Source organism: Zalophus californianus, chromosome 17, assembly GCF_009762305.2.
Source record: "Zalophus californianus isolate mZalCal1 chromosome 17, mZalCal1.pri.v2, whole genome shotgun sequence".
Taxonomy (NCBI): Eukaryota; Metazoa; Chordata; class Mammalia; order Carnivora; family Otariidae; genus Zalophus; species Zalophus californianus.
Genome location: NC_045611.1, coordinates 52,040,573 through 52,158,382, shown reverse-complemented (window position 1 = coordinate 52,158,382; position 117,810 = coordinate 52,040,573). Strand labels below are relative to the sequence as shown.

Below are 117,810 nucleotides of genomic sequence, written 5' to 3'. Positions count from 1 at the left end.
TTCATCCGGCTGGGGTCGTGTGACCAAGTTCTGGCCAACAGGATGTGAGGCGCAGTGATGGCGTTTAAGCCTGGCTGGCAAGACGGCCACCATCTTCCTGCACACGCGGAAAAAGCCCTCAAGCATGGCAGAAGGACAAGACAGAAGCAGCTTGTCTGCCCTGGACAGCTTATGCAAGACTGTTCAGAGAGAGAAAAAGGTTTTTTGTTTTTGTTTTTTTAAGATTTTATTTGAGAGAGAGGGAGAGTGAGAGGGAGAAGCAGACTCCCCGCTGACCAGGGAGCCCGATGCGGGGCTCGATCCCAGGACCCAGGGATCATGACCTGAGCCGAAGGCAGATGCTTAACCGACCGAGCCACCTAGGCTCCCAAGAAAAAGGTATTTTTATTTTGTTTAAGGTACTACTCTGTTTTGGGGTTTCCTACCTAATATACAAGGGGAAACAAAATCTTGACGGTGAACTGCCGGGTGGACAGGGGGACTGGTCCTATCTCCACCTGGTTCCTAACTCCCAAAGGTAGAGAGAATGGGGGCCTGTATTCATTTGTAGGGCTTCAGTAACAAGGTATAGCAAGCTGGGTGGATTTGAACAACCCAAGTTTACTGACTCACAGTTCTTGAGGCTGGAAGTCAGAAATCAAGGTGTTGGCTGTACCAGGCTCCCTCTGAAACCTGTAGGGAGGGATCCTTCCTTGCCTCTTCCAGCTTCTGGCAGCCCCAGATGCCCCGTGGCTTGTAGAGGCATCCGTCCAATCGTCCCTGGTCACATGGCATCCTCCCTGTGTGTCTTCACATCACCTTCCTGCTGCGCATGTCTGTCTCTGCGTCCCAACCTCCTGTTTTGTAAGGACACCAGTCATAATGGATCAGGCCCCACCCTAACGGCCTCATTTTAACCCGATTACCGCTGTAAAGGCCCTCTTTCTAAATAAGATCACAGTCTGAGGTGCCTGGGGTTAGGACTTCAAGATCTCTTTTTGGGGGAGGAGGCATGTTTCAACCTATAACAGGGCCACACAGAAGGTAGGTAAGATTTCTGGGCCAGTCTCTCTAAAGACCGGTGCAGGTAATGGAGCAGTGAGCACATAAAAAACCAGAACACAGGGTGACAGCACCAGCCCAAGGCGAGCTGGTGATGCTAATTAATAGGTAGCTGGGGTAGAGTTTCAGGTGCTGCTCTAAGTGCTTCTCATGCAAGAACCCATTTATCCCTCAGCGCAACCTGCTGCAGGAAGCAGGATTATTACCCCATTTGATAGAGGACAAATATGAGGCACAGAATGGTTAAGCAACTTGGCCAACGTCACAAGGCATGAGTGGCAGAGCTGGGATCTGAACCTAGATGGTCCGCCTTGAAAGCTATGGTTGGAGGTTCTTCCAGGTTTCCCCTGCCCTAGGTGTCAGGGCAGGCCATCTCTTTTCCAAGACCTTTCCGGGTGGGGGAGTGGTGACAGACATTCGCACAGCCTCCACCACAAACTACGCACTGTTCTCTCCATCCCCACAGCACTGAACCCACCTCATGCATGTCCTTGCCCAGCCTCCTCCTGGACACCTCCAGTGTCCTGCCTCCAGTGCATCTCCCACGTGGCCCTAGAGGAGTCTCTCCATCCTCCAGTGCCGTCCCTCCCCCTTTCCTGCTCACATTCCTCCCATGGCTCCCCAGCTCCCCCAGGAGAAAACCGAGCTCCTTAACCTGGCCTTCGAAGCCCTTCACAGAATGGCCTCTGGAACTAAGCAGTTGCCTTCCTCATTTGAGTTCCCTCTCTGCAGCTAGCTCAATCACCAGCAAGTACCGAGGACCAATCACAGCGGATAGCACCGGGATCTCCCTCCAGAACCTCCTGGAGGACCCCCTGGTCCTTCACACGCGTGACATGTGCGCTGATCTCGGGAGTCTTCCTGTAAACCCATTCCTCCTCCGGGGGTCCTCATCCGTGGTCAGTCCTCATGGCTCACCCCGTACCGGACCAGATCCCCAGGGAGATTCTCCTCCCTCCTCCTCCTCCTCCCCGTTTCCTCCCCCACCGCTCATCCCCAAACCCCATCCCTCAACCCCATCTCTCTTGCGTTTTTGTTTTTTTTTTCTGCCTTGTGTCCGCCGCTGTGTCCCCACAGCTCCTGCCCCAACTCAGCTCTCCTCTCCCTCTGGATCTCACCCCAGACCCCTCTCAGGCCTCCTCGCCTCCAGTCTCCCCCCTCTAGTCCATCCCCCACACGGCCCCAGAAGGCTTTCTTCACTCAGGGCTGATCTTGCCCCGTCTCCTAATCAGGGCCGTCCCATGGCTCCCCAGCACCCTGGGACAGCGTCAGCCACCCTTGATGTGCCCCTACACACTCCCCAGCATCATTCTCGATGTCTGTGCCTGGGGTCCTTACATTCCAACGGCGGCCTCTCCTGTAAGTCAGTCCTTAACTCTTCCGCCAAGGAGCACTAGCACCTGTTGTGCCTCCATATCGGATATGCCCTCAGAGCCTCAGAATCCAACTCCTGCTTCAAGGCACAGTTCAAACCTGTTCCCGACGCACACACTCACCCGGACCCTCCCTCCTCGGGCACGCAGAGGTCACCCTCAAGCACTGCCCAAATCTCCCCACACAAGCAATGGTCTCTCCCAACCAATTCCATCCCCCTCACCCGGACACACAGTGAACCCGCCCACCCCTACCTCCCGCGTCCCCACCCGGTGACCTCGCCCATCCATCCAGAGGCCCCGCCTTCTTTTCCTCAGCAGAGGTCTTCCAAGCCCCGCCCCACCTTTCAAACTAGTGTCTCCTGAAGGCCTCCCCTCTTCCAACTGTTCGGATCCCTTTATCCCGCGCCCCCTCCCCCGCAAGCATTTACCCCCGGATCAATGGTCCCGCGCGGCGAAACGTCCCTGCCCTACCCAGGCCCACTCCTCCCACCCCTGTGCTGGGAACTTGGTATGTCCCGGGGTGACAGACGGGAACGGGGGTCGGGCGAGACCATTACCCGAGGAGGGGGTGACGCAGCAAGGGAGTCCCCGTTCAACTACGGACGGTCGCGACCGCTGGCTCCCCTGGTGCCTTTCAGATTCGACCGGTGTCTCCCCAGACTTCGCCACCTCCCTATCGCTGCCCCTACCCCACTTGGTGCTGCGATCGTCACCCTTCCGGCCACGTACACTGCGGTTCACGGGAGCCTCCGTCCACCGGGGGAACTCCGGGCAGAAGCGCTTCCGGTCGCCCCAATGTGCATGCGTGGCGCATTTCCGGTCGCCTGGCTGATACCTGTTATGATGTTGGTCGGGCTGACAAATAAATGGGAGCCCCTCCCCGTGGAGCGTCACCAAACGTTAACGCACATCTTCAGTCTCTCAAAGAAAACAGGAAGGCTGATCTATAATAACAACCGATTACCGATGTGCTTGGCACGTACTAGACAGAATAAGCACATTATTTTCAATTCTCCAGCCAGCTTTGGTGAGTTAGTATTATCCCCATTTTCCACATGAAGACACTAAGGTTCAGAGAGGGGAAGCCTCAGCAAGTGCTGTGATAGAGCAGAATGGGAGCTAGCCCCGCATGACTCCATCCCTACTCGCTGCCTAAATGAGAGCCATTGGAAATGCAGGGACGTATATGGGGCGCCTGGGTGGCTCAGTCGGTTAAGCGCCCAACTCTTGATTTCAGCGCAGGGTATGATCTCAGGGTTGTGAGATCAAGTCCTGTGTAGGGCTCCATGCTGGGTGTGGAGCCTGCCTAAGATTCTCTCTCTCCCTCTCCCCCTGCAGACCCCCCGCCACGCGCTCTCTCAATCTTTTTTTTTTTTTAAGATTTTATTTATTTATTTGAGAGAGAGGGAGAGAGAGGGAGAATGAGAGACAGAGAGCAGGAGAGGGAAGAGGGTCAGAGGGAGAAGCAGACCCCCTGCTGAGCAGGGAGCCGGATGCGGGACTCCATCCCAGGACTCCAGGATCATGACCTGAGCCGAAGGCAGTCGCTTAACCAACTGAGCCACCCAGGCGCCCCTCTCTCAATCTGTCTTGAAAGAGGGAGGGAGGGAGGGAGGGAGGAAGGAAAACTTAAGTGCAGGGGTGGAGGTTTGAGTTGGGGAGGACTCCCTGTTGTGTGTCCTTTGGCAAGTCACTGAATCTCTCCGACTTAATTTCCATAGCTAGAAAACGGGCGCCATGCCCAGCCTCCCGGGGTGTTCGGGGTGATCATAGAGGGCATCTCTTAGCTCTGCCACCCTCAGCACGGGCTTCAGTCTCACGCTCTATCAGGATGCTCCCAAGCAGGTCTAGGCCTGACCATCTCCTTCTGGGGCTTCTTAGGACTGAGAGAATGTTTAGAAGCCCCCCACCCTGAGCGGACCCATTGGCCAGGATTGGGTCACACGCCCGTTCTTAAACCATTCACTGGTACAGTGGCTGAGATTGGCCCAGACCACTCATTTGCCACGCTGGCATACCGGTCCAGACGAGGGAGGAAGAGGGCTGTTGGGGGGAGATGGATTCATTTTTGGCCCCTCCATTCCATCTGGCCCCAGGAGGTCTTATGGATAGAATGGAAGGAGAAACGCTGGAGCACCCCAGGTTCTCTGCAAGTCTAGGCCTCCCCCCTCTCCCTGGAAAGCCAGGAACTCAGTGCAGAAACCAAAATAATACTGGTTTATTCCAATCTTGAAGCACAATAGTCCAGACTGTTCCCCTCTCCCACTGAAGAGCCTCCAGCCCATCCCACTGGACCCCCCTCTCATTCAGTCTCTTCTGGGAATGACCCACCAGAAGGTCAAGGGGATCCAAGCCTCTGGGGCTTTAGAGGCTCTCAAATCCCTCCTGTCTTGTTCCTTCTCTCCCCAGCTCCCATGCCTTTCCTTTCCGTGTGTGCTTTTGTTTCCTCTGTTCCCCACCCTGGCCTCCGTCTCCCCTGCCTCTCCTCTTGTCCTCGCTCCTCTGCTTATCTCCCTGCTAGTTCCTCTCCTCCCCCCCCCACCCCCCACTTGTCCTCCTACAGTCCCCCTTGCTTTACTCCTTCACCCCTGCACTCTCTGGAGTGACCATCTGTTCCTGCCTGGGCTCTCCCCATGTCCTGGTGTCTTCCCCTCCCCCAGCTTTGTCCCCTCCTTCCTTCTGCCCCGGTCGGACCCTGTCTGCCCCCGTCTCATCACACATTTCCTATCCTGAGGGAAGCCCTCAGAAGCCATCCTGGCCACCCCCATCTTCCACACTGTGCCTCCAGGACCTCGGAGACCATTGTCAGCGCCCCTCCCCCCCCACACACACACCCAGAGAGGTAAACGGCCAAGGTGACGTCCCTGGATGACACAGGAGGTAGCCAGAGGGATTGGGGTGGCCTCCTTGGCCTCAGCCCTATTATCTTTGGGATCGAATAATGCCCTCCTGCCCTCGCAGCGGAGGGTGGCAGGCAGGGACCTGAAGGGTCAGGGCTCTGGGGCTCTCCCCCAGCAATCCCTGAGCAGGTCCATGTGGAATAAGGCTGCCCCGGTGAGGAGGCGTGCTGCAAAGAGGTGTCGGCAGGGCAGACGCCGGGCGGCATGGATGGAGCAGCTGCAGCGGGTCAGAGCCCTGTCCAGGAAGAAGTCCGAGGTGCCATCCTTAAGGGCAAACCCAGCTCCCGTCCAGTGGAAACCCCGGGTACCGTGCTGCCTGGCAAAGGCCAGCTCTTCGGCCACCAAGTCTGCCAGCTCTGGCCCGCAGGCTGCTCGGAACTTGGCCAGGGGCTCCCAGTCCACCTCTTCCTCTGCCGAGGGGCAGCAGGGCCTCTTCGGTTCCCTTGGTCCTTCTTCTTCACCTCCTTCCTGCAGGCTCTCCCCGGTGGCCAGGCAGACTCTCCTTGTCCCTGCCCATTCTAGATCACCCTCAAACACCGTCGCCGCCACCGGGGTGCCGCACATGACCCCATTCCCCAGCCCTAGACACCTCCCTCCTGTGCCCCCACACTCCACCCCTTGTCCTCCTCTGCTCTTGGGGCCCACAGATGGGGCTCCCTCTCCATTCTCCGGGCCTGTCATCCTTGTGTCCCCGAGCTGGACCAGAACTACATCCTCCAGGTCCCTTCTTCTTTTGACCCCCAAACTCACTCCTCTCTCTTCTCCAATCTCTGGCCCTCTCTGCCTCTCATCTCCCCACCGGGGCCCCCTTTGGTCTCCATTCTCAGGGACCAACTCCCTGGGCTTCTCCAAATGGCGCCCCCTCCAGCTCCTGACTTCCAACCCCCTTCCCTTCTCGGCTTCCAACTGAGGCCCCCTCCACTCTCTGGTTTTCAGTCCACGTGCCCTCTCATCATGCAGCTGGGCCCCCCTCCAGGTGCTCCCTTCAAGACTCCTGGCCCGCTCGGAATCCAACGGGGTCCCCCTCCGGCCTGTGGTCTCCAGCATCCTAATCCTTCGATCCTCCAGCTGGGCCGTCCTCCAGGTGTACCCTTCCAATCCCCTCGGCTCGTGGTCCTCCAACCGGGCGCCTCTCCGGACATAACCTTCCGGTCCCTTATCCTTCTCACCCTCCAACAGGGCCCCCCTCCAGTCTCTGATCTCTGGTCCTCTCCACTGCTCGTTCTCCAACTGGGACCCTCTCCAAACGCTCTCTTCTAGCCCTCTCTCTTTCTGGTTCTCCAACTGGACCTCTCTCCAGTCTTGGATCTGCAACCCCCTCCCCATCTCACTTTCCAACTGAGCCCCTCCCCGGTCTCTGGCCTCCAAACCTCGGGGCCACTCCTTCTCCAACTGGGCGCCTCTCCAAATACTTCCTTCTTTCGGGGCCCCTCTCCAGTCCCCGCTCTCCAGGACCTTCATCCTCTCCTCCACGTGGGCTCCCCTCCCCGGCTCGCCCTCTGGCCACGGCCCCCCACCGTCCGGGCCGTCGGGCGCCGCCTCCCCGGCCGCGTCGGCCCACTGCATGGCCACCAGGTCGCGGAGGCACTGCGCCACGCTGCGCGAGGGGCTCAGGCGGCGCAGCAGGCGCCGGCGGTGGCCGCGCACCAGGGCGCACGCGTCCAGGTCCCGGGCCGCCTCGAAGGCTCGGAAGCGCACCCACATGTCGCGGCGCGGGGCCCAGTTGCGCTCGAAGTAGTCGACGAAGGCGGCCGGGCCGTGCGCGCGCAGCTCGGCCAGCGCCTCGGCGTAGGCGGCGGGCGACGACGCGCCGGCCAGGCGGCACAGGCGCGGCCACAGGCCCGGGTCCTCGCGGCCGGCGCCGCCCAGCTCCTGCGCCTTGCTGAAGAGCGTCTCGAGGCCCTGCGCGCGGCAGATCTGCACGCGCGCGCCCGGCAGCAGCTGGCGCACGGCGGGCAGCTGCGCCGCCACCTCGGGCCCCGCCGTCAGGCAGCGCACGCGGCCCTTGACGTCGGGCGCGCTCTGCAGCAGCGAGGCCAGCGCGAAGCGCAGCAGGCTCGGCGTGCCCGGGCGCGCCACGCAGCAGGCGGCCTGGCGCGCGCGGCCCGCGCCGTCCACGCACAGCACGGCCAGCAGGTCCAGCGCGCCCTGCAGCCCCGGCAGCCGGTCCACCAGGAGCATGCGCGGGAAGCGCCGCAGCAGCGCCCGCGTGCGCGACGTCAGGAAGAACACCGTCTCCACCACCGCCTGGTCCTCCACGAACACCAGCTTCACCTGCGGGCGGGGGAGGGGGAGGCAGGGAAAGAGGTCAGGGGACGCCGGGGGTCGCCCGGCGGCTCCCGGATCTCGGCCCCCCCGCCCCCCGCCCCGCTACGGTGGGTGGGTGGGTGGGGGCAGTGGGAATCCATTCATCCCTGCGTGCAGCCATTCTTCCGGCCGGCAGGGGGCAGTGCCGTGGAATGGTTAAAAACGCGACCTCTGGAGGCCGATGGCCCGCGTGTGAGATCCCCGGCACCACCGTCTAATAGCTGTGTGATTTGTGCACACGGGACAGCCTCTCCGAGCCTCACTGCACCTACTGGGAACTGGGTATTCACTCCTTCATGCGCTGAGAGGCGGTCTGGAACAAAAGTCTCATAAGTGTAGGCCTTGAAGCGGCAGCATCGCCTGCTGGGATCTTGACAGAAATGCATATTCTTAGGCCTTCCCAGACCTGCCGAGTCAGAAACTCTGAGGGCCCTACAGTCGGTGCTCTGACAAGCCCTCCAGGGGATTCCCACGCGCGCTCCAGTTGGAGAGCCACTGGTCTAGCACTAAGGCCGTAGACTTCGAAGCCAGATCGTCTAGGTTTGAGTCCCGTCCCCACCACTCTCGAACCTTGTGACTTAACCTCTCTGAGCCTCAGTTTCCTCCTTAACCTCCTTGTTCCCCCAATTTCCTCTTCTGGGAACTGAAAATTCATTCCTTCGTGCTCGGAAGGTCAGGTCCAGCTTAGGGTCTAGAGCCAGACTGCCTGGGCTGAGACCCTAGCCGTGTGGCTTCCCGCGACTTCCCTGACCTCCACCCCATCTGTAAAATGAAGAGAGAGTATCTCTGTGACTGGAAGGACGAAATGCATTAAAGCATTTTAATGCCCCCTTTTTGATCTCTCCTGGCTTCTGTCACCCTGGAAACTCCTGGCTGCCTGGCACACATATATTAACGTTCAACCAATAGTAAGTGCTCTCAAAGTGTTCATCATTACTACCATTATCACCCCCGCTCAAAGATCGCGTCCTCATAAAGGTCTGCCCTGACCATCGCTTCCAAGCAAATACCCCAGCTCTCTCTGGCCACTGTTGGCCATGGCACTTAACCACCCTGGAGCATGTCACCTCTTTATTTGCTGATTTGCTTATCATCTGTTTGCCCTTCCTAAGATGGAAGCGCCACAAGGTTAGGGATGTTGTGTTTTGCATTCCCAATGTTTGGAATGGCGCCCACAGTCTCGGCTCGATACATCCCGAATGAATGCATGCATCAGTGTGCGGCCATATCCACTTGCCATGTCTCCGGAGTCCAGGGAAGAGTCTAATTTTGAATCTTCACTTTGTCTCTTACTAGCTGTGGGGACCCTGGCCTGAGTCTCACTTTCCTTGGCTGCAAAACTGAGGTAATGTCTATCGACCACGGTCATGGAGAGGCTAAAATGAGATCATTTGTGTCCAAAGCTTGGTGCGTATCTAATCCCGCTATTCTTTCTGTCTTACTTGCCTCGCAGCAGCACTGAGGACAGGGAGCCTGCCCCCCTTTTGATCTCTCTTGGCTTCTGTCACCCTGGAAACTCCTGGCTGTCTTCCTTCCTCCCAGGCATCTCCCATGTGGTTTCTTTGCTTCTCCTCTTCCACCCCTGCTCCGCTTCTAAATGTTGCTGAGCCGCAGAGCCCGTCCTGGCTTCTCTTCTCCTCTTTCCTGTCTCTAGGCTCTGCCAAGGTGATCTCATCTGGTCACACGGCCTTCCTCATCTCTCAGCTGATAACTCCCAGTTCTGTATCTCAAGGCTCTAGATCCATCTACTGAACTGCCTCGGCAGGAACATGGCCCGTTGGACGTCTCCGGTGTCCCTGGAGATGGGCAGCCCAGAGCCGCACTTGATTCCCACTGCCCCCCAACTGGCCCCATCTCCATTTCATTTTCAAAACTTCTGATCAGATCACCCCCTCCCCTGCATTGAAAACCTTTCCTCTCCTGGGGCTTCGCATCCCACCTCAAGGACCACCCAGATTTCCCACCACGCTGTGGGCTGGGCGATGAGGCCCTTGGACCTCATATTCTGCCCCTCTCATCCTCCTTGATGTCAGCCACTCTGGCATCATCATGCATGAAAACCACTGAATGGAGCAGGCAGGTGACGATCGGACTCCTTCTGCCCGTCCCTGTCAGGGCTGGCCCCCACCTGCACAACCAGGATCTGAACCATGTAAGCATGGATCTCGCCACAAACCATCCTGCCATCGTCCAACCTCATCCTACCAGATGGTTAAAAAGCACTGCATCGGAGCACCTGGGTGGCTCAGTCGGCTAAGTGCCCGACTCTTGGTTTTGGCTCAGGTCATGATCTCGAGGTTGTGAGATTGAGCCCCGTGTAGGTCTGCCCGCTTAGTGGGGAGTCTGATGGAGATTCTCCCTCTCCCTTTGCCCTTTCCCCTGCTTGCACTCTCTCATGCTCTTTCTCTCTCAAATGAATCAGTAAGTCTTAAGGGGAAAAAAAAAAGCACTGCATCATTCTCAGCTTTCAAGGGGAAAGAAACAAAAAATCCTCTAATTAAGAAAAAAGAAAGGACTAGTAGAGTCCCCCCAAAACAAGGAAATTGCTTTCCCGCCCCAGAAATTCTATATTCAGCATCTTAACTCGTATTAGAACTCACCATATTTTATGAAAAAGCCTAGAAAACCTACCGCGGGATTAGTTACTACCCCACTGCGATTTTTTTCCCAACCATCATGAATTTTTACACCTACGATTACTTGACAATTTATCTCTGCAAATGTCTCAATCTAGAACTGCTCTGTCCAAACTGGTCGCCTTAGCCCCATGTAGCTATTTACGTTTAAATTTTTAAAAAAGATTTTATTTATTTATTTGTCGGAGAGAGAGAGAGAGAGAGAGCGCGCGCACGCACAAGCAGGGGGAGGGGCAGAGGGAGAGGCAGGCTCCCCGCTGAGCAGGGAGCCCGATGCGGGGCTCGATCCCAGGACCCTGGGATCACAACCTGAGCCGAAGGCAGACGGTTAACCAACTGAGCCACCCAGGCGTCCCATCTTTACATTTAAATTAATATTTGACAACCTAGAAAAATTCAGTTCATCGGTCCCACTAGTCCTATTTCACACGGGGCTAGCGACTCCTCTCCTGAATGCCGCAGATACAGGACATTGGCACCATCACAGAAAGTTCCTTCAGACAGCACTAGTGGAGAAATTACCACCAAGATAAAAGTTGTCCTAAGTATAACCAAAAGAGTGACACGTTTCAATAGTCTTTGAGTTCGTGTCTGTTTCTCCTGGGGAGTCAGGAGTAGGAAAAGGAAATACAGCAAAATGTATGTGGCTTGAGACTTTTCCAGAGCAGGCAAGCCCTTGATGAGTTAGAAGACGACTTCCATTCTTTAAGGGATAATTTCGATTTCTGACCTGGGGTTTTCTTTCTCTAAAGAGGGCACGGAAGCTTTTCTTGCCCAGCCATTGGTTCATTAAACAGCGTTGACTGAGAGCCTCTTGTGGGCTGTGCATGACCTTGAAGAGAGAAGAGGGACAGAGGCAGGCCTGAGTCCTGCCCTGTTGGACTGGCTGAGGCTCCAGGAACAGTCCAGTCGCACAACCAGAGGTACGTACCTTCAGCTGAGAGGCGTACCCCCGCAGGCAGTAAGCGGCAGGGCTGGAATTTGAACCCAAGGCCGCTTGGGCCTAGAGCCCGCGCTCCTGACCGCCATACCCCCTTGGCCTTCACGAAAGTGATCCCACAGGCCTGATTCAAGGGCAGGTGGCTGGCAGATATGAGGGCTCGCCTGAGGGCAGGTATCACCTCAGACACACAGATCGGTGACACTGGGGTGCGTCAACCACAGATGGTGGATTCCACAGATGGTGGATTCCACAAACGTGAACATCAGAAACCACGCCACGAAACGCTCTCCACCCACACCCCTGTTTTCATGTAATTGGAACGGTACTATTCTCCAGACTGACCCGAAGAAAAACTTGAGGGAATAAAAATAATACCTAAATAGCTACCCATACAGGGCTTCCTACTTAACTGTTTTTACACAGACACGCACACACACACACTTAATCCTCACACAACAACCCTATGGAGTAGTACCTATTTATTCTTATCCCCATTCTACGGACAAACAAACTAAGGCTTGGGGAAGTAACTTGTCGCACCTTGTTGGATGTCCCACGGCCAGTAAACGGCACAGCTGGAATGTAGAGAAAGCTCTTAGCACCTCACAAGATAAATAAAACCAGTTTCTAGCTGTTACTCTAGGACCCAGAAAATAGCTGATTAACCTTCTAAGTCACCCGCACCTGTGCGGCATAAATTCCCAGCAGTGGGAGAGGGGCCCAAGTGCTCATTTTGATAGACATTGCCCAGTTGCCCTCCACTGTTTACCTCCACCAGTTTACCTTCCACTATTCATAAAAGTGGCACACTCAGATCAACGGTCCTCCTTCTCAGAAGGCGAAGCACACCCATGACAGAAGGTACAACATCTCTGTGCAAACTCCGTCTCTGCCCAGAAAGCTTGCCGATTACCCTAGAAAGCTTGCCAATTGCCCTAGAGCCTGCCACAAACGAGGCGATGGAGATATGACTAACACCGCAGCACATCATCGCAGCCTCGGGGCAGATTATAAAAGGTCTTAACACCTCTCTTGTTGAAACAGCTACTCAGTCTTGCCCACAAACTGTGGCAGTGGCTTTTGGGTACGCTAGTCTTATTGGACCCCCTCCCAGGACCAAGTGGGTCACCGCCACTCAGGGGGTCCCAGGCATTCGGTTTTTCAAAGTAACCCCTCCAAAACAGAAACAAACAAAAACAAAACAACTACAAAAAAAAACAACAACCAAAACAAAACAAAACAAAAACCCAAACCAAACCAAAAAACAAAGTCATCCCTCCTACACAAGACCGCTGGGAAGCAGAGAGCATAATATCTGGTTGTTGCTTAGCCTCGTCTTGGGACCAGATAAAGAATTACTATCTTAACATAGTAATAATACAGAACTCATTCAATATATCTCATGACTGAAAAGAGCCACCCGAAACTGCCACGTAAAGGTGACAGGTTGGCCAGACTCTAACTTTATCTTCCCTGAACCTCAAGTAGAGGTTTCCATAGAAAAGGACTTTTTTTTTTTTTTTAAGACAGGAGCAATAGGAAAGGAGACAACAGGAACCAAATTTGGGAAGCCGGCAAGCATTTGGACAAGATGGCCACTCTCCACCCCCCACCCCCCGCAAAACAAAAGCCAAACCCTGAGCCCCATGATTCCTGAGCCAGCAACTGCAAAATGCTGAGGACTGATAGTAGCATTTTCAAAAAGGAATTGGCAGCGCTAGGCAGTGCAGGGAGGTTAAAATAGACAAGTCGATGGCTGTTTAAGAAGCAGGTAGACCTCTAAGGTCAAGTTTCCTCTCACTCCCAGGTGGCTGGAGGTTTATTCTGTGAAAAGGGTGGAACAGAAAGGCCCAGTGGCCGGGGAGCCTGGGTAGCTCAGTCGGTTAAGCGTCTGCCTTTGGCTCAGGTCATGATCCCAGAGTCCTGGGATCGAGTCCCGCATTGGGCTCCCTGCTCAGCCGAGAGCCTGGTTCTCCCTCTGCCCCTCCCCAGTGCTCATGGGCATGCTCTCTCTCTCTCAAATAAATAAATAAAATCTTAAAAAAAAAAAAGGGAAGGGCTGCTGGCCTTGGGGACAACGGGTCCATCTGATGAGGGACAGGGTGTCCATGCATCTTGCTGCCCCAAAGCCAGCTCCCCGGCGCTCTTCCCCCATGTGGCTCCCAGAAGCTGGCAGTCTGGCCCTTACCCCCGCAGGCAAGAAGTTAAAGATGACCAGCCCCAGAGAAAGAAACGAAAGATGCTGACATGTGGCCAGCCCCAACATCTAAAGCAAGATGCAAAAAAAGAGTATGTCTAATATGCTACCTTGCTGGAGGAGGGGAGCAAGTGGAAATAAAATGAAAATGAAAGACAAATTTCCCTGTATACCTATGGGGTGGGGCTGTTCAGTGTGAAGCCAGTGGCTGTTTAAATTGCAATTAATTAAATTAAAAATCCGGTTCCTCCATCATATTGACCACATTGTGAGTGCTCGATAGCCACATGAGTCCAGGGGACACAGATCATTTCTATCATCATAGAAAGTTCCCCTGGGTAGCCCCGAGCCATAGAACGGAAAGATGTATGAAGAACGGATACTCTGGTGGCCTCTGAGGAGGGGACCTCGGAGACAGGAGGTGACAAGGGGACTTTTCAATATTTAAATGTTAAAAAAAAAAGGAATAATCCTTTCACTGGTCTCTCTCTTGGTGTTCAGGAATTCCTCCCTCGCTTCCTTTAAGAGGATTGAGGTGGACCAAAAGATGGACCCAGGAGCCAACCTTGGTTTAGCCGGGATTCTACGGCAGCCTCCAAACTGGAAGTTAAAAGGACAATCCCTTGACCTTGAAGGCTTTTGCTTATCGATGAGCGGCTTCTCACGGGGGCAGCCCTACATAGGTGTCTGCAGGGAAGACAGCCAAGGCTTCTTTATTTGACGGTGGACAGTGGAGAACTGAATAGCTCAGCGAAGACCAGTGGCGTGCGGAGTACACGTGTGTACCCCCGCTTTACAGAGCGGTAAACTGACTTGGGTGGGACCCTCAGCTCTCCGGAGGCTAGCCCCGATGGAAGGGGCCCAAGCCTCATTTCTAAACTGGGGAAGAGCCGAGCGGTGAAGAGCATGGCCCTGGATCCAGACTGTGTAAGTCTGAAGTCCAGCTCCATCATTAAGTAGCTGTGTGACCCTGGGTCAATTCCTCGACCTCTCTGTGCTTCAGTTTCCTTGTCTATAAAATGGAAAGGAGAATGGTGGCCTCCTTCCTCAGCATGCTCTGGTGCGATTTAAATGAATTATAACACGCAAAGCACTTAGGGTAGTGCTTGGCACATAGTCAGTGCTTGATAACATGAACTAAAATTATCATCGATATGATGTGTGGATAGAGGGCTGGGTTTGCATTGGTGGCTTGAATCACGGCTGGTTCCTGAGCATGAGATGGAGGTAGGGGGAGTGCTCTGGACCTGATTCTGGAGAGTGGGTTCACACTGCACCACTACCCTGGGTTGGGATTCTTCCATACATAAGGGAAGCAGCACAGCCAGGGGGGAGAACCTAGTTTCCCCCCTCCCTCCTCTTCCTCCCGGCACATCCACCCCGGCTCTGAAGTTGGATGAGAGCAGCAGAAAGATTCCTCTTGGAGGAACAGCGGGACTGCTCCAGCCTCTGAACCTTTGCATTGGCCATTCCTTCGGCCTGGAACTCCTGTCCCTCTGAAGATAGAATGGGGGTCCCCTGCCTCTATTCTGCCTCCTCTGCTTCACCAGCATTTCCTTGGCGAGACCTTCCCTGACCGCTCAAATTAAAAGAGCACCCTTACAGGGGCACCTGGGTGGCTCAGTCGATTGAGCATCTGCCTCCGGTCAGGTGATGATCCCAGGGTCCTGGGATCGAGTCCCGCATCGGGCCCCCCGCTCAGCAGGGAACCTGCATCTCCCTCTCCCTCTGCCTCTCCCCCCGCCGGCTTGTGCTCTCTCACTCTCTCTCAAATAAATAACATCTTTTAAGAAAAGAAATTAAAATAGCATCCTTACAACTAACTGTCCCTCTCCATGTCCTCACCCTATTCTCCTTGACACTACTCCTCACTCCATCTCCTTGACAAAGGTGACCCTCTCTTCTGAGTCTTGATCTGGGTGGTGGGGAAGGGCAGTTTTCACTTTGTGGACATTCCTCCAACTATGCACTTCTCATCTGAGCATTTTCTATGTGTGTGGTTCGGTTTTTCTAAACGGCACTTTCTCTCACCTCTTCTTCCTCGCCCCAACCCTCCTGACATTTTGTCACAGTTGGCTGTCTGTCTCCTGTTGGTTTCCCCCACTACAACCACAAGGTGATTCCAGCGGCTTCCTCTGCAAGGTAGCCAATAGCCAGGAGTGGCTCTTTAAATTTCAATGAGTTAAGGTGAAATGAAATTTAAAATTCGGTTCCTCGGTCCTCCTGGCCACATTGCAAGTGCTCGTGTGGCCAGGGGCTACCCTACCGGGCGGTGCAGCACCCCCCAAGCATTTCCGACGGGGCAGAAAGCTCTTGTGGTCCCTGCGGGCAGGGACCACGGGTGTCTGGCAGGCTGCGGCCTCCCCAAGGCCGCAGTGGGCACTTAGTGAATGACCGAATGGGGGGGAGGGGGAATGGGTGAAAGGAGCGAACGGATGAGTGGGCGGATGAATGAATGAATGAATGACCCGTGAGGCTCGGGCGTGGCTCTCCCCCGCCCCCGCCTGCCTCCCCCGAGACCCCACCTTGGCCTCGGGGTCGGTGCGGAAGAGCCCCTCGAGCACGTGCAGGGCGTCCAGGACGCCGTGGTCGCGGCCCTTGCAGTAGGAGAGCAGGCGGCGCACGTCGGCCGGCGCCACGAACTGCTTGGAGATCTTGTTGGTGGTGCGCACCGGGAGGCAGGCGTTGGCCAGCAGGTGGCCCGGGCGGAAGTAGTAGGCGAACTCGAGCGGGCAGGCGGGGTGCGAGTGGGTCAGCTGGCACTCCGTCACCACGAGGCGGTCCCGCAGCGGGCTCAGCTTGACGATGATGAAGGCCGGGCAGCCGGGCTGGGGGGGCCTGCGGGAGAACGACCACCGCCGCCGTCACATCACCCTCTGCCCTTGTACTCCTTCTCTCTCTCTCTCTCTCTCTCCTTTTTAATTATTATTTTCTAAAATTAAGGACTGTTGCAAGCACCGAGAAGAGAGAGGGCCTTCCGAATCTGCCAGCTGCGTGACCTTGGGCAAGTCCCTTCAAGCCTCTGTGCCTCAGTTTCCTCCTAGGTTGAAAGGGAGATCATCAGCACCCAGACCTTTCTCCTGGGGTTGTTGTGAGGATTGAAAGAGTTGATGTATGGACAGCACTTAACTGTGTCTGCAACGTGACCAGCCCCCGTGTTGGCTGCGCCTCTGTGCCTACCACCCCGTCTCTATCAAAAGCGAAGGGATATTTTATTTACCTCAAACAACTGTAAGAAATAAAACTTCAGAGACTCCTGTATCCACTTCACATTTAGCAAGACCAGCATGGCAAGTTGAGGGCCTCTGGGGACGCTGTCCCCCAAAAGTCCTCCTCGGTCCCCCAAAGTAGCCACTTCCCAAATTGGGTATCTAGCCTTTCCTGTGTGTTTTTAGGTTCCCATAAACAGTGGAAGGTAGGTTCCCAGGTTTTAAAAGTTCGTATACACAGAAAGGTGCTCAAACTCATCAGTCATCTAGCGAATACCAATGAAAAGCCCCAGGAAATGCCACTACCCACCGCCAGAATGACCAAATAAAAGCACAGACCAGGATGTGGAGAAAGCGCAACACTTAACTTCTCGTCGATCAGAGTTTACTCGTCACTTGTCACTGCGTGACAGTATGTGCTAACGTGGATCACGTGTCACCCCGTGACCCAGTATTTCCACTCAAGACAAATGCCTGAAGATGGGCACCCAAAGATTGTACTAGAATGTTCACAGCAGCCCTGTTCGTATCAGTCAGGTATTTGAAACAACCCGACATCCACCAGGAGGGCAGGAAACTAAGTAAGGCTATATCCTCAAATACGACCCTAACCAACAGTAAGAATGGACAAGCCATTCCTATCGCCAGCAACGTGGTCGGATCTCGCAGAGCTGCTGTGTGAGAGATGCCCCACACGAAAGATGACAAGCCATCACGGGTTGGGTTTATCGAAAGTTCCATAAGAGGCAAAGGTAGCCTCTGCTGTTGGGAGACCGGGGAGTGGTTACCCTTGAGTGGTCAACACTATGGGGAGGTTGGCACTGGGCACGTGTATTCCCTTGTTCTGGGTATTGGTTACATGGACATTTTGTTTGGAGGAAATTCGTTGAGTTGCATACATTATGATGCATGTGCTTTTCTTCATGTGTGTTACGCTTTTAAAAAGTTTACTTAGGAAACTTTTTCTTTCTAGCGTATGGTAGGCAGAACAGCCCCTCAAGGATGTTCACGTCCTAGTTGCTGGAGCTGTGCAAACATTACCGTGCACTGCAAAAGGGACTTTGCAGATATGATTAAATTAAGGGTCTTGAGATGGGGAGATGATCCTGGTTTATCCAGGTGGGCTCAGTGTACCTCCAAGCGTCCTTTATAAGGGGAAGACAGAAGCAAGAAGCCAGAGAGGCAAGTCAAAGTCAGAGAGAGAGAGAGAGAGAGAAAGAAAGATGCTTCTCTGCTGGAGGGGCAGCAAGCCTAGGAGAGGCTGCAAGCCAGGAATGCCGGCGCCTCTAGAAGATTCTCCCCTAGAGCCTCCAGAAGGAACCAGCCTTGCAGACACCTCGATTTTAGCCCCGTGAGACCGGTGCTGGACTGATGACCCTCAGAGCTCTAAGATCACCCATTTGCATTGTTTTAAGCCGCCACATTTGTGATACTTTGTTACAATAGCAATGGGAAACTAACCCCACTCTCTCTCTCTACTCTTGCAACTTGCTTTCTCACTCATCAGCTTTTCAGCATTGGTTCATTCCTTTTGCTGCCTGATATGCCACTCGCAACTCTGCCAACTGTATGGCGGTTTTTTTTCTTTTTTAAAGATTCTATTTAAGTCATCTCGATAGCCAAGGTGGAGCTCGAACTCACGACACCGAGATCAAAAGTCGCATGCTCAACCGACTGAGCCAGCCAGGTGCCCCCTCTGCCAACTGCATGTTGTCTCCTCTTTTCCCTTTTTACAAACAACGCTTTGATGACACCCAACTCTTTTATCTGTCTGTGTGTGAGCAAGAGCCTGTCTAGGACAGAGGCCCTGAAGCTGCAGGGCATGGCCCACCCATCAGCTGAAATCGATCAGGGAGCTACAAGCAGCATTGTAAAAAATGAAAGAGAACAGGGGGGAAATCAGGGTGCATTTCCCTGATAATAATACTTATTATTGACATCTGCTTTCTGAAAGGAGGTTCCGTGTTTCTCCATGAGGAATGATATTGGCATTTTGTGTAGGAGGTTTATGTTTATAGAGCAGGGATTGGCACACTTTTTCTGTAAAGTGACAGACACTAAACAGACTCTGTTGCTATATTGTGAAAACAGCCATAGGTGGTATGTCAATGCATGGGCCTGGCTGTGTTCCAATAAAACTTTATTTACAAAACACAGCTGCAGGGGCGCCTGGGTGGCTCAGTCCTTCAGCGTCTGCCTTCGGCTCAGGTCATGATCTCAGGGTCCTGGGATCAAGCCCCGCATCAGGCTCCCTGCTCTGCGGGGAGCCTGCTTCTGCCTCTCCCACTCCCCCCTGCTTGTGTTCCCTCTCTCACTGTGTCTCTCTCTGTCAAATAAATAAAACAAAATCTTAAAACAAACAAAAAAACAAAACACAGCTGCCAGGTGGATTTGGACCAAGGTCCTCACAGCTTGTCAGCCCTTGTAACATAGATTGTCCAGGGCTTGGCAAGTAATTAAGAAGCGTGACTCACAGGCAGTAGATGAGTAGCATGCCCCAAAACGCTCCTAAATTGTTTCCAAATGGCCCCAGAGAAGGGTGAGCCTCCCCAGAACCCACCCCGACACTCTCCAGTACAAATACTTAAGAACTGTCTTTGTTAAACCAGAAGGGGATCCTTGACACGTCCCTTTTCTGCTCCATGCAGGAGGTAAAGGAAAACCAGGAGCCTGCTAGACTTTTTAAATCTACATAAAAAGCTTGAGACTTTTTGCCTCATTTAAAGCACAAAAATAATGCGAAATTAGAAAAAAGTCTAAGTCTCCAAATTGTTATAAATAAAATACAAATATGGAGCCACCCCAGTGGTGTAAGGTGGAACCAAAAGACATTTCCGACATGCAGCCATTTTTGATCTACCAAAACCGTGGCCCGTTCACAGGGCTCTACCTGACGAGTTTCCCCTGGCTAACTCGCGGGCTCTTGTGAAACCCTCTGGTCTGGCCTCTTTTGGCTGACTCTTTTGGTTCAGCCCTTAGAACAAGCCCCCACTCAGGGGAGGCCACACCTCCGGGAAGTTGTGCATCTTGCCAGAGAATAGCACGTCCCCTCTGGGGTCCCCGTACCTCACATAACTATCTACTGTGGCCTCAGCACGCTATTTTTGCAATTTCTCTACACCCAGCTGGGGAGAAGAATGCCACCCACCTCTACATGTGAACTCCATGTAGGCAGGAATCTGTCTGTTTTGCCTCCTGCTATGGTCCCAGCACTGAGAACAGCCCCTGCCCCCTGGGAGGCGCTCAGTAAATAGATGATGAGGAATGACAGAATCTCGCTGTAGGAACCCCAGGCACCCGGGCACTGCGCTCATTACATCAAGCCACTCAGCACCCAGCCTGCCTATCACGCCTTATAAACTCCTCAGACCATCCGCGTTTCCCCCTTCCCACTGCCAGCAACCCTACTCAGTTCTTTCCTTCTTCATGAAACATCCTTCTCCCTTCTTTTCCCCTAGGTAGCTCTTATTCCTCCTTCACAACTCAGAACCAGCGTCACCTCCTCCAGGAAGCCTTCTCTGACCATCCCCAGGCAGATTTCATCACACATTGGGCTGAGGATCTGATGGATGCCCATCTGTAATGTGCTCTTCACTGAATGGGGTGCTCTTCCACTGAAACCCCCACGATCTAAAACACATTCACCCTTGCACGTAGCAGGTGCTTGAAACAAAGCTCTCGGATGGACAAACAGCATGGCACCTAGGACCACATTTGACTCTCATACTAATAATCTATGATTGCAATAAAGACGAGGGGTAGGGGAGGGAAGAGAGGGGGCGCCAAAAACATGGGCTTTGTGGTCAAACTGTGTGGGTCCTGATTCTGGTTTCCTCCTCTCGGCAGCTGGGCTATCTTGGGAAATTCCTTTAACCTCTCTGTGCTCGTTTTCTCAGGTAGCAATTGGGGCTAATAAGAATACCACCTCGTAGGTTCATCGAGAGTACAGAAGAGGATTATGTTATGCAAAGTAGTTAGACAAGGGACTGGTGCACAGTAAGCACTTAATAAAAACGAGCCTGCTATTTCCCCCATTTTTCTTCTTCTAAAAAGTACCATTGCTTTGAGCTGTTTTGCTCTCCACGGACCCATTTCTTCTTGATCTTTCAGGTTCTCAAGCTCTTTGTGTTTTCAAAGGCTGGTGTGTGTATTCTAGAGAGGGAAGCGCTGAGAGAGGCTGGGGGTTGTGCGGAGCAGAGGGCTGGGGCTGGAGGGGAAAGAGGCGGGATGGTGATTTGGGGGAGGTTGCAGGGCAACGTCTGGGGGAGGGGGCTGGAGTGGCCAGGGAGAAAGCTCTGCGGTGTGTTCTCAGGCCCCTTGGCCCCAGCCTCCTGGCTGGCCTCCCGTCTCTCTCCTCCAGTCTGTCCCCCACAAGGCCCCAGGAGGGATTATCCTACCTCCAGAGCTGCCCCTGCTCTCAGCCCCTCCTGTCTCCCTCTGATAATTGCAGGGCACTGGGGACAGTGCCTGCACATAGCAAATGCCATGTGTTTAAGACAGATACATACGTATATAAATGTATAAACAAAGAGAATCCTTCAAGTTTCCATTTACTGGTCACCTCTTCTAGGAAGCCTTCCAGAAGCACCCTGTAAGCTCTCACGTGGAGCTTAGCTGACCAGTCCTCTTTACCCTCCTCCCTCCCACTCTCTAACTTCTTCTCTCTCACAATTGTGAGCCCTGATTTCCAATTTTTTTTTTTTTTCTTTTTCTCCTCCATTAGGTTCTCAGCTGCTCAAGAGCAGCAGGCTCCAAATGCCTAGCAAAGAGTAGGTGCACACAGTAGGTGCTCAATAAGTGTTTGTTACCTCGAATTGGGTTCTGTTAACAAAGAGAGATTCCAGATTGGGCCTAAGCCGCTCACAAGCTCAAATGTTCTAGATTTCTCTGTGATGATGTGTGCATTCGATCCTGTTCTGCTTCCTGACCTCTGAGTCTCTGTTTCTAGATAAACAGGGAGTAAACTACCAAGAACAGTAATCTCTCAATAAACGTTTCAATGACTACGGTGAGCATCGGTGTTCGAAGGGCGATTTGCATGTATCAGCTCATTTAATCCTCACAAAACCTGGGATTGATCATGACCATCACTTCCTCCATTTTCCAAGTCAGGAAACTGAGACCCAGAAAGGTGATGTCACTTGCTCAGTGTCCCTGGCTAATCCCAGCAGGCCTGGGGTTTGAGGCGAGCCTGCTGGCTCCTGAGTTTGTGCTCTTGACTTGCAGAACAGCTGTCATTTACCCAGCCGCCCCACGCTGCAGGCACCGGGGAAGCACCTCCCCGTGCTTGGTCTCACAGTAACCTTCCAACAGCTCTGCGAGAACCCCATTTCAGAGAGGAGAAACCCGACTCAGAGATGTGATGTCTGTTGCCCAAAGACACCCACCCCGGAAGTGGTGGGGCTGGTCTCAAGCGGCCTGAAGGCAGAGCCTGATTTTAAGCGCCCCGTTCTTGCCCATGGCTCTCCAACCAAGGGTCTGAAACTCATGCACACCCACAGGGACCAGGGCAGGTGAAACACGGAAGTGGCAGGGCTAAGTGTGAGGTAACAGGGAGCAGTGGGGTCTGGGGCAAACCTGAGCGCCAATGCCCTACCTAACTGCAGTGGCCGTCTGCCACACAAGAACGTGGGCTCAGCCTCTTCCCATGTTTCACGAAAAGCCAGAAACCAAACATTTTATGGAGAGTGCTCTGGTTTCAGACTGGGGGTGGGGGGTGGGGCGTGATTAAAACTTCCTTGGCCAGCTGGGTGTATCTCCTAGCCCTCTCAGGGATTTTTCATTTGCCCCTTGTAGTGTTACACTTATAGGGAGCTTATTTGTGAGCTTGTTCATATAATGTCAGCCTTCCTGTTCAGTCTGAACATGCCAGGAGGGCAGGGGACTTGTCTACCCTGCTCAACACCTTCTCACCCCAATGAAGTATCTTTAGCCCCCAAGTGGGACCTGGCTCTGTATTTACTGAATCAACAGATGGGTCTTTCTCTCTTTGTCCTGTAGTTTACTCTGGCAGCTCTGTCTCTGACCTCTTTGTAGGTGTCCCAAACCTGGCTCTCACCCATTTTTCTGGTTCTGGCTGGAGTCTCTGGCTCCATGTCTCCATGTTTCTGGAATATTCTGTCTTTTTTTTTTTTTTTTTGGCTTTCTTCAATGTGTCCATCTCACTCTCTGCCTCTAAGTCCCTATTAAAGTCTAATTGGAGCCCGCCCTGTCACTCACTGTGCGTGCCTTTGTCCTTGCAGCTCACTGGCTGTCTGCCTTTCTCCAGGACTGTCTTGGCTTCTCTGCAAGGTGTACTTAGTTAGCTGTTTTGGTAGGCATCTCTCTCTCCCCAGCTCTTGGTGGGGGGCTCTCTGCCTACTCCTCCCCCTCCCCCCCAACACCCCCCAGCAGGGCACGGCTCAGCTCACGCACCCCACGGTGGGCCGGCTGGGCGCGCGCACGTCCTTGCACACGAGCCGCACGTAGCTGTACTTGAGCACGTCGATGAGCGTGTAGAGCGGGGGTGCGCTGGCCCAGCGGCAGCGCGCCAGGTGCATGGAGCTCTTGACGAAGAAGAGCGCCAGCCGCTGCTGGCACCACGCGTCGAAGAAGCGGCTGAACTCGGCCCATGAGAAGAAGGCACGCTCCCGCAGCTCCTGCTCCTCCTGCCCCGCCGTGCTGGGTGGGGACTCCATCCTGGGGCGCCTGAGTGGAAGGGAGGGCACGTGGATATCAGACCCATCCCCACCAGGGGTATCCCACTTCCTCCATTTTCCGCCTGCCTCTTTGGTCCTGGTGCCTCTTTCTAGGTGGGGCCCAGGGTGGGATGCACCCCTGTTAATATCTAGATATGAATCTACACTCTATCTTTGGCTTTCCCCCATTTCTGCATTATTCCCGGGACAGCTGGAGCCTGTCATCCTGATCCCTAATTTCAGCTCTGGCCCCCTCTGTAGATGTGCCCGTAGGTACAGCTGGGGTCCCTCTCCCAAAATATAACCCTTAAGTTCAGTGGTGGACACCTCCAATGTATTCCCAACTTCCAGCTAAGACCTCCTCCCCCCTCCGGATATATCTCCTATACCTGGCCATAACCTCTATAGCGCCCCCATTCATATGAAACCCCCCCCTTCTACGTGTCTACACTTGGCTGTAACTCACATCCATCTTTGCCCTCTTCTAAAGATGTTCCATGTCTAGATGTGCTCCCGCATCCAGTCATGGACCCCTCATCCCCAGACATATTCTTCACGCACCGGGGGCTCCCTCCTCCCTGGGATGTGTCTCCGATATGCAGCTGTTTCCCCGGATGTGACCCCATGGGTCGCCACATCCAGCTGTAGCCCCTGCCTCCGAGAGGCTCCCATATCCAGATGTCCTTCTCACATCCAGTATGTACTTTTCGCCCACAGGTGTGTGCCTCATTCACTTGTGGCCAATTCTCAGAAGTGTCACCAATACTTGTCTGTGCCCACCTCCTGCCCAGACGCGCCCCCCAGTCCAGCTGTAGCTCCCTCCTCCCATTTGCAGCTATTGTACTCCCCAGATGTGCATTCTGGTCCTAGACATGGCCCCTCGTCCTCAGATGGGCTTCATCACCCCAGATGCTCCCCCACGTCCAGCTGCGCCTCCCCCCCACCCCGCCCCCATGCAGCCCCTCCCAACCCGCTTCCGCCTCCCCAAGCCCTCCCAGCCCCTCCTGCCGCGGGCCCTCCCACCTCCGCTGTCCCACCCAGCTGTGCCTCTCCCCTCCCCCAGATGTGCACCCTTCCCGCCCCTCCCCACTCACCTACCCGCCCCGGAGCGGCGTCCACCTCCCACAATGCTCCGCGCCGAGGCCAGGCCCGGCCCTTGCTCCCGGGATGCCCCGCGCGGCCTCCCGCCTCTCTTCCCGCTGTACCTCGCGCAGCGGCTTCCACCGAATCTCCCTCTTTCCCCGCCAGTCACTTCTCAGACCCGCAGCTACACCCACCCACCCAGAGCGAGGGAAGGCGCGGACCGTTTCCCATCGTGCTCTGCGGGAGGGCTCACCCTACTTCACCCCTTTCCTAGTAGCCTCCCGTCCGGGAGACTACAACTCCCAGCGTCCTCCGGAAGGCAGCGGCGGCGCGGACGACGCCCGGGCCCCGCCCCTCGGCACGGCCCCGCCCCCGCCCGCCAAAGTCTGCGCGCGAATTCCGTGGCGCCAATTGAGGGCTGCGGTCGGGCGCCGAGCGGTTCCGGGTGTGACGCGCAGGACAGTGGCGCGCGGGGCCGGCAAGAGGCAGGTGGGGCCGCCGACGCGGGGCTGGGAAACTGGGGGGTGGCGGGCGTGTCGTACGCTCCGGGCCCACGGCTCCGCCGGGTCGGTCGGCTGCAGAGGAGCGGGCGTCGGGGACGCTCAGGCGGCCAGGAGCGCGGCGGGGAAGGGAGAGCGCCGGCAGCGGGTCCCTACAGGGCACGGGGGGGACGTCCGCCGGAGGGAGAGGGCCAGCTAGAGGGTAGTCGGGGGCCAGAGTCAGTAGGACCCGACAGGGTTTGAGGAGAGGCCCGGGAGGCGGGGCTGCCACGAGGGGGGTGGTCACAGAAGCTCGAGGGGCGGGCCCCTGGGGCCGGTGGGGTAGACTCGGTGGGCTGGGCCATCGGAAATTGCGTGGTGGGGGAGACAGGCCCACCTGGAAGGGGGTGGGGACGGGGCAAAGTTTGTTAGCGGGCGGGGCCCGACGCTAGGAGGCGGGGCCGGGGAAAGGTTCAAGGAGAGGGAGAAGTGGGGTCGGCTTTAGACGGTGTCTAAAGCCAGACGATCCCGCTGGATGGAGGTGGGGCAGAGAGGTCTGTGGTCTGGTCCAGGTCTAGGCCAAGGCCTTAGGAAAGGTCGGGACCCTTCTGTATAAGGAGACGTCTGGCTTTGTGGATGCCGGATGAGGGGGGCGGAGCGGAGGTAGGGTTGGACCACCGGGCTGGGAGGCCAAGGCCTGGGAAGGGAAGGGGCCTTGGAGAGAGTAAAACTCAAAGGTCTCGGCTTATTGTTGCCCTAAGGGGTGGATGGAGGGCCAGAGGAGCTTGGGGAGCGGAGAGAAAAGGATATTGATGTCCTTAGGAGAGGGGGAGGCTTGAAGGATAAGGCAAGGGGGGCGGGGTGCACTTGGCTGGGAGAAGAGATGAGCATTTGGGAAGGGGGGCTGGCATCTGAAAGCTGAGGGGAATCATTGAGGAGAGACAGCAGGACGTGGGATGAAGGACACATCACTTCTTGGCCTCCAACCCCATTTCATCCTGTTTGAATTACTCTGACCTTTTAGCCTCAGGGAGGCATGAGGGAAAGGCCAGGGGGGTCTAAGTAAGACCTTAATTTCGTCTTATCTTAGGATCCCTGGGAGCTTGCTAAGCCTGCAGGTCCCCCTTCGATACCCAGAGCTTCTGATTAGTAGGTCTGGGAGCAGGCTGGAATGTTTTACACGTAATCCCAGGTGAGATTCTTAGAACTGACACTGTGTTTCTGGGATCCACCATTGGCTGGCTGTGTGGCCTTGAACCACTTACTTTCCTTCTCCTGTCCCAGCTTCCTCATTGTCTTTTGGGTGATGCTGAGCTGTTCTGAGCTTCAGAGGATGAGAGTAGCATATTTAGGGGAATGGTATAAAATACTTTCCACGGATGGAGGGTGGTCAGGGGAACAGGCAGGTCAGGAAACGTGAGCCTTTATTAATGAGAAGAAAAAGACTTGAGCCTTTTGGCTGGTCATCCTCAAACTGCTTAAAGACCCTTTGAGGGGCGCCTGGGTGGCTCAGTCAGTTAAGCGTCTGCCTTCGGCTCAGGTCACGATCCCGGGGTCCTGGGATCGAGCCCCGCGTCGGGCTCCCTGCTCCGCGGGAAGCCTGCTTCTCCCTCTCGCACTCCCCCTGCTTGTGTTCCCTCTCTCGCTGTGTCTCTCTCTGTCAAATAAATAAATAAAATCTTAAAAAAAAAATAAAGACCCTTTGATATCGTGCTCCTTCTCACATGGCCTGTGGGTTTTGAAAGATCCTGCTTATGAAGCCTAAATTCTTTAGTAATGATGTTTTTGTTACCCTGATTTTTTAAAAAATATTTATTTATTTATCTGAGACAGGGGAGGGGTAGAGGGAGAGGGAGAGTCCCAAGCAGGCTCCATGCCCAGTGTGGAGCAGACGTGGGGCTCGATCTCACGACCCTGAGATCATGCTCTGAGCCGAAAACAAAGAGTTGGGAGCTCAACCAACTTCGCCACCTAGGCGCCCCTGTTACCCTGATTTTTAAATAAAGGCATACATATGGACCAATGCATTCAGTGCCAGGCACCGTTTTAGGTCCTGTGGCCATGTCGCTGAACAAAATGGACAAAATCCTTATCTTTGTGCACCTCAACGTTTTAGCCCTGTACTGCTTAATAGAGTAGCAGCTAGCCCCATGTAGAGATTTAGATTTAAGCTCATGAGAAACAGATGAAAATCTCAGCTCCTCAGTGGCACTAGCTGCATTTCAAATACTTGAAGCCACATATGGATAGAGTGACCTCTTTGGACTCTGCAGGTATAGAACGTTTCTATCATGCAGAAAATTGTGTTAGAAGCAGTACTCGAGAGAGTGAGACAAAACCTAATTCAGAAGATCCAGTTGCGTTAACTGCTGGGGAGGAGGAGAGTGAGGGGTTAGTGTAGCAGGCTGGGGCTGGCGGTAGCCGGACCTGCACTCGGAGCAGTGGGATGCTGAGAGGTGGTTGACAGTGGGTGGTCTTTGGGAGGCAGTGCCAGTGGGATTCGTGGGTCCATGAGTTTGGGGTATGAGAAAAGAGGTGAATCTGGTGAATCAACAATCCAAGGGTTGTTTTTGTTTTTGTTTCTTTAAAGATTTTATTTATTTGAGAAGAGAGCACAAGCAGGGGCTAGTGGCAGAGGGAGAGGGAGAAGCAGACACCCCGCTGAGCAGGGAGCCCCATGCAGGGCAGGGCTCGATCCCAGGACTCTGGGATCATGACCTGAGCCGAAGGCAGATGCCTAACTGACTGAGCCACCCAGGCATCCCATTTTGTTTTGTTTTGTTTTGTTTTTAATTAAAAAATTACATATAGCGAACTTACTCTTTTTGGTGTATACTTCTTTTGATTTTGAAATGTGTAGAATTATGTATAAAGACCACCACCATCAAGATACTACAGTTTCATCACTCCAAAAAGTGATTGTGTTCCTCGTCTCTAGGTACCGCCCCCCCTCCCCCCGCCAGCAACTATCGGTCCCTCTCCATCCCTGCAGCGTACCCGAATATTCCTTTTTATTGCCAAGCGAGTGTAAACAAGCTTTAGTACATCCTACGGTGGGATACTGTTCAGTAAGTTGTAGGATGTACCATAGTTTGCTCATCCATTCCCTGTGGGAGGACGTTTGGATCATTTTTGGTGACTGTAAACAGATCCGCTGCAGTAGACATTCACTTACGGGGTTTTGTGTGCACATAGGAGTTCTCTGGGTAAATCCCTCGGAGTAGGGTTGCTGGGTCATATGGTAAGCATATGCCTCACCGTTTGAGAAGCTGCCAGGCTTCTCCAAAAGTGACCGAACCATGTTGAATTCCCTCCAGAAAAGTGTGAGACTTCCCATTGTTCCACATCCTCACCAGCACTTGATGTGGTTTGGTGTTTTGTTTTGTTTTGTTTTGTTTTTAATGGTTAAATAGGCATGCAGTGGACTCCAGGGTTTTTGACTGGAGCAGTTGGGTGACAAAAGCTACCACTGCAGAGATGGGAGAAGGAATATGTGTGTGTGTATGTCATCTGGAGTTTGGTTTTGGTCCCACTGAGGTGGAGGTGTTGGTTGGACATCCAGATGTCAGAGCAGAAAACCAGGATGTGCCCCCTTGAGTTTAGAGGGCTAGTGACAGACGGAGTGAGACATTTGGGGGCCATGATCACATTGCATGAGATCTCTAAGGGAGTGGGTGTAAACGGGACAGAGTGGGGGGCCTAAGGATTGGGCCTCGGGCACTGCAACAGTTAGAAAGCTAGTTGCCATCTTGGGGCGCCATGGCTCAGTCAATTAAGCATCAGCCTTCCGCTCAGATCATGATCCTGGAGTCCCGGGATCGAGCCCCGCATCGGGCTCCCTGCTCAGCAGGGAGTCTGCTTCTTCCTTTGCCCCTCACCTGGCTCGTGCTCTCTCTCTCTCAAATAAATAAATAAAATTAAAAAAAAAAGGTCTTAAAAAAATTAGTTACTATCTTAGTTTTCTGTTGCTATTGTACCAAATCATCCCCTTTGCCACTTAACAAGCCCTGTGATTCCAGGCATCTTTCTGTGCCTCCGTCTCCTCACTGGTGAGATGGGAATAAAAATGGAAAATGTTGGATTGTGTTGTTGGGAAGTATTGGGTAACATCATTTTACCCTGGTTATCTCAATAGCCCCAAGATCTAAGGGCCGCCCGCCACCCCTTCAATCCCAATACAGGGGGACCCTTGTCCTCCTCACTCTCAAGAATAGGTAGTAGTTAAGGACACAGACTTTGGAACCGGACGCCTGTCTTCGGATCCTGGCTTCGAAACCCATTAGGCTGTCTGGCCTTGAGCAAATCACTCGACCTCTCTGTTTCCTTTGCCTTGTTTGTAAAATCAGGATAATAACGAATTGTAATAGATTTTGTGTGAATTACTTCATATAAAGCATTTGGAATAGTGCCTGGTCCCTAGTAAGCACCCCAGTTAATAAACTTGATTTTTTTTTTTTTTTTACAGAAAAAGTATTAAGTGAAAAAAAATTCAGGTTTTACATAGATAGTGTTGAAATTTCAAAGGTGGTGTGGAGAATGTCTGAAGTTTGGGAAATAATTTTTGGAGGAGAGGGGAGGGAACCAGGCCCAGCCCCATGGCTCGAGAGCTCCCAGTCTGATTGGAAAGATGAACTGTGACATAATCAGAATGCAGGATCAACGCAATATGTGTGAGAAGAGAAGTACCAGTTACCCACCACGGGAGGTCAGGAAATGGAGTGTCTCTCCTAGCAGGTACCCAAGGGAGGCCTCTGGACATCCATCCAGTGCTCAGAGCTGGGCAGGAGGGGACTCCCCAGAGGGAACCTGGAGGAAGGGGGTAGGAGGCTAGATCATAAAATTTGAACAGTTATGTGGGGTCTAGATTTACTTTTTTTTTTTTTTTTTTTTTTAATGAATGGGTAATAAATATGCAGGGTTTAAAATAAAATCGGGATAGAGGTATGCAAGGACAGGTATGGTTCGCAGCCTTACTCCCAGTCACCTCGAGTGCCCTCAGCCACTTTTGTTGGTTTCTTGATTATCCTTTCACAGTTTCTATTCGGCAAACGGAAGCAGGACCAAAGAATAGATAGGTTCCTATTTTCTCCTGTCTTACGAAATCAGTAGCATATTATGTACACTGTTCTGCCACCTTTTTTATTACTGTTTAAAATGTTACTTAAGATACCTAGAACATCTTTCTATATCAGTATATGGAGAGTGTCTTCATTCTACTTTTTTTCTTTTTTTACTTTTTGTCTTGAAAGGATTATACAGACTTGCCGGAAGTTATAAAAATAGTACAACTGTCTTCCTCCTGGTGGCATCTTATATAATCGTAGTCCAGAATCAAAACCAGGAAGTCGGCGTTGGACAATACCGTGAGCTAGACCACATAGCTGGTTCAGCTGTATGTGTGTGTGCGAAGTTTGAGCCCGTGTACAGATCTGTGTAACCACCACCGCAGTCAGGATATGGAACAGTTCTGTCTTCACAGAGGCTCTCGCTGTGCTCCCCATTTATAGCTGACTGCCCCCCCCCACCTTTTGTCCCTAAGCTCTGACCACCCCAATCTCTTCCCCATCCTAAGTTTTGTTATTTGGAGAATGTTCCAGAAATGAACTGTACAGTACGTAACTTTCTAAGATTGGTGTTCTCCGCGTGATGTTTTTGCCCCTCATTTCTGTAAAGTATATACCTTAGAAACTGCTCAGCAGGGGCGCCTGGGTGGCTCAGTCATAAAGCGTCTGCCTTCGGCTCGGGTCATGATCCCGGGGTCCTGGGATCGAGCCCCGCATCGGGCTCCCTGCTCAGGGGGAAGCCTGCTTCTCCCTCTCCCGCTCCCCCTGCTTGTGTTCCCTCTCTCTGTGTCAAATAAATAAATAAAATCTTAAAAAAAAAACAAAACTGCTCAGCAGCAGTGGGTATAATTTAATGGAGTGATGGAGTGCCACGTGTCAGGGTTGTTTCACCTAAAAACAGTTTTTTATTAGTCTTTTTTTTTTTTTAAAGATTTTTATTTATGTATTTGAGAGAGAGAGGGAGAGAGAGGAGGAGGAGAGGGAGAGGGAGAAGCAGGCTCCCCATTGAGCAGGGAGCCCGATATGGGGCTTGATCCCAGGACCCCCAGGATCATGACCTGAGCTGAAGGCAAACGCTTAAACAACTGAGCCACCCAGGCGCCCCAGTTTTTTGCTGATCTTAAAACTTAAAAAAAAAAACAAAACGAGGGGCGCCTGGGTGGCTCAGTCGTTAAGCGTCTGCCTTCGGCTCAGGTCATGATCCCAGGGTCCTGGGATCAAGCCCCATATCGGGCTCCCTGCTCCGCGGGAAACCTGCTGCTCCCTCTCCACTCCCCCTGCTTTTGTTCCCTTTCTCACTGTGTCTCTCTCTGTCAAATAAATAAATAAAATCTTTAAAAAAAAAAACCAAAACAGAAACTTAACTCCTCAAAAAACCTCAAACGAAACTGAAAAAAATAAAAAAAAAACCTGTAGGTGTTCCGTGTGCCTTCATGTTAGATGAAAAGCAGGCTCCATACGATCGAGGCTTCTTATCTTGTTCTGACTTGTGACTATTTCTTCACTCATAAATCAGTGTTGGTCCATAAAAACGGGAGTTTCTTGTCGCTGGGGAAACTCATGTTTCTGATTTTGTGGGTTTTTTTTTTTTTTTCTTCTTCTTCTTTCTGAAAGAAGGAGGGTTACGTGCTTTAGTCTGTGCACAACCAGTGGTCTCACCAAGGATCTGGATTTCTGTTTCAGGAGCATCTGGCTGCAGACGACGAGGAGGAAAGGGGAAGGGAGAATTCCGACCCATCATGCAGCGGAGTATCATGTAAGGACCCGGCCCCCTGTCCTACATGCTCTGAGTTCTCTGCTTCTCTCTTGATTTCTGTGCCTTTTCTTGGAAGAACACAAGGTAGTCTCCTAATTGGAATTTCCAGGAGCCGAGCAGTGCAGAAGATTGGGCGTGGGATCTGGAAGACGGGTAGTGTGGTAACTAGAATTTTTTAGCTGGAGGTTCAGAAATGCTGACCCAGTGGTTTGCAGTTGGTGGTGTGGCCCCCCAGGGGACAGCTGGCCATGTCTGAAGATGTTTTTGGTAGTCACAATTAGGGGGAGAAGGGGGCTTGTGATTGGCATCTACTGGATAGGGGCCAGGCATGGTTGCTGCTTAATACCTGCAATGCACAATGCACGGGACAGCCCCCCACAACGAAGAATGATCTGGCCTGAAATATCAGTAGTGTCCAGGGTGGGGAACCCTGTCCTCATGCAAGCTGGCTTCAGGAAAACGAGACAGGGAATTACATTGCTTGTGTAGTTGAAGCCTTCCAGAATTAATGGCCTTGGGCTGGGTTGGACCCAGTTGCCAAAACCCTTTCATTGGGAATTTGAGGGAGTGTCCTGAGAGGAAAATGGAGGGCCTGCTCCCGGAAGGAGGGGATGGATTCTAGACTGACCCAGACCTGGCCCCCTCTCCCCCCGCCAGAGACCTGGGAGGTCAATCACAGGCTGTATTTTTCTCACATGATGACGAGTCTGGGCATAGTCTGTCTTTGGCTGATAGCACCTCTGAAGTCTTTCTGTCCCTGGCTTGGCTTGGCTTAGCTGGGTTGGTTGATTGACTGACTGATTGTCCGTTAAGCGTTAATTTGAGGACGGTTTTAAATGAGCAGAAAAGTTGTACCGATAGTAGAGCCTGTTCCTGGATACCTGGCACCCAGCTTTCACTGTTGATGTCGTGGGGCCCGTTGGTCACAGTAAGGGACCAGCATTGGTACATTCCTGTTAACTACACTCCGATCTCCGTGGTTTATCTACAAATGCTCTTCTCTGTTCCCAGGATTCAGCTCGGAGTACCCTGTTGCATTTAGTTGTCATGCCCCCTCGGTTCCCTCTGGTGTCAGTCCAGGTGACAGTTTCTCAGACTTTGTCAGGGTACCTGCAGACAGTCCCCCAATGTGTCTGATGTTCTCATAACTAGACTGGGGTCACGGGCAGCAAAGCGAGGTAGCCTCTCGTCCCCTCGTAATTGGGGTGCAGACATCCCCAGGACATCACCAGCGATGCTGACCTTCCTGACTCGGTCAGGAGAGTGTGGGCGAGGCCTCTCCGCCTCACTTTTCTGTGGTCCTTCCTCGGTACTCACTTCTCTGGAAGCCAGCTACTCAGTCCAGCCAGTCTCAAGTGGAGGGAGGACACCTTGCTTTATTGATCTTTTCCAGAGCACTTCACACTTCCTGACATTTTTTTTTTTAAGATTTTATTTAGGGGCGCCTGGGTGGCTCAGTTGGTTAAGCGACTGCCTCCGGCTCAGGTCATGATCCTGGAGTCCCGGGATCGAGTCCCGCATCGGGCTCCCCGCTCAGCAGGGAGTCTGCTTCTCCCTCTGACCCTCCCCCCTCTCATGTGCTCTCTCTCTCCCTCTCTCTCATTGTCGCTCTCGCAAATAAATAAATAAATAAATAAAGATTTTATTTATTTACTTATTTGCGAGAGCGAGAATGAGAGATAGAGAGCACGAGAGGGAAGAGGGTCAGAGGGAGAAGCAGACTCCCTGCCGAGCAGGGAGCCCGAAGCGGGACTCGATCCCGGGACTCCCGGATCATGGCCCGAGCCGAAGGCAGTTGACTGCTCAACCAACTGACCCACCCAGGCGCCCCCTTCCTGACATTTTTTTATTTAGTTACTTAACAGTTGCCTCTTCTGAGTGTCAACCCGTTGAGGGTGGGGACTTGGTGTCTTTGTCTCCACGGAATTCCTAGGGCCTGGGAGAGGCCCTGGCACATAGGAAGTGCTTGGTTGATTCTTGTGCCATTATCATTCCCATTTTCCCCCTCCTTCTGTGCTCCTCCAGGTCATTTTTCTACCCCAAGAAGGAGGGCAAAGTGAAAAAGCCAGAGAAGGAGACCCCCAACAGCGTCAGAGAGACAGAGCCACTTCCAAAGTAAGTAATGGGGCGAGAACATGGTACATTTGTTCCTTCATAAGTCAGGACTCTCTTGACTGTAAGTGTGGCAAGCCCAGCTCAGAATGTCTGGGAGTCCTAAAGGGAATTTTTTGACTTTGGTAACTGGGAAGTCCAAAGGTATAGGTCCAGCCTCAGGCACAGCCGGATCCCGGGCCTCGGCACTGGCAAAGGGAGTTGGCAAGTCCAGGTTCCAGGAGTAAGACATCTGTGGGCAAGCAGTCAGGAGCAAGTTGCGTGCATCAATCATGCCCCTTCCATCCCCTGGGTCAGGACCTCTCACGTGGCTGTACGCAGCTGCAGGGCAAGCCGGCAAGGGATAGTCTCTAGCCGAGAGCCATGGACCTAGCTAAATCTCAGGGGCTGGTATGACTGAAAAAGAGAGGGTCTCCAAATGGATGTTGGAGGCCATTCCCTGCTCTCAGTAGGGGCTCCATCTGCTCCTTAGCATTGCTCCCGTCACAGAGTAGGTGGGCACATGGGAGGCCTCCAGAAACGTGGATGCAGTGGATGGTCGGATGATTAAGAGTGTATTGCAAGGAGGAGCCTAGAAAAAGCTCATGGAATGCTTGAACGAAAAGGAAGGGAATGAAACACCCTCATTTCCCCACCTTCCAGGGTGGCACTGAAGGAGCGCAATGGAGAGGTGCCTGAGAGCGATTCTCCAGTGAAGAGGCCAGGGCGGAAGGTGGCCCGGGTCCTGGGCAGTGAAGGGGAAGAGGAGGACGAAGCCCTCACGCCCTCCAAAGGCCAGGTAGGTCCCCACCAGCCTGCCCCCCGTTCCTGGAAGAAGCCATCATTCCCAGTAGGCTTTGGCACTGAGTGTAGCACAGCCGTTCAGGGGCGCTCATGCCTCAGGAGGTGGAAGATTTGAGCGGTCATGCCCTGGAGCAGATGGGCGGGTTCTGACTCCACCTGCGCCCGGTGGCCTGGGGCAGGCTCCTGGCCTCGTGCTTTGGCCACCTCACCTGGGACGTACAGCTCCCGGGAGCACCTACCACTCGGGGTGACTGTGAACAGGAAAGGAGTCAGTTCACCTATGGATCTGAGAATAATGCGTGATCCAGAATGAGGGCTCAAAAACACATTGGATCTCTCCTGTTGGCAGAGGGCTTTTTGCCTTTTCCAGAGATGTTGGCTTCCTTTCTTTCCTTGCTCAAAGTCACCCAATGGGCAGCTGATTGGTGACCTTAATTCCCTCCACAGCCCTAATTGCCCTTTGCCACATAACCGAATATATTCACAGGTTCCAGGGACTAGGAGGGGCCGTCCTTAGGAGCTTGGACTTTGCCCTGTGGCTGCTAGGGATCCGTGGAACGGTTTTGAGCAGGAGAGGGACAGGGGTGGCTTTGGGTCCTGAGCAGCCTTCACAATGTCCCTCTGGGGCCTGTATCCATCAGGGTCTGAATAGGAGAGAGAAACCACGTGAGCAGAGAGAGTTTAATACAAAGAATTATCAAGTACGTATGTAGTTCTCAACCAGGTCACTGCAGGGGCGAAAAGAGAACTCGAAGACGTGGAGGAAGCATCTCTAGGGGTTATAGCTACCGCCCCGAAGCTGTGGAGCTGACAGTCAGGCCTTTAGGTGCTGGCTGGTGGGCGCCGGGGTCTCTGAGCTGACAGGTGGTGCCCTGAGGGCCTGGTCAGATCTTGGAGGCAGGGGCCCTGGGCAGAGAGTGCTCACATCCGGGGGCATCACGTCATAGGCCCTGTGAGTGTTGGAAATGCTGTAAGTCGGATCCGGCTGACACAGGCCCCTCTAGTACCCTGTGAGGGCGCTGCCTGCCGCAGAGCTTCCTGCCAGACTGGGAAAGGGGTTTTCAGAGTCCAAGCATCATGAGGGAGAGTGGACGGGGTAGGCTTGGAGCTGAGGGGCTGTCACTTAATAACTGGCAGAGGGCCCTGTACGATGAGTTAGGGATTGAAAGCAAGATAACAAATAACGGGCTTAAACAAGGTAGGAATTTATTTCTCTCTCTAATGGGCATAAGAAGTCCAGGATTAATACAGCATTCTGTCAGTGTCAGAGACACAGGCTGCTTCTGTACCATTACTTTTATCCTAGATGCCCTAGTCCAAGCGAATGTCCATTTTCAAGCCAGTGAGAAGAGCAAGACATTCCACGGGAAGTGTACATCATTTTCCCTTATATTGCATTGTGTGGGAGTGAGGCTCCTGGCCACGCCTAGCTGCAAGGGAGGCTGGGAAGTGTAGTTCTCAGGCTCTCGGCTGCACCTAGCTGCAGGGGCGGTGGTGAAATGTGGTTTTTAGTTGGGCCTATGCCTAGCTAAAAATCAAAGGTTCTGTTATATTAGAAAAAAGAGTTGTTGTTATTGTCGTCCACGATGAGGGGGTCTGGTGCCACGAAACTCCACAGGAGGTTAAGGAGGGTAAGGCCCAGGTTAAGAGAGGAGGGGCCCTGAACTGGAACGGAGAACTCTCTACCCCCAGCTGTTTGGAAAAGGACAAGGAGGTGGCCCCTTCTTCCTCCCCTCACTCTAGAATTGCTCTTTCTTGCTTTCCAGAAGCCTGCCCCCAGCTCTCCACAAGTCTCCCCTCCCAGCCCTGTCACATTTCCCGAGAGCAGCCCCTCCCCCTCCAGCACCTCTCCTGTGGACATCTCCCCAGCAGGGATCCCAAAGCGGCGCACAGGTGAGGACATACAGGCCCCTGTCCCTTCCCTTGCCTGTCTTTGTCCACTGGAGGATTTCTGCACCTGGCAGCCATCCTCACAGCAGCTCTAATCTTAGCGTTGTGGTTGAGAGCATGGCTTCACCATCCACTGGCTGTGTGACCTTGGGTAAATGACGTACTTTCTCTGAGCTTTATCTGTAAAACAGAGACGATAATAATGACAGCATTTATCATACAGAGATTAAGAGGAAATATGCGGAAAATGCTTGGACCTGGGCCCAGCCCATAGTAAGCGCTCAGGAAGCTTTGGTTATTGTAACCGCGGGTATGTGCTGTCAGGGAGGCAGCGCACCTCACTGTGGGAGCCCAGGAAAGCAGGAGACTTGTAGAAGAGAGATTCACCCAGCCAAGCCTTGAAGGAGAAGGAAGAGTGAGCAGGGAAGAGGGTTAATAGCAGAAGGAAGTAGTCATCGAGAAGGCCCCTCAGGGCACTGATGGCTTGGTGTGTTGGTGTTGGTGCTTAGTGCACAGGGTTGGGGGCCCCAAGCGGGGACACTGGAGAAGGTCCGTGGAAAGCCAGCCTGAGGAGTGGCACCTCTGTCCCCTGGGGGATCGGGAACGTTTTGTACGGGTGGGGAGGCACAGGTGAGGGACCCTCACATGGTGCCGGGGGACAGATGTGGCAGGTGCGACCAAGGGACTGAAATTTCAGTGCTGCATCATTTTTGTTAAATCTAAATGTGCAAGCTGATGCCAGATTGAGTTACCGAAGACTCTCAGGCATGTTTAGAATAACTTGGGTGCACAAATCTTCCTCAACTGTAAACACAGATCAGCTATTTCTGAGGAACACTTAGCAACCAGTTGAGATGTGCTGAAGTACATCGGACTTCGAAGACTCAGCACAGAAAAGAAAATGTTAATTATTTTAACATTGAAAACACAACACATTGGAGTCGTAGTATTTTTGGATACATTGGGTTACATAAACCGTATTATTAAAATGAGGTGTATCTGGATTTTTTTTTCCGTTTCTCAATGTAGCTACTGGCAAGTTTAAGATCAGGTATGTGTCTCACCGTACTTTTCCATCGGGTGGTGCTGGTATAAAAAATAGCACGCCTGGGGACACCTGGCTGGCTCAGTTGGTATAACGTGTGACTCTTGATCTCGGGGTCGTGAGTTTGAGCTCCACTTTGGGTATAGAGTTTACTTAAAATCTTAAAAAAAAAAAAAAAAAAGCACAGCCGAAACTAATAGACTGTATGTTAACTACACTTGCATAAAAAACTTAAACAAATTTTTTTGATTAAAAAAATAGAAGAAGAAAAGGAGTCGTGGTGGTAACAGGGCTCAGAACTGAGGCAGCGCAGAGGGGGTGACACCCGAGCTGAGTCTTGGAAGATGGGGGAGGGCGCCGGCAAGCGGTGCAGCCACGAGCAGCGTGCAGGGGAGCCACGTGGCACACGGGGGGTTCCATGCACTGGCATGTTTCTGGAGGATCAGATGCAATTTGGGGAGCAGGGCAAGTTTGAGGACTGTGTGCAGTGAGACAGGAGGGTGGGGCTGGCTCCCACAGGGCCCCGCATGCTGGGCCAGGAGCCCGGGTTTTTTCCTGGGGGGTGCTGGGGCGCCACGGGAGGGCTGCGGGTCGGGGGTGGTGGGGAGGTAGTCATGAAATAGCTGAGTGGCCCGGGGCCTGCCGGAAGCTCAGGGCTGACCCTGAGATTGGCCCTGGGGGGGCAGGGGGTGTCAGGGAATTCTTTTTAGAGGAAAGGACCCCTGGACTTTGTCCCTGAGCGGCAAGTGCCCGGGTCCGGAGGTGTGTTTGGGAGGAGCAGGAGTTCAGGGGTGCTGGAGAATGAAGGATGACGTGGCGTGGAAGGAGTTAGAAGGTCAGCTGGAGAGAGATGAGGCACACAGCAGCAGATGCCAGAAGACTTGCTTCTGGAATGGGGCGGAGGAGGCAGGTGCTGGAGTCGGCGCGGCACTGGGCCGAGCGCGTCAGAGCATCTCTTACTCTCAGGGATCGTTTCTATTCTGCATGTGTGGGAGACGGAGGCACAGAGAGATTAAGTAACCTGCTCAGGGTTCACACAGCCAGGAAGCAGCAGAGCTTGAAGAATGAGGCACACCTGGGGCAGAAGGGGAGCGTCCCACAGCCTTCTCAGGGGGCCCCGTCACTGACCGGCCTGAGCTCATGGGGGCGGGGGGGCCGACAGACCCACGAGGTCCACCACGCCAAGCCCTTTGTCTTCCCAGCTCGGAAGCAGCTTCCTAAGCGGACGGTACAGGATGCCCTGCAGGAGCAGGGCAAGGACGAGAGCAGAGAGGCCAAGAGGAGGAAGGAGGGAGAAGGTGAGGCGCCAGGGGAAGGGAGGGCGAGAGAGAGTTGGAGGGTGCACCGTGGGGAGTCTGCAAGGGTGGGGGCCTCTCCCAGAGGCTGGGCTGTTAGGATCCCCGATCTAATGCCTGTGTCCCTGAATCTGGGTGTGGCCGTCCGAACCCCACAATCAGCACGGGCATTTGGGTTACGAGAACATTTTGAAACGCATTCATTTGGGCCCCTTTAATTTAGGATTAATTCATATGCCGTTTCCCGTTTTTATCCTCTGTTTTTCCGTGTGTGGTGATGGAAAATGTTTTCTTCTCCCTGACTTCTTGTTCCTTAGAAATGTGACCAGAAGGCAGAGATCCCCAGCCTCTCAACAGCACCCTTAGTGTCATAGTAAATTGTTGATGGCATCCCCCGGGCCGCCACCCCAACAGTTCCGTTTATTAAGTAGTTATGTCCAGACAGCTGTTGATATTCTAGAAACTTGGGTGTTTGAGAAAACGGCGCACGTCCGTGGCAAGGAAAAGTACTGTTTTTTGTTTCATCCTTCAAAGAGTCACAGTTAGTTACTAACTAGGATGTGTCCTGCCCTCTGCACAGTTGCCCAAACCTTTGGAATCCCTTGTTCCCCGTTCCGCGTTGTTTTTTGTGCAGTGCGGAGTTTTGGTCACAGCAACCAAGGGAAGCCCAGCTTTGCAGACAGGTAACACCAGGAATTGCGAGGCCCGCAGGCTAAGGATGCTGAAATCTGAAATACCTCGAGCTAGTAGTTCCTGCTGTGACCAGCAGGTGCCCCCAGTTTCCCCTGGAACCGGGAACTATGCGCGGTGTGCCCGAGAGTTCGGCCCACGGGGGAAGTTCTGGTGCAAAGATCTGATCCATTTGGTCATTTGGGACCTGTGTGCAGCCTTTGCCACTGTCAGTGTTTAACGAAAGGTCCTCATTTGGCTCAACTTCCCTGGGGCAGATGTGACTTCCTGTTGGCAATTTTTAGTCAGTATCCAACCTTACTGTAAATTATGCGTTTTTAGCCAGTGTTGGTGTCTGGGGCCGTGCGTGGGAGACCAGGTAGCTGCTTGATTTTTCTCAAGTTCACTCACACAGTTTTCTTTTTTTTTTTGCCATCTGACTTTTCTGTCATCCAAAGCTGAGGCCCCACTGGAAAGCCTCGCGGAGCCTGAAGTGACCCAAAAGAAAGAAGCAGAAGGGGAGGGCCAGCCCGTGACACCCCCTGAGCACCCAGAGACCTCCTGTGAGTTTCCACTCCCCTGGGGGCCCTGGCTGTCTGGTTTTGGGTTGGATGTCTTCTTCTTTTTTTTTTTTTTTATATTTTTTTTAAGATTTTATTTATTTATTTGAGAGAGAGAGAATGAGAGATAGAGAGCACGAGAGGGAAGAGGGTCAGAGGGAGAAGCAGACTCCCCGCTGAGCAGGGAGCCCAATGCGGGACTCGATCCCGGGACTCCAGGACCACGACCTGAGCCGAAGGCAGTCGCCTAACCAACTGAGCCACCCAGGCGCCCTGGGTTGGATGTCTTCTGAGGCCAGTTAATTTAATTTCATTTTTTTAAAGATTTTTATTTGAGAAAGACAAAGAGTGAGAGAGAGAGAGATGAGGTGCAGAGGGAGAAGCAGACTCCCCGCTGAGCAAGGAGCCTGATGCAGGGCTCCATCCCAGGACCCTGGGCTCATGATCTGAGCTGAAGGCAGATGCTTAACCGACTGAGCCACCCAGGCGCCTCTCTGAGGCCAGTTAATTTTAAATAAGACTCAAATGTGTTGTTGAAATGCAAATTCTAGGGGAATCAGAGGTTTTATTGTCATCGTTTTTTATGGTTAAAATCCCCCTCCCGCCACACATGGGAAAGAAGAAAGAGCCAGTCATCCTCCAACAAAATATTTGTATCTTTGAGAAATCACAGGTACTAAATGTTCCTGTTGGGTAGTTTATTAAGCTAGACCACCCGGCTGAGCTGCGGGGTTTTTGAGGTTATAGTTACCCTCACAGGCCCAAGAACAAGCCCCACAGCTGGGTGTCCGTGAGACTCCCGTGTGAGAAACAGCATTGTGGGGACATTTCGAGGATGCAGACCTTACCCGCTTTTCTGCAACTGCCGGGGAAGTGGGAACATTTTATTCTGGTCGTGCTGAGATTTCTTTTTACCGCTGTCTGTAAAGTCTCCGGTCTCAGGCCAGACAGACGCCCGAGGGAATTCTGTTAGTACTGACCGGAAAGCATCAGGCCCGAGAGGCTCAAAAAACTTAACGCACGGAAAGGAAAGGGGCAGAACTGAGGATGTTTTCCGTATGTGGAGTCAGAACCAGTGACGAGTGAAGTCTCGGGTTGGAAATTGGCATCCCCAACCAGTGTCTCTCGCTTTAGCAGCAGGGCCCCTGCCAGACAGCACCTTGGAGCCTGAGGTGGCGGGGAAGCAGGAGGCTCGAGAGGAAGACCCGGCCGAGCCGCCCGCCAGAGCGCCCAAGACGGTCAGCAGCTTCTTCGGTGAGTGTCTCCTGCCCCTCAGCTCCCAGCCTCTTGGGGAGGAGGCGGGCCTTTCCCCAGCGTGCGTCCCTCCCCACCCCGACCTTGGTGGAAGGTCTGGCCCCTGTTCTCCTGGCTTCATGGGCCGGTGGGGACTCTCAGGAGGAGGGCCCACAGTTTCCTGACTTCATTCCCAGCCCCCCGGAAACCGGCAACCAAGAAAGAAGGGAGAGAAGAGGGACCTGGCACAGCAAGACAGGAAGAGGCCAAGGGGTGAGTCCGTGTCGGCTGTCGAGTGGAGAGGACAGGGCGCTAAGGGGAGGCCTGCAGTGCGTCCAGATTCTCCTGATTTGATTGCTCTAACGGTGAGACCGATGCCTGCCAAAAATTCTTTCCGCTGCAATCGGTGATTGCAGCTAATTATTCTAATGACAGTGTTTTTGGGATTCTTAATGTCGTTTTTGTGAGACCCCATTTTCCATTCCTCAAACATGTTATGTGCGTCTCTACCTCAGGGCCTTTGCACTTGCTGTTCCCTCTGCCTGGAGTGCTCTTCTCCTGGATACCCGCTCTGCTCACTCCTCATGTCATTCTGCCCAAAGGTCTCCTTCCCCAGCCTTTCCTCGGAAGTGCACCTTCCATCCCGCCTTCCCACAGCATTGTTTGATTTTGGTTTTGGAAATATTTTTTAATACCAAAATTATTAGTTGCTATGTTTGTTTGTTTTTTTTTTTTTCTTCCCCTGACTCTCTGGCTAGAATGTGAGCTCTGGGTTCAGCAACTTTGTTTTCATTCCCTTCTGTGCCCTCATGCCTAGAGCAGCGTCTGGCACATAGTAGGTGCTCAGAAAATATTAGCTGGAGGACTGGCCAGGTGTCTATCTCCCTGTTGTCTCCACAGACCCCTGGACCCCCCCAGCTACAATCCTGCCAAGAACAACTACCATCCCATCGACGACGCGTGCTGGAAGCCAGGCCAGAAGTGAGGCTCCCCCCGCCCCCGACTGTCCCTCCGCCTCTCCGTGTCACCGGGCACATCTCCCCAGAGGCCTCCGGTGGAGGACGCCGTCAGACCTCTCGCGTCCCCATTCTGGGGACACAGGCAGCAGCACCGAAGGTGTGGGGAGGCACGTGGACAGACAGACGGATGGTGTGGGTTATACACACCACCCTGTGTCTCTCTCCTTTCCCCAGGGTCCCTTACCTGGCTGTGGCCCGGACATTTGAGAAGATTGAGGAGGTTTCTGCTCGGTAATTCATCAGGCCCGCCTGGACGGGCAGGGGCAGGTGGGGTGGCGGCTCCGGCTGCCCGGTGCCTTCCGCCTCTGCTTTTTCCACTTCACCCGCCTGCATGCGTCCCCGGCCCCTGGAGTAGCTGCAGGGCCTCGTGGGCCCCCGACCCAGAAGGCCCACACCACGCTTCTGTCTCTTTCTGTGGGTCGCAATGAACCGTGAGCATAAGCCCAGATTCCCCGGGTGGGGAAGCTGCCTCCTCCCGGTGGCAGGAACTTAATCTACCCTCGGCGGTGAGAAGTAACCACGGCCTCCCTGATTGTCTTGCCCTTTGTGTGAGGAGGTCCAGGTCTGGATTCTAGTGGGAACCCCACTCCCAGCAAGCGCTGGTCGGGCCACCGGCACACAGGGCTGCCCAGCCCCGGCCCTCGCTCCCGCGTGTTTAGCCAGTGTCGTCAGGGGGCCCACCCCATTCTGCTTCCTACCTGCACGTCAGCCTTGTTTCCAGAAGATCCTGGCGTGCACGGGAAACCTGACCCGTGCCTCTCCCAGCTGATGGTGGCCTTGGGCATCTGTGGCCTATGGCCGCATCACTCCAATCCCTGCCTCCGATTTCGATTCCATGTGCTCTTTTCTCTGTGTGTCTTTTTCTGTATTTTATACAGACACTTTTACTGGATTGAGGGCCCACCCCATCTGCGATGACCTCATCTTGACCCTGACCTGAGTTATACCTGCTAAGACCCTCTTTCTAATTAAGGTCCCATTCTGAGGCTCCAGGCAGGCCTCGGTTTTGGGGGCATGCTCTTGGTCTGCCTGGAAGTCTGTGGCGTCTGCCCCGCGGTACTTTGTGTTTCTCTCTCTCTCTCTCTCTCCTGCCTCCTCCGTGTGTTCGTTGGGCTGCTTCTGTAAGAGAGACTTAGCTTCTCTTTCCAGGGAGGCCTTCTCAACAGCAGACGCAGACCTTTGCACAGATCCTGCAAGCCGTGCAGAAACGGGCTTTTACTTTTCGAGCCAGCATGGTGTAGTGGTGGGGAGCCGGGGTCCTCGGGCAGACGGCCTCCGCTCACGTCTCAGCCTGGTTCTCGCTGGTTCTGTGACGTTGGCCAAGTTGCATGATCTCTCTGGGCCTCTGTTGCCTCCTCTCTAAAGTGGGGGTGATATCAGTATCTCCCTCATGGTGGGGCCTCGAGCAGTCGGTGAGCGGAAACATGGCGGGTTTAGACGCACCCTCTGCCCCCCGGTCCGGCACCTAGAAGATGCTCCGCCCAACAGCCACTGTCCCTCTGTGGGTGGCCGTCCCCGTCTTCGCCGTAAGCGTGCAGCAGGCTCACCCTCCCACCGGCACCTGTGGCTGTGCCTGTGGCTCAGGCCACCACCTGGGCCTGGACTCGAGCTCCTCTACTTCTCCTTTCCCGGGGTCCTTTCCACCCGTCCCCCAACTTTGACCCCGAAATGCCGGGAGGTCACGCCCCTGCCCCTCCCGCAGGCTCCGGATGGTGGAGACGCTGAGCAGCTTGCTGCGTTCCGTGGTGGCCCTGTCACCTCCAGACCTCCTCCCCGTCCTCTACCTCAGCCTCAACCGCCTCGGGCCACCGCAGCAGGGCCTGGAGCTTGGCGTCGGTGACGGCGTCCTCCTCAAGGCGGTGGCCCAGGCCACAGGTAAGCAGGGGGTGTGGTGGCAGCTCCAGGGTTGGGGGGCTCCGAGGGAGAAGATGCAGAGGTGGGAACGATGGGAGAGACAGCAGAGGGGGCTCTGAAGGTGGGCAGAGGGGCCAACGGGACAGATGGGTGCGATGGGGGGAGCGTGGGGCGCTGGTTCAGGTGAGGGAGCCCCAGCAGCTTGGGGCAGGGCCGTGGGGGTGGAGGGAGGGGCTGGGAGGATGGGCACGCAGAGGGAGCAGGGCGAGGGGGCCGGGACTGAGGCCCGGGGCCCAGGGAGGTGACAGCCTGGAGGGCCGAGGGGAGATGCGGGGAGACCGTGAGCGGGGCCTCCGGCGCTCGGTGTTCCTGGTAGGAGTGGGGAGGGGAGCTGGGCCGGGTGCGGGCAGAGAGGACCCGAGACAGACACACAGCCCCCCGTGTTCCCCTCACCACTGGTGCCCTCCACCCCAAGGGCGGCAGCTGGAGTCTGTCAAGGCCGAGGCGGCTGAGAAGGGCGACGTGGGGTTGGTGGCCGAGAACAGCCGCAGCACCCAGAGACTCATGCTGCCCCCACCTGCTCTCACTGCCGCCGGGGTCTTCACCAAGTTCCGGGACATCGCCCGGCTGGCCGGCAGTGCTGTGAGTGGGGTCGGGGTGGGGGGCAGCCCCGTTCCCGGACCCTCTGCCCTTCCCCTCAGGGACCTGGAGCCACCCGTGTGGCAAGGGGGGCTTCTGGACACACTCTCTGGGGCCGGGTCACCTCGGGCCTGCTTGTGGGTCAGGGGGTCTCCTCTTGAGATTCTAGCACCTGCTTTGCTGCTGCCGCATGACAGGACAAGGGACAGAAAATACCTGCTGAATAGAGTGAGGGAGGGAGGCGGGCTGGAGCCACTTTCTTACTGCATCACCGCACAGCAGGAAGTGGGAGTGGGGTGACGGCAGGGGCACGTATCCAGGGGGCCAGCCGGGAGGAGGTGTGGTCCCCTCCCTTCGCCCCAGGCACTGACTGCCTGACCTGCTTCAGTCCACAGCCAGGAAGATGGACATCATCAAAGGCCTCTTTGTTGCCTGCCGCCACTCAGAAGCCCGATACATCGCCAGGTAGCCCTGGGCCCGGGAGGCTGGGAGCGGCGGCGAGAGGGAGGGAGGGAACCGGCTGTGGGGGTCCTGCTGGTGCCCTGACCGCCCGCGCACCGGGCCCTGAGGGGCTGGACTGGGAACACGGGGTCCCTTTCCCCGGGCAGCTCCTCTGCTCACGGCCTGGGGCTTGTGGCTGAGAGCTGCCGGGTGGGATTGGTTAGCGACGTGTGCCTTGGCCTCAGCGGGGGCAGTACGGGCGGGGGGGCCGGGCAGTTGCCGTGAGCGTGGAAATGACATCACCGGCAACCCCCATCACGGAGCGTTTCTTGGGTGCCCGGTGCTGGGTGTGGTATCCTGTCGGTCTGTCCCCCGGTGCCGCCAGGCAGGCCCCTTACCCTCAGGCGGCTCTGTGGAAGGGGAGACGGAGGCCTCTGGCTCAGAGCCAGGCCTGTGCGGGGGGCAGGCTGTTGAGCAGCACGTTCCGTGGCACCTCCGGGGAGGCCGTGTCCCGTTTCCAGGCCCTCTGTGCCCCGGCTCGCCCTCCCCGAGCCTCACCGCTTCCCCAGAGGGCCGCTGAGAAGAGAGGTGAAGACGCTGTGAGGCCCCCAGCTCTGCCCTGGGGAAGGCCAGCGGCCGCGGCTGTTGGAGACTGGCCTCCGTTTCCCTGTCTGTTCAGTGGGGCCGTGTGATGCCTCGGGTCCCTTCCGGCCCTGACGGTGGTTCCGGTGTTGAGGAGAGGGTTCCAGAGGCTCGAGGCAGGGGAAGCAGGGGGCAGGGAGGGGTAGAGGGCAAGACGGGGAGGGTGGGTGGCGACCAGCCCGCTCCCCCTGCCCGCTGTCTTCCCAGAGCCCTGAGCGGACGGCTGCGCCTCGGGCTGGCAGAGCAGTCGGTGCTGGCCGCCCTCGCCCAGGCCGTGAGCCTCACGCCCCCAGGCCAAGGTGAGGCCCTGCTGCCGGTCTCTGCGCCCAGCTCTGCAGTCAACCGGGCCGCTCTCCTTTCCCCGAGGTCCTCGCGCCCCCGCTCCCCTCCAGGTTCCTTCCCTGGCAGGCTCGTCCCCCTTCCTTGTTGCCCACATGCCACCCGCTGTGCCCCCGGGTAGCCGAGGGGTCGGGCCCGCCCCAAAGCCTCCGCCGGTGCGTCTGGTCTTAGAGTGGCCCCCGGCCGTCGTGGATGCTGGGAAGGGCAGGACAGCGGAGGCCCGAAAGACGTGGCTAGAGGAGCAAGGCATGATCCTGAAGCAGACGTTCTGGTGAGATCCGGGGCCCTCGGGCAGAGTGGGGGGGCTGGAGGGGCGGTGGGCTCGGCACCGAGGGCGGCGTGCGACGTGGGCGGGGCCGGCGGCCTGCAAGCACTAGTGACCATCGGGGGGCTGCTGGCAGAGCAGGGGTGGTGACCCAGACAAGATTGGTGCCGGGCATGAGGCGGGGGACAGCGGCTAGGACCAGGGACGCGGAGACAGGGAGCAGGGAGGAGCTGCTGGCCGCAGGTGCGAGCGGCGTGACATCTGGGAGTTCCCGGCAGGACCGCGCGTGCACAGAGGCCCGAAGAGAACCAGAGCAGGGCTGGTGACTGAGGCAGAGTGAGGGGTTAGGACATCCATGGGGCGACAGGGAGGGCCACAGCGAGACGGCAAGTGCCCAGAGAGGGTATCAGCGGCAGGAGGGCCCAGGAGCATTTCTGCAAACGCCCTCGGGGCTGCTCGCTGGGTCACAGGGCAGAGACTGACCCTGCAGAGCACCCCTGCCCTCCCAGGGCCAGGACAGTGGTCTCCACTCTGACCACGGGGTGCTCCCTGGCCAGCTCCGTCAAACTCCTGGGAAATTTCTTAATCCATCCTTGAGTGGTTCTAATGTGTAGCTCAGGTAGAGGGTCACTGGTCTCCTGGTGACAGGTAGGGGTGACGGCAGGCCTAGAGCGACATGCAGTGGTGCCGGGGCGGGGAGCGTGACAGAGACAGCCAGAGTCGGGGATGGGTGGGAGCAGACCCCTGGACAAGGTGACAGACTGGCAGAGGTGCATTTTGTAGCCAGAGCACAGGCTTTCCAGGCTGTCAGAGTTCTGGAAAGACACCTGCGAGTGTGTTCTTGCCCCCACCCCAGCGAGGTGCCCGACCTGGACCGGATCATCCCTGTGCTGCTGGAGCACGGCCTGGAGCGCCTCCCGGAGCACTGCAGGCTGAGCCCAGGTACCAGCGCCTTGGGAGTGACTGCAGCCCCACCCTGGGCACAGCCGGCTCCAGGGCCACGGAGCGGGGGATGGCCTTCCTGCAGGCTCCACTCTCTCCTCCTGGCCTGAGCTTCCTCCATCCCTCTAAGAACCTGCAGATTCCTCCTCTTGCCTCCAAAATCGAATCATGTTCCCCGTGTGGAAATCCATCCCTTTTCTGTTTGGAGTCCCCTTCTGGATTAGGTGGGGTGTGGGTGCATGCTGTGACAGAGATACCCCAAAAGCAGTGGTTTGGGCCAGACAGAATCTTCCTCTCACACCTAAGAGTCCAGAGGAAGGCAGGTGATCAGGGAGGGTACGCGGCTGGGCTCCTGGGACCCCTCTGGGAACTGAGGTTCCGCCCTCCCGTCACTTTATCACCCCGAGGTTTTCACCCTAACGTGCATGATCAGAGGTGGCTCAGGTTTCTAGATCACAGAAGAGGGAGAGAGAGAAGAGGGGTGAGGATGTGACCCACGCCTCGTGCACACCGCCACCCACGCATCCTAATCACGTGGCCTTTCCTCGCTGCAAGGGAGGCTGGGGATGTCCTGAGCTGGGAGGCCAGCTGCCCGCCTGAGCCGGGAGGACGTGGTTGTCTCTTACCCAGAAGGGAGAATGGGTCCTGGGGCACAGCTGGCTGTCTCTGCCACGCCCCCCGATCTGACGTGTCGCTGGCGCCTCCCCCCGTTTACTCTACCTCTCTCGCTCCTCCCCTCCCAGGGGTTCCCCTGAAACCGATGCTGGCGCACCCCACCCGCGGTGTCAGCGAGGTCCTGAAACGCTTTGAGGAGGCCGCTTTCACCTGCGAGTACAAATACGACGGGCAGAGGGCACAGGTGTGGGGGCAGACGCATCCCTTCGGCAGAAGGGAAGGTGCCTGAGAGCGGGGCCCGGGGGTGGGGGGGTGGGGGTCAGACCCGAACTCAGAGTGCCTCCCGCCGCAGACCGCCCGTGTGACCGTATGCATCTCGGGCTTCAGTTTCCACCGTCACGCAGCGGCCGTGGCGTACCTGAAAGTCAATTTTATTTGATAAAATCCGCCAAGTCCCTGGCCCACGGCAGTGGGAGTTGAGGAAAATGTGGGCTCCGCCCGTGCCCTGCTGTAACAGCCGCCGTGGGAGGCGCCTCCTTAATCCGCAGCACGGCTGTGCAAGCACGTGTCTGGCGCCCCTGTGCCAGGGACGTCCTCAGTTGGGTCTGCAAGGATGCTTCTCGTGGCTCTTCCGCCCTGGGGGGGGAGCTGGGGCTGCCCTGCTCATCGCGGGGACGGAGGAGGGAGTGCAGTGGGTGACGCGCGCGTCGGTGCTTTGAGGCCGTTACACGTGCGTGTAAGGCGGCATACTCGTGGTCCTGCTGACGGACTGTGACCAGACGGTATGAAAATTAACGACTAAACGCCCAGGCAAATCCGCTTAGACACAGCAAGGCACTTGAGCCTCCGGGGTGGTTGGAGGGGGCTGGATAGGGAGGGTGAGGAAGGAGATGGCCGGGGCTTCCAGGAACGGCTGGGAGGCGCTGTGTGGATGGAGGAGAGGGTTTACTCAGGTCTCCGCACTGGTTCCTCCTCCAGAGCTTCTGGAACCGTCCGCTGGTGAAGGTGGGGCTGGGGCCAGCTGGGGTGGGCTGGGCCCTGAGTCCCTCTCCCCTCCCCTACTGCCGCAGATCCACGTCCTGGAAGGCGGGGAGGTGAAGATCTTCAGCAGGAATCAGGAAGACAATACCGGAAAGTACCCGGACATCATCAGCCGCATCCCCAAGGTGGGCGTCTGCCGCCTACTTCCCCTCTTTCGGGGGCTGTAGATATGGGTGCAGAGAACTGCAGCCTGTCCAGGCCAGCTGGGCGCAGGGGGACTGTCCGCAGGAGATCGGAGTGCCTTCGGCCTCAAGTAATGCAACACCCACCTCCCAGAGGCTTAAGCAGATGGTTTTTTTTTTTTTTTTCATCAAGGAAATCGGGGTGGGTGGCCCTAGCCTGGCTCAGCTGTGCACCGAAGTCCCCCAGAAGCCGTTCATTTCTGTCTCTATCCTCTGCTGTCCTTGGCTGGTCGGCTTTTCATGCCAACGCTTGTCCCCCGATCGTCCCCCAGATAGGTGCCACGCTTCAGACAGAAAGATGGGCAAGCGGTTCCGGCCTCCCGCTCTCCACTCCCCTGAGGAGAGTTAATGCTTTCTGGATCCCTCCCCCAGCCCCACCGCCGGCCGCCTCTGGCTTGGGGTCACCGCCCGGCACTGGGCCCCGTGGTGCAGCACCAGCCGGGAAAGCCAGAATCTTGCTCTGACAGGGAGAGGCGGTTGGGACGTGGGTGGAGGGAGCCGGCCTGCAGATCAGCCCCGCAGCCGGAATAGGCCGGGGCTTCTCTGCTCCCAGACATCTTGGGCCTGTTTTGGGAGTCGTTGGTCAGATAGCTCTCCTTGCCTGCCCCTAGTTGACTAGGAAGTTGGCGCTTTCCCGGAGCCGCAAGGACAGACCTAACGGCAGATCACAGGCGGTAGTGGAGCTCTTGTTAGCCAAGCGCTGGTGTTTCCAGTCCTTTTTACTAGCGGATGGATGAGCGAGTGTGGTGGGTGTAACGTCTATGCAGGGTTCTGATCGTAGCGTGCGTGGTTTGACGAGCTTGGGTGCGTTTACGCCCACCCATGTAAACATAAGACGTTTCCGTGTACGTATCACTCTAAATTGTTACTTGGGTCGCATGCCAAGCTGCACCCCCATCCAGCTCCCAGAAGCAACCAGCTTTCCGCAAGCGGTATCCTTCAGTTCGGGGTCTTTTGTATCTGGCTGCTTTTGCTCATTCGTTGGGCAGGTGTTTCCTGGGCATCTGCTCTGGGCTGAGCCCCGTGCAGGAGGCTGGGGACGCAGCTTAGACAGGCTACACCCAGCTCGGGCCTAGCAGGGCAGGCAGATCTTCGTCGGAGCGTCCCGCTGCTGGCTCTGTAGTTGTACATGGAGACCTGGGCTCTGAAGGACCACCATTCTGTGAGCCTCTGTAAGAGTCAGACTTGACCTAGGCCCGATGTCAGCAAGGCAGGCCGCCACCGTGCACGGCCCCAGGATGTAGCATGAAGGATGCCATCTGGTGTTGTGCAGCCATGTTCCTTTGAGGGAAAAGAAGTCCTCCCTGGGGAGGTGAAGAATAAGGACAGGCATTCTAGCGTGATTAGCATGTGCAAGGGCCCTGTGGTTGAAGGGGCCTAGCCAATCCACAAAACAAGAGAGGCTAGCATGCTGGGGTGCAGAGTCTGAAAGGGCCTGGTGAGGTGAGGAAGGACCAGGGGCTGACCGGGGGAAAAGCCCCCACAACTTTGGGGAGCTGGGGATGGTTTTTAGCAGAGATGCACTGAGATCGGATTTGGGGTTTGCTCAGAGCACTGTGACTGCTGTGAGGAGAGCCGGTCAGACACGGGGTCCGTGCAGGAGCAGGGAGACCAGTAGGATGATGTGGCCTCGGCTGGACTGGGCACAGTAGAAGTTGTGGGCGGCTTAGGGATTTCAGAGGGGAAGCGGACAAGTTCACGGGGAACTGACAGAGGCCACTGGGTTTCCAGCTTACGGGACCAAGTAGTAAGTCTCAGAAAAGTTTGTTTTTCTCCCCCTTGTGGGAAATGAGAAGAGGGTCTATATCCATATGTGCATCTTTACGTCGGCATCAGTTCGTTGGTGGATTTTGAGAGCTGTGGAAGGAAAAGAACATTTGTTTGTCTGGGCCCGTGTTTTGTCTTCATCCTCTGCCTCTCAGCAGCCCTGGGTCTCCCTCTTCACCTTTCAGATTAAACTCCCGTCAGTCACATCCTTCATCCTGGACGCGGAAGCCGTGGCTTGGGACCAGGAAAAGAAGCAGATCCAGCCATTCCAAGTGCTCACCACCCGCAAACGCAAGGTAGCCTCCGCCCTCCTCCGCTGCCTGCCACAGTCCCACACTTTCTCCTCTTCCTCCCAGCCCTGCCCCATCCCCAGAAGGATAGAGTGTCCGCTGGGATACAGTTCTTGCTGCCTTTTACGGGGTGGCTGCCACAGCTCCAGCCATTGCGTTTTCATCCCAGCATACCAAGTACAAAGGGGGAAAGAGCCCTTTCCCTGTGTGTCTGTCTTGTCATGGAAGATCTGTTCCAGGACCACCCCCCCACCCCACCACCTGTGCCCCAGCAAACTTCTTTACCCTCACGGCCACAGCTGTGTCCTGTCGGCACCATTAGCTACAAGGGAGGCTAGGAGAGCAAATACTTGACAAAGGGGAGTGAGGTTGTTGGGATTAGCTGAGAGCCATCACCACGCAGAGCCCGGAGCTAGGAGCATTGTCACCCTCATGGGTGTGTGGCCTATTGGCTGGAGAGAAGGGGAGAGGGGTAGGTGACAGGTGTCTGCCTGGGGCATGATGGGAGGCACACCAACCACGCCTCATATCACCATCCCCCACCCCTGCTCTCCCTTCTGCCCAACCCAGGAGGTGGATGCGGCAGAGATCCAGGTGCAGGTGTGTCTGTATGCCTTCGACCTCATCTACCTCAATGGAGAGGTGAGTTCCGGCTGCATGTCTGGGGGCAGATGGGGGCGGTGTGCGAGCTCGGGAGCCGGCGGTCTGAGTGGCCACGCTCGGGCAGCGGTTCTCAAAGTGTGGCCCGAGGACCCCTGGGGACGTCTCCAGGACCCTCTCGGGGGAGTCTGTGAGGCCCTGCCTGCCTTTCCCAGCTCCGCAGCCGTGCAGGCAGATTCTCCGGTATGGCAGCCGGGGCAACACACAGCAGCCGTCTGAATGCGGACGGCCGCATACGGGAGGGCCCAGCTCCGTGAAAAGCCAGACGTGGAAAAGTTTGCAAAAATGTAAACTGATGCCCCCACTTCTCACTGATTTTTTCCTAACATAGGCACATTTCATGAAAATACGTTGTTGGGTTAACATATTAGAGTTGTTATTTTTAGATTTTTTTTTTTTTTTTTGACAGAGAGAGAGTACAAGCGGGGGGGGGCGGCAGGCAGAGGGAGAGGGAGAAGCAGGCTCCCCGCTCAGCAGGGAGCCCGATGTGGGGCTCCCTCCTAGGACCCCGACATCATGACCCGAGCCGAAGGCAGACGCCCAACCGTCTGAGCCACCCAGGCGCCCCTTGGAGGTGTTATTTTTAAACGAATTAATACATGTCTAGATTTCTCACTTCTACTCTAGCAAATATTAACATGTGATTTAGTAGCTAATAACATCGTCATTACTGTGGTAAATATCCAGAGATGTAACCCACATACACAGAAGCTGTCTGGAGTGAGTCCTCGGCAGGTTTCAAGACTGTGAGGGGGTCCCGAGACTGGAGAGTTTGAGAACTGCTGCTCCCCAGGGCATGGGTTAAGAATCTGGAGCCAGACCACCTGCTTTCACATCGCAGCTCTCCCCTCCTGGCTGTGTGGCTGCAGATAAGTGACTCAGCCTCTCTGAGTCGCCACTTCCTTATCACTACTAGGATCAATCACCACCTTTATTCTAGAGTCTCCCCTTAGGAGAGTCTCAGAGTGAATCTAGACTCAGAATGAATGAGTTTGGGGCTGTTGAGACAAGTTCCATCCCCTTGCAGAGATGGAACGGAACAGAAGGAGTGAGCTCCCCATCTGAGGAAGCATCCCACCTCAGCCTGGTGGAGGAGAGCCACACCTCCCTTGGGGATGGATGAGCGAGAGAGAGCTAGGGGACTTCTTCCCCTAGCCTGCCTGATAGTTTGTAAGAACAAGGCTCCCTGCCAAATTCAGCTTTGAATCGGCCTGCGTGATGTCCAGCAGGGCTTGCCTGGCCATCAGGAGCGTGTACAGAACATGAAAGGGTGTGGTTAAGAAGATCACAGGGAGTAGATTAACTTCCAGAAGGTTGCGAGCCTGTTTTACAGTATAAAGCAAGCAGTGTTTTCCCATGAGTGGATTTGGTCTCACTCAGGGCTCGGTAGATGAAGGCCTCCGGGCCTTTCTTGTCCGTAAAGGAGGTTTTGTGGGAACGTAACCACGCACCCGTCCACTTACTTCTGCCCGGTAGCCCAAGGGTGAGCGGTTGCGACAGAGGCCAAGTAGCCCACGGAGCCCAGAATGTTTACCGTCTGGTTCTTTGTGGGACAGGGTTGCCAAGCCCTGGATTGAAATGGAAACGCGTTTATGTCACACCCCTGTAGTTGTCGGCTTCTTTTTGGCTCAGTTCAACCTGTGTTGAACAAGGAACCGTAGCCACGATAACAGGAGCCCGCTCCAGCCTCCAGCGTCCTTGCTGCCCTTGACCTGCCCTTGAAATCGGTCGTTTTCGTTCTCGAAATCCTCGTGCGGGCGTGGTTTCTCCTGGCGGGGCCTTCCGCCGGGAGGGGCGTGGTGGCTGCAGACGCACGGGCGTCCTGTCTCTCCCAGGCTCGGGCTTCGTCTCCTCCGCAGTGATGCCCCTTCCTCTCTCTCTTCCCGCTCCCTTCCCCCGCTCCCCCAGTCCCTGGTGCGTGAGCCGCTTTCCCGACGCCGGCAGCTTCTCCGGGAGAACTTCGTGCCGACAGAGGGCGAGTTTGTCTTCGCCACCTCCCTGGACACCAAGGACACAGAGCAGATCGCCGAGTTCCTGGAGCAGTCTGTGAAAGGTGAGGGGGTCTGGGGCTGGCCGCCGCGTGCACCCCAGCCCACAAGATTTCACTGGAAGCCGGCGGCTCCGTCCGGCTGTCCCAGGCCAGGGCTTCACGAAGGCCACCCGTCCGTGTGTCGTTCAGACTCCTGCGAGGGGCTGATGGTGAAAACCCTGGACGTCGATGCCACCTACGAGATCGCCAAGAGATCCCACAACTGGCTGAAGGTGAGTCGCCCCGGCTGCCCTTCCCGCATCCGGCTGTCTCTCCATCTGGGTTTCTAGTCCCCACCTCAGCCTGTGTGAGTGCAGGAGCCTTTTCTCGGCCCGTGCTGCCTCGCAGTCCAGCCAGCCTGAGACCACCCCTCTGCACGCCCTCACGGATGGATTCACCGGGAAATCAGTTGAGAGCTGCCCCGGCTAGATGAGGTTTCTGTTCTCTGAGCTTGCCCTCTGTGTCGAGTGGGGCCGGCGAGAAGGGAGTCAGCCACGACATAAATGAGATGACGTCGGGGGTGATGAGCATTGTGGAGAAAACAAGTCAAGGTCAGGGCCCAGTGAGGATCTTGCAGTGCTCTGGTCGTGGGGAGAGGCCTCTCCAGAGCGGAACCTTGGGTCGAGACACAGATAGGAAACGGTCAGCCACGTGGAGCTCTGGGACAGAGCACCTAGGAGAAGGGTGGGGGCAGCAAGTGCAAAGGCCCTGAGGCAGGAACGAGCTCTGCGTGTGCAGGGAGCAAGGCGATTGAGGTGCGAGGTGAGGTTGGGGTGGAGGGCGGGTATCAGATCACACAGTGCCTCGGGGGTCGTTGTAAAATATTCTGGGTTTTGAGAAGCCAGTGGAGGTTTTGGGCAGGAAGTCCCATGGTCCTGTTGTCTTTTTGCACAAGACATCTGTCTGGCTGTGAATGGTGGATGGACGGTTGGGGGTGGGCGGTGCTGGGCAGAGCGGGAGCCCATGAGCAGGAGGCCAGCCTGGAGAGGAGCAGGACGACTGCCGCGGGAGATGAGCTGGGGCGGAGTTGACTGGGTTCCCCGGGTGTGTGTGAGCGGCCTGTGGTCTTTCTCCCCCCCCCCCCCCAAATTGCCAACAGCTGGGAGGGTGTGAGCGTTTCCTGTCTTAGGACACTTTCCCTGCCGCATCCCCGAGGCTGAGTCCTGCCTGGCACTTAGTGTTTCCGGAACACGTGATGAATGTTCTCCGTGTGGAGGAGTGAGTGGAGTGGCTCTCTGTCCTGAGGGAGAGGGGGGCCCAAAGGGGACCCCCAGGGTCTCCATCTGACTTGTCCCCTCAGTCCTGCTGGCTCTTCCTACTCGGGTCGCCTCTTTCCCACGCACCCTGGAAGTCCAGAAGCTCCTCCCGGGTCCAGCCTCAGCCCGGTGGCCATCCTCGGTCTTCTCTACGGGAGCTCTCCTTAGGCTCACCCCAACCCTGCTCCACCCACCAGTGAGCCTCCAGCAGGGAGGTCCACGCCTCAGCAGCGCCCCCTCACCCCCTGCCTTCCCTCCCCAGCTGAAGAAGGACTACCTCGATGGTGTGGGCGACACCCTGGACCTCGTGGTGATCGGCGCCTACCTGGGCCGTGGCAAGCGGGCCGGCCGCTATGGGGGCTTCCTGCTGGCTGCCTACGACGAGGAGAGTGAGGAGCTCCAGGCCATATGCAAGGTGCCGGGAGGCAGGAGGGAAATAGATTCCACTCCATCGCGGGGTGGGGAGGGCTGGGGTGCGGAACTAAGACGCTCTCATGTCCTGTGTAAGATTTTTTTTTTTTTTCTAGTTTTTATGTGCTTTTTCTGATCCCGTAAGTAACTCTTGCTTCACATAGAGAAATGCGCTATCATAAAAAGTTGTAAGGAAGCTATGTCAGAAATTGAGTTCAGCTGCAGATGAGGATGGCTTGCGAGGGATTTATTTTTCTCTCATGTAATGAGAAGTCTGAAGAGGGGGCCGGTGGCTGGCTCTCTGATGTCACTGGGGACCCAGGCTTCTCTCCCCGCACATTGTCATGCGCTTCCGACCTCATCTTCATAATGTGGCTGCAGGAGCTCCAGCCATCCTGGCCATGCACGCTCCAAGCAGCAGGAAGGAGGAGGGCCCCGAGCAGAGGGGTATGTCACCCGCATCAGCCTCAGCCAGGAAGCACCTTCTGTGGCGTGGGTCAGAATTTTGCTCCATGGCCCACTCCCATCCACGGGGAGCTTGAAAGATGTAGTGGTTTTGGTTTTTGTTTAAAGCTGTATACGTTAAAGCTATATATACATTTGATCCAACAAATGTGAGGCTTTTGCCCCAGAAACAGAATAAACAATTACCTACAATTCCTGTGTCTAGAGCTAACCACTAGTAAAAGTTGAGGGAACGTCTTATTTATACTTTTACAAAGCTACGATCTTTGTATGTCAGGATTTTTTTTCCCCTGCTTTTTGTCTTATGAATACCGTGTTTTAAATACCGTCAGATACGTTTAAGTAACATAGTGTTAAAAAACATTAGAGTGTTTGCCCTTGTCTTCAGGACTTCTAGAAGCACAATTTGAATGTGTTAAGCTTAAAAATAAAACGGTCCGTTATTTTATCAGGAAAAATGGGTTTATTCAGAAATAGCAGAGAATTGCAGTTTGGGACGCACAAGCTGTGGCGAAACCATAGGCCCATCCCACGAAGGAGAGGAATGTTATTTTATGGAGAAGAAGGAGGCAGTAGGAGGGGTTGTTTCTTCCATTGGGGGAAAAAAAAGCATCGGTCCAGGGAGAGGATGGTTTCTGGGGGGCTGAGTTGCTGGGGTGGTCGCTTTCTCATAGGAGATCAGAGTCCGTCTTTCCCCGTGGGGGCCTCTGTTGTGGGAGCCCACCACGGAGGCTTGGGGTGGCCTCTGAAATGGCCGGTTCTTCCTGTAACTGACGGTCAGGGGGCCTCCCTCAACTAGCCCCTGACTCTGCGTTAGCGAAGTGGCCCAGAATTTTTCACAAACGCTTGTGGGAGAGTTTTCAAAAAGATGTGTGCGCCCCGCGTCCTGGACCAGCTCCCTGCGGCTGGCTGGTTCCCTTGTGGCCGGCGTTGTTCTCACGAGTAAATCTGCGCTGCACACAGTACTTATTAGCCCAGGTGACCCATGACGGAGGTCGTCTTAACCATTCACAAGTACCTCAGGGCACCAACCCGGCACCATCTACAGTGTTTACCCAGAACGGCTTTCTGAGAGAGCTACCTGCCCGAGACACTCTTTAAGGCTCTCGATGCAAAAAGGGCTTTCCGCTTGGCATTTTATATCCGTGGTTTGAAGACGTGCGTCTCGCTGCATTTGCCGGCAGCGAGTTCTTGTTAGGCTTGGCGATGTGGGTAGGTGAGGGAAAATGTTCGGCGGCGTGGAGATCGGAGGGGACACCCTGTTCTGGGGCAGGTGGGCTGCGGGGGAGCCCAGTGGAGCAGCACCTGGGCCAGGGGCAGAGTGGACGGAGTGAGGGCTGTTCTGGCAAGTGAAGGGCAGCAGGTGGGCAGGGGAGGGGGGATGCCGCTGGGAGAGGTGTTCCCCGTCTGTGCTCTGCGCCCAGCGTGCCCCCCGCCCCCCGCCCCACTTCCACTGTGTTTTCTGTGGGTTCTGGTTAGGCCGGGGCGGGGGGGCGGTGAGGGCCTCCGGTATGCACAGATCCGGGTCTGCAGGGGCGGGGGCGGGGGGGGGACATGCCCGGCCACGGGCCACACCCCGAACCTCTGACATCCCCTGTCCTCCCCGCAGCTCGGAACTGGCTTCAGTGACGAGGAGCTGGAGGAGCATTACCAGAGGCTCCAGGTGAGCGGCGCGGCCTCTGCACCCTCTCAGGGGCAGCGGGCGCTGGAGCTGGCCCGGGAGCCCCATGTGGCCAGGGTCAAGTCCCAGGTCTGGCAGCTGCTAGCCCAGGACGTGGGTCAGGGAGCCTCCACCGCCGGAGGGCGAGTCGCGGGAGAGCACTACCGCAGGGGCCCCTGTGGCAGCCCTGAGTGAATCCCGACAGGGCTGGGGACGCCCCTGGTAATTGGGAGTGTTTGTGGCATGGTCACGGGTGTTTTGGGGGTACGACTCCCTTTCCTGTGTGTTGGTGCCTCCGTCTCTGTGACATTCTTTGGTTCTCTCTCTGGCTCTCTGGCTCGTTTCTTCCCCTCATTCCCCTCCACCCCCGCCCAGGCTCTCACCTTCAGGCATGTCTCTGTCACCGTCTGCCCCGTTCCCCATTTTCCTCCTCCTTTCCTCTCTCCCCAACCGCCCAACCCCCGGCCTTGACTTTGAGACCGGAGACCCTGTTCCCCACCGCTGTTCCTGTTGCTGTTCCCCACCGCTGTTCCCCGCAGGCCCTGGTGCTGCCCACCCCACGCTCTTACGTCCGGGCGGACGGCGCCGTGGCCCCCGACCACTGGCTGGACCCCAGTGCCGTGTGGGAGGTGAAATGTGCCGATCTGTCCCTGTCCCCCATCTACCCTGCTGCCCGGGGCCTGGTGAGTAGCCGGGGGTTCCACGGGCTGCAGGCAGCAGGAGGGACCCGGGGTCGACCTTCCAGACGGGAGATGGGGAGCAGGGGGTCATGGAGCCCACGCCTGTGCTCCGGGCTGACAGTAACTAGGAAAGCTTGAGCTCGCATTTTATTTGGGTGTCAGGTAACGGGGTCAAAGTCTCCATTTAAAAAAAAAAAAATTCCCCACATGTAGAAAGTAAACAGTGAAATTGTTTCCTTTAGTACCATAACCTCACCTTCGGCTCCTCAGTGATTTTTTGAAAACACAGTTCTCCTGCATAAAAAGCTTTAGGACACTTCCTGCTGGGCAGTGACCTCAGCTGCGGCACGTCTTTCTCAACCGTAATTCATTTTCACGCTACCAAGTTTTTAAATTCCCGGGTTGATCTCTCTGACTGGTGGCTCAGCCCTCAGGGCCAGCTAGAGGGTCAGCCTGGCGCTAGGGCAGCTCTTCACCTTCTCCTCCGGAATAGAAACCTTGAATTAAGAATGTGCATCCTTTGTGATTCCTTCTGACCCTTCAAAATCTAGCTAGCATATGCTTTTCTGAGTAGGAGTGGACTTCCATTTAAAGCCAGAACTCGTTTTTATTTTATTTTTTTTAAGATTTACTTATTTTATTTTATATTTTTTAGAGATTTTATTTATTTGACAGAGAGAGACACAGCGAGGGAGGGAACACAAGCAGGGGGAGTGGGGGAGGGAGAAGCAGGCTTCCCGCGGAGCAGGGAGCCCGATGCGGGGCTCGATCCCAGGACCCTGGGACCATGACCTGGGCCGAAGGCAGACGCTTAACCACTGAGCCACCCAGGCGCCCCAAGATTTACTTATTTTAGAGAGAGCACAGGGTTGGGGGGTGCAGAGGGCGAGAATCTCAAGCAGACTCACTGCCGAGTGCAGAGCCCAGCGTGGGGCTCAACCTCACGACTCCGAGATCATGACCTGAGCCAAACTGAGCCGTCCAGGCGCCCCAGAATTCACATTCTTAAATGGAATTTCTGTCTTAAAATTTCTCACTTAGGCTCCATGGTAAGCAGTCAGGGTCCCCCGGTGACAAGTGGCAGGGCCAGCATTACGGAGCTTCCGTGCGAAGCAGGCGCCGTGCTCACAGGCCCCACACTTGGCTTGCACCATGCCGTCCTCACGAAGTACTGAGTGTCCCCGGTGTACAGCTGGGGAAGTAGAGCCCGGGAGCCGAGGTCACTGGGCCGGGGTCACATAGCCCCTGATTTGGGGGCTGGGATTTGAACCTTGCCATCTGGTACTCGAATCTGCACCCCGGCTCTGCTGCCCTGCCTCTTGGGCCTGAGGGTAAGAACAGAACAACAGCCTAGACCACAGCTACTGGACTGGCGTTCCTTAAGCACTTAGTATGCTCCAGGTACAGGCCTAAGTGCTCTATTCCCTTATTTAATCTTTATACTTAGCCCCATTGAATGGATCAGGGAAACGAGGCAGGAGGGGCGGGCACGGGGAGGAGACCTGGGCCAGGGACCTGCTGCTGTGAGTGGCCTGGGGGCTAGACCCCCGCACGAGGGTCTCCATCTGCGCCCCCTCCCCCAGGTGGATGGTGAGAAGGGGGTCTCCCTTCGCTTCCCTCGCTTTATCCGCGTCCGTGAAGACAAGAAGCCCGAGGAGGCCACCACCAGTGCCCAGGTGAGCCTGCAGCCAGGGTGGGCTTGCCTGGCTGGACCAGCTTCTCGGTGGCAGATTCTGGAAGGGGGTGGGGGAACGCTGGGCCTTCTGACCGCTGCCTCCCGCCTGCTCTCCTCAGGTGGCCTCCCTGTACAGGAAGCAGAGTCAGATTCAGAACCAGCAGGGCGCGGACGTGGACTCCGACCCAGAAGATTTCTACTAGGCTCCCCCGCCCAGGGGCTGGGGGCAGGGGGCGCGGAGGTGGGGACACAGCGGTGTCCTGTTGCTTGGCAGACCTGGTGTTGCGGTCGTGTGGGTTTGGAGTGTCGCGGGGGTGTGTGTGTGTGTGTGTGAGGGGATGGCTTAAGCAGAGCCTGGGATTTATTTGTTCATTTCTTTCAATAAATAATTATTGAACACCCATTGTCATGTCAGGGTGTGTGCTGGGCTCTGGGGGTACAGTTCCAGGAGCTCCCGCGTGGGTGGTGTGCGGCAGACAGGGTGCTAGCACCTTCCTGTAGAATGCTCCGCGGCGCTGGAAACATCCTGCATCCACGCTGGGAAGCAGGACGGCCACCAGCCGCAGGCGGCCGTGAGCACCGGAAATGCGGCCAGTGCACCTGACAACTGGGCCATTGCGTATTTTACTTCATTTTCATGAATTTTCCTATAGGCAGCCACAGGCAGTGAGTGGCTCTCATAGGGGACTGTGGCGGCCTAGACCGCGAACGTTAACTTGAGTAACCTGCAGCACTCCTGCCAGGCAGGCAGTGTGGGGGCCCCTGCTCCACGGATGGGGGGGCAGCACAGAGCAGGGAAGTGGCACCCAGGCCCGCACCGGGGTTCTGACCCGGCAGCCTGGCACTGGGCCCCATCCTCGTGGGAGCCAGTGCAGTGACTGTGTGAGGCCCCCCCCAGCTCTGCCGCCCACTGACTGGGGACTGCTGGTTCTGGGGCCTGAGCCGTGAGGTTTGCTCATCCATAGGTCCCCAGCCCCGGCACAATGCCCAGCATGTAGTCGGTGCTGGTTTTCCTGATCAAAAAGGAGACCGGGTTGAGCAGCCCTGCCTGCCTGCCTCAACTACTGTGGATGTGATGGTTGGAGCCTGGGCCACCACCTTGTGATCATGAGGAACAAGCCAGGAGTCTCAGGGACCGGTGACCCAAGGGCAGCAGCGGGCTTCTGGTTGGGGGGGCGGGGTAAAGGAATAGTTACGATGTGTAATCCAGTGTGACTACCCCACTGTGAAATGGCTTTTGCGTCTCAGGGCCAGAAGGGTTCCTGACTGATACAGCTCTCCCTCAAAGGACTAGCAAATTAATGTGCATCCGTATTTATCAAACTCCACATGTTTAAGGCAAAATAATTGGTGTTGAGTGCTACGTGTCTGGGGATGCCCACGTCTGTCTGGCTCTGTGTACCGCCCCGTGGTTCCCTGAGGCATGGAACCCAGTCATCCTGAGGAAAGGGGGCCGGGGACATGCTCTTCCTCCCCCGCCCCTGCAGACCCCTGTGAACACAGCGCCCTGAGCAGCCATGGCTGCCCGGCCCTCCACCAGGGCTGGGCAGGGACGTCCTCACTCACCAAGGACACTCTCGACAATCCCACTGGATAGGAATTTTTATTACCCCATTTGACGGATGGGGACACTGAGGCACAGGGATTTCTTTTTTTTAAAGATTTTATTTATTTATTCACGAGAGACACACAGAGAGAGGCAGAGGGAGAAGCAGGCTCCCAAGGAGCAGGGAGCCCGATGCGGGACTCGATCCCAGGACCCTGGGATCATGACCTGAGCCGAAGGCAGACGCTTAACCATCTGAGCCACCCAGGCGCCCGAGGCACAGGGATGTTAAGTTACTGTCCCTAGGTCCACAATCTAGGAGATGGAGGGCCAGGATTTGGTCCGAGTGGTTCGCAGGAGGCCCTGTGCCCGGAGTGCCACTTGTGGGGAGCCTCGCGTGCCCCCTCGAGGGTGTGGAACCTAATCCTGCAGGCAGTGAAGGTCTGGGAGTGACGACATCCTGCTGATGGCTGGAGAGGCAGATGGTGAAGGCATGAGGCTGGGGCGAGCGGGCCGGGATGGGGGAGGGCAGCTAGAACATCTTCCCCTGGTGCAATGCTTCTGGAACTTGTCGAAACCATCAAGGGCAGACGGCGCTCGGAGCTGAGTCCTGGGGAGTGTGTGCAGAGCAGGGCAGCAGGGGAGGGGGGCAGGGGTGCTCACTCATAATTGCGCATGAATCGAATTTGTAATTTCGATTTGTCACATTACCGATGATGTCCATTTGAATCATTTCATTAAGATACTCTCTGCTCGGTGCCCCTATAAAGTGACCCTCCTTTGCAATTAGCATATTGTAAGGGGATACCTTGTGCGATGTAAATAAACATTGTCAAGCTTGGCACTTTTTTATTGCTGTCTGTACGGATTCCTGGTTTCCTGTGTTACCCTATATACTCTGTTGGGATTTATTTGGATTTTCAAATTGCCCCTGATATGGTCACTGGAGCTTCTTCAGGCTGACCTCTGTGTTCCTTGCCGTGACCCCACAGCTGTGTCCTTGCTTTACGGCACGAGAGATTTTAGGCTCATGCTTGTCCTGCTCCAGACGTGGGAGCAGCCCTGTCTCCCAGGACTCGGCTCCTTTCCGTGGAGAACGGGATTTAGAAGTCAAGCCCTGGTAGCCAGAGGTGTCCCTGCTTCCGTGTCCTCTTAGCTCGACGACATTCGTACCAACATGCCCGTGCACGCCGTGATGTCTGTTTACTGTTACATCCCTCTCGGTACAGAGACCCGCCGGTACAAACCAGTGCCTCCACCCAACACCACAGACTCCTCCTTCCGCACCGCCACCCCGCTCAGCGGGGCCGCCCTTCTCGCCCCGACCCCGTGTCCACGCCCGGCACGGTGCTGCCCCCGCGAGCGGACATCCTCGGCACCTGCGTTAGACGCCTCCTCCTCTGCTCCTGCTCTCGCAGGGCCCGCCGGGCTCCCCTCCCACGGCGCATCCTCACCTCCCCAGGCCCCAACACCCTGGGGCCCCGCTGCCCCTCGGTGGGCACCCCTTCCCCCCCGATTTGAACTCTGGCTCCCTGTCCGGATCCCCTCCCAACCCCCGGGGCTTGGAGTGAGCACCCCGCAGGCTTGCTGGAACGCGAGTGAATGGGTGCCCTCTGCTCTAATCCCCGGTTTCAAAACCATCCAGTTCTATTCTGGGGATAAAAGGTCAGAGGCTGAGACTGGTGTCCCCTCCACCTCACTCAGGCCAGATGGGGAGGCAGGAACAGCTCTGATCCCTCCCCAACCCCGGGAGAGATTTCTGATCCAGCTGTCACAGCTCTCGGGCCCCAGGACCGAGGGAGAGGCCCAGAGAGGCAGGAAGACTTGGCACAGGAGTGCCAGGGAAGATAAGGAGGCCGAGCCGCCGAGGTGGACGGGAAGGAGGGGGCCAGGGAGGAGGGGGAGCCGACCGGAGCCTGGTGCCTGGTGCCTGGTGCACCCTGCCCTGCCCCTCCATGCAGTTTCCCATGGGCCCCGCCTGCATCTTCTTGAGGAAAGGCATCGCTGAGAAACAGCGGGTGAGGTGGCGGACAAGGCGGAAGGGCAAGGCGAAGGGAGCTGGGGGGGGGGGGGGAAGAAGGGGCGTGACAGGCGCAAGGGACCAGGAGCCGGTGAGGGGGGCACAGGCAGGGGCGCGTGACTGAGAAAGTAGAATTCGGGGAGCTCGGTGGGCCGGTGAGGTGGGTGAGGGTGAAATCAGACGTCAGCAGCAAAAAGGAGAGAGGGAGAAGACCCACCAATAAAAGGGGAACTGGGATGTCCCTGTCCGTCACCACCCGTTTCTGGGGACACCCAGAGAGAGCGAGGACGACGATGACATTAGCTGCCACTTAACCAAGGCACTGCGGTGTGCGCGGCCCCGCGCAACGGGCTGTGCTTTCCTGCTGTCATTTCATCCTCAGGACCACCTTGTAAGGTTGGCCACCCTTGCGTTCCCATTTCACAGATGCAGGCACTGAGGCTGAGAGGCACAAAGCCCCTTGCCTTACACAGTTACTGAGTGGCAGGGTCCAGTCAGGTTGCTTTGATTCCAAGGGGCTTACATTTCCTTGTTAGGCTTTCAGATGACCAGAGAGAGGGAGGGAGGGAGGGAGACGGGGGAGGGGATAAGAAAGAGAAGCTGGGGGGGAAGGCTCCAAGGATAAAGGCAGAGCCCAGAGGCTGGTGGGGCTCCCCAAGTGGCGTGCCCCGTACACAATGATCATCCTGCCTGGATGCCACTGAACACTGGTCCCACGCAAATGGCTTCTAACCCTTGGGAGAAAGAATGGGGTGGGTGGGGCAAGAATCAAGGGGGTGTAGTGGAAGGCATTTTGACTCAGAACTCAAATCTCAGCGCTCGCTGCACCTGACGTCGAGGGAGTGATTTAATGTCTCCCTGCCCTGGGAGGGGCTCTGCCACTTAGGAGCTGTGTGACCTCAGGCTGTTTCCTTAACCTCTCTGTTCCTCAGTTTCCTCCCAAGTAAGATGGGAATGCTGTTTGGTCCCACCTCCCCGACCTACCTCTGAGGTTTAAATGAAATTGGCACTCTGAGCACATTAGCTGTGATTCCAAGCCTCGCTTTCTTGTCCCGGAGAAAGGAGGGGATTGGATGCCCTGGCATCGAAGGCCTCTTGCAGCACAATGGGATGGATGTCTGTTCAGGAAAGACAGAGGGAGAGAGATCAAGATTCCGGGATGGGAGAGAGGAAATGGGAAGTGATGAGGAAGAGGGCGAGAAGCAGTCAGGGGTGGGAGCCGGGGGTGGGGGGGGGTTGGGGGGGGCTGGCGGGTGGGAGAAGAAAGAGGTTGGGGAGGTGGAGGAGAAACAGGAAAGGGGAGGGGTCGCTCGGAGGAGGGAGGGGACGATGCATTTGGAGAAGTGGCTACTGGATCCCTGACCTTCTCCAAATTCCCTCTCCCCCGCATTCCTTTCCAGGAAAGACCCCTGGGACAAGATGAGATCGAAGGTAACCTCTGTCCCCAAATGCCGCCTCACTGTCATCCGCCACTAGGCTGCTCTCTGTGCGTCTCAGGGTAGACCCTTCCCACGAAAGCTTCACGCCCCTCTCTCCTCCCACTCAGCCGTGATTTTGCGGAACTCCTTTTCATGGTCACTTAGGAGTCTCCCAAAGTGTTTAGAAGGCACACCCATTCCCTGAGTGTCTCAGAGACCCAAGAGGGACACAAGCATGAGTTTTAAGACGAATCAAAACTGTTGGTTTTTCTTTTGGTGGTTTGGAAGTTTCCCATAATTTCACCCCAGAGTTTGCAGGACCGCGGTGCTGTCGCTCTGCGGTCTCACGGATCACTCCTCTTGCACATTTCGATCTTGCACGTTGCAATCTCCACCTGCATTTCATACGTCACTCCTTCTTGAAATTTTGGTTTTCAAAGATGTCTTCTCCTTTGAGGAGTCTCTAGTTGGTGCCTCCCTGATGGTTTCAAGGGATGCCAGTGTTCCCCATGGACTGTTTCAGGTTCCCCCAAAGTTCTTCTCTCTTAACTTTCAGAGCTTCAGGAAGCATTTCTTGAGTTCGACAAGGACAGAGATGGGTTCATCTCCTGTAAGGATCTGGGGAATCTCATGAGGACGATGGGTTACATGCCCACGGAGATGGAGCTGACTGAACTGGGCCAGCAAATCCGCATGAACTGTGAGGCCAGGGCGGGAAGAACCCCTGGGGGTGGGGGGTGGGCTATGATGGAAGGGGAAAGAGGGTAGGGGTCACTAGGAGTCTAGAAGCAAACAATCCAGGCTGGACTCAGGCAGGCAGCGTTTGAAGTGGATAAAAGGGCGACTCTTAGAGGCAGATCTGGGTCCAAGACCCACTTCTATCATTTGCTGATTGTGGTGCTTTGAAATGTGGAGTCAGCTCCCACTCTTGAGTCTCAGTTTCCCCACCTGTCAGGCAGAGGTGATGTCACTCCTTGTGGGATTTTGATAAAGGAGCTGATGCAGGGCAGGCTTAGCCTCCAGTAGCGATGATCGCTGGAGGTCACTACCATGACCACTGAGACGCATCAGTCGAGGGCAAGATTGGAACCACCTTTGCCGCTGGAAGCAAACTTGGGATGGATTTCAGAGCTCATTTTGAGAAGGAAGCTGGGACAGAATTGCTTTGGGGTTTGCTTCCGGGCGTGCCACGGAGGAAACAAGGTTGAACACAGATGGGCTCGTGTTCCTATCTGGAAGCGATTTGGCTCCCACTGAATTCATGCTCCCCCTTCTACAGACCAACAGACGAGCAAATGTAGATCTGAACCAATTAAGAGGTTTGCCTAAGGTCACAGGGAAAGCTAGTGACTTCCACCCCACGCACCCGCCCAGCCGGGTTGGGATTAGAGGGACCCTGGGGCCCGGGCAGGCTGAGAGGGAAAGCTCTCAGAAGACAGAGAGATCAGAGCAGGTCTCCCTCTTGAACAGACTTTGAAGGGTCCGGGGAGGTCATGGGGGGTTGGTTACGTGGAATCTCACTAGACCTGCCTCTTCTGTCCTCAGTGGGTGGCCGTGTCGACTTCGACGATTTTGTGGAGCTCATGACTCCCAAACTGCTTGCAGAAACAGCAGGGATGATCGGTATCCAGGAGATGAGAGATGCCTTCAAGGAAGTGAGTTAAGAGTTTCATGGTGTTGGTGCTTGAAGGAAACCCCAGGGGTCTACGATTGGTCTTCAAGTGTGGACGGAACCCACCCAAACCAAGTTTTTTGGAAACTATAATGGGATTTATAGGGAAGGAAAATGACGTTTTCCAAACACTTGCAAGGCACGAGGTCCCCTACATATATTCTCTAGTTTAATCATCATAAAGAACAGTAGGGGTGGGCGCCTGGGTGGCTCAGTCGGCTCAGGTCATGATGCCGGGGTTCGGGGATCGAGTCCCACATCAGGCTCCCGGCTCAGCAGGGAGCCTGCTTCTCCCTCTGACCCTTTCCCCTCTCATGCTGTTTCTCTCTCTCTCTCTCTCTCTCTCTCGCGCGCGCGCGCAAATAGATAAATAAAATCTTTAAAAACAAAAAAAAAAGAACAGTAGGGGTAAGCCGCCACTTACCGCAGTTATGCATACGAGGACATTGAGGCTCATGGAATTTACAAATCTTACCCGAGGTCCTGCCATCCCCAGAACACATGCTAGGACCTCTAATCTCCACGCCCACAATGGGAAGAAGGAATCCAATAACTTGAGATCCCAGAGGGAAACACAAAGAGATAATCTGGTTTAACCCACCTGTAGAGATGCTTAGAAAATGAGACCCAGGGAGGGTAAGGGGCTTGCTGAAATTCGCTTTCATCCCCTAATAAAATGCATTCCTCAGGGGCACCTGGGTGGCTCAGTGGGTTAAGCATCTGACTCTTGGTTTCGGCTCAGGTCATGATCTTGGGGTCTTGGATCAAGCCCCATGTCGGGCTCCACGCTCAGCAGAGTCTGTCCCTCTCCCTCTGCTTCTCCCCCAGCTCACGCTGTCTTGCTCTCTCTCTCTCAAAGAGATAAATAAAATCTTTAAAAATAAATAAATTAATTAATTAATAAAACTCTTTCCTCAGAGCTTTCAATATAGGAGGCAAAAATAAACAATAGTGTAGCCTTTGGAAGGAAAGACTTTGGAGCTGTGCAAACATGGGTCCAAATCCCAGGAAGATCTTCCCCTACCAGCTGTGTGATTTTTTTCTGTCCCAGCTTCACATAAAGGTCCAGAGCTGCATTGTCCAGCAAAACTTCCTGGGATCTCAGAAACGCTCTGTCCAAAATGCAGCCACTGGCCATATATGTCGAGGCCTCGATATATGGCAAGTGTGACTGAGGAACTCATTTTTTTCATTTTATCTAATTTTGATTAGTTTCTTTTTTTTTTTGAGATTTTATTTATTTATTTGACAGAGAGAGACACAGCGAGAGAGGGAACACAAGCAGGGGGAGTGGGAGAGGGAGAAGCAGGCTTCCCGCGGAGCAGGGAGCCCGATGTGAGGCTCGATCCCAGGACCCTGGGATCATGACCTGAGCCGAAGGCAGATGCTTAACGACTGAGCCACCCAGGCGCCCCTAATTTTGATTAGTTTCAATTTGATTATTTATTTAATTTCTGTTTACATTCAACAGAATATAAATTCAATTTGTTTGAATTTAAAAACAAATCAGTTACTGGGAAACATTCCTTTTGGAAAACCTTGGGTGTGTGGATCTACCTTTTCCTTTTTTTTTTTTTTTTAAGATTTTATTTGTTTGAGAGAGAGAGAGAGCACAAGCAGGGGGAGTGGCAGTGGGAGAGGAAGAAGCAGGCTCGCTACTGAGCAGGGAGCCTGACATGGGGCTCCATCCCAGGACCCTGGCATCCTGACCTGAGCTGAAGGCAGATGCTTAACCCCCTGAGCCACCCAGGCTCCTGATTTGTTTTAAATGAACATGAACACAAGGCCCTGATGTGTGGACCACGATGGGAGCCAGAGGACCAATCAGGGGGGCTGTCATGATAGTCCAGGCAGGAGATGATTGTGGCTTCGGCCAGGTTAGCATCAGTGTCCCCTGCTCGGGACATAGAACGTACAGGACTTTCTGATGATTGGTTAAAGGTGTGCAGCGTGGAGGCTTGAAAACAGTTAATTAATTCTGCCAATATTTATCTGGTGCGTGCCGTGTGGCAGGCACTGTTTGGGGGCTGGGCCCGGGGCAGTGAACAAGACCGTGCAGATGACCCGCCTTCTGGGAGCTGACACGCCAGTGTGCCACGTGCAAGAGCCCTTAGCTTAGTTCCTGACCCACGGTAAATGGTCAGTAAACAGCGCTCTTGTGCTCGTGGCTGACATCACCTCTCTGTTCTGCTCAGTTTGACACCAACGGAGACGGGGAGATCACCCTCGGGGAGCTGCAGCAGGCCATGCAGAGGCTTCTGGGAGAGAAGCTCACGCCCCGAGAGATCTCGGAGGTTGTGCAGGAGGCCGACGTGAACGGAGACGGTACCGTCGACTTTGAAGGTGACATCGCCTGGGGACAGCTACTGGCAGACGCTTAACCGGCTGAGCCACCCAGGCGCCACAACAAAAGCTAAATTCTTAATCCAGTAGTCAAGTGCCTCCATGGTCTGCCCCCCACCCACTCCGCATTTCGACAACCTCTCTCTGAGTCGCTGTGCTCTGGGACACCCTTGGCCCCTGTTCTGTGTCCTCAAAATCCTGTTCCTTTCTCCCTGACCTTCCGTCTGCTTCCTGCACCTTCCCCGTCAGTGCATTCTCAGGTCTTAGCTATCCCTAGGGAATCGTCTGCTCCTCTCCCTTCAAGGGGAGTGATCACTGCAGACCTTGCTGCTTTGAGTTGAGTTTGACCTCCCGGGCTGTCAAATCCTGGAGGCCGGTAAGGGATGTTCTCTGAACCATCTGTTCTCTCATTCCCAAGAGGGAAGCTTGGTAGATATTTATTGCATGACTGCAACTTAGTAAATGATTGCTGGATGCCTGCTGGATCTCACCAGAGTCAGGTGTACGGGGGGCATCACTGGAAATCTGGATGAGGTAGGAGACAGATCCCCAGGCAGGGGAGGGACAGACTGACCTCAGGACCTGGGGTGGGGCCCCGGAGTTCACCTGGCATGGAGTCATGGAGCAGAGCCAGGGGCACCCTGCGTTCCTTCCAAGCTTTGCCACTCACCGTCCACGCGATCTCAGGCGCACTGGTCAACCTCACGGGCCTCTGTTTGCTTGTCTGTAAAATGATATTTACTCCTCCAGAATTGGTCGAAAAGATGGAATCAGATAATCACAGTTATTATTGAGCAGTCCCCGTGTCTATAAGCATGATCGTGTTTAACCATCTGAAAGACCATGGAAGGTATATGGCAGTCCTGTGACTCCCCATTTGGAGATGAAGAAACGGAGGTACACGGGGTCGTCAAGGACTTTCCCGAAGACCCCCCATGGTCCCTGACACACACAGTCAGGGCTCAAAAATGAATGCTCGCTGTTCTCACAGATAGATGCCTCACCGGGGACTTTTCTTTGTAGAGTTTGTGAAGATGATGTCTCGCTGAGGAGGTTCTGGAAGCCCCGTTTGCTCCCCACCTGGCCCACGTGGATCAAGCACTTGCTGAGGACCAAATCCCCCCGCCGGGCCCTTCCAGGAGAGAGGGTGGGAGGGTGCGTGGTGACTGGCCCCACAGAGAATGCGCTGAGGCTAGCCCGAAAGTGATCGCTTTGCCCGGATGGCGGGGTGGGGTGAGGGGCACCTCTCTGGAATGAGATTAAGAAGGAAGAGTCTACGTATGGAAATGAGATTGGGACTAGCATCAGTGCCACTCCCCCAGTTCCAAAGGTTAATGACATCTTTTGACTGCGTAATCCCCAACGCCTGTGACCCACCAGCGTCTCTTCCCCAACGCCCTCTTGGGTCCGACTCCCAAAAAAGTTCAGCCCGTAGTCCACCCTTCCCTGTTGTTGCTTCCGAGCTCCTCAGTTTCTTTCTGTCAGTAAGAGAGAGGCATGCCAATCTTGGGGTTACAAACGGGGTTCCTGATAAGACTGGGCTTGGAAATGGTTAATTAAAGAGGCTTCCAAAGTGAGCTTAGCCTGTTTTGTTGATTTCCCGGAAGCTCGGTCTGTTTTTTCCCTCCGGCCTCCTACTTCCTTTTCCTTGTGTGAGATACTCAGGCCACTGAATTAAATCATAAATCTGGATTACCAAGGTTTAGAGCAAGCTGATCCCTGGAGGAGGGGAGATTAATCCCCTGCAAAATGTCATCATGTAAAGAGAGGGGGAGGGGGTTCTCAAATTCTCGGCTCAGCCAGGTGCTGTGGAAACCATTCCCGGGAACCCCAGCCCCGCTGTGCGTCCGCCTTGGGCACTCTGGGAGACTGCCTCTGTTAGGCGGGACGTTGTGCCAGCCCTCACACCCTGACGCTGACCTGCGCCCTGAAATGGGAGGGTCTCTTGCTCCTCACCTCCGTCTGCGAGCAGGATGCTCCAGGAACACAAGGTCCCTGAAGTACAGGATTCATATCCCACTTTCTGCCAGGTTTTTTGCACGTTTGAAACCCACTAAGTAGATATATACAAAGGGTCATCAGGTTCAATAGCCTTGTTTCATAAAATTAAAATTAAAATTAAAATTTCCTTTTGTTCTCCCTCCCTCCCTCCCTTCCTTCCTTCCTGTCTTCCTTCCCTCCTGCACTTCATTTATTCAACAGCAACATATGAAGTGCTTGCTGTGGGCACACTTCCAAACATGGGGCTCCCTCGGTGAATGAAATACACGGATCCCCGCCTCCTGGGAGCTTACGTTATAAAAGGAGGAGACAGACATGGAGCAAAATACATGGGTATGGTAGAAGATGGTAAGAGATATGGAGAAAAATGGAGCAGGAAACTGGTTTAAGGGGTCTGAGAAAGAGGAGGAGTCCCCATTCCACATGGGGGCATCAGGGAGTCTACTGAGCACCAGGGGCATATCCAGGGGAAGAGCACTTCCAACACAGTGTAGAGTGAATGCAAAGGCCCTGAGGCAGGAATGTAGTTGACTGTGGTGGAGGAATGGTGAGAGGCCATGGTGGCTGGACAGGGGTAGGTGGTGGATCAGGGGTTAAACCGTGCATGTTTAGAGGCCAGTCTGAGGACCTTGGAGGATTTTGAGCAGAGGAGTGACATAATCCAGATCATCCTTTAAAATATGGCTTCTGCCTCCTGTCTCAGCTCCATCTCATTCCATCCATACACCTGTCCATCTGTCCATCCCACTCGCTCACTCACTCACCTATTCAACGTGATATTCGCTGAGTCCCTGTTCTATGCCGGGCATTATTCCAGGTGATGGAAATAGAGCAATGATAAGGTACTTGACCTCAAGGAGCTTGTATTCTAGAGCCACACAATCCAATGGGATCTTCTGTGATGATGGAATGTTCTAGGTCTGCACTATTATGGTAGCCACTTACCACATGTGGCTACTGAGTTTTAAATGTGGTGAGTGAGGCTGAGAAACTGAATTTTATTTTTATTTTACGAAGTTAACATTTTATCGACAATGATTTTTTTTAAAGATTTTATTTATTTATTTGAGAGAGAGAGAATGAGAGAGAGAGAGCACGAGAGGGAAGAGGGTCAGAGGGAGAAGCAGACTCCCTGCCGAGCAGGGAGCCCGATGTGGGACTCGATCCCGGGACTCCAGGATCATGACCTGAGCCGAAGGCAGTCGCTCAACCAACTGAGCCACCCGGGCGCCCTCGACGATGATCTTATGAATGACGTCAGGAGGGCCAGAGGAAGGGGATTCCGCACAAGCAAGGCACAGAGGCTGGAGTCAGGAATAGGGCAGTGGCTGGAGTGTACTGAGTGAGGGGGCAGTGGTAGGAAGTGCGTGAGGGAAGGCTGGAGACAATGGGGGGCACACGTGGGATCAGGGGGCAGGAGAGCCAGGTTTCCTGTGGCATGTTTGTATGGGATTAAGGGAGGATTGATCATCTGGTTGTTCTTGAGCTACAGTGGAATGAGATCGTTGGGCTTCTCGAATGTCTATGCAACACCATTTTAGACAATCAAATTGGTACCAAATGTGGTTGAATGGTTAAATCTATCCCTGATGCCTGCATGCAGTGTGGGATAGTGGTAGCAGTTTTTCAGTGTTTTATGAGAGAGGAGGGGTGGGGGAGAGCGGGCAGGGGGAGAGGGAGGAGAAGAACAATATGAGGATGCATCTGGGCTCACAGGGAAACAGATTCTGTAATCAATTACTGATATCTGCAACGGGCATGGGGAAGGAATAGTCAAGGTAGTCTTGCAATGAATTTTCTTTTCTTTTTTTTTTTTAAATTCTTTATTTAAATTCAATTTAGTTAACATACACTGTATTATTAGTTTCAGGGGTAGATTTTAGTGATTCGTCAGTTGCATATAATACCCAGTGCTCATTACGTCGAGTGCAATGAATTTTTTACCTTCTGTTTACTAACTAATTTATTTATTAATGATTTAACAAGTATCTATAAATGCTCCACCCAAATCTGTGGGTTCCCAGAAAGAGATAGCAGGCTGCAGTTAACTTCCAAGGGCCCCTGGGCTGAGAATCTGACCTCCCCCCATGAGACTCACCAACCCATCACCAACACTTCCTTCACCACACATTCCAGTCCCTCACCATATCTCTCATTCCAAGAAGCACAAAGGGCAGCCCTGGGGTTAACTGTGGGCTCCTTTATTGGTGGTTATGCCACATTTCCCCTCTGTTCTTCACAAAGGACCAAGTGATTAAGCAAAATGGCGGACAAGGTGTTTCTAAAAGCGATTAAACTTGAAAGACTCAATGAAAAAGACGAAGCAGGTTCTAAACTTGGTATATCCATCTTCCTCTGAAGATATTTCTCCTCCCCTGGAAAATGGAATCATAAGCCAGCATTCAGGTACTAGGTATGCACTGACTCAAAATGTAATGTGAATACCGAAGTATTGCATTGGGTTTCAAGACTGAATCAGAAGATGAGGCAGCAGAGCCGGGAGGGGTTAGACACCCCTGCCCCTCACCTGGCTCACGGGGCCTGGAAGCCACTGACCATGAGCGCCTTAACTTCACCTCTACTAATAGGTTTGGTGGAAGAGGGATCCGAAGAAGATAGTTGTGCTCTGGTGGACAGGAGTCAGAGGTAGGGCACTAAAAATGTTCCTCATTCTAGCCACAGCCTGGGGATGACTCGTGGGTATTTTTGGTTTTGGTTTTGGATTTGTTTTAGAGAAAGAGTGTGTGTGTGCAAGTAGGGGTTGAGGGGGAGGGAGAGGGAGAGAGTCATGAGCAGACTCTGTGCTGATCATGGAGCCTGACTCGAGGCTCGATCCCATGACCCTGAGATCATGACTCAAGCCAAAATCAAGAGACACTTAACTGACTGAGCCACCCAGGTACACCAACTTGTGGGTGTTTTTAAATATCCACCCTGTTAAGATGGTACCCAGAGGCCCAAGCCCACTCCTTTGCCTCTCCTCTGTTCTGGGAAGATAATTTTCGTAGCCAAGCCAAAATTCAGGAGGGGTCACTAATTTTGGTGTCACCCATAAGCCGCATGCCTCATAAGGGCAAGTATTTCTTTTTTCTTTTTTTTTTTAAAGATTTATTTATTTATTTTGAGAGAGTGAGAATGAGAGAGAGAGAGAGAGTACATGAGAGTGGGGAGGGTTAGAGGGAGAAGCAGGCCCCTCGCTGAGCAGGGAGCCCGATGCGGGACTCGATCCCGGGACTCCAGGATCATGACCTGAGCCGAAGGCAGTCGCTCAACCAACTGAGCCACCCAGGCACCCAAGGGCAAATATTTCTAGAAACACCCTGTCCACACATCTGATGAAAGGGCTTCTGTTTGTGTTTAAATCCCAGAACCACTGAGTGATTAGACCAGTGGACCCATGCAGGGGGTCTGGAGAGTTTCCACTCGCCTAAGGATACTGAAGCCAGAGGAAAGGGCTGGAAGGGGGAGTGAGGTTGGTCCTGCAGGGAGAGTTGAAGACTTATGTGTGGAGATGGGGGAGGGACCCACACAATGGAGAGCAGAAGTGACCCCCACCTTTTCCTCCTTTGGCTACTTAGTGATGGGGGTAGCAGATCAACAACCTGGTGCCATGTCCTCTGGGGACCGGAGAAATTCTGGTGGTCTCCTTTCAAGCTCATCTTTTCTTCTTACGTTCCAGTTTGAGAAATTCCATTTTCTTATCTTGCACACCCAAGGCCTCCTGGACCTAAAACTTGGCATGATACCTTTCTGGGTCTGAAGGAGTTTGTCCACCTCCTTCTAATTTGGGAAGCTGTTCTAGTCTCCCCCCACCCCCACTTCACCTCATCTCTGGGACGTGGAGCTCACCCTGCTGGAAGGACACAGCATTGCCCCAGGTATGTTACACGTCTCACCTTTGCATCAGCAATACACCCAGGTGTGGTCCCGGTCATAGTTGTAAGAGGTTGCGCACCACGTAAGGTTCTGCTTTGTGCCTTTGTCGGTACAGTTAAAATAATTTTTGTTTTTATAGTTGAATGGGAAGTGGCAGGGAAAGCCAGGAACCAAGGAGGAAATTCCTAGGGAGAAGAAGGGGATAGGACAGTGGTTACGCCTGTGCTTTTATGCTATGGTGAAGGCTTAGGCTTCAGAGCCCACCCTAAAATCAAAATTGGGTCCACAATGCCTGTGGGTGTGTTGTTTGGGCACTGCTCAGAGGTTCCCATTAGTGGAGAGAAATGCTGACCTAATCCTAAATATCATAGAGATTTTCTTCCCTGGGAAGCTATTTGGGTTTAGCTCAATGGGGTATGGAATGGGGAACGAGGGCAGAGTGAAAGCACAAGGGTTCCTGGCAGTGGGAGAGAGAAGGACAATGTCATGTCACCAAGGGAATCAGGGAGTGGAGTGGGAAGCATGGAGAGGACATATTACAGGGGCCCCTCTTTACTCACAGATCCTCAGTGTGTGAATTCGCCACTTGCTAAAATTTATTTGGAACCGAAATCAATACTGATGGGGCTTCTGCGGCCATGTGTGGACACACAACACCCATGTTCCTAGATGAAGCCCAGCAAGGCTGCACCCTGCCTTCTCCATGCAACTCTTGTGCTGTAGACAAGTGTTTAAAATGCCCAAGTGCAGGGGCGCCTGGGTGGCTCAGTGGTTAAGCGGCTGCCTTCGGCTCAGGTCATGATCCCAGGGTCCTGGGATCGAGCCCCGCATTGGGCTCCCCGCTCAGCGGGAAGCCTGCTTCTCCCTCTCCCTCTCCCTCTCCCCCTGCTTGTGTTCCGGCTCTCGCTGTCTCTGTCATATAAATAAATAAAAAATCTTTAAAAAAAAAAAATGCCCAAGTGCAGTGCTGAAGAGCTGTCCAGAGTCCTGAAGTGCAGGCAGTCTGGGATGTGCTTTATGGGAAAATAGTATAATATATTTACAGAGAAATGTTCTATTTTCCTTCCTTGAGGGCTTCCGCCCTGATCATCCACCAAATCTACATTTGTTCTCCTTTGTTAGCGAAATTATCCAAAACACGCAATGGCACCAAAAGATTGCCACATGACCTTTTCATGTCTTCCTAGAGCATTGTCTAAACAATCCCTTAGGGTCACCTGATTCTCTAGCTCAGTGTCAGCAAACTTTTTCTAGAAAGGGCCAGATGGTAGGTGTTTTCAACTGCCATGCCTCATACAGTCTTCTGTCTTTATATATGGGCCCTAAGATATGAATTTCAAATAATTTTTGTCTGTCACAAAATATGATCATTCTTTGGAATTTTTTCAACAATATAAAAATGTAAAAACGATTCTTAGGTTAGGGGCCAAAAGAAACATTGGCACAGATGTGGCCCATAGGAAGGATGGGGTTCACAGACCCCTGCTCTAGGGAAATAGGACTTTGTCTGACTTACTACCTGCTGTTGATTGGAAGCCCCAACTCTGGAACTTGTAGAAGACTGATACATCGTGAATGATTTTTGTTCAACAGAGATGCCAATGATTTCTGTCTGGTAGACAAGATAACCACAAAGATTTGATTGCCCTTTAGATGTTAATGGATTTTGTGGCTAACCTAACAATCTTGCTTGTGCTCAATATTCTTCTCTTCACTGACTTTATGTATTTCTTATAATGTCCCCTGAATTGGCTTACCTATCCTTCTAGTTCCCTTATTAATAGATTCTTTTCTTTAAGTAGGCTCCATGCCCAGTGTGGAGCCCAATGCAGGGCTTGATCTCATGACCCTAAGATCAAGACCTGAGATGAGATCAAAGGTTTGACACTTAACCAAATGAGCCACCCAGGCACCCCAGATTTTTTTAAACCTTAACATGTGCTTACTCTGTTTGTACAAGCAAGTATTTGGTGTTTCACATTTTGAAAATCTTATACTGACCCCTTTCTCTTGGATCTTCAACAGCCCATATTTTGCCCGTCACACAGTCGCATTATTTATGCTCTTTGCTCATCAGATCCATGGGGAAGAGACCCTGCATTACTTTTACCATATGCCCACATCCCAGCACGGTGTCTGGCACACAGTAGGGCTGGAGTAGGAGTTTGCTGAGTAAATGAATGAAGGAATCCACCCGTGTCCACCCAGTCCCCTTCCCCGGATTACTAGTGTCAGCACAGAGGCTCCACTTTCCATCCTCATCCATGTTTTCAGTGGTTGGGCACCAGAACTTGTTGCTTTCATCTTCAAGGCACTCAGAAATTGTGCTATTTCTGTAGATGGAGGGGAATATGCAGGGCTTGCTGAAAGAATTTCCCCCATACTCTGAAAATAATCATGGAAAGGTCACCGGGACAAGAAGAGACAACAAAAAGAGCTTCCATTTATCACACATGAACTAGGCGCCATGTTTTATCTCATGAAAAGCAACATAACGTTGAACGTGCCCAGTCGAATTCCTGGTGATGTTATTATGTCCGCTTTGCATACAAGTGAGCACCAAAACTGTCAACGACCACACATTACTGTCTACCTGAACAAAGGCTTTTGTGTTCCACAGGCTTCATCAACAGAGTTATCGTGAGATTTAAGGATAAGGTTGGTAGGGTTAGGGACACAAGTGATGGAGGGTTAGGGCAAAGACAAAATTAAGGTTCTATGTGGGACTAGGATTTTTTGAGTGCTAAGGGAAGAACATAATTAAGATTTTATACAGGAGTAAGTGTGCTCATGATAGGTGCCTCATGTGAATCTTCATCTCTATGGAGGCAACACTACTTAGTGAGAAAGCACGGCATCAGAGCCATATTGACTTGAATTCAAATCCTAACTCCGACATCACCTAGGAGCGTGACTTTGGATGGGACTTAATTTTACTGTGACCATTTATTGACCAGGGGAAAAAAAATAGCACCTCATAGAGCTTCCATGGAAAGATCCAATGGAAAGTTATATATAAAGATCCTGGATCAGAGTCTAATACAGAGAGGGCTCTAGACTGAATGGAGGTCATTAAGAAGTGAAGAGGTTATTAAGATGAAATGTTAAGGAAGGGTCCAGCACTTGGTGAATCTGCTTATTGACAATTCTGGCAACAGAAATACTTGAAAACCAATATCAGGACTACAGCCCATTGTTCTGGTTCTTAGGACAACTGGATTTTCCATGCTGACATTGGGGACTCGGGAGAACATGGCCTCAGGACATTCCTGTCTCCTGCAGTTGTCCTAATGTATTCTCCAAGAAGACCCTTGATTCCTAGAAGTATTACTCCCATTGCTCTGCTTTCCCCTGTGCCATCGTCCCCTCAGTAGGATCATTGCTATCTCCCCTCCTTCCCACCAAACACCCCATCCCTGCTCTAGTGCCTCACCATTGGTTTCACAGTATTTCCATTGCTGCTTCTCATCAAAGCTGGAGGTGACAGAGCACCACAGCCTTCCAAGGAAGCTGCCCTCCATGATGCAGCTGTTATGCGACCTTCCTCGATAGACGAAGGGGAAGATGCATCGCGGGTAATCTGTACAGAAAAGAGCCCGTGAGTGGTTTGAATTTCTCCAGCCATTCACGGGACAGTCATTTAATCATCCATCTATCCATCCATCCATCCATCCATCCATCAGCCACCAAAGTACAGGACAAACATCAAGTCTGGAAGAGATTTTATTCATTCATTGCATCAAGCATTTCATAAAGAAAGGCTTTTCCTGTACTTTCACCCTCAAAGCTTCCCCAATAGTGTTCCCAATCTCAACCATGGCGCCCCCACATACTGCACAAACAAACAACATACTTCACTGTGTCTTAAAAATGAATCTCTTAGAATCAGCAGAAGACATATAGGAATCAAATCAAGACAAAGTATTTTGATGGTTTATGACCAACAGATGAAGTCAAGACCTTGACATACAAAAGAATGTTGCCATTAAAAAAAATGTCAAGGGTGCCTGGGTGGCTCAGTTGGTTAAGCGACTGCCTTCGGCTCAGGTCATGATCCTGGAGTCCCGGGATCGAGTCCCGCATCGGGCTCCCTGCTCGGCAGGGAGTCTGCTTCTCCCTCTGACCCTCTTCCCTCTCGTGCTCTCTCTCTCTCTATCTCATTCTCTCTCTCAAATAAATAAATAAAAATCTTTAAAAAAAGGTCAAATATCAGAGAAGTCAAATACAGTAAAATTATCATTTAGGTGTTGGTGCCTTATTGCAACTCCCATAGATAGATTGAATTTTCCATCACAAATGTAGTACTACAAATATAGTTTTGAATATTATGTTTATAGTGGGTGGATTTACTCACAGTAAGTGAGGGAGTCAGGGTCATTTGGAAATGATGGAGGGGTTTTCATAGATGAAGGGATGAAGGAAGTCTTCCTTGAGCAGGTGGCATTTGAGAAGAGGTTCTCACAATGTGGAGAAGCCAGCCACGCAAAAATTGGGGAGAATTGAGGTCCAAGCAGAGGGAATGAAAGTGTGAAGAGTTCAAAGACAGGAAGGAGTTCAGAATATTCAAGAAGCATGACAATTAGTGTAGCTGGATCTCAGCAGGCAAGGAAGGGAGTGGGAAAAGATGAGCATAGAAAGGGCAATGTCATGTAGAGCTTTGCAGACCAAGGTGAAGGGTCTCCCCCTCCTCACCCCCCTCCCCTCCTCCTCCCCCTTCTTCTTCATCCTATTGAATTGTAGGAGTTCTCTTGGATATTTCAGATATTAACCCATTATCAGATACATGATTTGCAAATATTTTCTCCCCTTCCATGGTTGCCTGTTCATTTTATTGATGGTTTCTTTTGCTATACAGAAGTTTTGTAGTTTGATGTAGTCCCACTTGTTTATTTTTGCTTTTGTTGCCTTTGATTTTGGTGTCAAATCCAAAAAAAATAAAATCATTGCCAAAACTGATGTCTCACAGCTTTACCCCCATGTTTTCTTACGAGAGTTCTGTGGTTTCTCATCTTATGTTCAAGTCTTCAATCATTTTGAGTTACTTTTGTGTGTGGTGTAAGGTAGGGATCCAGTTTATTATTTTGCATGTGGCTGTACAGTTTTCCCAACACCACTTGATGAAGAGATTGTCCTTTCCCCATTACATATTCTTGGCTCCTTTGTCATAAATTAATTAACCATATATGCCTTAGTTTATTTCTGTTCCATTGATCCATGTGTCTGTTTTTATGCCAATACCATACTGTTTTTATTACTATAGCTTTGTAATATAGTCTGAAATCAGGAAGTGTGATATCTCCTGCTTTGTTTTTCTTTCTCAGTATTGCATTGGCTATCCAGGGGTCAGGATATTCTTCTAAGTGTGCAGGCAAGCCAGAGGGACACGAGCAGGGAAGTAGCATTGCCTGACTTCACATTCCAAAAAAGTTTCTTTGACTGATGTGTGGAGAATCGGTTACAGGGAGGTGAGGGGGATTTGGGGAGACCAGTTAGCAAATTTTGGCAGGCAGAGTTGATGGTGATTCGGAGAAGGATGGAAGCAGAGGGAGCAGGTTCTTCCCAGAAGCTGAAGCTAGGATCTATTTTGAAGGCAAAATTAAGTCTAGTTGGTGGGTTACACACAGGGTGGGAAGGAAAGAATTAGGGATGACTCTGTTTTTCTATTTACACAGTGGTGGCACCTTGTCCGTATTGAGGAAGCCTGCAAACGAGCAGAAAAGCCTCTGCACAGTAGTATATGTCTAAGTGATATGAATATCTTAAGCTAGCATTGTTAGGGATTGACATGGACACCTGTTTCTGATATTGCTATTCCACTCACGAGGAGAAGCGTCCTGTGTCTCCTGTGAGGCATTACTGGGAAATACCCATGGAAAACCACTTCTCCACCGCTGTGTAAGGGGAAGACGTCAGGGTAAGGGTAAGGCTAAGATGTTAAAGCTATTCGCAAGTAGTGTGATACCCACCAGTGTGGGTCCAAAGAGCAGTGCTTGGTTCAGGAGCCAGAGCTGAGGGAGGAGATGCAAAAAGCATACCTTCATCTATTCAGGAGCCCTCAGTGATATGGCTGAAAGAGGTTTAATCAAATGCAGGTTGTTGACTCTCTAGGCCTTAATTGTGTCTAGTATATGCACTTTTGGCAGAGTTTTGTCCCCTTTTGTACATCTTATGCATGTTCGGGGACCTCTTTTCCAGAATTAAAAAAAAAAAAACCACTCTAATTTTCAGATTCAGTTTCAACCAGTTGATCTTGATTTACATTGTTTGAACTGGAGCAATATTTTCAATCAGAGATAGTATTGCTTCCAGGTTTGGTTTGTTTTTTTCAGCATAATGGGGCTTCTTTGTAGTCATTTTTAGCTCTTACAATCAAAGAGATTCTGCTTGGAGGTACAAGCATCTGGCCACTTTTTAATATCTTTTAGGTTAGTTATTATCATGCGTGCTTAATTATTTTATTATCAATTTGCTTCATTTTATTTCTTATATATTATGTTGATTTATTTTGAAATTATGAATTTAGAATAGGCAATGTTCTTTATAAATTTTATTTCAGGATAGTAAAAGGGATGTTATATTTATTATCAAAGGGAGAATTTGATCTAAGGGAGTCAAGAACAGTGGTAAGAGAGAAAAGTAAGTCCTAAATATTCAAAAGCCGGTTAGTAGTAGGAACAATTAAAATGTCCAACAATAGGGTATTGGTTAAAACAAAATGCCTTTTGTCTTGTGCACAAAAGATAGAAATCATATAATTGCAAAAATGTCTTGGGCTTTGAGAAAAAAGTAAACAGAGTCTCTCAAATCCCTTCTCTGTTATAATGTTTCTGTTTTTCCTTATCAATTTAGAAAATCAAGAAAGAGACAAAGAATATGGTGGTTCAGAGAATACCATTTTCAACACTATCATTGTTAACATTATTATTCATTACTAGTATTCAGTGTTTAGCCTCCTGCAGCATTTCTATGCACACACACATATATCATAACCCGTCTTCAAAAATATGATCATATTGGGGCGCCTGGGTGGCTCAGTCAGTTAAGCGGCTGCCTTCGGCTCAGGGTCCTGGGATCGAGCCCCACATCGGGCTCCCTGCTCAGCAGGGAGCCTGCTTCTCCCTCTCCCACTCCCCCTGCTTGTGTTCCCTCTCTCACTGGTCTCTCTCTGTCAAATAAATAAATAAAATATTTTTAAAAAACAGAAAAAAATATGATCATATTATACAAATCCACACATTTTCTTTTGTGACTCATCATTTGAGGAGGCCTGCTGAGGGGACAGCATGGCACCACTCACCATCCGCCATGCAGTACTTCCACTGCCCGTCATAAATGGCTCTGGTTGCACACCAAGGGGAGAGGCTATTGGTTTTGATGCAAGAAAAGTAAGAAGACCCCTTGTAGATGAAGGGAAAGGCACATGAATCTTTCTGATCTGGAAGACAGAGAGACAAAACAGAGGGGCTTCGTCACAATGAATGAGCCAAGGATGAGTCTTGGTTTGGTTCTCATGGCGGGCAGGGGGGGTCTGAAGGTGACACGTAAAGTCTTAGCCCCCAGCTTTCTCGTGACATACAAGGGCATGTCCAGTTTATGTTGAGACCAAGAGTATCGGGAAGGAGTCTCATAAACCATGAAAACAACTGGGATAAAGTTTTCCTCCAGACCATCAGAGTGCTGTCAATGTCACAGAAAACACATTTGGTAAAGGTCATGAGATCACAGTAGGTAATGAAAGGACACACATTAAATAATTCTGAAAAGCAATTGCATTTTGCAATGCTCTTTTCAATCCTGATGACACAAAAAAGAAAGCTTCATTTTAATGCTAGTATTTCTCTACTATGTCTCTAATTCTTAATAATCTCCCTTTTTAACAACAACAACAAAAAGAGGGCAGGACTCAGGCTCAAAGCCTTATTGGGACAATAGCATCTAGTAGAATGTAATAATAGGATTTTGTTTTCATAGTATTTATTTTTGTTTGCAATTTCTATTTATGGCAAGTAGTAGCATTTTTACAGATTACAGAGCTGATGTTAACTATTCTTTAAAATGAGGGTGTTGGGTGCCTGGGTGGCTCAGTTGGTTAAGCGACTGCCTTGGGCTCAGGTCATGATCCTGGAGTCCCGGGATCGAGTCCCGCATCGGGCTCCCTGCTCGGCGGGGAGTCTGCTTCTCCCTCTGATCTTCTTCCCTCTCGTGCGCTCTCTCTCTCTCTCATTCTCTCTCTCAAGTAAATAAATAAAATATTGAAAAAATAAAAAAAAATAAAATAAGGGTGTTAAAGTGAAGAAGAGATCACATCTAAAGAGGAAGGTCAAGCAAATGATAGTGCTGGTGACGTGCAGATATGGTAAATACCGAGGGGGTGGTACTTGGATGAGTAAAGTTGGAGAAATGCAACCCTTGGCCTTCGCATTCCTCAGTGTGAGGACGGGGACTTTGTCTTTGACACAGTGTTTCCTCGGAAACTAGAATAGTGACTTGCTCATAGTAGATGCTTAAGAAAAAACTGACATAATGAAGATATAAGTTCAGAAAATGCCACATGAAAAAAAGCAAAACGGGTTTCTTTAATGAAGGATTCATCAAAAGGGTCAATATGCAAATGAGAGTTGAATTAACAAGAGGAGGATGGAGTATGTCAAATTGTCCTTTTCCTCCTTTTCCTTGAGAGCTTTGGAGACTGACGGTCCCTAAAACGCATCTTAAGAAATTCTATTCTAGCCCAAATTCTTCATGGAGAAGGAAGTGAAGACCCATGTAAGATAAGGAATCATTTCAACTTAATGCCTTTTTTTTTTTTGAGCAGAACTAGAATTTTTAAAAATATTTTATTTATTTATTCATGAGGGAGAGAGAGAGAGAGAGAGAGAAGCAGAGGGAGAAGCAGGCTCCCAAGGAGCAGGGAGCCTGATGCGGGACTCGATCCCAGGACCCTGGGATCATGACCTGAGCCGAAGGCAGACGCTCAACCATCTGAGCCACCCAGGCGCCCGAGAACTAGAATTTTTTATCTAATGGTCCAGGATCCTAGCTTTTCTCTTTGCCTTCATCCCGTCATTCCCTCCTCCCTTCCCTTTCTCCCTCCTTCAAAGATATAATGAAGGCTTACTATGACTAAGACATTCTGATAGGTTATGTGCATGCACACACACGTGTGTGTGTGCATGCGCATGCTCGTGTTCCAAACATGGTGAGGCAAAGCTTCCATGGACTCACTAAAACCTATCTTCTTTTTCTTTCTGGGCTCCTAGCTCGAACCCATTTTTTGGCCTCTCTTATAGTTAGGTGGGGCCACGTGACTCAGTTACAACCCATGGAATGTGGGTGGAAATGATGTTCACCATTTCCTTGCTCAGAAAAGTCCCAAGAAAACCTCCATGCTCCTTTCTTCCTCTGCCAGCTGGATATATAGAGCCATGGTTCTTGAAGGAGAAGGGGACGTTAGACAATGTTTGGAGAAATATTGGTTGTTACAATTGGGAGAAGGGGGAGCTGGTAGCTGTGCTCCTGGGATCTACTGGGCAGAGGCTGGGGATGTTGCTAAACATTTTACCATGCACAGGTTCCAGAACAAAATCATCTGGCCCCAAATGTCAATAGTGCCCAGGTTGAGAAACTCAGATAAAGAGGACGCTGCAGAGAACATTGAGGCTCTCGGGGATAGAGGAGCCATGATATGGAAGGGTCCTGTGTCTCTGAATCACAACGAAAGAGGCTTCCCACCAAACATCCACACTGAAGTGCTAGAAGAGTTTGACGTGAACTCTACTGAGTTCAGCCACTGACATTTGGAGATAGCCTGTTACCAATACAGATGAATAAGACATCCTCTCTATCTTCAACCTTGTAGCCCCATCTCTTCTGGATCAGATTCCTACCTTGTATAATCTGACCTAAGCCACCATAAGGGTGAATGAAAGATGTACCGGGAGAGGGTGGGAAAGGCAGACCTCCAGCTTTGAGTTTCACCAATGGGTCGATGCAAGTAGGGGCCCTTAAGTCACATTGCGTGGTCCACCTCTGAGTCTCAGAACTTTCCAGTCTTGGTTTTATAAAGTTGAAACCAGTTAATATCTGGAAAGTGCTTAGAAGAGTACCTGGAACATGACTGCTACTCAACAAATGTTAGCAATCATCACCATCACCGTCATCATTGTCATCAGTGATGCTCAGTCATGGACACCACCGGTATGTATGATGCTGGGAGGGCAGGCAGATGCCCCCTTGACACAGGATTAAGATTATTCTTGGGAGTTGTTAGTAAGAATCCACACATAATAGATACTATTAGCCATCTGCAAAGTAATCCAGCAGATGGTCTAATCTTCTTAACTGGGTTAAAATCCTCCATAATCTGGGCCCTGCCGACCTCTCTGTTCTCACTGTCTGATTAACATTTCCTCGACCTTCCTCCATGCTTCTTTCTTGTCTTTGACATTTGGCTCATGCCCTTCATCCTGTTCTTTTCTCTCTTCCTAGCCTTACTCCCCATTACTCAACCATACGACTTGATTCAGTCTGGATCAATACTCTTCTGCACTCTTATAATGCTCTGAGTCAATCTCTATAAACGTACTTACCAAATATTTAAAGAACATAGTTATCTGTTTACATGTCTATCACTCCTGTTTGCTGAGAGCTCTCTGATTATAGAGCATGAGTTTTATTTATTGCTATGTTTCTGGCCCATCGCATGGTGCCTGGCATTTGGAAATCACTCAATAAATGTGTATCAAATAAATTAGCCCATAAATATGTGCAGAGGAGACTTAGGGATGCCAAGTTTTGCCACAGGAATGTGGGTGTGGTCTCAGGAAGGTATGACCAGAATGAGACAAGAACTGAAAAAGCTGGTATTGTTCCCTGACTGAATAAACTGTGGGTTCTTAGCCTTTTTGGGACTCATCAGTTCTTTTGAGAAGCCAGAGCTTCTCTCAGGGAAAATGCTCACACCTCCCTATGGCAGAGACTGCTGTGTGTTCAAAACCAGCTTCATCTTCCTCCTAAATGTACTGCTAAAAAACACATTTCCCAGACTCCCTTGCAGCTAAGCATCCTGTGAGTTCTGGCCAGTGGAAGTGGGAGAAAATGACAGCTATCACTTCCTGGCCAAAAAAAAAAAAAAAAAAAAAAAAGCCTCCTCCAAGATCATCAGACTCTTGATCTTTGTCTATCAGCTCCAAGCAAAGACTCCACAGAACACCCTAAAGCCCTCGGGGATGGTGGAACCCCACGGTGGAAGGTGCATGGACCCCTGCTGACCAGACGCATCCTCATTGGACTTTATAGGAAGGAGAAATAAAATGATTTGTGTTAAGCTGCTATAGTTTGGAGTTTGTCTGTGTCAATATCTGTTCTCACTACCCTGATAAATACACACCCTTTTTTATACCAATCCAGGGTTTCATGGACTCTAGTGTTTGCCCGGTGACCTCATATTAGGAATCTCTGGAATATAGAATGTGATCATTGAAAAAGGACTTCGTGGAATCCAAGGGCATGAAAACAGGAGTGTTTCTTGAGGGACTCCTGGGTGGCTCAACCTCTGCCTTCGGCTCAGGTCATGATCCCAGGGTCCTGGGATTGAGTCCCACATCGGGCTCCCTGCTCCTTGGAAGCCTGCTTATGCTCTCTCTCTCTCTCTCTAATAAATAAATAAAATCTTTTTAAAAAAGAGTGTTTCTTGAGCCTATCCAAGGGAGAGGGCTCATCAGACGGAAAAGGATTTTAATTGTAGAGAATTGTTTCACCCTAGCTTGAGTGAACTATATATAACCAGGGTCTCTCTTTGTTCTGCTTCTGTGCTTACCATACGATCTTTGGCTGTTTGATTTAGATTCCTAGATATATCAAGAGCATAGCCTCACACCCACTAGAATGGCCACTTTTTTTTTTTTTTTTTAGCAGAAAACAACAAATGTTGGCAAGGATGTGGAGAAATTAGAAACTTATGCACTGTTGATGGGAATGTAAAATGGTGTAGCTGCTTTGGAAAACAGTATGGCATTTCCTCAAAAAATTAAACATAGAATTACCATATGACCCAGCAATTCCCCTTCTGGGTCTATCCCCAAAAGAATTGAAAGTGGGTTCTCAAAGAAGTATTTGTAACACTCAATGGTTAGAGCAGTATTATTCACAATAGCCAAAAGGTAGAAACCATCCAAGTCCATCAATGGATGAGTGGATAAACAAAAGGTGGTATGTACATGTGTGTATCACACACACAGTGGAATATCATTCAGCCCTAAAGGGAAAGGGAATTCTGACAGCTGTTACAACATGGATGAATCTTGAGGACATTATGCCGAGTGACATAAGCCAGTCACAAAAAGACAAGTACTGTTTGATTCCACTTTCATGAGGTATCAGAGCGGTCGAATTCATGGAGAAAGAAAGTAGAATGGTGGTTGCCGGGGCTGAAGGGAGGGGGAGGTGCAAGTCATTGAATAGGTACAGAGTTTTAGTTTTGCAGGCTGAAAAGAGCACTGGCTATTGGTTGTACAACCATGTGAATGTACTTCTATGGAACTGTGCACTTCAAAATGTGCACTTCAACTGGCTATTGGTTGTACAACCATGTGAATGTACTTCTATGGAACTGTGCACTTCAAAATGGTACTTCTATGGAAATGTGCACTTCAAAATGTTAAGATTGTAAATTTTATGTTCTGAGCATTTTACCACAATTTAAGAAAGAGAGTGGAGGGTCTAAGTTGGAGTCTGAAGACTCAATCCATTGGAATTATAGAACGCCCCCCCTTTTTTTAGAGAGAGAGAGTGAACACGCAAGTGGTGGGGGAGGGGCAAGGGAGAGGGAGAGAATCTCAGGCAGGCTCCGCGCCCAGCTCAGAGCCCAACATGAGGCTCAATCTCACAGACCTGAGCCAAAATCCAGAGGCCTCACCAACTGAGGCACCCAAGCGCCCCTAGAGCCCCCCTTTTAATTAACATATATGCACTTCCCTTCCATGTGCTGAGCATCATGAAAGGTGCTTGGGTCCATTACAGCAACCACCCACTTATCCAGGGTCTCGCTTTCCTTGTTTTCAGTTGTCTGCGGTCAAGGCACTCCAGAAGCAGATGATTCTCTATCTCCTCCTTACCTGAATCTAGGAATCCTTGCTTTGACCCATTCACTCTTTCTGATTTCCAAATCCTCCGCATCATTTTCCAGTATACTCACTTCCACTTGTCTCATGGGAGTAGAGGAGGAAGGTTGTCCATCCTAACATGTAACTGGACCACGGGGTCATCTCAACAGGCCTCTTCTTTCTGGACTGAAGGAAGACAAAAAATGTATTTATTTATGTATTATTATTTTTAAAGATTTTATTTATTTATTTAACAGAGAGAGACAGCGAGAGAGGGAACACAAGCAGGGGGAGTGGGAGAGGGAGAAGCAGTCTTCCCGCTGAGCAGGGAGCCCGATGCGGGGCTTGATCCTGGGATCCTGGGATCATGACCTGAGCCGAAGGCAGATGCTTTACCGACTGAGCCACCCAGGTGCCCCTCTTTTTTATTTTTTTAAAAAAAGATTTTATTTATTTATTTGACAGAGGAGACACAGCTAGAGAGGGAATACAAGCAGGGGGAGTGGGAGAGGGAGAAGCAGGCTTCCTGCTGGGCAGGGAGCCCGATGCGGGCCTCGATCCCAGGACCCTGGGACCATGACCTGAGCCGAAGGCAGACGCTTAACGACTGAGCCACCCAGGTGCCCCCCCAAAATTTTTTTAAAAGCTTTTATTTATTTGAGAGAGAGAGAGTGCGTGCATAAGTGGGGGGCAGGGGCAGAGGGAAAAGGAGAAGCCGACTCTCTGCTGAGCAGGGAGCCTGACACGGGGCTAGATCCCAGGACCTCAAGATCATGACCCCGGCTGAAGGCAGACGCTCAACCAACTGAGCCACCCAGAGCCCCAGGAAGACAAAAATTTTGCTCCTATGGCTTCCTTCTTCTTCCACTAACTCCCAGGTTTGGTGTCATGCAGGCCATTTTACTTTCTACCCCTAGAGGGCAGTGAAGAATAATTTGCTCTTACAGGAAAGAAAAAATATATACACTGTCATTATGGAGGGGTCGGTGTGATGGGAAGGAGAAATGTTGCATTTGTTGAGCATTTACTGTATTCCAGGCTACACGCTCAACACACAGTACGCCTTTTGGTTCTCACAAATGAAATGATAGCTATTTTAATCCCATTTTACAGATGAGGAAGCTGAGGCTCAGAGAAGCCAAGTGATCTGCCTGAGATGGTTACGCAGAGAGGAAATGGCAGGATTCTAATGCACGTAGATGGCTCCAAAGGCTCTACTCATCATGGGGATCTTAACCATAGCCTTAAACCCTCCTCATGGATCACACCCATCTCCAGCGGGATATGAAAGTACCTTAATGATCAGCATTTACCATCCTCCCCAGACATAATTTCTATTTGCCTCTGTGCCATTTCCTTAATGACACATGGATACGCCATTTTCCACAGAAACAACAACTCAGGGTTGGAATCGGTGGTCTGCTTTTGTCTTGAGACTCAGTTACCATTACCGCTTCTGCTGGCTACCGGTTATTGAGCGCCTACTGTATGCCACCTTCTAACGACCTGATGAGCAGGCATGATCAGCTCTGTTTACGGAAGAGCGAAACCAAGATATGGGAGGTTAAGTAACTTATCCAAGCACCGCAGATGGTAGGTGACGGACCTCGGGTTCAACGGCAAACCTGTCTACACCAGTGTCAGAGTTCTCAAGCTCCATAAACCACTTCCCATCTGTGGGTCTTTGTTTCCTCACCTGCAGAGCATAGGTTAATAATTCCTGCCTCTGGGGGAGGCCGCGAGGATCCAGGCAGATCCTGATGCAAAAGTGTGTTTCCGTTGTAAATTGTTAGTTTTGTTTATGAATAATTAAGGCAAAGATCAGGGCAGCTCAGGGGAGACATCAGATGGCAACAAATCTGGATGGTGGGTTGGGGGAGGAAAAAAAATAGACCAAGGCCGTAGATTCAGGTCCTCGAACAGGTAGGTGGCGCCACTGAGCACCCGGGTCTCAGAGCACACCTTTTCACTTGGCTTTCCTGCTACATATGGGAGCATTTTCTGATTTCTTTTGTTATTTTTAACCACAGCACAATGCCCCAAACTTGCTTTTCCTGAGTGATGTCTCATTCACTGCCTACCTGCTCATGACTAACTCCGACTGCTGGTTCAGACCATGGAGTTGGACTCATCTTTGATTGTGGAGGCTAGCTGGTCCTGGTTGAAATCCTGACTCTACCATTTCCCACCTGGGTGACCTTCAGAAGTTACTTAAATTCTCCAAGCCTTAGCTTCATCATCTAAAAAATGGGGATACTGGGGCACCTGGGCGGCTCAGTCGGTTAAGCATCTGCCTTCCGCTCAGGTCATGATCCCGGGGTCCTAGGATTAAGCCTCACATTGGCTCCCTGCTCAGCGGGGAGTCTGCCCCTCCCCCTGCCCACCCTCTTTCTCTCAAATAAATAAATAAAATATTTTTAAAAAATAGGGATACTAATCCTACCTACCATTAGGTAGGCTTGTTATGATGATTCGCTGAGATCATAAAAAAATAACAGGTAATACTCATTGAGTGCTATACGTGATTCTAAATTCATTATGATCCTGATAATAACCCAAAGGAGGGGCCCTAGTATTACCCCCATTGCACATTTGGGGAAGTGGAGGCACAGGGAACTTAAGCATCTTGGTGAGGATCACAAACCTCGAAAGCGATGGGGCTCCTACCTGAACCCTGACAACCTAACTCCAGAAACTGGGCTCTTGGCTGCTATGCCATGCTGTCTTCAGGCTTCCTGTGGGACCTCATGTGTGCTAAGCACTCCAGAAATGTCAGCTGAAATCATCATTCGTACCAGACCTCTCCAGGCAAATTTCACTTCTGAGTGTCAAGACTGTATTTTCACCTGCCCCCCCCAGGTACGTCCATCTAGATCGCCCCTCAAGCACCTCACATTCCAAGACTGGGCTCCTGATGTAAAGCCCCAAATATCCCCACCCACCGCCCCCCCCACAACTTAACTTAGTTGCACTGTGTTTGCTATGGTTTGAATGTTTGTGTCTCCCCCAAATTCATATGTTGGGATCTTAACCCCCAAGGTGTTGGCAGTAGGAGGTGGGGTCTTCGGGAGTGATGAGGTCATGAGGGTGAAGCCTCATGAGTGGGGTTAGTGACCCTGTAAAAAGGACCCCAGAGAACCCCCTTGCCCTTTTCACCACGCGAAGACTCAGTGAGAAGATGATTGTCTACCACAAAGTGGGTTTTCCCCAGACCCTGAATCTGCCGGTGCCACGGTCTTGAACTTCCCGGACAATAGAACCACGAGAAATACATTTCCGTTATTTCTAAGCCCCGCCCGCTGTTCTTGCCCCTCCCCCAAGTCGTCACCCCAAGAGTAAAGCTTTCTCCTCCCTCAGAGAGCAGGCATCAAACCCCATGGTTTCTACTTCCTGAAGGGCTCTTGAACCCAGCGCCTTCTCTCTGTCTCTCCTGCTCCTGCAAAGTCCCCAGACAGTGGTCATGTTCCGTCAAGGATGTCCTGGCCTCCAGGCTCTCCCTGTCCCATCCACAGGGCTGCTGATCGGGCCTCTCTTGGTGCTTGCTTTTAAGCATTCATTTAAATATTACTGAGTCCGCACGGTGCGTGGTCTGCAGGGCTAGGGGATAAGCGCGAGCAGCTCATGAGACAGGCCTGGCCCCTGCCTTCGTGGGGCTGGCCGTCTGCTAAGGAGACCGACAGGAAGGGAATAAACCAGAGACAAGCATGGAACTCTTGCTTGTGATTGTGGCTCCAAAGGAGGAGGACCAAGGTTGCCATAAGGAATAACTGGGGCAAGGTGACTTCTGGTCAGAAGGCCAGGGGAGGCTCTTCTGAGAAGATGACACAGAAACAGACCTGCAGGAAGAATGGGATGTAGACATGAGGGGAGCCTGGGGCAGTGGCAGCTCATCTGGGCCGAAGAGGCAGGATGCGAGAGAGCTAGATGTATTTAAGGAACGACTGGGCCAGAGCAGGGAGGAGTGAAGCCTGAGATGCTTGGTGAGGTGGATGGGGCAGGACCCTGCAGAGCCTCCCTTAGATTCTAAATGCAAATGGAAGCCACTGGAGAGATTAAAGTGGGGGCAAGTGGCATCCTTTAATTCACAATTCTCCATCACTTCCAAATGCAAACCACAGTCCATACCACGGCCTTCCCCGCAAAGCTCATTCTTTATCACTCTTGTTCTCCTTTGATCCGCTCCAGCTACACTAAGCTTTTCAGGGCTTCTAGCACAGTCCAGGTTTCCTTCCACCTCAGGACCTTTGCACTTTCTCTTCTCTCTGCCTGGATGCTCCCCCCACCCCCAGGTATCTGCATGGCTTGCTTCTTTGTGCCATAAAGGATGTTGTACAATGCAAGGAGCCGATACGGACTGATATTCTGGAATGTTAATGGGCCTCCTTGGATCAGGACATGGATATTAATAGAAAATATTTGGGGGTGGTTCAAGACAATGGTTGAACTGTAAAGTGAGCCGTAATAGCCAGACACCCACGTCTGGAACATTCAGGTTAGAACCAAGTCATTCCCTGAGCACTGGCGCATTCAAATGCTGTGGAGAACCCTTTGTCCTGGGCCGTGGGGTAGTTGGAGTTGGCATCCTGCCGTTGTCACCATATTTTTGATGGATAGGATCTCTGAGAAGTGAGAATGAGCAGCTAAGTACAGCTGTGAGACTCTCCATTTAAAATTTTTTACCATAGATATGTATGACTTTCATAATTAAAAATAATAATTATGTATATGCCTCCATATACATATACGTGTGTATACATTACAGGTGTGTATACATACACATACACACAAATATGCACACATTATACACATATGTACAGGTACATGGATGCACACATGCTCACACACTCACGTGCAAATAGTCAAAATTTGGGAAAACAAAAAAGAGCATCCTGGATGAAGCAATATGAGGCCATTTAAAATTATAAAATTAGGGGCGCCTGGGTGGCTCAGTTGTTAAGCGTCTGCCTTCGGCCCAGGTCATGATCCCAGGGTCCTGGGATCGAGCCCCGCACTGGGCTCCCTGCTCCGCGGGAACCCTGCTTCTCCCTCTCCCACTCCCCCTGCTTGTGTTCCCTCTCTCGCTGTGTCTCTCTTTATCAAATAAATAAATGAAATCTTTTTAAAAAATAAAATTCAATAAAATTATGAAATAAAAAATCTATATAGATGGCTGGCTTTAGAATGGATTAATTTTCAGAAGTAGCTGTTATGGACCAGATCTAGCAAACAGGCATAGAGCAAAGCACAGTGCTAGGGGCCCCCTGGTACCCACATTTCACAGGGATTAAGAGCCTGTGTGGATGTTTCACTGGTAGCTGGCAGAGTGACGATGAGCAAGGCACTTACTCATCCATAAAATGGGAATCATACCTACTCCGCAGAGCCTTTGGAAAAACCAAATCAGATAAAAGATATAAAATACTTAGCACAGCGTCTGCTATAAAGATCACAGTAAATGTTGGCCATTATGACAATGATGATGATGATGATGATAGCATTAGCCAGTCTTCTCTTCACCATGCTAGGCCTGCGGTAATTAATTCATTAAGTAAGTTTATTTGGGGAATGTTCTATGATTTTCTTCTTTCTTTTACTTTTTGTTATTTATTATCTTCCAAACTTCTCTGAAAATGTTACCTTCTAGGGGTGCCTGGGTGGTTCAGTCGGTTAAGCATCTGCCTTAGGCTCAGGTTATGATCCCAGGGTCCTGGGATCGAGCCCCACATCAGGCTCCGTGCTCCGCAGGAAGCCTGCTTCTCCCTTTCTCTCTCTGCTTGCTCCCTCAGCTTGTGCACGCTCTCTCTCTCTCTCTCTCCGTCAAATAAATAAAATATTTTTTTATAATGTTACCTTCTAGGAAATACTTTCTCTGCTTAATGATATACTTCATTGTTAATAACATTTTATCCATCCTTCCGCCCACCCATCCATACATCCATCCATACATCCATCCGTCATCCATCTATCCATCTATCCATTCTTCCATCCTTCCATCCATTCATCCATCTTTCCACCCATCCACCCATCCATCATCCATCCATCCATCCATTCTTTCACCATTCACTTTTTTATCCATCCGTCTAATAAGTATTCCAGAACCCTACATCTATATAGAACAGTGGCAACTACCAAGAGGAACTGGACGTGATTTCTGACCTCAATAGTCAGAGATGAGACATGGGCACCAAAATCTGTCACCCAACATGGAACAGCCATGCCAAGTAGTATTAAGGTGCTAAAAGGGTCACCAGGGGGCAGCCTAGCCCACCTCCCCAGCTTGCTGGTTCTCTTGAGCCACAAATGTCACAGCGGAGCCATGAGAAGAGAATGGCGCCCAACCGACCACGGTTCATAGCCCACCTCTCCCATTTATCTACTGGGTGGCCTTGGGAAGATCATTTGACCTCTCTGATCTCCAGTTTTCACGTTCTCATCTGTTAAGTGGAGATAAAAATCCAACTATGGAAGCTATTGTGGGTATTAGAGGAGCTCATGGGTGTAGTGTGGCTTCAAAATACTGAGTCCTTCCACTCCTTGGCAGTAGATAATGACTCCATATGTGAAACAAAGCCTCAGTGTGAGACCCCCTTACATACACACAAACATCCCTTCTATTACGTATTCAGGCCTCCTTTGGAGGGAAGAGTGACAGGATCTCAGAAAGATGTCTGAATCTCAGCTTTCTCCTCCATGAAACGGGGAGGGTGAGCCTTACCTTAGAGGGATGGTGCAAAGATTCATGGGACCATGAAGACAGTAATTGACTACCAGGAACTTAATAAGCAATTTGTCCAGGCTAGTTCTCTTTTCTTCCAACTCTTTTCCCCAAACTTGGGGTACAGACAGCCTTCCGTAGCTTTACATAGCTCATGCAGCCTGAAGCCATCCAGAGGTGGCTTCACCCACCTCTTTGAGTTTCTTAACAGAAACAGGAATCTGCCCCCATGATCCCCTTCCCCACTTTCTTTGGCCTTTCTTTCCCAGAGCTCCAGAGTACTGTCCAGTATGGCAGCCACCAGCCATTTCTGGCTCTTAGGCACTTGAAATGTGGTGAGTTCTCATTGCCCCATGTTGTAAGTGTAAAACACTTACTGGGCTCTGAAGATGAAGTATGAAAAAGAAAAGCATATAAATATCTCATTAAATTTTTTGGTGTTGATCATATGCTAAATGACAATATTTTGGATATCATGGTTCAACAAAAATATAATATAAATAAACCGCACTTGTTCTTCCATTTTTTTTTAAATATGGCTACTATAAAACTTACAATGATATGGCTCGTGTTATATTTCCTGCAGAGGACAGGGCTGCTCTAAACCCTCCTTCTTTGCTGTGGGGGCCCCCGGGTCCCACTTCTCACACCCCTCCCAAGTTTCTAGGTTGAGGTGTACCTTTGAGAGAGTTCTTCCTGGCCCTAGCTGTCTCCACGAGCCCTCTTTGAGGTTGTGCTCCCCAAATCTCTGGATTATTTGGGGACAGGCCCGACCGTTTTGGCCCCAACCTGTCTGTAGGAAGACACTGCCACTCCCCAAAGAAGGGTTTTCTGTGAGTGGTTACAATCAGGGTAGTTTGGTTGGGCTAGTCCCATAGTTAATGATGCCCCAAGATGAGCTTATGCATATCCACGAGGCCCGTAAAATCCAATCATGTGTATATTAATAGGATCTTGCAGGGGCTGGGGTCATGAGCAGGAATATTAATGAACAGAGGAGAAAGTGCTCCTGGATATGCAGCTACAAGGAAGTGGACAGGTTTTAGGTGAATAATGTGAGATCAAGAGCCCTAGAACTTTCTAGTGGGAAGGGGCGCGTGGGTGAATCGAAACCACCAGCTCTCTGAGACACATCATCTCATTTTTCCTCATTTTTAAATTCTGTTGTTCTACCACTCTGAAAATTCTGTAAGAAGTCCACAGCCCTGTCTTGGTATCTTTCAGGACTGACACCATAGAGATTTACCAAATATTACCGTTGATCACACGTAGGACCCCTTGGTTTTAAGGATGAGGAAATGGAGGCACAGATGTGCTCAGGGACTTGCCAAAACCATACAGCAAACAGCTGGGGAAAATGGAACTTGGAGGAGCTGAGCCTGGGGTCTCATTTTCCAGTCACTTTGGTGCCAGGTTCTCATCTCACAGGTTTGGGGGTTTCTGGATAAGAGGTTTACGGTCTCCGTCTTCTGACATGGTGGCCTCCTTCCCATCTTCCAGTTCCTGTCTGTCTCTGCCTTTCCTTCTTTCTCTATGTCATGGAGATCCACTCTCTCTCAGACTCTCCTGTACCATCTTTCTTCTCCCCCTCTCTTTTGCTCTCCGGGTCGTCTCCTTTTCCCTCCTCTTTATCTCTCTCTGTCTCTGGATTTTGTTCAGTCTCTGTGTGTCATTCTGACTTGAATGTCTCACTGTATATATATGTACACTCATGTGCATGGATATATACATGTGTGTGTGTATCCATAAATACGTGCATTTGGCTCTGCCTTTCTCTCTTTTTCTCTCTTAGTCCATCAGCCTGCCTCTTTCTCTCTCAACCATGCCTTATTTTATTTGTTTTTTTAAGATTTTATTCGTCAGTCATCTCTATGCCCAACATGGGTCTCAAAACCACAACCCCGAGATCAAGAGCCATGTGCTCTACCAACAGAGCCAGCCAGGCACCCCCAAGCTCTCCTTATTTTAAAATAGGAATGTATATTGGAATCACTGGAGAGATTTTAAGAATAAAGACTCCCAGGCTCCAGCATAGACCTATTGGCATTTGTAATTTTTTAACAGCTTTATTGCGATATAACTGAACATGTTTACTGCCTGATGACAAGTTTGGAGATATGCATATACCTGTGAAACCATAACCACAATCAAGGTAACAACATGTCCATCACCTCCAAAAGCTCCCTCCTGTCCCTTTGTGTTTGTGTGCAATGTGTTTGCTTTGTGTGCAAGAACACTCAATGTGAGAGCTCTCCTCTTAACGAACTATTAAGTGCACAGTACAGTGTTGTCAGCTACAGACACTAGGTTAGCTAGAGACAGCACATCTCCAGAACATAACTCATCTTGCTCAACTTTATACACACTGAACGACAACTTTAGAGACCTCATCTCTGCATTGGAATCACTGATCGAAAGGGAGCCCCGAGCCCTCTTGGGGCGTCTTCCAGCACCACTCTCTCTCACACACACAGAGTGAGTTGCCGTCCTCTTTGCTAGGACCCCAGCAGGGCTCTCTACTTCAAAAAGCCTTTGCTGGTACTATCCATTCTTGCTTAGGGTGGCACCTTCATGAGGACAAGGCTGGCTCTCTTTTCCTCAAGCTTCCTATATACCGAGAGATGAACAAGGCTTAACACCAGGAATCGTGGGCTTGACACCCTGGTGTCAATGGTGGGTGCCACTGGCACATCTAAGGCAAGACAGAGCACAGCGAGACCCCAGGGAGGTGGGGGCAGAGAGCCTTCCCTGAAAAGTTTCCTGCCTCCTTCTGTGGTGAAGAATTTTCCTAAATCTCTCCCCTTAGGAGGTACAAAGGCAAAGATAGTGAGCTGGCACTTAGCCAGCCCTTCACCCACTGGAACTCATTTAATTCCCCCAACAAGCCCTGTCAGGCAGACACTATTATCCCTATCTTAGAGAAGAGGAAGTTAGGGACCAGGCTCACACAGCTGGTAGCGGACAGAGCTATGAGCCTAGACACCCAACCTCAGTTCCGGTACACTCTCCCATCTGCCTGACCAGGCATGAGAGGATGGATGCTCTGAGGCTAAGGTGGGGGCAGGGGGGATAGGTGTTTGCAGTGCCTAGGACTGACTTGGCATTAATACCTAACATACTCGAGGAATTCGTGCAAATCGTAAGAAAAAGGCAAAGAACCCGGTAAAAACATAGGCAAAGGGAATGAACAGGAGATGAATGCTGAATGGCTTATTTAGCAAGAGAGGAAGAAATGCTCAATCGCATTAGTGTTCAGATAAATGCAAATTTAAGTAAAAGCGAGGAGTCATCTGGTAGAGTTAGATACCTAAAATTTGATCTTGGTCTTGTTATTTGACTGAAATCTGTATTCAACTTGGACCTCGGCCTTTGGCCAGGCAGTCCAATTCCCTCAGCCGGTGTCTTCCCTGGTTCCTCAAATGCTTGTTTGATCAATTAGGTCTTTTTCTTTTCATTTTTCCAAAAAAAGACATACAAATGGCCAACTTGATCAATGATTTTTGCGATCATATCGGCTGTTTTCATTGTTAATATGCACTGAATGCACTTTAATATACAAAACATGCTAACAAGGCATGGTTTCAGATTCATTTATCATGTTAATATTTGCCTTTAAATATGAGTATGCATTCTAGACATAAGGAGCAAGCAAATCTTATGTATTTTATATGTAGAGATTACGTCAATGAGACTACATGTCTAATTTGTTGCAAAAGCAAAATGCGATCATAATCAATGTTATTGTTACAAAATAGCTTTGGAAGAACCATTAATTTTATATAAAAATTAGTTGTTAAAAACTTTTAAACAGGCATAATACAGAAGGAAGGAATTTATTTACGTGAAGATTAAGAAAGTTAATTAGATAGTTAAGTTTCAGAAGAACGTTATATCTCTTTAGGGTAAAATATTGGGATGATTTAAATGATTATAAACAAGGCAGAATAGTAGGGATTAAGTGTTGATGCATATCTACATCTACATAATTGCTTGGTATTCCACATTCATACTATTTTTTTTATTTTTTATTGTTATGTTAATCACCATATATTACATCATTTGTTTTTGATGTAGTGTTCCATGATTCATTGTTTGTTCATAACACCCAGTGCTCCATGCAGAACGTGCCCTCTTTAATACCCATCACCAGGCTAACCCATCCCCCCACCCCCCTCCCCTCTAGAACCCTCAGTTTGTTTTTCAGAGTCCATCGTCTCTCATGGCTCGTCTCCCCCTCTGACTTACTCCCCTTCCTTCTTCCTCTCCTGCTATCTTCTTCTTTTTCTTTTTTCTTAAAATATGTTGCATTACTTGTTTCAGAAGTACAGATCTGTGATTCAACAGTCTTGCACAATTCACAGCGCTCACCATAGCACATACCCTCCCCAATGTCTATCACCCAGCCACCCCATCCCTCCCACCCCCCGACCACTCCAGTAACACTCAGTTCGTTCCTGAGATTAAGAATTCCTCATATCAGCGAGGTCATATGATACATCCACATTCATACTATTAAGCAAAAGCTTTAGGAATCGTATTTCTTCCCTATAGGCCACCCATCTTCCAAAAACTCCTGTTTCAGAACCCTTCCAATAGTATGAGCATTAATTAAAAGCATGACAGTTTTAGTACTCTTACTGTTAACCATGTGAAACCGTCTTTCTTTCTAGATCTAATAAAAAATATTAATCTTTTAATGAGATACCCTCATACATTTTGTTCTCACCAATCAAACCTCAAAGCATCAGGTTTTACAAGACATTTTGAGAAAAACATTCTTTCGGGTCTATGGAGGCTAAGAATTTAGACAAGTTTTTAAATTATTGCTGTAGATGGCCAACAGATTTTGGTAGTTGAAGATTTGGCGGGCAGGGAGGGGAGAGGACGGAAGATGAAGGGGAAGAAGAAAGAGCAAGAGGGAAGGCGGAGGGCAAGGGAGGATATAAAAAGGAGCGGAGGGAGGAGCGATAGGAAAAGCAGGAGGAGGGAGGGGGAGCTGAGAAGGAGGGAGGGGGAGCTGAGAAGGAGGGAGGGGGAGCTGAGAAGGAGGGAGGGGGAGCTGAGAAGGAGAGGGGGCATTACAAGAAGGAAAGGGAGGAGAGAAGGAGGAGCCTGGGGAGAAAAAGGGGGAGGAGGAGGGAGGAGGGAAGTTAAGGAGGAGGGAGGAGGGGACAGGGAGGAGACATCGGTGTTGGCTATAAAATCCCTGAGGATCAACTGGTCAACCAGCAGTTCCTGAGAGGAGGAACATGGCCTTGCATGTGGGGCTCCTGTTGCTCTGGGTCTGCCGATTTCACCGTGTGGTCGGTGCTGACTATGAGGGTGAGTCGCAGTGTGACCGTGTCGGGGGTGTGACATTTAAAAACCGAGTCTTGGGCGCCTGGGTGGCTCAGTCGGTTAGGCGACTGCCTTCGGCTCAGGTCATGATCCTGGAGTCCCGGGATCGAGTCCCGCATCGGGCTCCCTGCTCGGCAGGGAGTCTGCTTCTCCCTCTGACCCTACCCCCTCTCATGAGCTCTCTCTCTCATTCTTTCTCTCAAATAAATAAATAAAATCTTTAAAAAATTAAATAAAAAAGTAAAAACAGAGTCTTGTACATCTTCTGCCATATATAATACGACTTGAGATGCCATGGAGGGTAAGAGCCATCCTAATTTCATGTACCTTAAGAGAGAAAAGGATACTCTCTCTATTTTTCAAGTATTTCCATTTAATAGACACGAGCCACTGGTGGGCTTTAAAAACACACAAAAAAATTAAGAAGTTTTGACTAATAAAAATGAAAGAATAAGAATGCAAGTTGGAAAATCTTGTTGACAGAGTCGTGTTACTTGATAACTGTGTATCTCCCTTCTCCCCCCTACCATATTTTAAATGCTTTATTCGAGTCTCTGAAGATGGAACTGAGTTTTGGCAAGTCTGGTTTATTCCTTTACCAAAATCATGTGGCCTTCAACAATTGTAAATGACAATACAAGAAGGGAATTTCATCACAGAGTCATTTCCAACACATTTGATGGGGAATCACACATAGCTGTGGAAAGTTATGTTGCGAAATTTTTGCAAAACGATGGTCTTTCATGTCCTATGCGTAAGTATTCTTCAGGACATGTCTGCATTGAGAGGTAAATCAAACACAGTGTGGACAAACATCTTTTCTAAAAAAATGTCCTCAGTGTGACTATGACCGCTGCGTTCTTATCTGTTAGAATACTCATTTTATGTTTATGGAAAAATAACATTTTTGTCTCAGACATCAATTCCTTCATGAGATATCACTTTTGTACATACGTAAAAAAGAAAATATAAGGGCAAGAAGCTGGTTAAGATGGTCCTAAGATTTCTCCACTTTTAGTGGCTGGCCTCCTGAATTACTGAGGTCACATTTTCCCATGTGACACAATCTTGATGCTGCCCAGAGTCTTGGTGAATGAAAACCCACCGGCCCCAGGCATGGTCTCTCCACTTACGTGGTGCTCAGCCTTCTTCTGAGTCTTCGGAAATGTTGCTTATTCACTCTGTCCATCTCCCCACACAAGTCTCTGCTTCCCGGAGGTGAAGAGAGCCCCGTTGTCATCCCTGGGGCTTTCTTTTGAGCCACTGACATGCATCCCACATGGCTACTGTCATGGTGCAGGCATGAATGACCACGTTCCCAGGCAACCCAGCCTGCAGGCAATAAGATGCCATCGACAATAAGGTGCATTCTGATCCCGGAGACAGAACATGAAAAGCATTGCATTTTAACATTTTAGAAGCAAAGAGATGGGAGGTTTGGATCCTGCCAGGTGCATGTGATGTAGAGATTAAGTGGCAAGAGTGCCTCCACTCATGAGTCCACCAGCTGGTGGGAAGACGAAGAGGAGACAGATGAGCCATGCGAGCTCAACCACCTCCATGCCTCGCATGAGACTGGAGGTGATTGACCTGGCAAGACATCACAGAGAGCCAGGTTGAGTGATCTTGTTCCAGTACCAGACATCGGCCGTGTGCGAAGTGTAATTTCTCCATGGTTACAAGCCGTTGGGGCACACTCAGGGATGACGTGACAATGGGGTCCCTTGCAGGGAGGACCGTCCAGGCAGGCAGGCCCTGACATGCAGCAGGAACCCAAAATTCTGGAGTTGTCACCTGCTGCCTTAATCATTTGAGGCTCCTGGGGGATAAACCGCCCATCGGCTGATAGCTAAATTTCAGCAAAGGTTGGTGCTAAAATATGAATCTTGCATTGCAAGAGGCTTCATTATTTTATGGGGCGGAGAGCTAGGGGAATGATAGCCCGGCGCTCCTGGAGGTCCCCACTGGCCGAGAGCTGAGCACCCTCCTGGCCACCTCTGTCCCACTTCCCTCCAGCAGAGGCTCTGAAGTCCAGCCCCCACTTGACCTCTCCGACTCCAACGCGAACTTCATCCATATTGTCGCCTACGGCAAGAATCCCTTCTCTTTTGATACAATTTAATTTTATTTACTTAATGAATGTATTTCTCTGTAATAAATTTCCACGGCACGCATATACTGCATTCTCCTTATCCATCCATCCGGGGATGGACATTCAGGTTGTTCCCACATCTTGGCTATTAGGATTCATACTACAGTGAGCATGGGAGTAGATATCTCTTCAAGATTCTGATCTCAAGACTTTTGGATAAATACCCAGAAGTGGGATTGCCGGATCACATGGTAGTTCTATTTTTAATTTTTTGAGCAACCTCCGTGCTGTTTTCCATAGCAGTTGCACTCTTTTATATCCACAGCATGAGCGCTCTGTAATTCTTTGCTGTTATGATTAGGTCAGGTTTTCTTTTAAAAACCTTTAACCCATTGTATTATGGAAACATTCCCACATACTCAGAAGAATTGTCTATGCGCCACCCCCATGGATGGCAGACAGAAAGCCTAGTGTTAAGCAGAATAGTATGCTGAGTATTTGATATGCACAATACATAGGTTCCTCATAACAATCCCATGAGGTAGGTACAGTTATTGCCTTCGTTTTGTAGAAGAGAGTCTGAAGCACAGAGGGGTTGGGTCATGGACCCAAAGTCACACAGCTAGCCAGGGACAACTGAGCTAAAGATTCTGAGAAAGCGTTATTTCTTTAGCCACATCTCTGCACTGTCCGTTTATATTCCGAATGTGTCCTCCCACTGGAACCCTATAAGTGTGAACAAGTAAGTCATTTCTAAATGCCTTCTTTACGTCGTATTTCCCGCTCCGGGAAAAATAAAAGTTTCATGTTTGGTACCGGTTGCCAGTTCAACATTTACAGGCAAAAACACACGCGTTGAGATCCTGTCTCTCTTCCAGTCTCAGAGAAGAGCGGTTGAAGATCTGCGAACAATGGACAGTCCATTTATTATGAAATGCCTTAGCGCTTTCTGGGAGATTTCTTGTCATTTCAATACTTGCAAGATATTAGAGTCTCCTAAACTTGAATTCCAGAGCCATTTTTAGTAGATGTCAGTTCTTTATTTGTGAAAATCAATTGCGAACTTGAATGAGTCTTCCATCTCATTGGAGAGAAAATAATAATGATTACTGTAAGGAGAAAAATCCTTTATCATTGAAATAAAATAGTTACCACGTGGTACATGGCGCCCCAGAAAATACAGTTAAAGCAAAAGGAAAAATCACAAATCACCCACAATTACATTACTGAAAATAAGCACCACTGAAATTGCGAGGCAACTCCTTAAAATATTATCCTTGCTGGATTATAATTTAGTAAAATATTTGTATTTTATTCTAGTCTAAAGGCTAAATCTAGTGAAATAAATATTTGCTAAAAATTGTGTCTTTCGGGGCACCTGGCTGGCTCAGTCGGCAGATCATGCAACTCTTGATCTCCGGGTTGTAAGTTCAAGTCCCATGCTGGGTGTACAGATTACTTAAACAAATAAAATAAAATAAAATAAAATAAAATTGTGTTTTTCAGATGATGATCCACCAGCTGTAGGTGAGTTGATAAAAACTCTTTTATTAGAGTTGCTTTTCCAGTTTGGCAATTAAATGTAGAGTCGTTAAATATTATGCTTTTTTTCCTAGTAAGAAATCATATTTTTCATGAGAAACTACTATTTTATGTCCTTGTATATAAGTTAAAGTACAATCTATGTTAAATGTAATTAAGGAAAAAGGAGAGGAAAGCAATTATAATATTACTTTCAGTTTTACTGTTAATATTTTTGCATGCTCAAATATATCATCCCATACAACTTCATAATATGATTTTCTTTTTTTGCAAAAACAGAGTCTTATAGAACATAATGAAATAGAAAATGAAGATGAAGTGCAAGTGTTTCCATATCTATTTATATGTTCCTCTTTGTTAATGTCTGCAGTATTATAAAGCTATATATTTATGGGGTGCCTGGGGGGATCAGTGGGCTGAACACCTGACTCTTGATTTCAGCTCAGGTCGTGATCTCAGTGTTGTGGGATTGAGCACCACCTCAGGCTCTGCACTCAGCGTGGAGTCTGCTTGTCCCTCTCCCTCTGCTCCTCCCCCCACTCCCGCTCTCTCTCTCAGTCTCTCTTTCAATTTTTTAAAGCTATATATTTTATTTTTAAATTCCCTTACTGATTGGTATTTTGGGATTGATATCTATTTGGAGAACTATTATCAGTCATGCTGAAATGAACATTCTTAACCTGAATGTCATTCCATCTGTCCAAAGCATAGATGTGTCTATTGTGACCAATACTGGTTAACATTGGGGGGTAGGGTGGAGGGGTCCTGATGCATGCGATATTTGCAAAAAGGAAATAATCCATTAACCAGAGAAAATAAGAAGTACAATTATTGTATGATTCATACTTTAAAACCCCTAGGAAAATTAGTAAAGATTACTAGCTTCAATAAAAGAATCTGGCTTTGTGGCTGGATATAAGATAAATATGTAACGGTCAGCTGTTTTTCCCTATACTGGTAAGAACCCACTAGACACTGATAGAAAAGAAAATCATTCTATTTTACATCAATGACAAAAAACACTTTGGGGTTAAATCAGCAAGAAATGTCCAGGACTTAAATAAGTAAATGATAAAATCATATTGAAGAACATAAAGCAAATTCTAAATAATAGATCATGCCATGTTCTTGTTTGGAAGACATAAGAATAGTGAAATAAACATCAGCTTCAAATTTTCTTTTTCAGAAACTATAATTCACTTTCCAGAAGTCAAAGGTAAGTTCATCAGGAAACTTTTGTGAGTAAAGTATATTTTCTTTTAATTTTGAAAAAATGGGGAGATCAGTAGGGTTTTTCCTGATAAAATTTTTTTCTCTTTTCATAAATTTGATAAAAGCAATTTGTAAACAGGTAAAGAAAAACAAGAAATAGAGTTACCCTGAACTTTACTGGCACTATTCTTTAATTTCTGCCAATATAACAGAAAATACCTGATTTTAAAATTCACATAGGAAAAATAAATGTACAATAGTAATTAGGAATCTTATGGGAAAAAAATGCTAGGGAAACACCCTGTATTATCAGATATTTAAACAAACCGCAATTATAATAATATAAATAGCATGGTATCAGCCAAGAATGCATCAAATAATAATAAATAATCTTTTCTGATGCTTGCTGGCTTCAGACTCTGCTCATTCTACTCTGCACCATCTATTTTAAAGCAAGACAGGAATCATTTGTTTTAAAGGCAAACATTTTAAAATTGTATAAATAAATCCAGGTAAAACAGCACATTGGTAGGGAGGATGAATTGCTATTGTCCTTTGAGGAAGCAATACCCAACAATGTTAACAATTCATATGTGCTTTAATCTAATAATCTTACTTTTGGGGTTCCATTCTGTAGAAATAAATGCTTCGGTACATAAGGATTTACATACATGGAAAGTTTGCTTTAGCTTTATATAGAGGGAAAACAATCTGAATAAGGGAAATACTGAGTAAATTTGGCAAAACCCGTATCACAGAATATGAATTGGCATTAGGAAGGAGTTAGAGCTATAAAGGTGAAAAGGATACATTGGATAACTTTTTTGGCTTAAGTGGGTGGATAGAGATGTCCTTCATTGAGGAAGAGACTGATGAGTTCAATTCTAGAGAAAATTCTGAACTCTGTCTTAAAGGGAGGCCAGGAGAGGGGAAAGAAAGATACATTGGGAAGGATTTTTGTGATAGGCTAAGTTAGAAACAAGTTATGGATATAAAGTATGATTCATTTTAGGAGGGAGCAAAAACTCTGTGCATGCGTGCCCATAAATAATATGTACGGCTGTCTGTATGTTGTATGGATATGTACACATAATGTCCATAGACGCATGGAGAAAATGGATAGATACAAACCAGGTTTATATGCATTGTGTGTGTGTGTGTGTGTGTGTGTGTGTGTGTGTGTGTGTGTGTGTGTGTGTGTGAGAAGGTGAAGAAAAGAGATGCAGGGGAAATTGTTTAATAGGTAAGTCTCACATTTATGTTTCTAAGCTTAGGATAGGTTTCTGGAACTGGGGGCCAAATGCTAAGCAAAATATCAAGAGTGTTTATATCATGGAGAAAAGTGGGACATAGAGTAAGGGTTGAAAACAAGAAACCCTTATTAGTAGGGGTCAAACAGCTCTGCTGTTAGGTGACCCAATAGTGTTCAGCCGAACCCCAGGCAGAGGCTCTCATTTCAGTACAACCAGGGGAGGTCAAAAGTAAGTTTGTAACATCTCAACTAAGACTACCAGAGAAAGACCAAGAATTTTTGTTTTCGCTAGATGGCAAATGTTTCTTTCCATTCCACTACAAAAATGAAATATTCTATGACTGCATCAAGTTCAGGACGAAACACAAGTGGTGTTCCCTAAATGAGACTTACCAAGGCTATTGGAAATACTGCTCTGAAGATGGTAAGTGTCTTGCCTCTGAACACCCCAGGGTGGTTGGTGATCTCTGTTCAATGAGATCCGCGAGGGGACACTGTAAAGGGACTCTGCAGTCAATTAAATTGTGAAAACGAGCTTTGTGCAGGTCTCTGACAGTATGAAAATCACATTGCACCAAAGACATATATTGAGAGCTTCAACCACGTTACCTTGAAAAGAAAGCTTTTAGCAAAACCTCAAACCCCCACCAATATTGCAGAGCAGATGGTGCTGAATGGGATGGGGTGTGTGAGCGTGTGTGAGCCCACGCACGTGTGCATGAGAGAGATGGCACAGAGGAGGTACAAAATAGAAAGATGTCCTCTCCTGATTGCTTCTCTTCTCTGTAGACTTTGCAAAATGCGTGTTTCCCTTCTGGTACAGACACATGATCTACCGGGAATGTACTGAAGATGGGGATGCTTTTGGGAAAAAATGGTGTTCGCTGACCCAGCATTATAACAAGGACAAGATTTGGAAATATTGTGACTGATGGTGAGATTTTCTGGGAGGTGCAGGAAAAGGTCTAATGGTTCTCATGGGAAATAATCTCCAGTTTCTTTTGTGAAAGAAGGAGGTAAGACCCTCCTTATAAGACTTTTTTTTTCCCCCTGAGATATGAGTTGAAGGTGATCCAACTGGAAATAACTTGAGGTTTTGGCCATGGATTGTGGATGATGAAGTTTTGATATGGAAACCTTCTTCTAGTCTCAGCACTTATACTTACTAATTGGGTAAAATTAGGCCCTTTAAAAAAAAAGTCTATGGACTTTGAGTGATAATGAGGTGTCAGTGTAGGTCTTTCCATTGTAATTGAATATCCCACTCTGGTGAGGGAGGTGTGGATTTGGGGGAGGCTATACCTGTGTGGGGTTAAGGGGATACGGGAATTCTGGGTCTTCTCAATTTTGCTATAACCTAAAACTGCTGTTAAAAAATAAAGTCTATTAAAAATGCATTACCTTGGGGAACCTGGGTGGCTCAGTCGTTAAGCGTCTGCCTTCGGCTCAGGTCATGATCCCAAGATCCTGGGATCGAGCCCCGCATCGGGCTCCCTGCTCCGCGGGAAGCCTGCTTCTCCCTCTCCCACTCCCCCTGCTTGTGTTCCCTCTCTCACTGTGTCTCTCTCTGTTAAATAAATAAAATCTTTTAAAAATATAGTTACAATAGCAAATTTTATTGTGTGTATATATATATATATCTCCATGATTTTTAAATATTAATAATATTTTAAAAAGGTACTATAAATAAAAAGATTTATAAAATTGAATTCTATCCTGGGACGCCCCGACTCATGCTGTCTCTCGCTTGCTCTCTCTCTCAAATAAATAAAATCTTTAAAAAAAAAAGTAAAAAATAAATTTAAAACATAATAAAAATACTGCAGAATTGGAGGGGAAATCACAGAGTACTGCATGTGTATCCAACATGTATCCAATATTATTTCTAATATTTTAAGCTGATTTTATAAATAGATACAGATGCCTATATACACATATGTACATGGATAGGCCCTGGGCATGTGGTGTGCAGCATGCTGACGGTAGTCAATGGTGTTGTGGTGCATATTTGAAGGTTGCTGGAAGAGTGCGTCTTGCAAGTTCTCATTCCAAGGGAAAAAAAATGTTTTGTAACTTTTTATGGTAACAGACGGTGACCAGACTGTGGTGATCATTTCGCAGTGAACACAGTATCAAATCGTTCCATTGTGCACCTGAAACTAATACAGTGTTGTGTGTTAATATAATTCAATAAAAAAACATATACATGTATATCTGCCAAATCATATTTTCCAAATGTATTCTTACTGTAGGTCATGGTGCCCCCTGCAAAATCTTTGGAAGCACTGTCTTTGTGGACCCAGAAGACTCATTGTAATCTTTCATGAGACACAGGAAACCTAAAAAGAATGTTTTTGACTTATCTTTCTAGTCTTTGAATACTCATAGAAAGGACTGTCTTTGAAGTGGGCTTACTTGTCTCGGGAGAGCTGCAGAATGCGCGGTGACTGAGCCCAGGTGTTGGCAATTAATCCCTAAGGAGCACAGTGATCCTAGAGAATGGTTGACCAGAGAGACATCTAGTGGTGATAAATGGATCATAGGGGGGTTTTTTTGTTTTTTTTTTTTTTAAGAAAGAAAATCAGCTGAAAGCTTGCTATTGGTTACATGGAAGAGCCAAAGAGCCAACCTCCTACCAAATTTCCAGACATGAATCAGTTCACAGCTTCGATGCCCCTTGAATGATTGGGAGACTGAACAACTGTGAAGCCGTATACCACAGGTATACACTCTCAGCCTTCTTAGTAGACTTCCCCAATGGGGCACAGTGTTTAGTGTCCAGGAGAAAGGGAAATACATAAACTTTCCAGGGTCTCCTGAATACTGGTTCTGAGTGAAGATTAATTTTCAAGGACTCAGACCACCACTGGGATCCAGTAATTCGAGTGGAAGATTCCAGAAACATGAGACAGAGTCCTCACTTGAGTTCGCTTTGCTCTTGGCTCAGTGAGACACCAAACACGCCTTGCAATTATTTCCCCAGGTCCTGGGAGTGATACAGTTTGAAAAAATATTTTCAGAAAGGTTTACCATTCACATTGTTCCCTCACTCTTGGACTATCAGCCATTACACCGGAGGTCACTGTTGCTAGTGTCCTACTGGAATGGGGCACAAAGAGAAATGCTCTATCTCTTGGGAATTTCAGAGATAAATGGCGCCAAAGATAGACTTGAAATATTGCTGTTACAACCCTATTCCTTTCTCTAAAAGGAACAACATAAAAGGCTGCCAAGAGTGGCCATGATGTATTATCATGTCAATCCAGTGGTGATCCTTCGGCAGCTGTTGTTCTAAATTCATCACATTACTGGAGACCCTGGTCCTGGGGAAGCAGCTACTTAGAGAATGTCATTACATGGCCCCATCTAACTGCAGAAGAAGCCGGCAAATACAGTGTAGCCAGCCCCACATGTAACCAGCTCCCATTGTGCGTGTGTGTGCGCGTGTGTGATGGGGGGAGAATGGACTTCTGTAAGCAGCCCTCCATCATGACTCCTGGAACACATTCCACTTGGATTGAAAGAGCATCTTGTGATAGGACATTCTATAGAACTGACTTCCTCCATGGGGCACTTACGATTTCCTGTGCAGAACCATAGAGATGTTCTCCGTTCTGCAGTTACGTGCAAAATTTTGCGCAGGACATTGTTTCATGCTCTGAAGCTATCAGCAATTTGAAGAACACAAATGTAGTTACGAGTGTTGAACCACATCAAAATTGGAAGCTGAAAAAAGTACCCTTTAGAAAATTTCAAATTATTCTATTCCATTGGTCTACGTCTGTCTTTAAGTCAGTATCACACTATTTTGATAACTGTAGCTTTTGAAATCCCAGGAAGTAGGAGACCTCTAACTTTGTCTTTTTTTAATATATATTTTTTAAGATTTTATTTATTTATCAGAGAGAGAGAGAGAGAGAGAGAGAGAGAGACAAGGCAGGCAGAGGGAGAAGCAGGCTTGACTCCGGGCTCCATCCCAGGACCCTGGGATCATGACCTGAGCCGAAGGCAGATGCTTAACCGACTGAGCCGCCCAGGTGTCCCCTCTTTTTTTCAAGAATGTTTGGCTATTCAGGGTCCCTTGAGATTCCATATGAATTTTAGGATGGCTCTTTCCTATTTCTGCGATATATATATATATATATAATATGATAATAATATGTAATATATAATATTATATATATATATACATATATATATATATATATATCATTGGCATTTGGTAGGGATTGAATTGAATCTGTAGATCATTTGGGAGTCAGGGCACCTGGGTGGCTCAGTTGGTTAAGCGACTGCCTTCGGCTCAGGTCATGATCCCAGAGTCCTGGGATCAAGTCCCACATCGGGCTCCCTGCTCAGCTGGGAGCCTGCTTTTCCCTCTGACCCTCTCCCCTCTCATGCTCTTTCTCTCTCTCTCTCTCTCTCTCTCTCAAATAAATAAATAAGTAAAATCTTTAAATAAATAAATATTTTCCTGCTAAATTTTAGGTTTAACTGTTGTTGTTCAGAATGAATACACATTCTCAGATCCTAGAACCAATGTTCATTTGACGCCCAGGCGCCCCTTGTGGATCTTTTTAATATGTAGATTCTGATCTTTTATTTTGGCATAGTTTTCTTTGATTGTATCGCAAATATTACTTTTCTTCCTTTATCTTGTTATTCTTTTTCAGGGACACGCATTATAAATGTCATGTAAGTTGCTTTATTTCAATCACAGCCTCTATAACTCCTTTTATATTTTTATCTTGTTTTCATCCTCCTGGGCCTTTCTTAAATGCCCCTTCTTGAGTCTGCACTTAGAGCTACTGTCCCTTGGCCACATTTTAATTTAGTTTTCACTTCGGACACTTTATATTTTTTTCTCCATTTCCAGCTCGTTCCATTTTTTTCCCCATTTTTAAAAATTCATTTTAGTAATGGGACGCCTGGGTGGCTCAGTCGGTTGAGCGGCTGCCTTCGGCCCGGGTCATGATCCCAGGGTCCTGGGATCGAGTCCCACATCGGGCTCCTTGCTCAGCAGGGAGCCTGCTTCTCCCTCTCTCTCCCTCTGCTTGTGCTCTCTCTGTCAAATAAATAAAATCTTTTTTAAAAAATTCATTTTAGTACTTTTTGAATTTCTAATTCAAGATGTTTTTCCTATCTCCAAATACTTACTTGAGGATATTTCACTCCTTTGGTTCATTTGCTTCTGGGTTGTGTGTGCGCGCGTGCACACGCACAAAGACGGCTACCTTGTAGCATATCACACACAGGGGTTGATGGTTTTTTAAGATTTGTAGCTCAAGGGCGCCCTGTGTCATCCACATAGTGAGAGGCCGTTTCTTTCCTGGACGGCTTTTTGCGGGGGAGAAGGGGTGCTCAATGGTGGGAAGGTTTGTGGTTTCTTCTACTTGGGGGCTTCTATTTTACTTTATAGTGTCCTAAACTGTGCCCTTCCTTTCTCTCATCACCAACCAGCCTCCAAAGGATTTCTCCCTTCTGTTTGCCCTCGTCTCCTACAAAAGCATCCCCATCAGCCACCTCAGGTCTCTGTACTTCCAAGTTCTTTCTCTGATCCACCAGGATGCCTTTCCACTTAGGGCAGAATTTCTCCTCTAGGGATGACTGTAGCCATCGCTTTGCCTTTTCCAGAATATCATAGAGTTGGAACGATATGGTATGTAGCATTTTAGGAATGGTTTCGTTCACTTAGCGATATGCATGTAAGGTTCCCCAATGGTTTTTATGTGGCTCATGATAGTTCCTTTCATTTTATCCCTGAATAATATCCCATTGTCTGGATGTACTGGTTTATTTATCTACTGACCTACGGAAGGACATCTTGATTGCTCCCAGATTTTGGCAGTTATGAATAAAGCTGCTGTAAACCTCTGTGTGCAGGTTTTTGTGTGGACATGAGTTTTTGGTTTTTTGTTTGTTTTTATTTTTTGTTTTTTAAAGAGAGAATAGGTCTGATGACTTATTTTCTCTTTTCTTTTTTTTTTTAACATTTTTATTTCTTTGTCACAGAGAGACAGAGAGCACAAACAGGCGGAGAGGCAGGCAGAGGGAGAATCAGGCTCCCCACTGAGCAAAGAGCCCGGTTCAGGACTCAATCCCAGGACCCTGGACTCAATCCCAGGACCCCGGCATCATGACCTGAGCTGAAGGCAGATGCTTAACCACCTGAGCCGCCCAGGTGCCCCTGGACATGCATTTTCAACTCATTTGGGTCATATGATAAGAGCAAGTTTAGCTCTGTAGGAAACCGCCAAACCCCGAAAGTGGCCGCACCATTTTGCGTTCCCCCAGCAATGAATGAGAGTTCCTGCCACTCCACATCCTTGCCAGCATTGGGGGTGTTGGTGTTTGGGTTTTAACCGCTTAATAGGGGTGTCGTGATATTTCATTGTTTTAACTTGCAATTCCCTACTGACACATGATCTTGATCATTTGTCCATAAGCTCAGTTGTCAATCTGTATGTCTTCTTTAGTGAGATATCTGTGCAGATCTTTTGCTCTTTTTTTTTTTTAGTTGGGTTGTTTTCTTATTGCTGAGTTGTAAGAATTCTTCATGTATTCTGGATACCAGTCCACTGGCAGATAGATGTTTTGCAAACGCAGTGTTCCAACACCATTTGTTGCACACACTACTTTTTCACCACTGAATTGCATTTGCTCCTTTGTCAGAGATTAGCTGACTCTATATATGTGAATCTGTTTCCAGATTCTATCCTGTTCCGTTGATCTACTTGTCTATCATCTCATTAATATTGCACTGTCTTGGTTACTGTCTTAATCAGTTAGCTTCATAGTAAGTCTTCCAGTTGTACCCTTTAACCACCATCTCTCCATTTTCACTACCCTTCTCTGGTTCTGTCACTTCAACTTTTTTTTAAGATTTTATTTATTTAGGGCACCTGGGGGGCTCAGTCGTTAAGCGGCTGCCTTTGGCTCAGGTCATGGTCCCAGGGTCCCGGGATCGAGTCCCGCATCAGGCTCCCTGCTCAGTGGGAAGTCTGCTTCTCCCTCTCCCACTCCCCCTGCTTGTGTTCCTCTCTCGCTGTCTCTGTCTCTGTCAAATAAATAAAGAAAGAAAATCTTTAAAACAAGACTTTATTTATTTGTCAGAGAGAGAGAGAGAGAGAGGCAGAGCATAAGCAGGGGGAGTGGCAGACAGAGGGAGAAGCAGACTCCCCACCAAGCAGGGAGCCTGATGCGGGACTCGATCCCAGGACCCTGGGATCATGACCGAAGCTGAAGGCAGAGTCTTAACTGACTGAGCCACCCAGGCGACCCTCTGTGATTTCAACTTTTTTAGATGCTACATATAAGTGCGATCATATATTTTTTTCTGTGTGTGACTTGTTTTGTTTCGCATAATGTCCTCTGGGTTAATTCATGTTGTCACAAATCACAGGACTTCCTTTTTTAAGGATGGATAATGGTGCATCATACATATGTACATTATATATACATTTTCTTTATCCATTCATCCATCAATGGACACTTTGGTTGCTTCCATATTTGAGCTATTGTGAGCAATGTTGCTGTGAACATGGGAGTGCAGATATCTCTTCAGGGTGGTGACTTTATTTCCTTTGGATATATACCCAGAAGTAGGATTGCTGGAGCATATGGTAGTTCAATTTTTTTTTTTTTTGAAGAATCTCCATACTGTTTTCCACAATGGCTGTACCAATGGGCAAAACGGCCCCAATAGATGTTTTTCCAAAGAAGACATATAAATGGTCAATGGGTATATGAAAAGGTGTTCAACATCACTAATCATGGGAATTCAAATCAAAACCACTGAGATGTCATCTTGTTCCTGTTGGGATGACTATCATCAAAATATCAAATCTTAAATACTGGTGAAGAGGTGAAGGAAAGCAAACCCTCACACGTTCTTCTTGAGGAATCCACTAGGGGTCAGGCTTGAGCCCATCACTGTTGAAGCTCCAGGTATAAAATTAAGTTCTGCCTCAGTGGAACATCACCATCCACCTGGTTGGAGTATACCATGATTTCCAGTCAGGCCTGTCCAAAGAGATTGCGCCACATGGTGGCTCAGAGAACTTTGGAATCGGACACCATGGAATTTGAAACCCACCCCACATTTTTCCAGCTGTGAGACTTTCGTCAAGTTACTTAACTCTTTGGGGCCTTGGTTTTTCCGCCCACAAATTGGGTTCACACTATTGCTTACCTGATAAAGGTTTTGTCTGGGCTGTAGAATGATCATTTTAAAATAAGAACTTTGTTACTATTACTTGCAGTAATAATTGTGGTGGTAACAGCCACGATCAAAGCAAACAATTACATGGCACTTACTCTGTGCTAGGGATTGTTTAAATTGCTTTGCACATACCAATGCATGTAATACAACACTCCTATGAATTAGATGCAATTGTCATGTCTAGCTTACACACCAGGAAAGTGAGGCACAAAGCATAGGGGTCACATAGCTAGTACGAGGACCAACCAGGAGTTGAATTGAGCCTCTGGACATTCACCAACACCGTTTCTAACATGAATAGTTACTAACAATGATGGTTTTGCTCCGGGGCAGAGGTGAGACTCAAACCCAGATTCACCTGACTGGAGAATTCACAGTATTTTCCACCCAACTAAATGGCATCTGTCCAAAATAAATACCTACACGCTTTTTCCTACAGTGTTCTGCACACACGGTGACCATGAGGACATGTGGGCGTGCTGACAAATCTGCCATTTGGCACCCGCTCACGAGACACTGCTTGCCTTAAGCAATGTGCCAGAGACGTTCGCTGGACATCATTGTCAAATTTCCCGAAGTCAGCTCTCTGCTCCTCAAAATCAGAGGGACTGCATTAGAGAGAGGGACTTAGAACAGCCTTTCTAGGGGCGCCTGGGTGGCTTGGTCAGTTAAGCATCTGCCTTTGGCTCAGGTCATGATCTCAGGGTCCTGGGATTGAGCCCTGCATCAGGCTCCCTGCTCAGCGGGGAATCTGCTTCTCCCTCTCCCTTTGCCCCTCTACCCCGTTCATGCTCTCTTGCTCCTCTCTCTCAAATTAAAAAAAAAAAAAGAAAAGAACAGCCCTTCTAGGACAGTTGACACTGAATCACAGAGATCTGAAGAAAAGGAGGGAAGAAATCTTGCCCCATGTCTTCTGGGAATTGTGTTTCTGCACACAGACACACAATGTCAGTACCTGAGATCACACTGTGTTTGGGGAGCTGGAGAAATGGCAGGAAGACTGCTTGGTTTGGGCGAGCGATGGGCAAAGTCCATCGAGCAGGGACTTTGGCATTTTTTTCCTAAGAGTCATGGAGGCTCTGGGAGGTTCTCATCACAGCAGCAACATGACCTTGTTCTAGCTACTATGTGAAGAGAATAGAGCGGGCACAGAGGTAGGGAGCAGGGAGCTCAGGTCAGGTAGCTGTGTGGTGTGCTCGGGGAATCATGGTGCTTGGATTAGAGAGAGAGCATCAGCAGGAGCGGGAAGTGGCTGGGTCCAAGACCATCTCAGTGCTAAAGTCCGTAGGACTGGCTACAGGGTGGCAGACGGGAATCAAGGATATCCCCGGGGTGACCCACGCATCCAGGTGAATGGCTGTGTCATTCACTGAGATGGGACAGCAGAAAGAGCAGGTTTGGTGAGGAAAATAAAGAGTACTTTGATGATCCCAATTTTATGGATGAGAAAAACAGGATTGAAATTGGTTCTGCCAGTTGCCCGGAATCTCACAGCGAGAAAGAGGTGGACGCTAAATTCAAACCCAGGCATTCTGGACCCTTAACAAAATGTGCATCATCTTACTTTTCAATACTTCCCTGCGGGCCAAATCCCCCCATCTCTGGTTCTCATGAAACTCTCGACGCCACAAGAGCTACCGATTGAAGGTAAGTTATCAGTTGTCTACATATGGATAGGACTCAACTTTCCCAGGAAATGTTGACTTTCAATTCATGCCCATGATCTCAGATTTTCCCGTGGTTCCAACAAGCTGCAGCCAACGATCTCATTTTGCAGAGATAAATCAGGGTGTTATGGGCTCAACTGTGCAAATATATACGCTGATGCCCTAACACCCAGTGTGACTGAATTTGGGGATAGGACCCATAGGAGGTAATAACAGTTAAGTGAGGTGGTAAATCTGGGACCTTAAGCCAATAGGGCTGATGTCCTTATGAGAAGAGCCACCAGAGATCTCTTTTTCTGTATACAAGCACAGAGGAAAAAGCCGTATAAGGACACAGGGAGGAAGCTGGCCATTTACAAGCCATGAAGAGAGCCTTCACCCAGAAATCAAATCTGCCAGCACCTTGATCATGGACTTTGGCATCCAGAACTCTGAGAAAAGACTTTTCTGTTGTCCAAACCACCCAGTCTGGGGTATTTTGTTACAACAACTCTTGCAAATTCATACACAGGGTTTCAGGAAGATGTACTGCATCTTATCTACAATTACTCAACTCTCAAAAACAACAACGTCTGGTGAAGGGTGAATGCCTGCTACTCACCCCGAGCTGTGGGGCTCTGAAACATTGTAGCTCATGTCCCCAACTAGGAAGTGGGAGACCCAGGATTTGAAAGTTAGTCTCTCGGTCGTGCCCGTATATCTTCCTCTGGGTCTAGAGCTGCTGTTGCAAGGAGACCTGAGTCCAAACCCAGGGCCATTTTTGCAAAGATAAGAGAGCCCCACGTAATCCCCTCTCTGCTAGAATCATTAGTGATTTATCTCTGGGTTTCCCTGTGATTCACATAAAAGCTCTAGAATCTAAGTCCAGCCCTGCCCCTTGGTAGGTTTAGGACCTTAAGTTTTGGGGTTTTTTTTCTTTCCTTTTCTTTTCCTCATCTCAACCCTATAAGCACTGTTGGCTAGATACCAACTCTGGTTCTGAAAAATATTTTATCACTGTTGGTTGACTGCCTTGGGGCATAATGACGATTCAGCTGAGTAAGAAAGGAATAATGGGTCCCCTCTGATGTCCATGGTGGCCCTTCCAGAGGGTAGGGTGTTCTGGGTCCCACTCGGAGTGTCCTGGACATGCCTTTAGGGGGTGGGTCCAGGTGAATCTCCAGAAGGTGCCTCCCCAACACTGCATGTGTTTATCACTGCCTCTGTGACCTCATGAATATTCAGGAATATCACTTTCCATGATCTTTGGGAGAAGTGATCATTAGAACCAAGAGCATTTTTCTAAATTTACCCGTAGGCATCTGGGTGGATCAGTAGGTTGAGCGGCTGACTCTTGATTTCTGCTCAGGTTGTGATCTTGGGGTCCTGGGATTAAGCCCCGAGTCGGACTCCACACTCAGTGGGGAGTCTGCTTCAGGATTCTCTCTCTCTTCCCCTCTACCCTTTCTCTCTCTCTCATAAATAAATCCTTTTTAAAAAGAAAAGAGGGGTGCCTGGGTGGCTCAGTTGATTAAGCGTCTGCCTTCGGCTCAGGTCATGATCCCAGGGTCCTGGGATCGAGCCCCGCATCGGGCTCCCTGCTCCGCGGGGAGCCTGCTTCTCCCTCTCCCACTCCCCCTGCTTGTGTTCCCTCTCTCGCTGTCTCTCTCTGTCAAATAAATAAATAC

The 117,810-nt window shown here is 50.7% G+C and overlaps 5 protein-coding genes across 16 annotated transcripts; 3 read left to right on the top strand and 2 right to left on the bottom strand.

Annotated features, from left to right (window-relative positions):
- Window positions 1-4,636: 4,636 nt before the first annotated feature.
- Window positions 4,637-24,196, bottom strand: ZSWIM9 (zinc finger SWIM-type containing 9). Its single transcript, XM_027619202.2, is given in 5 exon segments — window positions 4,637-7,591; window positions 15,926-16,238; window positions 23,024-23,296; window positions 23,848-23,867; window positions 23,869-24,196. Coding segments are annotated over 5 exon segments (2,880 nt in total). The 5' UTR covers window positions 23,959-24,196; the 3' UTR covers window positions 4,637-5,407.
- Window positions 24,197-24,389: 193 nt separating this feature from the next.
- LIG1 (DNA ligase 1) lies at window positions 24,390-60,525 on the top strand. 10 transcript variants are annotated; one of them, XM_027619196.2, is made up of 30 exons: window positions 24,735-24,858; window positions 25,939-26,040; window positions 30,098-30,211; window positions 31,595-31,667; window positions 33,693-33,782; window positions 34,422-34,557; window positions 36,329-36,455; window positions 38,700-38,795; window positions 39,920-40,024; window positions 41,156-41,275; window positions 41,452-41,527; window positions 42,155-42,235; window positions 42,448-42,504; window positions 43,976-44,148; window positions 44,603-44,769; window positions 45,155-45,231; window positions 46,057-46,148; window positions 46,360-46,459; window positions 47,310-47,395; window positions 48,139-48,254; window positions 49,081-49,176; window positions 51,186-51,296; window positions 51,861-51,932; window positions 53,859-54,003; window positions 54,130-54,212; window positions 55,498-55,650; window positions 57,721-57,774; window positions 58,311-58,454; window positions 60,035-60,127; window positions 60,246-60,525. In XM_027619196.2, the coding sequence occupies exons 4-30, from the start codon at window positions 31,651-31,653 to the stop codon at window positions 60,327-60,329; spliced, it is 2,751 nt and encodes a 916-aa protein (XP_027474997.2). In that variant the 5' UTR covers window positions 24,735-24,858; window positions 25,939-26,040; window positions 30,098-30,211; window positions 31,595-31,650; the 3' UTR covers window positions 60,330-60,525. The 10 variants fall into 10 exon arrangements, with proteins under 10 accessions (XP_027474993.2, XP_027474992.2, XP_027474995.2 ...); XM_027619197.2 differs by having other exon boundaries at window positions 30,098-30,240; XM_027619192.2 differs by lacking the exon at window positions 25,939-26,040 and having other exon boundaries at window positions 24,390-24,858; window positions 41,159-41,275.
- A 3,102-nt stretch (window positions 60,526-63,627) lies between these two features.
- CABP5 (calcium binding protein 5) lies at window positions 63,628-70,174 on the top strand. Its single transcript, XM_027619823.1, has 6 exons — window positions 63,628-63,690; window positions 65,093-65,123; window positions 65,667-65,810; window positions 66,656-66,765; window positions 68,978-69,125; window positions 70,149-70,174. Exons 1-6 carry the CDS (start codon window positions 63,628-63,630, stop codon window positions 70,172-70,174), a joined length of 522 nt encoding a protein of 173 aa, XP_027475624.1.
- A 2,905-nt stretch (window positions 70,175-73,079) lies between these two features.
- Window positions 73,080-91,339, bottom strand: ELSPBP1 (epididymal sperm binding protein 1). 3 transcript variants are annotated; one of them, XM_027619864.2, is made up of 7 exons: window positions 88,198-88,288; window positions 86,392-86,459; window positions 82,300-82,437; window positions 78,436-78,582; window positions 77,229-77,387; window positions 75,023-75,187; window positions 73,080-73,501 (listed from the first exon to the last, which is right to left on the bottom strand). In XM_027619864.2, exons 2-6 carry the CDS (start codon window positions 86,417-86,419, stop codon window positions 75,030-75,032), a joined length of 630 nt encoding a protein of 209 aa, XP_027475665.1. In that variant the 5' UTR covers window positions 86,420-86,459; window positions 88,198-88,288; the 3' UTR covers window positions 73,080-73,501; window positions 75,023-75,029. The 3 variants fall into 3 exon arrangements, with proteins under 3 accessions (XP_027475665.1, XP_027475663.2, XP_027475662.2); XM_027619862.2 differs by lacking the exons at window positions 73,080-73,501; window positions 86,392-86,459 and adding an exon at window positions 91,296-91,339 and having other exon boundaries at window positions 75,030-75,187; window positions 88,198-88,291; XM_027619861.2 differs by lacking the exons at window positions 73,080-73,501; window positions 86,392-86,459 and adding an exon at window positions 89,802-89,936 and having other exon boundaries at window positions 75,030-75,187; window positions 88,198-88,291.
- An 8,730-nt stretch (window positions 91,340-100,069) lies between these two features.
- Window positions 100,070-107,187, top strand: BSPH1 (binder of sperm protein homolog 1). The gene is made up of 4 exons (XM_027619388.2): window positions 100,070-100,142; window positions 104,978-105,007; window positions 106,548-106,679; window positions 107,045-107,187. The coding sequence occupies exons 1-4, from the start codon at window positions 100,070-100,072 to the stop codon at window positions 107,185-107,187; spliced, it is 378 nt and encodes a 125-aa protein (XP_027475189.1).
- Window positions 107,188-117,810: the final 10,623 nt, after the last annotated feature.

Excerpts from the sequence above, each read along its gene's own strand:
- LIG1 (XM_027619191.2), top strand. The coding sequence starts at position 24,414 with ATGCTCCGCGCCGAGGCCAGGCCCGGCCCTTGCTCCCGGGATGCCCCG. Across the intron at positions 31,668-33,692 it reads ATCATGCAGCGGAGTATCAT|GTCATTTTTCTACCCCAAGA; the intron begins GTAAGGACCCGG and ends GTGCTCCTCCAG. Across the intron at positions 57,775-58,310 it reads AGCATTACCAGAGGCTCCAG|GCCCTGGTGCTGCCCACCCC; the intron begins GTGAGCGGCGCG and ends TGTTCCCCGCAG.
- CABP5 (XM_027619823.1), top strand. The coding sequence starts at position 63,628 with ATGCAGTTTCCCATGGGCCCCGCCTGCATCTTCTTGAGGAAAGGCATC. Across the intron at positions 65,124-65,666 it reads GGGACAAGATGAGATCGAAG|AGCTTCAGGAAGCATTTCTT; the intron begins GTAACCTCTGTC and ends CTTAACTTTCAG. Across the intron at positions 66,766-68,977 it reads TGAGAGATGCCTTCAAGGAA|TTTGACACCAACGGAGACGG; the intron begins GTGAGTTAAGAG and ends TGTTCTGCTCAG.
- ELSPBP1 (XM_027619862.2), bottom strand. The coding sequence starts at position 88,267 with ATGACCCCGTGGTCCAGTTACATGTTAGGATGGACAACCTTCCTCCTC. Across the intron at positions 82,438-88,197 it reads CTCCCATGAGACAAGTGGAA|ATCAGAAAGATTCATGTGCC; the intron begins GTGAGTATACTG and ends TCTGTCTTCCAG. Across the intron at positions 75,188-77,228 it reads GAGCCTCTGTGCTGACACTA|GAATTTCCTCCTTGGTTCCT; the intron begins GTAATCCGGGGA and ends TCTTCTCCCTAG.
- BSPH1 (XM_027619388.2), top strand. The coding sequence starts at position 100,070 with ATGGCCTTGCATGTGGGGCTCCTGTTGCTCTGGGTCTGCCGATTTCAC. Across the intron at positions 100,143-104,977 it reads GGTCGGTGCTGACTATGAGG|AAACTATAATTCACTTTCCA; the intron begins GTGAGTCGCAGT and ends TTTCTTTTTCAG. Across the intron at positions 106,680-107,044 it reads GAAATACTGCTCTGAAGATG|ACTTTGCAAAATGCGTGTTT; the intron begins GTAAGTGTCTTG and ends TCTTCTCTGTAG.